A 139,765-nucleotide genomic window follows, 5' to 3' on the forward strand; every position below is an offset into this window, starting at 1 on the left:
TTAATTTTAAGTTCAATACCTACACGTCATCCGTTATTTTACACCTAGCAAAATGTAAGAGACAGAGAGAGGAAAATCAATGTAGGAATTCAAGTTGAAATGTAGAGGATGTGGTGTCTTGGGGAATAATTAGAACACAACTTTTATTACGAGTACTTGTATGGAAGCGTGAAAATATGGTCAAGTAGATGAGATCGGGTAGGAGGTTAGAAAGGAGAGGAATTACTTTATTGACTCTTTGACGGCTTCGATGGAGTTTGAATCTTGAGAATACTTGTCAAACCTGCACGCTGTTTGATGGTCAATGAAATCTCTCCTTGATTGTCCACGCCGCTACTCCTGCAACCTAGTATCCTATCCTCCCCTGGAAGTCTGTTCGAATAAATGCGACAAGTGTAATTCCTAACCACTGCTCCTTCTCCATTCCCACTTTCAACTCCGACACACCACCTGCTATGAGTACATCGAATATCAACATCCAACGCAGGTATGTATGCCTGTTTCTCCATCGCATGTAAGATTTCTTAACGTGAATGCGATGCGTAATGCACATCAGAGTCGAGCCCAATGTTCCATAACCAATGTGTAAACGAGCCTTGCTTTCGTTACCAGATTCATCCCTCTGCACACTCAATCGCGGGTCGAGGCTGATAATTGGCAAAAGTGTAAAATTCGTTCAGACTAGGGTTATCATCATGTATACGGTCTCACCGAGACAAAAGGATACCGAGTACTTTGCTGCAGATGGAACGGTGTAGATGTTCGGAAAGTGTTTGATGAGGGACTTTGGCCATGGATGTCAGGCGTAGAAAAAAGATGCGAGCAAGGGAAGGATTTTGAAAAGTTCCGGTGATGTGTGTGTGATAGATTGACGAAGTTGATATTCCGAGGAAGTGTTGTTGAGTAGAATACTGCAACGAAGATTTGATCAGGATAGCTAAACCTTGGCATATATCTGACTTGCTGAAAGTATTGCACGAGAGTTGCAAAATGAAAACCTGTGAGTAGTTAGCCAGATTCGCGGTTTTCATTAGCCCAGCGAACATACGATCAAGGGAACCTCTTAATAAAGACGCGAAAAGCTGGCATCAATGTCTTCCGACGGCTGGTACATTCTGATATGCTTTTATTGCAAACTGAAGCTATCTGAAAGATAGTAATTAGACAACCACCAAAGAATGCCAAATTAATTCACCCCGCAGCTACACAACCATGCATACGAGGATAAACCTTTTAACGTCGCTGCTCAGGACTGGCCTTGAATATGTATCTAAAGGATTCAAGTGAGTTTCACAAGAAACTCCATGACAATATTTGAGGCGAACCGTTTTAGATCATGTTCAGGATGAGAAAATAATTGGTTCCACGAACCGCGTCGACACAAGTAAATTTATGACGATAATGGGGAAGGCCCTCCGAGGCCTCCATCCGCCCCAGATGCAATGAAGCCAGTCGAGAGCAGGGGTTAGGACAGAGGTTTATCTCGAAAGGTGAGGCATCAAAAGTAATCATCCATCAACACCAAACGATAAGATCGAATGCGGTAGATGAGATGAACTTCTGAAGTCGGCATGGATTGTTTGTAGGTTTCAGTTGCTTGTCGCTTTGCTTTGCCAGAGTTGAATGCTCTGCAGCCGGTTGATCCCAAGAAGGATGTTGAACATTGGGGCCAAATGATACCGATATCACCGGCCCCGCGCAGCGATATAGTATTGTACCACTCTGTGAAAAGAATATGACAAGTTTCTGTGAATAATCATGTTAGATTCCATCCACAGATAAAGCTCCAAAGCACAAATAACACAATTCCTTTCGCTATCTCGAGATCACTCCGATCTTGAGATGGGAAATAGTATGAAGACTGTAGCTCAATAACTTCCATAAAGATACCGATCTACATGCTATGAAAAGCACTATAGATATAGATATCTTGATTCGATGTCACGGGCCAAAGAAACATGCAATATAGACTACCAAGTGGAAAAGGAGAATGGGAAGAGGTTTGGGAATGGAAAACTCACAATACCTGTTGTGTCGAAGAAAGAAAGGAATCACGACCACGCTGACCGTCGTGCATATGAGATGTAGAAAGAAAGATCGCCAGTATCGAGAGACTTGGTTTCATGCTTTTTTGATATATAGCTCAGCTCGTAGCTCAGCACAGGTGAGCTTCGATGTTAGTCACGTGATACAGAACTGAATTTACTTTTTTCACTTTTTGAACCTTTTTATAATTGAAAATACGATGCATAGACTATTGGAATAAGACCATGCATTCTTTATTGCTTCAGAGTCTTAAAATCGAGTATGAATGGAGATACCTACTTATTTCCAATTACAATTATCCAAATCACGAGTGTGATTTTGGTCTTCTTATGCTTTGAAACTTATTGTCCTCCCATGCACCAACAAGCGGCACGATTTCCTCTTGATGAAATTTGACAGGATCAATCAGTGGTTACAAGGTGAACCAGAATTTCAAGAAATGAGCAATTGGCCAGATCACTTGCAAACCAGCACTATCCCATCACACTCTCTCCAACTCATCGGAATGATCAATGTCAACAATGACAACACTGTCAATAATTTCCTGACGTCAATTGCTCTTCCATGTGTTTTTTATATATATCAGACGATCTTTAAGGACAAGGGAATCCAAAGACCCAGGTCCTAGAAATCTCGTGGTTTCTCCTCATAAATTCTCCTCGCTCCTTGCTTATAATTTTACCATCTTGGAAAAACAACGGGGAAATCAAATGAAAATTATACACGATTTTTGTCACTGGTAGGGATGGTGTTTGGTTAATTTCCGATTTATTGACGAATCATATTGTGGATTTTCGGATCTTATAATTCATGAAAATCGCTGGAATGGAAGGTCTCAAGGAAGACATGGAAGATATGGAAGAAGGTATGGATTGACGAATCAAGTTTCATTTCTAAATGAGATATTTTGAATTGGAATTGAATGTTGTGAAGTTGCAAAAAAACAAATGTTGTGTGCGAATGTTTTTTTGTGAGGGGTCATTCAAGGGGTTAGGGGGATTGTGATGAACCCGTTAAACCTGCAGTTTTGAAGATGCAAGTTTGGTGATACAGCACAGTAACGGCAATCATCAAATCCGGAGGAGTTTGACCGAATTTGGATTGTGCGAAGATGCATTAGGAAGGAGAGATCCAAGTCATGTTACAATCCGGAAAGGGCCTTGGAAAGTGGAAGAGAAGGATTGAGCGTCGATAGAAACGTCTTGATACATTCTCTGCCAAAGGATGAAGGCTCGTGAATCGTGAATTGCCATGAATTATTTTAGTTTAACGAACTGCACTGGTGGGGTGGGCGCAATACGATTGAGGCTTGAGGAAAAAACAATCATTTGACCGACGCCGTCACGATGCAGCCGTTTATTAATATGCTGAGATTTCTTACATACATAAAGACACAGCCACCAATGAAACGGTCATTTTCGTACTTTGTACATTCGTATTTTCGACGATGTCATCACTTCTGATTCGTGGGGATATCACGATTGACAATGCATGCTTTTAGAGAGACAACTAATTTTTGTACTTCTGAAAGCCTTTTTTTTGTCACCTAGGCGCAGTTGCAGGCGATATTATACAAGAATAGACCCTGAAGTTGGGGGAGATGATTTGGTAGACGGGAATTTTTGAATCCTAGCTTGGAGACTATCGATGTTAGTCTTTTAAGATACCGTCTGATCGACATCGTATCTCATTTCCATGAGAAATACCAAGAGACATGGCGAACAAGGCGAATAAGGCAATTGCAAGTTTGCAACATGATAATAAAAGATGCAAAATTGTTAAACTAGAAATATAGACTTTTAGGGAAATTTTAGACTTCAGGAGTATATTTAGAGTTATTATAGAAATAGTCACGAGTGATGATAGTATTAGGAAAACATCAACTCAAATGTCAAAAATGTTCCGAATCATGATGATAAGATGGTCATCGATGAAATCATAAAGTTGATATGAAGATATATAGTTCTGCAAAAGGGTATTTACATTAACGACCTAGGTGGGTAGTGACAATTTAGAGCAGGAACAAACTCATTCCTGCCGACCTAGGACCTACCCGTAAAACTTTTAATACTCACAGATACCGCACAAGCTTCCTCTCTCCCGATTCCAACCTTGTTCCGAGGTTTATCTCGACCAAACAAATTCATCCATTCATCACAGTGTATTTGTTTTGATTGATTCTCACAGTACGAATAACATCAATTCTTCTCTTCTCAGCGAATTCCTCTATGGAAACACAAAACACATTCCTCTCAAATCAAAAGACGACGACGACGACGACGACGACGACTACGGCAGCAGTAACAGCAACCAAGACAACCACAACCACTACTACCACTACTACCTAAACACTTTACTCTTATCGATATAATCAATCAATCAAATCAAATCAATCAAGCCACGAGCGAGTCCTCAATCTTCCCCCCCAAAGTTCCGATATCATGGTCATAGCCATCCCATCCCGCTGCCAGCTAAGAAAATCTAATTTCGTAGCACGTTGGCTCGGGCTGAGAAAGATACCTTGAACCCTGGCAAGGAAAAAGTAAAAACAACAGAGTTACAGAGTACATACTAGGAGTCTTAGAACCGCATCAGTGGTTCGTGAAGGCTGAGTGGACTGAGTGAGTGGAGTTTGAATTTTGAGAGAAGTTAGAAGAAGAAGAAAAGGGAAAGAGAAGGGAAAAATCTTTGTCTGAGGGTGTCACTTGTTGTCTCACATAACCAAACCGGCACAAAACATTGGAAATTATACGTCAATACAGTCAAGTCAGTACATAATACATAATCGAAAATACCTAAGGAGGTGCGAGCCGACCGAAAGCAATTTGATCGATCGAAAACGAAACGAAACGAAACGATTTACTCTCATTCATTTCTATTCTCTATTCTCTACTTTCTATTTTCCCTCTTCCCTCTTCCCACGACGGTCACTGCCACTGCCACTCTCACCCACCCACCACGGAACGCCTCCATTTTCCACTCTCAACCACACATTCATTTTCCATTACCTATCTGGGTATCTGGTATCTCGTATTTCATTCGTCTAAAACGATAAAACCACCAAAAAAAAACATAATAACCTACTACCGACCGATTGCAACCATTCCATTTCCAAATTACCCCTTCGTTCATTACCTAGGTATTCACAAACCAAACAAACCTCTTCTTGTCGGTCCAAAGTCTTAAATCTTAAACTTAAACGCCTTATTAATCGAAATTTGGAAGACGCATTCGATTGCTGTCTTCTCTTATTAACTCTTTCTTCTACTCTATACATACATACAACTTTTACCAATCATTTATTTCCCAACATCTGCGACGTGTCGAAACTCTCTCACCCCCGGAAGGAAAAAAATAATAATCAAAGCGTTCGTAATCATTGTACGAGAACCACTCAAGTACACTACACCAAAACCAATAGCCCGACTTAACCCCCAATTCGATCTTCGTCCGGTCATTTCGAAGCACCTCTCGTTTGTGCTTGAATACGCTGAATACCTTCTTCAACCAATTCGAAACTGCATCGCATTGCAATTCTCCACAGCTACAACAACACATACAGTTGGTGGTTATATTGTTCAGGAAAGGGAAAGATTGGCTGAGGGTAAGATACGTCCAAGATATTATATCAATTACACAATCTCTACATTTTGCCTAAATGTTCAATGTAGAGTGGCTGAATGCAATTGGAGATTGGTGACTAATATGGCTACATATAGGAAGCCCCGAAAATTTGTCGTCAGGCAATTCACGATGTCTTCTAACACTACAAGTATGGCAACCAGTGCGCCTGCAGTTACTTCTTCTGAGGTCCCTTCGGCGACTTCAGAGTCTTTAATATCCACATCATCCACCGTTGCTCCTTCGTCGAGTGCAATTGCTAACACAACTCCATCGACTACAGTCACAAGTGCTGATACTGCAACTACTCCCCCTACAGTATTACCCACTACACAATCTTCAGCAGAAACAACTCCGACGCCAACAACTCCGACGCCAACAACTCCGACGCCAACAACTCCAACGCCGACAACTCCAGTGACAGTCGCGACAACTCCTACAACTTCCGCTGTTGTTACTCAACCTACAACTCAACAAACCACAGAAGCTGCTACAACTCCCGCAACAACTGCTGACCCTGCACAATCTTCTTCAGTTGTCGTATCTGTCGTTACTGTAACTCCAACGGATGGAGTATCGTCAGGACAAGTCACGACCAAATACATCACATCTACTCAAGCCGTTACATCTAGAGCATCTTCTACGTCGTCGACTTCATCTTCTGCAACAGCTTCCGGAACAGCCGGCCTTAGCAATGCAGGATCGAGTAATTCGGGTAGTAAAGGAATTTCAAGTGGAGGAACAATTGCTATCGCAGTAGTTGTACCTATCGTTGCAGTTGCTGCTTTAATTGCTGCTGGATTATTCTTCTGGAGAAGACGCAAGCAACGTAAGGATGCGGAAGAAATGAGACGAAAGGAAGTTGAGGAATATGGATACAACCCCAACAACGATCCAACTATTCCAGCCGTAGGATCAGGTGGAAGTGATGGGCCATTCGAAATGCGCGAAGAGGAAGGATCAGGATATCGTGGATGGGGAACTACAGCCGTAGCATCATCAGGAAGAAAAGCCTCGACAACTTTATCTGGTGGTCAATCAGCAGGTGGAATTGGTATGGCTTATTCGGATGGATCGCCGACTCATGCACTTTCCGATACTCGATCTGACAATCCTTTAGTTGATCACCATGAAGAAGAAGGTATGGGCGTTATGGGACCAGCTACAGCGGGAAATCGTGATATAAATCGTGGACCATCGAATGCTTCTTCATCATACAGTGCAGCTGGCCGATCAGACGGATCAGGTGAAGCTGGATATAATGGAGGTGGACAATATTATGATCAATACGGAGGCGCTGGTGGAAACCCATACACCGATGCAACACCATATGGAAGTCCACAAAATCGAGCTGAAGCTGCGGGTCAACCAATTATACGTGATGTATCAGCGAGAAGAAACACACGAATCGAAAATCCATCACATTACCCAGGTCAACAAAGTGCGGGTATTTCGCAAAACTTTTAATTCGGATAGGATGCGGTTTAAATTGTTACGATCTTTTTCATCCATCTATGCTATGCACACACCCACGTTCTCATCAAAAGTTTCAATTCGGAAGCCGTGCTCCTTTTCTTAATATGTGGTGGGAATGAATGAAAAGGGAATTTTGAGGGGCACAGCTTTGTAGTCATATTATATCACAAATACCATTATGGGGGAGTGGAATGGCGTTTTTTCTTTCTTTTTTGAGTCTTGATGAATGGCTTCTTTTCTCTCCTTTCTTTCTTTCTTTCTTTGGAGGCCAGCTAGCCTACGATAAACTAGTCTGAAGTGTAGTGGCTTTCTTTTGTTTGATATTGTGGCGGATTGATGAATGAGTTGGAGGAGGCGAGAGAGCAGTGTTCTATGAGAGTACCCAGCGCGCTGGAGACGAGGGGGGAAAACTAGAGAGACTGCGGGGGTGGAGGATTATGGAGCGCGCGGAGGAGCTCTTGGCATTAGCGTCGGTGAGGATGATGATGACGGTGTCTGTTGTAGTAGGAGATACAAACAGCAAACGATGGGTGGAAGATATCTACCTAGCGCAAGAATACCTAGTGGAGAGTGGCATATACAAAATGAAATAATACATTTTGAACCAGTGTTGATTAATTTTTAGGTTTGTGATGTGATGTGATGTGATGTGATTTGATGTGATATGATTTGTGCACGTGTGGGTTGCGTGTATATGTACACGAGATTTGACTAGCGGTAGAACGGGTGATGGATGAGATTTTAGATAGGAGGATGTGAAATGTAGATGGATGGCCCATGGGTAGTAGGGGTTTATGAGAGCTTTAAGTTTGATGTTGTAAGGAAGAGAAGGGGTAGGTTTGAGGAGAGAGGGAAGTTGGCAAGATGTTGATGAGAAAGATACAGATTGAGATTGACATCTGCAATATATGTAGTTGGGTTTTTGGGAATAGGATACGAGGAGGGGGTGGGTACTAGTATTGGTATTGGTATTTGATGAAGATGAGTATTTGATGGGGGGTGGGTGTTTGATGGAGGATGGAGGATGGGTGATGAGTGATGCAATGATAGATGAGGTATTAGGGTGTGGGTGGGAATGAGGGAGGGGAGGGGAGGGGATGAGGAGAGGGTTAAAGAAGAAGTAAAATAGTGAATTAGTAAAATAGTGAAAGAGTCAAATAAAGAGGTAGAGGGAGGGAGGTAGATAGAGAGATAGAAAAGAGTAGATTCGAGGATGAGGAGGAGGATGAGGAGGGGGACTTGAAAGAAACTGATATGATAGATGTTGAGATGGAAATTGAGATTGATATTGAAATGGAATTGAGATTGATATTTGAATTTTGTGTAGTTGGTTTGTTGGTATTGTGAGATTAAAGATTAAAGATTAGATCTAGGAATAGGTAGAGAAATAAATAGAGATTCGTGCCTAGATGAATGAGTATTGGTAGAGAGGGGAGGAGGTGGGGTATTTGGTGGTTGGGTCTAGATTTTAGATACCGAGAATACCGGGACTGAATGTTTGGAAGTGATTGATTGCTGAGGCGAGGGTGTGTGATGGGAGGTTGAGGATTGGGGTATTGAAGTTTGAGAATGGAAATGGGAATGAGAATTTTGCCGTGTTGGTTTGGATATGGATTGGATTAAATTTATTGAATTGGTGGTGGGGATAGATACTAGGTATTGGATATGGCATGCAATAAGAGTATGAGGAGAGCCAAGAAGTATGATGCTAGATGGAAAGTTACATGCAGAGAGAATCATAGCTCAGTCTCCGAATTGCGAGGGCTTCGGTATCTGGAGATCTGCTAGGTGGTGGTTGGTTGGTAGATGGCCTTGGTTTCTTAGTAAGAGGAGGGCTCGGAAGGGAGAGGAGAGGAGGGGGATGGAAGAGGAGGGAAGGGAAAGGAAGAGAGGGGAAGGAGGTTATAGTGTAGAGAGTAGAAATGCATATTGGTATTGTGTACTGTGCGCTGTATGTGTATAAATAAGTTTCGAGGAAATTTCGAGAAGATGTACAATGTAGGATTCAGAGTCTGGATTCAGTTGTCCTTGATGAATCTTGGTTGGAGCACGAAAAAGTGTTACTCGATGTGGATAAAAGATCCCGGGGTGGGGAGGGGAGATAGATTGATGCCGATGAGCTCCGACCTCATTCTCAAGCTTCTGGATAGTTAATAGATATGTATCGCTAGATATGTAAAGTCTTGTCTACTCCTGGAGAGAGGATGATTATGCTATCTGATAACTCATCACATTGTCCAGCCAGCACAATCTCGCCGTATGAGTCAAAATACCCTCTCTTCCGTAGCTTCTGTATCGTAATACCTCATTAGGAAATCCAATGGAAGAGAATCGTTGATGAAATATTTACAACAGGTGGATATAGTTTTACCTGTTCTGTGACTTGCCCCTCATTTATTTTACCCTACCAAGTAGCTACCTATCCGAAAGAAGTCCGATATAGCATACCTGACAAACACCTTACAAACAGCTCCATTGAACCTTAGAGCTTACCCCTCATTTGTGACCCAACGGCTATTTACTTGATTTGTCTCCTTCTCGATCGAAACGAAACCCAAGAAATACACGACGCATTTTGTACACCTTGAGAGCTTTTGAATACCTTGAGAGCTTCAATCGACACACGAGAATCGACGAATTAGAAGGATAGAATCAGACAACATGCCTGCGGATACTGTTGGAAAGGTATGTTTTGTTTTCTGTTTTGCGTGTCTGCACGGTTTGGTGGGGGGCGGGAGATGGACAGAGAGGTTTATGTGTGGTTGATTGATTGCTTGATCGATTGATACATACGATTCCCGCGGACTCGTGGAAATGGAGATTCGTGGAGTTACAGTATAGTACACATGCTAATTCGAGAATTGTAATAGACTATTACCTGCAAGGTTAGCAGCCATTTTATATACCCATCTACATACATACATAAACCCCGGGAGAGATCTACCGTTCCTGCTGCAAACACACTCAGTATATCATCTGCTGCTTTGGCAGATCCGGCAGGTATACGGGAATCATTCTCCGGAGCTGTGGAATGACGCGGACGAAAGTCTGCGAGGTTCTTGACTGGATCTTGACATTGAGGGAGAGGATAGAAACAACGCTGGAGAAAGGAAGTGGGGAGAGAAGAGGAAAAAAGCTAATCGAAGAATTAATAGGCGGCAGTTGCTTGGGAAGCAGGTCAAGAACTCAGTATTGAGGATATTGAGGTTGCTCCTCCTAAGGCGAATGAAGTGAGAATTGAGATTTATTACACGGGGGTGTGTCATACTGGTAGGCTATTTTTTTAACTTTCTGTTCATTTTTTGTCGATTTAGGAAAGAGGGCTGGTGGGACGATAAGTGTGGAGGGGTGATGTAGGCAGTGCGGGGAACTGGATAGACGAGGAATGGGGGTGAAGATATTCTGTCGACAGGATGAGGAGGATGTTTGTGATGGAGATGAGATGGACGCTGGGTCATAAGGAGGTTGTACGAATCGTGATAGAAGAGATGCTAATGGGCGATAGATGCATACACACTTTCCGGCAAAGACCCCGAGGGAGCCTTCCCAATTGTTCTCGGACACGAGGGTGCTGGTATTGTTGAATCTGTTGGTGAGGGTGTAACATCTGTTAAACCAGGAGATTACGTTGTCGCTTTATAGTATGTATTCAAAAGTATCTCTGTTTCATACATCGCTGACATCTCTCCAGTACCCCAGAATGTAAAGAATGTAAATTCTGCAAATCTGGTAAAACCAACCTTTGCGGAAAAATCCGTGCAACTCAAGGAAAGGGTGTCATGCCAGATGGTACATCCCGTTTCAAGTGCAAGGGTAAAGATCTCCTCCACTTCATGGGAACATCTACTTTCTCTCAATATACCGTTGTTGCCGATATTTCTGTTGTCGCTATCACCCCAGATGCTCCTATGGATCGCACTTGTTTACTTGGTTGCGGTATTACTACCGGTTACGGAGCTGCTGTCGAGACCGCCAAAGTTGAAGAAGGATCTACTGTCGCTATCTTCGGTGCCGGTTGTGTTGGTCTCAGTGTAATTCAAGGAGCTGTTCAGAGAAAGGCCTCAAAGATCATCGTAGTTGATGTAAACTCATCCAAGAAGGAATGGGCTGAGAAATTCGGTGCCACCGATTTCGTTAACCCAACTGAATTGAAGGGTCAAAGTATTCAAGAGAAATTGATCGAAATGACCGATGGTGGTTGTGATTACACTTTTGATTGCACTGGAAATGTTGGTGTTATGAGAGCTGCTTTGGAAGCTTGTCATAAGGGTTGGGGTCAAAGTATTATTATTGGTGTTGCTGCTGCTGGACAGGAGATTAGTACCAGACGTGAGTTATCCTCTTTTCCTTGCTAGCAGGCGATGTTCGTATAAGATACAAATTACTGACATCTCCTATAGCATTCCAACTTGTCACTGGACGTGTCTGGAAAGGTTGTGCATTCGGTGGTATCAAAGGTCGTTCCCAATTACCTCAATTGGTCGATGATTACATGCAAGGTAAATTAAAGGTTGATGAGTTCATTACTCACAGACAACCTTTGAAGGGAATCAACCAAGCATTTGATGATATGAAGAAGGGTGATTGTATTAGATGTGTGGTTAATATGAGAGAATGACTCTCGGGTCCGGAGAAGGAAAATGAAAAGGCTAGGTTGTGAGATATGAGAAATGAAAATGTATATGAAAGGATTACTGAAGTTCAGGGTACGATCTTGTGATGTCGATTTGTTCATTTAATTGTGTGGATATGTGGATATGTGGATTTGCGAATGATTTTTTGTTGCGTTTGGATTTGAATTTGGTTTGGGTATACGCGATGTACTTACTTACTTGATGATGGAATTATATGGTGTAGGGTATGCGAAGTCCTGCAAATTTTTCAATTCGGTATGTGATTCTACGAACGTCCATCTACTATCTTGTGTCTCGAAATGAGATTCCCTTCATATTTGCTTCGTTTATCTGTCCGTGGTGTTTGAGATTATGTGAAGGGCACGGGAAGGGGGTGGTGGTGATGTGTTCATATGAGAAAATTGTCCTCGATATCCACAGCAAGCGCGTCGGCCAGTAGAAGGTGTGTATCGCCGGATGCCCAGGTATGTAGATTGGGGGTTTTTTTTCCAAACCGCCTAGATAGGCAGATAACTCTAGAACTACCGAACCACTGGAATGTTCAAATGATCTAGATATATGGCACGAAGAGACATACCATACCATATCGTAAGCGACCCATACTCGGGAATCAGATTGCAAAATCGGTTTGTTGGTGCGTTGGGGGTTATTCAGTTCACTGTTTATGGTGGAATTTTTTGCGGTTGAATTTCTTTGCTAGGAGATGGGGAGGGATTTGTGGGGTTGGGGGGTTGGGGGGAATGGAGAGATGGGGAGATGGGTTGTTGTTTGGTCTGTTATTTGGTTGTTGGATCGTGGGGATGGCATAGTAGAGTAGTTTGTGAGGCTCTATGTGGAAGAGTGTATGGGAGAGTGCGAGTGCTAGCGCTAGTGCATGATTTGTTTCGAGACTTGTCATAACTGAGGGCATTTCTTCACTTTTGGAATTTGTGCCCCAGGAATACGGATATAATTTCTTTAAGTGGAAGAAAATATGTTTTGTTATTTGATTACGAATACCTAGGTAAATAGTTTTACAGAAATTCCAAAAAGGAGAGTACTACTTAGTTAGTAAGTATCTTATCCACCGCCCGGAATAAAACAGCCTCGAAAATTTGGTATCGAGTGTCAGTATATCCTTTGATATATGTACGGAGTGGAAATCCCTGATGTTGCTTCGCTGGTTATATATCTGTAGGGTTCTGATGTGAGGGGATGTTAGTAGAGAGTTATGTTTGGGGGAGTTGTGGGATAGCATGGTTTGTTTACTCATGTTACTCACGTTCGTTGCGTTGACTTGGGTGATGAGGCTTCGAGAGGTTGTGAAGTGTATTGTTGGGGTGTTTTGGTTTTGGTTTTGGTTTTGGTTTTGCGATTTGGGGATCTAGATCTGGATCTGAATCTGGATCTGGATGCTTCGTGGAGGAAATAGATCGTGTGCTGGGTGGGTTGGCAAGGTGCTGGGTGGGTGGTGGATGCAGTGGTTCGTTGAGGTAGTGTGGTGCTGGTGGGGGGAGGGTTCGTCCAGCATGGGTCCTTCGAGGAATTTGGTTGTGAGGGGTTTGGGTTTGGGGTTGGGTTTTGAGGGGGTGAGAGATGGGGGGATGGGGATGACATGATGGTTGAGTTGTTGGGCTTTGAGTGCTTCTAGTGGTGTGGATCTTTGAGGTCTGGAAAAGTTGAGTATCGATGATGTTTTCAAACTTTTTCTTTTGCTACCTTATTTGATGGATTCTTTTGATCGCTCAGGAAAGAATGAGAAGATGAATAGGCATGCATGGGAGAGTGGAGGTGGATCATTTATGCTCGCGGATTGTAGGTGTTGAAGTGGTGATTATTCGTAAGTGGTTTGGGGTGTATAGTCATATTAGCAATGATATGATATCTTCACGTAGATCTTGTGACTTTTGCTCTTGGAGTGAATGGAGATTAGGTAGGTAGGTACCTAGGTAGGTATGACTGGGAAAATGAATGGTTAGAGGGGGGGGGGGGTTTATGGAGGTTTATGGGGTTTGATTTCTTTTCATCTGAAGGAGAGGGGATGGAATGGCATGGGATGGGATTGTATTGAATTTTTATACTTTATCAGGGTTTGCCTAATTATGTCATCGTCATGTACACTACATGTCAAATTGTCTATAGGAAATCCATCACGCAAAGATGTATTAGTTTTAGAATTGGATTATGTATGATATGGAATAGTTTATTTTATTTTATTTTATATTGTATTTTATTATGATTAGGGGGATTGAGTGATGTTAATATTGATATTGGTAGGTTTGATAGGAAGGACGGTTGATAGGTGGGTTTTGGAGTAGTTGGAAATTCTGGATATGATATTGGTGATTTGTGATGTGTTGAATGATATGTTTGGTGTTCTGTGGTCTTGTGGTCTTGTGGTCTTAATAGAGGTGGGGTTTGTTTTATGATGGAAAGTTAGGGTTAATGGGGAGTTATTTAGTATATCTATATTCAAGAGATTCTTATACAATAACACCCTATACAATAACTCCATTTCCAATAACTCCATCTCCAGTAACGTCCGATCCAATACTCCTCATCCCTCATAAAAATCCCTCATAAAAGTGCTCAAGTATCTACTAGGTACACTACATAAACCATACATCTAATCTACATAATTACACATCCACAACATGAACCATTTCCTACTTTTACTGGCGCTTTCTGTTGGAGGGAAGGAAGGAAGTTAGTGGATTGGATATCTATTTATATGTATGCATTTGTATGTATTTGAGCTGGGTGGGTATAAATAGAACCTACAGGTAGAGGAACAGGTTTACGCTTAATCTTATGCTGAACGGGTGGACGCGGGCCAAACACAAAAATTGGTGGTCGCTTGATGGGTCCATCGATGTTTTCGGTGTACTTGCTGACACGGTGTACCTTCTCCTGAGGCATGGTGTGATGTGGTGCCTGGGGTTGCGAGTTGTTCAAGTATTAGTGATAGATAGGTTTGTGATGATCCGGTTTGATGGGAGTTTGTGGATGATTTGGGGTGCTCGAGTGAGTTATCTGTGATTGAAAAGTGTGCGGTACTTTGATATCGATTAATGTTAACGAGCTTGAATGAGCTTGAATGTACTTTTTACTACTGGATGTGGTTTTCTGAGTTGGGGATAGTTCTCTAAGCTCTTGAGCTGTGGACTTATATGTTCGTTATTACTCATGGATGTGATATGAGTCTTGAGGCTTGATGGTTGCATAATCATAGTTGGGAGTGATAGCTATGAGTGTTGATGGATAATTGGAGGTGGTGACTGATAAGGGGGTGACTGGGTGAGTGACTGGGGAAGTGACTGGTCAGAGGGACTGGTGAAAACGACTGTCCAGGATATGGTTTCACGGGTTTGTATAGAAGAAGATGGAGTTCTAAGTGGAAGATATTGTTGTATTGGTGCTCTAGAAGTCTATGAAAAGACAACGAGTCCATCCATCTGTTGATTCCTAGACCTAGTGTTCCGGTCGATTAATATGAAGCATACTTAGGAGCTATGCTATCGATCTATACCATGGCATATTAGCGACATTCACTAGATTTCTGTCAAGAGTTGGAACTATTTTTGGCTTCATTGTACACTCAAAACAGGTAAATATAGTAGGGCCAAGGACCAAGTGGGAGAATTTGAAGCGAGTTGCTCGATTCTAGAAGATGTCATCAACAAACGTTGATGAATCCATGTGTAAACAATATCGTGTCTAGTGGCAGACTATTATGCTTTTGCTCTATGAGAGAGATCGAGGATCAAGGCGGATTATGAGATGAAGAGGACTTTAATATATTTATAATTTATGAGCGCTCTTGATCAATCATATATCTATAAAATGAGTTTCAATTTTACAGACTCTGGAGTAAAGGAAGAAAATGATTGAGAGACTGACTGTGCGAGACACATTTGAATTTCCTTTCAATCTGATTAAAATTATCACGAAGATATACATTGATTGTATGGAGATTTATTTAAACAACGATTGCTTATTGTACAGATCATTCATATCCAAAATACTGATGCTCAAGTCTAGTAACATTGGCGATTTAATATGCAAACACTCCTCAAAGTAGAGAAATCGCTAGTCTCAAAAAGATTCCAGTGGTACCTACCCTTACTTAACCCTACCCGCAAGATTACTAATAGGGACGCAATGTTAAGTAGAGTCGCATAATTAAAAGCAAATGGCTTCCATTATATTACCTATCTCTTCCACCAGCGACGTTTCTTCTCCCTGTCCTTTCCCCATCCGAAAAAGTCAGCACACTTCCAATCTCATAACGAGTTAAGGAAGATACTTTACTTACAGATGATCGTACAGGTGGATGCGGCTTGAATCTATCTGAATGTGGCTGCGGTGGTTCTAGAGGAGGCCTTCTTCGTTCCCGGAGGGTATTTGGGACTGGCTGCGAAGGTCTTTCTTCGAAGTGGACAGTTCTTTTGGGTTTCGGAATGAGTTGGGTTGGGGGTCTGTGAGGTCTTGATGATGGTTGATGTGGTATTATTAGTGCTTGATGTGGCATCGGACAACGTTCTAGGAACCCTGTTTCTAACCGGTTATTATTCTCTAACGGTCTGGCAGTATTTGGTGCTCGAGGCCTGTATGATCTGGCTGATGAATAAATAGGTGTTTCTGCCGGTCGATGCGATGAACTCGTTGTTCGGATTCGTGGTGAATATTCTGTTTCTAATTGCCTGATGTTTTCTATTGGTGTGGGAGTACTTGATATTTTAGGTCTCTGAGATCTTGCTGATGAATGTATAGGTACTTCTGAGGACCGATGCGGCTTCGGTGTTGGCGGTAAAGGTCTTGCTTCAATCTGTTGGATTTTCTTAGGCGACTGAGGAGTGGTTACCGCCCTTGACTTATGAGATCTTGCTCCTGATCGAAGAGATTTTGCTGATGACTGGTGGTGCTCTTTATTTTGGCGATCTTGCGCTTCTAGACTGTAATATTGATCCTCTAACATTTCGAGACTCAGGCCTTGTGCTTGGAATTGTTCAACTGGCGAATGTATCCTGCTGGATCCGGGTTTTGAATGAGGATCCGCAGATTGTATCGAGGATCTTCGTGATGGTTCATCATGAATTACGCCTGCGATCGACTTATATCTTTGAAATTCGCTTGATGTTACTGTTTGTGGTTGAGCATGCTTGGTTTCCTTCATAGTTTGTTGTAACTTCTGAAATTCCTTGCTTGGCCGGAGGTTCTCAAAATCGGAGAAATCTCTCTTTAGCTCTTCCATATTCATTTTTGAAGGGGTTCGGGATGGTCCTGATCGGGAACTGTTTTGCGAGGAAGATAATTTTGCTCGCGAATGCGCCTTGGGGGGATTTGCTGGGAGTGGAATGTTTGTTGTCTGTGGTCGGACAAAATTGGGGCTCTTACCAATTTTCACTTTTATATTCTCGTCGAGATTGTATTGATGTTCTGGCAATGGCTTTCTTGGTATTTTGAATCCAGGTGTCTTTGCAGGAAGCGGGTATCCGTAAGTCTTGCGCGTTTCTGGAGATAGATTATTATAGTAATTACTTGCTTGATCCTTTGAAAACATCGTTTTTCGCTTACGCCCAGGTAGTTGGAGGTGAACTTTGGATTCTAGCCATGATTGTGTGACAGTGTTATCATTTGGAGCTGGTTTATTCGCCAACTTGAACTTTCGGAACGGATTCTGCGGCATGGCGTGAAACGGACAGGTAGTGGGGAGAATGAGGTCAAAGATAGGTGTGTATGAAAATATCGATGCTCGTAGAAACTTTGAAATTATTTTTGAACTTGATTGTTGTATGAAATGTAAGAAACTTCCCCAACCGATGGAGATAGAAGCTATAAATATATCCATAGGTAAGGACCATGAATGGTTAGCTTTTGTGGTTGTGTAGTCATAAGATGCCCTGTGAGGCAAGAAATGATGTCGCTTATGAATCCTGAGGTTATGGCCATAAATAAAGTACCATATGAGTGAGCGGTCGAATAGATGAAGCCTTCTTGATATGATGTGCATATGAACCACGTATCACGTGGGACTAAAAAGTCATAAGTACTATCCTTATGAGTCCTAGAATAGTCGGAGGAAATGATTGAAAAGAATGACTCGGACTGCTGGAAAATGAGAAAGAATGAGTTATATAATGAAAGGATAGGATAGTCATGGCTTATAGTCATCAAGCTTTAAAAATAGTCACATCAATGCTTGAGAGCGGAACTCACATCCACAGTTTAGATTCAAGGAGATCAGTCTGGGTTTTTATAGAAGAGGCTCCTGAAGAGATGCAAAAAGCAACGATTGTGTATTTTACAGTCAGTCTATATCCTAAACCCATATGGCAAAATACCACAACAATAGGTAAACCTCACAATTCCCATGAAAAGCCATATCCTCTTAGAAAGACACAACATCGATACCATGCCCAAACAGCCATACGCAGAGCTCCGTCTTCAGCCTACATTATCGAGCAGCATCCACTTTCTTTCTACCAAAAAGTTAGTGTACTTATCCTGTATGGAGGAATAAAATATTTATTACCTTTTCAAGATCTTGTTCAAGAATGCGACCTTTGTAACCTTTCTTTTCCTCCATGTTTTTGAAGGTGGCTTGACTTGGATCGTATTTCTTCTTTTCGACTGACGGTCCATGTGCTGGAATACTGGGTCGTTTGGCTTTTTTGTGCTTGATATTAGGACCCTCATAATTGGAGAGATCGGTGATATGAGGATTCAACGTCATACTCGCTCTTGGAGTTGATGTGATTTCTGGATTTCGAGAACTTGGGGACTGGATCTTGGATTGTAAAATGAGAATTGGGCAATGACGATGCGAAATCTTGTGGTTGATTTGAAGTGCTTCAAACGAATAAAGTGTGTGAGCCAGATATGTGAGAGTACTAATACTGATCAACGTATGCAGGATTCGACTCAGAAGGGTGAATGGAATTTGAGTGGATGTTCTGCTTTGGTTTCTTGGACAAATCTGCAGCAGAAGTGGAATTATTTATATTGAGATCTATATTGCCATGAGTCGCATTAGGGCTTCCTGATATGAATCATAGATACAATTACTATCATTTTTATGAGTAACAAGAGGAAATGACTGGAAATAATGACTCTTCAGGATACTGCTTTTGCATGAGAGATGAAAGGGTAATAAGAGTCTTGAGAAGGCATGGAGGCTATCGATATCAATCAATAAGCAGTAAAACGATCCCTTTGAGCCTCTCGGGTTATTCTAAAGCAGCGATTACATATTATACAGTATGAAAGCATCCAAAACTCCAGTGATATCAACACCTCGCTACACTTCCGAGTAAGAAGCTGAATGAAATACAAAACTGAAATATGCTCATAACACCATTTCTAGAACCCTACATCACCACGCAGCAGCCTCCGTCTTCACTACTAGGTTTCTACCAAAACGATCAGTGTCAGTCCTATGTACGAAAACAATAAACAGATTTCACTTTACCTTCTGAGATACCGGTTTCGAAACAGAAGGCTTGCGTTGCGCCGATACTGGTGGTCCCAAACTTCTTCCCGCTGTTTGATGACCTCGACCCTGATGATGCGATTTACCCCGCACATTAGCTGTCTCATGCATGGGCTTTCGTCCGTGTGTCGAAATAAGACTGACTGCGGGAGACGGCGTTGCCGGCTTTGGTGCTTGTCGTTGCTGTTCTTGCAGTTTTTGTGCGCGGTAATATTCATCAGCACTAGGAGTTTCATCTTTGACATACTGATACCCAAGCCTGGTTGAGTCGATAGGAGGTGGTTTTGGCACGTAATTCGAGGCCACCTGGTGCGAAGGGAACCAATTTTCCTCGTAGCATTGAGGGAAAGAAAAGGCGGGGTCTCGTTCCACTCGCTTCAAGGCACCTTGAGCGTCCCAGCCACTCCTGAGTTTCGAAGATGTCATTTTCTTTAGATATGGGACTTCGTGGATTGGATATCAAGAGTCGGAATGAAGACTATGAGGTAAATGGTAACAATTGTGTGAGTTCAGCGCCTAGTTGAAGTGCTCTGATTAACGTAATGTGAAAGTTGGCGAATGTATGTGTGCTTGATGAGTTTGAATGTTTTGCTGCGGAAGTTGTGCTTCTTGATTCGTTCCCGAAAAGATGGAAATGCATTTATACACTCCTTCAATGCGGGCTATGAATCAAATCAGTTACGGTTATGATATCCACAGTCATACAAACAGGTCCTCAAGACAATGTAGTCATGGAAAGAGGACTGGGGGAAATGACCAGTTCATTTGTTTATCCCACTCACAGCTTGGCGCCGTAGCAAACCAGTCAAAATTTGTAATGAATGGTACAGGACTATGAGTCCATTCATACTATAAAGACCGTGGACTATGCTAAGCTCCCGAGGAGAAGAAGAAACGGTTATTGCCAAGAAATACAGTAGAACCAGCAACTTCACCGATATCAATACCGTCATCTCATGGAGATATATCCTTGGAAACTTGGTATATATCATCAACTTCATGCCCAAAATGCTACATTTACTAGTACATGTGTTGTGCCACTAGAGCCATGCCTTTCATTACCACAGAACAACCTTTCTTTCAAGAAAGAACTAGCTTCTTTTCACACTTATCAAATCAAAAATAGAAGGAAAATAAATAAATAAAATGTTCCCTATGCTTCAACTCAAGAAAACGGTGGCAATTCTCGTCCGTGGTGGCCCGTACTTCAGTAAAGACGGTCTTTCCTCAATTTAAGACTAGTCTTTTTTCTTCTTGAGAAATCAAAGATTTTTCGCAAGGGAATACCTCTTGAGGGTGGCATGATAAATTAGTCGTATCGATGTTCGTGGGAGATTTATAAGGAATGAGCGAAGCAATGAGTGAATTTTAAAAATGAGCTATCATTAGGAGTCACAATACAGGATGAAAGAATATATAGCCTTTAATAGCTATTTCCTGTTGAATTGATGATAATATAATAAATTCCCGAAATCTGCGACATGAGAAGAGCGTGCCTTGCCATTTTCTTGATGTTTTCCCCAAATTCCCGCCCTTGAAATACATGTTTTACACAGCGCCTCATAAATTCTCTTCCGTAGTCCGCGCCGGGTCACTATCGGTATATCTTTGCAGTTCACTTCTACCTGCTTTCCCATGCACCGACCTTGTCCATTAACCGTTTTGCCATTGGGATCATTGGCCTTTCTCGCAACAACGACCATGTTCCAATCTCGTCAAGCTCTTTGTTTCACGGCTCCGCCTAGAAATACCAATTTCCTTCCAAATCTGTATTCAACAAACTGTCAAAAAACATCGTGTTATCCACTTGTAAATTCGACCAATCATCAATTTGTTGTTCCGGCTCCAATGGTGGGAACTGACTACTCTTAAAGGAAACAATAGGTTGGGCAGCAGCCCATGGGCAATTGAGTGAACTGTCGAATTCATTCTGCACTTGTTGCGAGTCTCCAGGGGTCATATTTTGCATAAGAGACGGAGTCGTGTTCAAAGATTGGGCGTCGATGGAGGGAGTCGATTGGGTGAAATTTGTAGCGGGTGTTGAAGATACAGGTGTGCGTGCTATTGAAATTGTGCCGAAATAGGGGATTGTGAGACGAAGATTTCCACTTGTGCTCGTTGATGCCAGAAGGGTTTTAATAACCTCGACACTTTGGGTGGCCATTACATCATCTTCTGCAGCGCATTCGCCCATGACACCCAAGACGGTTTCAACAAGCTCCCTGTCAGATCTCTTTTGGGTTTGGACTGCAATTGTGTCGCCGCCTACTAGAGGAATTTCCAGTATACTCAAGAGAAGAGTTACGCTTGCCGTGAAAGCTCCAAAATCGACCACCTTGCAACAAAAAGATTTAGTACCTGAGCGTCTGATGGTGAGATACCGGGATATGATTTCTCGAGATGATTTGAGACAAGTAAATTTACTATATTCGTAACGACGTTCGGTAGCAGCTCGAACCATGAATGGTAAGTGTAAGAATGATTCCAGTTGAAAGTAGTAGATTTGTGACATGATTCGATCGAATTTTGAGGCGGAGCTCGGATCTTTACTGACAGTCTCGATATAACTTGGCACTTCCCACCAAGATGCAGGCATTTCCCTACCAATGTTTTCAAGTTTCTCGTCAAGGTCCTGAGTACTGGCGAATGCATGAATATAGTCAGATTGATTTCTCTCGATAATTCCTCCAGCCAGATTTGTAAGCTTTCTGATGAATAGAACGTCATGATCAATGTTAGGATTGCTAAAAGTTTCGTGAGGTAAGATCACGCTATCCTCCGCTCCAGCAGGCATGCCTAAGAGCAAACTCAAATATCTGTCTGCCTGCATCAAACTTCTCCAAAGGTTGACTCCGCCAGGCGGTAAAGGTGTAGTACTAATCTCTTCGCGTTTATGTAGACCCATAAGCTGACCGATATTCATAGCTCGACGGAATGTAAGCCATGCGCGACGTAAATTCCCCGCATTCATGTGAAACAATCCTTGGAGTACTAAACATTCCAGTCCTTGAACAGAAGCTACAAGTTCGTCATCCGAAGTCACGAGCCCTGAAACTGTCGATATGATCTTATCTACTCGGGCTTCGATGCTAGTGGTGATCCCTAATTGGCTTGCGTCGTATCCATGAGGTATTTGCTGTAAGCATACAGCCATGTAAAGAAGTATTTGTGCTATCATTGCAGGACTTTCTTTTGCGATGCTGGGAACATTGATTGAATGATTAGGGTTGAATGCTGACGGTTCTAGCATAATATGAGCCGAGTGGTTTGTCAAAGAATGCAACAACAGCCAGCAATCAGAGAAAGAGCAAAGTATATTCGTGGCTTCCTGGGATGGAAGAAGTTCCATTAGAACATCTTTGATCCTCTCAATCTTTGTTGGTATGCAACATTGTTTAGTTGGCTTTTCACCACTTGGTTGAGATTTTGGGGTTGTGATCTCGGATTGACTTTCTTTTTCTCGGCGACCTAGCTTTAAAGGACGTGAGCAAATATATCATATGGGATGTAAGGCCACTCACAACAGGATTATCAAAGAGGGACAGAATGGGTACAGTTGTAGCACTGTCATATCCATTTGAGGCGGTGTTTGCAAATGGTGCAAGAACATCACCAGTACCCATGCTTTCCGGAGTATGGATCTTAGTCGCATTATCTTGCTCTTCATACTGTTCCATTTTAGACATTAATCTATCGAGAACAGCCTCTATACGACCGAGGCGTTCACCAAGTTGAGGGCCGCCTGAAGAATCATGTTCTTCTGGATATTCTTGACTTATACAAGTCGTTCCACGTGATAAACAACCAGAACAAACACTGACGTGCTCAGAACTCAGTTGACACTTGACTTTTCTTCGTTTGCATTCCCAACAACTTTTGGTTCCTTTTCTAACGCGCTTCTTACGATGTTCATCTTCGGCTAGAGCTGTTGAAGCTGGCCGAACGGACATTTTGGATAGTGCGTAGTGGAAAGTTCCAAGAAGCTTGAATGTCCCTAAAAGTTTGAATCTTGCGACGAGCACAGGGGTCGATGTCTGGTAGTGGGGATATCGAGCTATCTCCGGGTTGCCGGGGTTGGTGGATCTGTACTTTTGCGCTATCAACAGCAACTTCAAATGTCTGTTTGATCGCCGCAATATAATAATGTGATCTGTCTTTTGATGTATAATACGAAGAGATGATGGGGGTTTTTTGATCAGTAGGAGTCTGTCGAAATTTTGCACGGTCTCACGTAAAGCAGAGTTCAAAGCAATTTTCCCATGTTTCTACCGCCGCATTCCGCCGAACGAAAGTTTCACGTGACCTAGCCTTCGACGCATCAAATTCTGGTGGCTCTGCAGCCAAGATCACTTCATCCAATTATCAACTACCATTCAACAGCCGAACTGCAACGTGCTGACTTGCTCGAGCTTGCTTACATATCACGACATATCTTATATACAATCCCCCATTAGGAATTTGTCGGCCGGTTGGAAGAGCCGACCATTCCGAAAGTCTGTATGTAGATTTGATGATTTGATAATCAAGCAACCCTCAGACTTGTCTTTTGGCGTACGAATCATCCCGTACAATACCAGTACGTGAACGCTTTATCCTGACTCCTCGTTTACCGATGTTTTCTGTCTCGGTCTCAGAGCCAATTGATATTGTTGATCTCAGGTTAGCCAGCAATCAATCATGGAGAACACAAAACGTTCCGCACGAGAAGAGCGTGGAGAACGAGTTAATGGTCAGATCAAACTCACGGGTACCAAACTCACCAGACGTCGTATACCCCTTTCATGTCAAGCTTGTAGGGTCAGAAAGTTAAAATGCAATAGAGAAAAACCATGTCAAAACTGTGCAGTAAGGGGAGATATAGCAATCACTACTTGCTCATATGCCGAGAAGAATGATGCTCGTTTACCGAGGCTCTCTACTTTGCAACCGGAGCAAGAAGATATGAGAGCACGAATCGATCGATTGGAAAACTCAATCATATCTATGATTTCCAAAGAGAAAAAGAACAACATCCCTCCTCTCTTTTCAAGTCTCGGAGAGAATAATGATGATCATGTCGGTCAAGCAGGTGGTCAAAAAGCTTCTGTCGATACAAGGAGTACACATTGGGATTCGATTCTCAGCGATGTGAGTACGACGACAATCTGCCATAGATGCCTGCTTGCTGAAACTTCAAAATAGCTCGGAGCAGTGAAAGATGCATGGATTGATGACCACGATCAATTCGAGACATCATTGCCACCAGCAACAACTTCTTATCGACCAAGTCTGTTAGGGAGTCTTACTGAACCACCTGATCGTGCAACGATACTTGCATCTTTACCTTCCAGGAAAGAGGGAGATAAGCTTATTGAACGATTCTTTGAAAGTTATAACCCTTCCATACCAGCATGTTGTAAGTGACCACTAACCAGAACTATATCTACACTAGATTGGTGTATCAAAGAAGCTCACGAATGATGAAGATTTGTTCCACAAAACAGCTTATATGAAGCAGGTAAATTTCCCAATACTATGTAAAGTGGTCGATAGTGTGGACAATAAGTCTAATGCAGAATATTCTCATCTTCGAATACGATTGCATGTTTCAAAGAGAGTTTCGTCAGGAATCTCTCGTTATTGGCCCAAATTTCGGCAATTGAGACCTCAATTTCGTGAATGTCATCGGCTGACGCATCCCATAGATCAAAAGTTTCTGGGAGGAGCCTCAAGCAGCTCGAATCATCTGGATTGGTCTATACTTCTCAACCATGTGTTTGGCCCTGCAATCCTATTCCCGTAACAATGACATACCTTCTGAATATCAAGACAAATTAGCGACACTCATAGACCTTTATCGTATCCGCACCGCCCAGTGTCTAGTAATAGCTGATATCACAAGACCTGCCTACTTGATGATAGAAACCATGCTATGTTACGCTTTCATTGAGTATGCAAATGAACGAGATGGTGATATGGGTACTTGGCTTTTATCTGGGAATATTATGCGTCTAGCCCTACAACAGGGATATCATCGTGATCCAGATCAGCATTCTCGTCTCAGCGTGTATGAGGGCGAAATGAGACGTCGTGTTTGGCTGATTGTTACACAACATGAGTAAGTAACTAACTTTTATTTGAGGATATTTCAATCAATTGATGTTTTACTGGCCTGGTGGGCGGGAAGTACAAATTTCTTTTCCATGTGTTCCTATTTTTGTCAAATGAATCATGGACAATCTTTGATTACAACTTTTTTGAGTAGAAAACTGAGGCTAGCTGAAGTTCTCGGGTGTATATGGTTCATACGATACTTGCCCACCCTCAACACCGCATCATGCTAAAGTTGAACTACAGGTTACTTTTCTCCATTCAAATCGGACTTCCAAAATCTATAAAGTTTGCTGAATGCGATACAAAAGAACCCCGCAACCTGCGCGTAGAAGAGCTTTCCGAACACATGACCATTCTCCCCCCATCCCGGCCTGATACTGAAAGCACACGCAATTGTTACCAACGCGTCCAATCTCGGATTATGCGTGCCTACGGCTATGCCATTGAATTCCTCCACATCGTCGAACCTCAACCATATACAGAAGTAATCAAACTGGATGAAATGCTCAAACAATACCACGATCAAATTCCCGCGCATCTCCAACTCGGTACTCTTTCTCAAATGACTCACGAGACCCCATCCACTATTGCCGAAAAATTCCTTCTTCAAAAGCTCTACTATAAAGCTACACTTCTTCTTCATCGCAAATATTGGAACGCTACAATACCTGGAAATCCAGATGAGTTCCGTTGGTATTCAAGACGTATGTGTGTACTATCCTCCATGGCTCTCCTGAATATCCAGGTCAGCATGCACGAAGCGAGTCAACCGGGTGGAATACTGAAGGACTTTAAATGGTGGCATTTTTCCATGACAAATCATGATTTTTTACTCGCAGCTATGATTATGTGTTTAGATTTGAATACGAATCAAAGAACAGACCCAAGGAGTGGTGGTATGAGTTATTGTTCTGTTGCTGAAAAGAAAAAATTGGAGGCGTTGATCAGGGCGAAAGATATTTGGAGGGAGGTTGAGGGGAAATGTAAGGATGCTAAAAGGGCAGTGGATATTTTAAGCAGTTTGATTAAGAGGTTGACGGCAAAGGTGCAGAATAATGTTGTGTTGAATGTGAATCCGGATTGTGTTAAACAGCCTCCTGTTGTTACGACTATGAACCAGGCGGATGCGGAAATACTTGGTAATTCGGTACCAACTTATACAAATATCGCGGTTCCGGCAATGTTTACGACCCAAGATGACAGCTTCAATGACATAAGTATGATTCCAGAAAACATGTTCGATACAGGAGGGATTTTTGGAACCTTTGGGGAACAAGTCGATATACCGGGAGACTTTGATTGGGTGAGTTATACACTTTTCCATACTACTGTTTCATACATGGCTGACCGAAAATTCAGGATGCATGGGATCAAATCACTATAGGTCCGCATGCTTTAGGACAAGAAAGGGATTTGGAAATGCGTGAAAATTATTGGCTGTAATGATGATATGCATATAGTTGCTAGCTCCGCGGAATCATGATAATCACAAACTTAGATGGATTTACTGGAAGTTTCTCTTTATTCATATTATCAATATAGAATTTGCAACAGTTCTCCGTTTCCGTGCCTTTCATATAAGAACCGCATGCTGAAATCAATCCGCTCTTTTCTTTCTCTAATAACACACAAGATTCTGGATTGTGGCTTACAGGTGAGCGTAGTGATGGTGCGGGTTCCGATTAATTGTCTGGAGAAAGCAGGCATATTTCTGCTTGATATTGATAAACGAGAGGGGGTAAAATGGGCAAATATGGATGTCGTGTGATCTAAGAAATTGGTAATGAAAGAGATCTATGACACTGAAGTTTATGAAAATGACAATGCGAAATCAGTTTGGAAAACGACAACAATGGAAGTCTTGGACGGTGAAATCAAGCACGATACCAGTGTTTGAGTTGGCATTGATGTATCTAAAATCTTTCCATGTCTATCCAGTACTCCTACTGAGTTTGATGCAAAGGTGGTTTTCTCTCCTTTTTCATCTGCGTGGTCCAGTTTCACTCGATAACGAAACAGTGAAAGTAAGGAGGAATCTTATATACTCGTACCATTTCCTTGTTGTTTTTGATCTTCTTGGACTCGGCCATACGTACACGACATTTGCGGAGCAACCTGTAAAGTGTGTTAGCTAAACTGCAACCAAATTCAATAAATCAAGTAAAGAGATTACAGTTCTACTTCATAATTCTTGAAATCTCAATCAGACGAGATCTGCGGAATCTGTATAAAAGACCCTAACTATCTGAGAACCTCCATAACAGATTACCATGAGAAACAGATCTGAGGGAAAAGCTATGGCCGGTGGAAAACATATTCAGTTCTGGGGACATGTGGGAAAGAAACTCTGCTTGCGTGAGACCCAGAGCGTAGAGCATAGATGTAATTGCAAGTGTACGTTTACAGTATGACTGAAACCGATGAGAAGCGACATTGACGGCGAGCGAAACGAAACGACAAAAACTGATATGAGCGACTCAGAGGTTTTATCCCAACTATCGCACTTGATTTCCAAAGGATTTCTCATCTTTTGACTTTCGGAAACTCGGTTCATAAACCTTGGCGGTAGCAGCAGCGATAATTATCCGCGTGCTCTGGATTAGATTCTGGCAGATGAGGTGTTTATGTAGTATGTGCAAATCTTTCAACTTGGACAGCTTGCAGATGCAGTACTGATGGTATGGAACCCAATCAAACGTTTGGGGGGACTCGAACACGAAGCATTCCATCTCATTTTTCAGCTCCCCAACTCTCACTCCTAACTTCGCTCGAAGTTTGAAAAGATAGAGTTCTCAAACCCCACGTCTTTTTCCTCCTATAATATGACTATCAGGAGACGATGTCACATCATGTAAAATTAAGAGCAACCATTGATCAGGTTTCCATGAGAAGCTTTTCCCTCTTTTACAATCGATATGGCTCGATCTGTTGGCTCTCCTGCCACTTCTGGGTTTACGTTGCTATTGGAAAGTTAACGGCAGTGAAAATTCAATAATGACAAAACTAATTCGAAGGTTTCGAAAAACAATACGATTCCACCGCTACTCATGTCTGCCAAATCCTTCCGATCTTTGACCTCCCATAAGTTTTCTTGAAATGTTATTACAGCAAAACCTCTCTATAAGGATACTAGTTTTTGTAGACTTTTTCAAGGATATATAGAGGTATCCAACTAATCCCGACATAATAATGATCTGTTTCTGATTAGTTCCGAACGGGTTATATTCTGTAACAATCTTGTAAATTTTTCTATTTTTATAAAAAATTATTAAAATTTCAATATATAGATTATATAGTGATTAATCCTAATAATTCTATTAGCTTAATAAGGATATATGTGATCCTAGAACCAAAAAATATAAGAATATCCTAATAGAGAGGTTTTAAGGATATAGGCCTTTTTTAGCCCTAAAAATTTTGGGGATTGAAAAATATATCCTTATAAAGGGATTGTCCTTATAGGGGGGATCCTTATAGAGAGGTTTTGCTGTATCCATCACATGACATGATCAACACTAGTCGACACATCTAACTGTCTACTGGATAGAGAAATTCTCAAGCAACAATACTTTATTTCACAAAGCTTAACATCCTACCATCGTGAAATTGAATGGCCTGCCAACGCCGTTGTAGACACTCTGCCACCAAAAGCCAAACAACCAGGTAATCGGATAAACGGCACGGGAATTACCCCACGACTAACCGATATCCCTACTACATGCACGACCCTACTATATGCACACTTTTTTTATATCAAAACAAAAATCAATTTAAAATTTAAAAATCATTATATTAATATAAAATATAATTCAGTAATTAATTAATACTATCAATTTCGATTTATAAGGATTTCAAATTATTAAATTAAGAATTGATTGAATAATTAAATAAAGAGAATATAGAATCTTGATATATAATTTCTTAATAAATAATATATTAAAATCTATTTATAGAATTATAATAAATTTTTATAGATTTTTTGATATTAATAATATTATAAAAAAATCAAAAAAGTAAAAAGAATTAGTTTTAATATAGATTATTAGATTTTTCTAATGATTTATAATATTTTTAGAAAAGTTAAAAATATTTTTTAAAATGAATTTAAATTTTATATTTAATATTAAAGATTTAAAAAATAAGTTTTTAAAAAAGGGATTATATTAAATATTAAAATATATAAAGTTTTGATTAATAAAAGAAAATTATTTAAAAAATATCTTTTATTTTGAAATTTTATTTTTAAAATTATCTAAATCTTAATTCTATTATATATAATAAGATTCAAATTATATAAAAATTATTTTAAAATAAAATCTTTAAAAATATTTTTTTTTTCAATTCAAAATATCATTAATTCATTTTCAAAAAAATTATTTTAAATAAAAATTGATTTAATATCAATTAATAATTTAATTTTCAAAATTTAAATTTTTTATTAAATCAAAATCTGATCAATATAGTTTCATTCTTTAATAATTGATTAAAAACTATATAACAAAAAAGTTTAAAATTGAAATTTCTTAAAAAATTAATAAATACTTATATTATATTTATTATTAGATTAAATCAAATTCTTAATAAGTTTTTATAAATCTTTATTTAAATATAATATTAATAAATTATAGATTTTAATATATTTATATTTTTTTAAAAGATTACTGTTATTATATAACTTAAAAATAGAATAAAATATTATAAATTCATTATTCTATTAATAATTAATTATTAAAATATTTTTTATAAAATATATTAGAATTTAATATTAATATAATTTCAAATTTTCGATAAAAAACTTTAGTTTTTTTTCAAATATCTTATATTATAATATATGGAATCTCATAATTTCATTAAAAAAAACTTATATTTTTAATTATATTATAAAATATATTAATAAATAAATTTTTTTTTTTATAAAAGTTGATATCTTATTTATTATTATTATTATTATTATAATTTTTGAGATTTTTAATTTTTTTATTTCAAAATATTATATAAGTTTATTTCAATTATCTCAATTTTGAATTTCAAATTATAATATCGCTTTTTCAATTTTTAATTCAATTTTCTATATAAATAATAAAAGCGTGCACATAGTAGGGTCGTGCACGTAGCAGGGATATCGGTTACCGAAGAACGCCCTTTAGCTCGCCAAGCGCCGGAAGGATGATTACGCGCTTGCAAAGCGCATGGCAGTTATGACGATTGTGGACCCCCTCTGATCCATTTTAATGGACTTCCTGCCTGCTTGGCTTACCTGGGGTGTATCACATCGCTTTTCAAATCCGCATCGGAATTGACTTTAGCAGATGGGAAAAGTGAACAAAGTCTTGACCAAATTTCGGATTGTATTTACTTTGATAGATGCAAGTGCTATAGCTCGTCTACCTTCGATGGACATTGCAAGAAGAGCAAGCCAATATTGAGGATAGAAGTCTCAATTGACTCAGAAGCTTTGTCGAAATCTGTATCCAGATTCGAAGGGTTGAAGAATCGAACAATCGAAAGCTTAAAAAGCGGGCTCTTGTGACAGCACATCGAAAGTCCTAAAAGCAGGTCTGGATCACTGATCATGTAGCTTCCAACCTAGAAGTCTAGTACCTCGGTATGCACAATCAGTTTTCGGCTTCGATATAGATGTTTAATTTAGATTGAATCGATCGAGTTTCAAGTTTTATGTTGTCCTATATCCGAGCAAGCCTGCTCTGATATGTACCTTCGGAGTCCGCAAAAGTTTCCGGACGGTGACACGATCACAAGTGAGTCGTGAGTAACGGTGGGATTGATGTGTATATAAGAACAAGTTGTGGTCCATCAAACACATCAATCACATCATCAGATTCTCTACAGACAAAAGAATTTCCACCACTTCAAACTACTTTTCTAAAAAATCCATCGCAACCATGACCGGTATGAGAGTTGCTCAATTGGTAGAGCAAGGAAAGCCTTTGAAAGTAGCGATAATTGAGAAGCCAACTCCGGGACCAAAAGAAGTTCTCGTCAAAGTCGAGGCCGCTTGTCTTGTTCCAAACGCTGCCAATATAATAACAAAAGGCCCAGGCCATTATTACACCTTACCGAAATTACCTTCTGTTTTCGGTCTGGATGCTGCCGGTGTCATTGAAGCTGTAGGAGAAAATGTTATCGGGCTAAAGGCCGGGGATCGAGTTTATGTTGACCCGCATGTATCTTGTGGCAACTGCAAACAATGTCGAAAGGGTAAGTCAGGCGGGATACCGGGTCTCTATTTATTGTTGCCAACGAAATGCAGGGAGGAGGGATTTATGCAACCGGGGATGCCTACGTGCGTACTTCGGTATCGACACCCCAGAAGGAAAGGCAGTTCTTGAGCAATATCCCATTGGTTCACTTTCACAATATTTGTTATCGCCTGATGCAAATATCGCCGTGATTCCTCCCTCGATCGACATTAACACCGCAGCTCGACTCGGTTACATCGGTACTTCATATGCAGGTCTGAAGAAATGTGGAATGGGACCTGGAAAGACGCTTTTGATCAATGGTGTGACGGGTACTTTAGGATATGCCGCCGTAGCGATTGCTCTTGGTTTTGGCTGCACAAAGATTCTGGGCATCGGACGTAACAAAGAACGTCTCGCTGAGATCGAAGGAATGGCTACGAAAGGACGTATTGCCGTTCGTTCCTCTGAAGATGAGGGAGATCTTGTCCAATGGGTTAAGGAACAAATGAATGGATTAGGTCCCGATGGTCTTTACGATTGTCTTGGTAATGGAGGTGAGTCAGACGGTACCGCCAAACTGATCAGCTCTTTGGCACGTGGTGGAAGAGTAGCATTGGCTGCCGGTGGAGTGCCTGGTGAAATCACTAATACTTATGGCAAAATCATGGCACAGGATGTCAGTGTTAACGGGACACTGTGGTTCAACAGCGAGGAGATAGATGAGTGCATCGAGCTGATTGGAGCGGGAGTGATTGACTTCTCATTCCTTAGACACAAACTTTTCTCATTGGAAGAGGTCAATGACGCGTTTAAGACTGTGGGAGACCGTCCTGGTGGAGCTATCAATGTTATTGTACAACCACAGGTATAGAGCCAACTTTAGAGAGGAACCATCTAGATAAAAAACACACAATGCTTTGATAGCTCATTTGATATTCATCCTGATTTCACAAAACTGTGTTTGTCAGAACTAAACCTCTTAGGGGCGCTTAGTCAGAACACAAAATCAACCCCGTCCCAACACTCATCTCCCACTTTGATGGACGAAAGACGCCTCACAAAAGAGCGTCTTCTTGCCTCTCATTATGAGATAAGCTCTTAGCACATAGGTATAGGAGGAGATCACTCCGATTCACTGACGTAAAAGAGTTTATAATTTCCAATAGACACCTTACCAATCCATCCGTTACCATCATGAATTATAACCTCCATTCATAGAAACGCAAAGCTTTTAAGTAGGAAAAAACCTGCAAACATTATCATCACTCACGTAACTCGCTTAATCCGGGATTCAATTGCCTTCTGTTCGTAAATCCAGAACATTCGCTAAGAACATACGCACGTTAAGGTCAGTTTTATATCTAAGCATTATAGTAATGTGTTAGACTTTTCGGTTCGTAACTTCAATATGTTGTTACTTATTTTTGCCCATGCTTACAGGGAAGAAGTGCCAAAGTAGTGGCTTGTCGCGTCCCTTTTGTACATATCTGGAGAGATGAAAGGATGTGTTTCAACCTCTCCATGCTTCCCAAAGAAGTGGAGTGAAATTCTTAAATATATTGGCAAGAGAAGTTCACTGATAAACGGTGATCATAAGAACATCAATGAGCTTTCAGTAATACTTGTGCTAGAATAACCAGCATTCAATACGGCATAGATGAACAAAATGTATGTGGGCCGGATGGACGTAGCCATTGAGATATTCTCTTGACTGAATGTCCAGCCCAAATGTAGCTCGTTGTAATTCGATGCTACGAGAGACTCGTTGGTGAACAAAGTTCGCAGCATAAGTCTATAGTACTGCAGTTCTCCATCGCCTGTGAACATTCTTGATTGGCCGTGATGTTCTCATAGAGCCGAGAATCATTCACTATCTCACTAGCGTCAAATTTCACGGCAGCCGCATTCATAAATTTTATTATATTAAACTCTGCAAGGTCTCATCTACAGATGAAACAATATCATCAGCACGATGGATCCTCCTGATATCAATGCTGCGATGGATGCCCCAAGCGTTCCGGTGCTTTCGAGTCTTGTCAACTTTTATAAAGATATCTACAAATTAAACACTATCTCCAACACGATGACTCCCTCCGACGTCAACAATATGATCAATACTTGCAGCGTTCAAGTAGCTTCAAGCTTCCCAAAATTCTCCCTCTTGCCTAAGGAGATTCAACTTAAGATATGGTTCCAAGCCCTTCCAGAAGGAAAAATGGTTTATGCAACTAAACATGGAATATTTCCGTCTTCGCTGCCTCATGCACTACAAGATGCCAGCTTCGATTCTCGAGAAATGTTTCTCAAACATTACAAAAGGATCGGTGCTCATACCGAGGGTTGTATTTACGCCCGGTGTAATAAAGTTCCCGTCTTTTACAGTCCATCAGAGGATACCATCATTTGTCATGCCGATTCGACGCGTAACATCGGGTTTTATATTCCTGGAAACGGACTTCTCTGCCCAGAGCTACTTTGTTGCAAAGAGAGAAGAAGGGGTTTCGCCGAGCTTCGTCACATAAGCATTCTAGGGGGTCGCTTTCTCTACGGACCTTCTGATTATGTTGCTTACCGTAACGATGCTTTTGATAAAATTATGATGTTGAAGGATGAGAATCTTTCTCTCTATGGAGAACTCTTCGCGACCTTTCCAATGCTTGAGTCTTTCAGGTTTGTGATTGGATCCTGCGCCGTCCAAAGTAGAACCAGAGAAGTTCCCGGAAAGCGATTCGTACATGACTCGAAAGAGACAATATCGGAGGAAATCTATCGAGAAAAGACCGAAGAAATACGCATTGCTTTTGAAGAGGGGAGAAAATTGCATCCTGAAGTCAACATTCCACACATTGAGATAGTTTGCGCTTCCGCAGACATACTGTCAAATTTCAAACAACCACCGAATACAAACCCTTATCTTACCCATTCCTCATTTTCAGGATACGTAGGACAGGTTAGAAGAAGAAATTTACAGGATATAGAGCTTCCATCTTGAGCCTAGGATAGGATGAGAGAGATTGGGGATGGGAATTTCAATACGCTATTAACTAGACATATAACAATGAGATAATAGGGATATGGTTAATTTTCAAGGAGGATTACTACCAGAGGTTCTATTCAATTGTCTTGACGAGGTTGAGACAAATTTGGGAACTGGGAGTGAAGACAATCATAGTGAAAGTGTTTTCACATACTAGTGATAGGTCTCTTGGGAAATTGCGGATATCAATATTATTTGTCTTGAAATGCGTGGTTAACTTTATGAAAGTCTTTTAATTGTCCCAAAATTTGGATGATCCGGTGACGAGTGAGTGATTCAGCAATCGATAGGTATCTACAGTCAAGCGTATTACTTTAAGACCTCCAGCTTCTACCTCCCATATATTTCGTCTAGTTACCTAAACCTTAGCTAATCTAACAATGCAAATAACCTGTCAGCTAACAAATCCGACTATCCAAACCTTCACCATTTCCGAGTCAGACGAAATACTCTCTTACACTTATCATTAATCTACATCTCAAAAGTCCAAGCTAATCAACATACCAACCTCACATTAAATCTACCACAGCATTCAAGCATAGTAAGATACGAGTCAAACCCACGACTATCAATTACAACACTCACGAACAGAAAAGAAGCCGGATAGTCAACCCGCGATTCTGCTCTCCTGATATTATTGAGACTGGGACGGGTGTTTACTCTTGACCTCTAGCATGTGTAATATTTAGAGGGATATTTCATTAATGAGGGAAGTTCCGCAAGTGGTTTATTGCGAAAAATGATATTTTCTTTTTGCTGATATCACTTATACACGGCACTTAACTTGCTTGTCGGCTATTCACAATATGGCCAACCACCCTAATATAGTTGTCAGGATTTATCGAAATAGCCGACAAGTACCTATACGTTTATATTTTCTCTTGTAATTTGACTTTGTCTCTTTTTCCGGGTAAATCGTGGTCTTCTCATCCTCGAAGCAAAGTGTTCTGGGTGCAAAAAGGTCATACATGGTATGGTATAAAAGATGAAATATAGCATTCCTCAATTCGACGACAGTTTAACATACCGTATTCACTGTCATCATATATCAAATATCAATATTTTTCACCTCAACACAAATTATCAGATGACAATTTCGGGATAATAATGACCCTTATATTCCGACAAAAGTTTATGAAAATGCCAGTAGTCATAACATCCTCAACCATATAAAAACAGGTCTTCCCTCTAATCAAAATTCAGCATATAGGAGATTTTAATCTTCATCTCTTTCTCTCGACTCCTCCCGAAGTCCGAAATCATGGATCCAATTGGATTACCCATGTAATTATCCCCATGATTCGCCGTGCAGTCCATGGCGAAATTTAAATCAGGAAAGTTATGGAGTTTATATACTTATCTCTTTCCTCGTTGCCAAGTCTGGTGCACTATAAACCTCTAGGTGTGAATCACTGTAGCAATTACAAATTACTTACTTATTAGTGAATCAAGTTTTTATAATCACAGATATTACTATTCTTTTGAAAGTCTGAAAATTCTATTATATAAAATCTATTAATTTCCCCAATTTCTATTCTCAAAGTTAAATACTGAACAGAGTAGAAGGTTCAAGGGACTGTTGCCACATAATTCTCAGCCAGTCTAGGGATAAATCACAATATCAATTACAAATTATTTATTTGGTAAGTCAAACTTTTATAATCACAGATTTTGCTTTTCCCTCAAAATATCCAGAATCCTACGATATAAAACCTACCCATCTCCCCAAATCTCATCCTCAGAGTTAAATCCTAAACAAAGTCGATGACATCCAAGGAACTATCACTACACTCCTCAGCCAGACCGCGAGAATACAAAACTTATAATACAAATCTCTGCGAGGAAATGGGCAGAGTTGATAAATCTGGAAATACAAGATAGAATAAGAATGAACAACAAACAGTAAGATAGAATGCGAGCGATGTGACAACAACAACAACATCCGACGACGGAACGTCCATTCCATCCCATCCCAACAAATATCAAACAGTGAATACAATACAACATAACAACAAATCTCTCTTATCTCATCTCCATTCCCACTCCCATTTATCTATTCTTTATTCATCACTCTACAGCCTAGCTAACGCTCCTCCAAACCCCTCCCATCCCCATCCCCAATCCCCTCCAAACCACAATTTTCACCACCGAACAATTCTACCATACATATATCCGCCATCGAGAATAATTCCATACAACACCATAAACCATCCAGAGAGAAGCAATCCATAAGAAGAAGAAGAAAAATTCATATACCCAACCCATTCTCCTCTTCTCTCTCCTCTTCCCTCTCCTCTTCCCTCTCCTCTTCCCTCTCCTCTTCCCTCTCCTCTTCCCTCTCCTCTTCCCTCTCCTCTTCCCTCTCCTCTTCCCTCTCCTCTTCCCTCTCCTCTTCCCTCTCCTCTTCCCTCTCCTCTTCCCTCTCCTCTCCTCTTCTCTTCTCTTCTCTCTCCTCTCCCCCCCCTTCTCCCATCCTAAAAATTCTTAAATCCCATTTTCCATCTTCTTTCCCCCTTCTATCCACTTATCTTCTCACCACTCCATCTTCCCACCATCAAACACCGCAACCACAAATCCTCATTTCCCACCCAACCTAATATAGTCTGGACGAACCGAAACTAATCAATATGCGCAGACACGATAAACATCCTCCTCTCCTCTCCTCTCCTCCCCTCGCCTCTCCGCTGTCTCCACATCCCTACCTATATAATCTTACATGTAGAAGATGATTCTCCCCGGAATTTATACTCAAACTTCTAGACATTCGTCAATTTCTCATCTGCTCAACTCAGTAAGTATAAACATATAAATACATACCAATACAACACAAACATAATCAAAATCCATTTACCCTCCCATCTATCCTCCCAGAACCCCAACCCCCCAACCTCTCAACTCTTTCAAACCCTTATAAACCCACTTTTATTCTTCTTATACTATTTCTTCCTATTCTTTCCCTTCTATTTATTATATTATTATTCTATACACAACCCACCCACCCAAGAACCTCAATGTCATCCACCACAAACTCTCCATCACATCACCATCCCATGCCACATCCCCATACACCATCCCCATCCCACCCCACTATACACCATCTACCTATCTACACATACCAACAAAACAATACAATCCCATTAGATAGCCAAACCTTTTCAAATATCCATCCAATATCCAATATCCCCCCCCGCCCTCCCCCTTACCAACATTCAATTCAATTCAATTTAATCAATGGCCCACCCCATCAACCCAAAATAATTATCATCTCTTATTTCCCCTCTCATCTCCTCTCCTCTCTTTTCTTCCAGCTGAAGAGAAGAAAAAAAGCAAGTACTCCATTCCATTCATTGTAGGAAGTAAAATGGGGCAGGGCAGTACGCGAAAAAAGGAGGAAGAAGCGGATGAAAATTTACCTAAGATGGATGCTGTAGCGAGTTACCCCTTCTTTACTCAGGTATTATTCGTCACATCATTCATTCATTGACCCTGCACTCACTCATATTACACTCTCCTCACCTGCATCACATCTACAACCAACAACAAATTCATCACAAAACATACAAAGCAATGACCGGAAGAATAATGTCAAAAAGAATGGTATTTCATATTGCTACAAATATATCCTCCCTTAATCCCATCTCCCCTATCCTGTCTCATCCCCCACCTACTCGCACATTCAAGAATTTCCCTATTCTCTCCTTCACAACCCACAATCCGTATCCCCATATTCCAGCCTGGTATTTCCTCCAAATCTGATCAACAGGTTCATATTCTTATATCCCCCAAACTCGAAAGAGAGAAAAAAAAAAAAAGGAGAGTAAACCCAGGCATATAATCATATCACAATTTCCATTTAACCATTCCATCCCCAGTATCAGAATAAAGAGCAAAAAAGTCCAAACATATATCCCCAATCCATTGCATTCCCCTCAGACCCATCGAAAATCCCTCCCTTTCATTCGGAACAGCATTCAGATTTCACTCTTATTCGACAGCTTGGGACTTGTGACTTATGACAATAAACCGATAAAATCAAAGTCAAACAATTCCATAGTATTGAAAATACGAGAGAATTTCCAGGATGCGATTCACAAAAGAAGTCAGAACCCCCCAGAACGAAAGAAAAAAATGAAATTGTTATATCGAACGAAGGACAACCTTGAGGCTGAGAGCACAAAAAGTTCCTCCAAAATTAATTAAGAAGTTTGTTTCTCGAAAAGTATTCATCATCTTCGTCAAAAAACTAGCAATTGCAAGCAAGGAAACCCCGATTCCTGCATCGAAATATGCACAATGTCGAATGCAATATCAAATTGTTCTTTTTGTTCGACAAGTTAAAGTAGAGATCGGATAATCAAAAAATGGGATCTACCCATAAAGTGATTTACTCAAACATCTTAAAAGATGGAGCTTTTGCGTTTCTCAGCGCTAGTGAGAACAAGCATTGGTGCTTTCTTTTGAATAGCAGCTACTTCAGGCTTCTTTCCAGCATTCTTGAAGACAGCAGCGAAGCTACCACCAATTTGTTCATCACCAGAAACACTCTCAGCAGTGAATGATTCAACAGACATGACTGACTTGATTTCAAGAGAGTTTTGTCTTGAAGTAGGGCGGTTAGAACCAATGGCACCATGTTGAGATGTACGAGAACTTGGTGGACTTGGACGACCTGAAAGACTTCCACTTCCACTACGGCCAGAATCCGAATCATTGTCATCAGCTGAGAATGACATCTCACCATCTTCAGATACAGGTGACATGCTACCTGAAGCACTACCCGGTGCTCTTCGGCGTTCCAACCCAGCACGAACAAGGTTGTGAACAGCACTTCGACGAGTTCGAGTAGCAAAGTTCTTGGAACCCTCAAACTTGGCAGTTGGCTTAGATTTCAATTCTTCAATAGGTGGTGGTCCACGTGGTTGTCTGACTGGATGTTCACCAGCACGTCCTGCACCTGGACCAAATCCAGTTTGGGTTGGAGTACCTGGGAAAGTAGATTTTGGTAATCCAGCAGTTTTTGGACCATCCAAAGAAATCTCACCAGACATAGACATAGCCATAGACTTTGAGCTACGATGTCCTCTACGGAAAGCACCAGCAGATGGTGGAGGCAAAGGAGCATGGTCTTGTGGTGGCGATGCAGATTTCTTTGGTGGACTGATAGATCTTGTGAAAGATGGTGCATCCGATTGTGGTGGTGGGGAGACTTGGAATCTTGGTGTACCAGGTTGTTGTGGTGGAGAATAGCTAACTCTTTGTTCAATGGGTGACTCGACGTATTGTTGACTGTTGTCCATGAAATAGGTTTGTTGTCCAGTCATGGGGTTGTAATACGAGTAAACACCAGGTTGAGCACCGGGAACAGGTGTGATGATTGGTTGCATGTTTTGCTTCATTTGTTGTTGTTGTTGATACATTCCCATGTTTTGTGGGGTGATTGGTGGAGTTGCGTATTGTCCATTCAAACTCATTTGTTGAGCGGCAGCTTGAACGTTCATCAATTGTTGCTGAAGACGTTGTTGTTGTTCTGCGAGATACAGATTGGTGGCGACAAGCTGAGCATACAAGTTTGGATCCATTCCATCATGTCCATCATCAAGTCGAATCTCAGGAGTCGAAAGAACTTGTTCGGGAACAGAGTACATCTGTTGGTTCATTTGATGGTTTTGTTGATTGAATGGAGCATATCCTGAAGTCTTTGGTCCATTATCAGCGTATCTGCTCGAGTTCATTCCACTGTTGCCGGTGTTGTGTTGAACTTGGGTGGGTGGGGCAGTTGATGGGAAGTTTGCAGAAGTGGCAGACTTTGGTGCAGTTCTTAAACCTGCAAGTAAGTGAGAACGAGATGTTCTTGGGGTTGGTGCACCATTATCTTGGGAATCGAGGGTCTTGGCAGTGGGTTCAAATGAAAGACGTTTGATGTTGGAACCATTAGCAGCTCTTCTAGCAGCGAAACCAGTAACTGGCATACCCAAGCCATTACTGGAAGGGAAGTTGTTGTAAGACATCTGAGCAAGACCGCCTGCGTCCATTTTGATGTTTTTTTTTTTTACAATTGAAGGGGATATTGTAAGTTTGGGTGTCAAGGTAGGAATCGATCGATTCGTAGATTCGTGAAGGATCAATTATCGAAGAGAATGTATTCGTGTCGATGAATTGATCGTGTAAGGATTGTCAGGTCGACCTGAGGAAGGGACGGGAATTGTATTAGATAAATTAAGATGATTCGAAAAAAGATATTATCGAATGCGTATTGTACGTAAAGTCGAAAGAGTTTCGATGTAATTATATTGTTTTGCTTTGTAAAATGTAATTCTGTAAAAAGAAGCTCGAAGGTTGTGTGGTGAGATGAGGTGGTGGTGTGAAGAAAAGAGGCAAGCCTTTTCTTTTCAACACAAGCAACAAACAAATCGTCGTAATGAGAGATGAAATGTGTGCGAGAGAATGAAGATTAATCGAAAAGATTGTTGTCGAAGATGAAAAGGAATTTTGATGATTGAAGAGAGAAGAAGATAACCTTTTTGATGGGTGAATTCCAAGAAAAGAGTTGATGATTCTTCAATATAAACCACAAAAACCCTGAAAAATCCGAACAATGGATGTGAATCAGTTTGTATTTTCTCGGTCGCGGACTGATAAAAATGGCCTGGCCTTGTCAAACTTAAGTGTTTAATTCTCTTCTTCTTCTTCTGCGTTGCGAGTATCGATGATGATGATGATGATGATGATGATGATGATGATGGGTTGACTTCGCTTTTGATGGGAATATTACAGAGTCTGAGGATTGAATGTCTTGTATGTAGTATCTCTATTTGATGGAAAGAAGATGTGAAGAAGGAAGTGATGGTATCTCAAAGTAAAGTCAACGACGACAACGATCACGACAACGGTAACAAAAAGCTTTGATTTAGAAGGAAGTCTCGAAGGAGAAGAAAAATAAAAAGTAAGTAAAAGTTTTTTTTTTCTCAACTTGAAAGGATTGTCGAAGGACTTTAAATTCTTTTTTCGGAGGAAAGAAAGAAAAATAGGAAGAATAAAATTGAAATTGATGCGTTTTTGTGTGTGTGTGTGTGTGTGTGTGTGGTGGGTGTATGTGAGTGAATAATAATAAGTGTGGAAGAGTGTGGAGAAATAAGAGAAGGTCTGGGTGGATGATGAGTGGAAATGGTACAAGTTGGGTGGATGAGGAATCAGTTGAGTTTAAGTGTGAATGGTCGAGTGAAGGTAGGTGCGTAGGTGCGTACAGTAGCGGGATTCTGGTGCGTGTGGTTGCTGCTTGATGTATGTATGTAAGTGAAGTATACCTAGCTCGTTTTTGACTAGGAAGGTAGTAGGTACTTGGAGTCAAGGGTAGTCAAGGGTAGTCGAGGGCGAGAGGAGAGAAGAGAGAGTAAGAAATCAGACGAGTGAAGTGAAAAATAAGAAGAGTCAAGTCAGAAAAGTATAAATGCCAAGTGTATGTAATGTATGTAATGTATCTGTGTATCTGTGTATCTGTGTATAATAAAGTGCTGTGCGTATTTTGGACTGGACATACCCAGGTAGAATATACTTTTATGGAGAAAGAGGGAAAAGATGAACCAATCGAATCCAATTCTCTCTTCACAATAATGCCTTGATAAAGAAAAGAAGGGCTCTATCAATCAATAATAAAGAACGACCCAGAATGATACTTTTTTAGTCTAGATTTGGTATATGTATGGTAGATATACTCGTATGGTATATTTATCAATCAACACCCGTAAAGAACGCAGGCATTTGAAATACACGTAGACGAAAGAGGTGAGTGGAATGGAACGAACGAAGGGGGGGGGGGGAAAAGAAAAGAGTATTTCAATATCAATAGCAATAACTACCTACCTAGCTGAGTAACTAATCAAGAAAGGAAGAAAGAACCCCGGGTTAACTTTTGATATTTGATTGTTCTTCTTTATCTATCTATGTAATATCTATCTATCTACCTATAATCTATCGATCGAGAGTTCGTCAGAAAGGAGAGGACGAGACGGTACATCATTGATGCTAGGTAACAAGAGAACGACCTATGAAAAGTATCTGATGATTCCCAATCCCAGAGTCAAAAGATCCCCAATACCCAAAGCCAGGAAAGGAATGAGATTGTCCTCTCTCTCCCTGAGCCATGAATTAGATCGTCTCTGGTGTCTCCATTGAGCGAATGAGATTAACGAATTAGTGCTCTCATGTAGAAGGCAAAAAGAGGCGTTCCAATGAGCGAGACGAGCGATGGACTAGGTTTACCTATTTTCTTAAACGTGCATCGCCATCTACACATCCCAATGAACGCGCGACAGGTCCCCCCCCTTCACCAAAGTTAATGATGGTGTAACAGGGTAGACTCTGGTTACATCTTGAATCTTTTTTATTTCTCTCTCTCACATCCACTCTTCCTCATTGGGTCACGCAAGCTATCCAGAATATCCGAAAGTAGCGAAAAAGTCTTTGCTCGAGAGTGCGCATGGATGATCTCTTAGTAGGTTTGATCAACAAAGATACCTTGTCATACTTAGGGATTATTCAAAGGGACCACTTTGATTTTTAATTTAAAAAAAGAGCTGATGTGGGGGAATCTTCCGTGGACTCTTTGTCGCAGATTTTGTTAGTGGCAGTGATGAAAGGCTTATCAATCTCTTGTTCGTCTCTCTTTAATGGACGTGGTGTGGAATAGATAGGATAGGATAGGATATGGAGGGTGGGAAGAAACGTGGAATGAGATTCGATGTGGTGAAGAACGATGAAAAGGGCGGTGTGGTGGGAAGTAAGGGAAAGGAAAAGTTACTCGACATTCATTTGAACAATGGAAATCGAAATCGAAAATCACAAATCGAGTCTCGAAGGTTTGATTGGCATAAATATTGATGTTCGATGAGCGAGGGAGGGAAAAGCCTCGTTAAGCTAACTTTAGCTAAGAAAATTAGCTGTAATGGTAGTTTTGCTAGACATCCAATTTAAATGGGCTAGAGACCAAAGGGGAATCATTAAGATCCTTTTTTGTTGACATGATCATCTAAGATACCTGGTGCCACGAAAATCATATTGACAGGTTCCACTTCTATTAATTGGTTACAATAGTTTCTTGCAAGTGAGTTGATTTTTTAAAGTTCTGGAGCCAACTTTTCAAGACGAAGACAAGAGGAGAAACGAGAGCAGCAGCCGAAGATACCGTGAAGTGGTTCAATAGTGCAGAGAACCGCGTACAGGAAGGGACTAATGATATGATGACTCGAAAGAGTACCGCACGTACGGGTACAACGGGTACGAAGTAGATGATTTAAAAGAGGGTAGTAAAGTTTCAAGGTTGGAAGGGAAAATCCTTCGAGCCCTTCGACCGTTTGACGGGACCGATGAAGTGGAATCCAGGGGACGAAGCCTATTGCATAAATTTCAAATGGTGCTTGAACTTGTGATGAACCTAAATCTCAACTATTTTGAGCCACTAAACGCTCTCAAACACAAGCTTCCCCTAACTAAATCTTCACTTCGAGCAGGACTTGACCTGGCACGCTCAATATATCTCATCTCACCTAATCATTCATCTATGTACGAGATATATATATATATATATATATATATATAAAATATACAAAAATCAACACCAGAGCTTCACGTCTCCACTCCCGTACAACCACAACGCGTACATATCGCGTGGCTAAGTCTCGCAATCCATACATCTAATCAATTTTCGCACTGGTACATCCACCTCGATTCCCAACTAGGGAGTTTTTACTATCCTGTTCGGAGTACTGTGCCACAATCTTGCTTGATGGTGGGATACACACACACATCTTCGGAGTCATACTTTGGCACCTTTTCCTGGTTGTGAATGGGAACACGAAAAGGCCTGGATTGATACCTGGAACAGAAGAGGATCCTCTCCTTCGTACACGGCATTACCTTCTTTGCCCAAGGTCTCACCACCGGTACATGTCACTGATTCGTATCTCTCAGCTCCATCAATCAATCAATCTAACCACTCCATCACATTAATATCTCTCCATCATTACGATTCGCATGATGATGACAATATCGTGCAAAGCCTCTCCGGATCATCCATCACGGAGCCTAGAATTGAGCAGTGCTTGAGAAGATATATTGCAAACAGCGTGCCCATCGTGAAAATCCCATCTATCTGAGGAAAAACAAGGACACTGAATGGAGTAGCCAAAGATTAAAGCCTGTCATAAAGCCTAAATAGTATGTCGAGCCTGAAAAGCTGGTCCCCCTTCTCCACATTCATAATGTACACGAAGCATCACGACGACGCATGTGATCAACGATTTGAGAGTGCGGTTTCAAAACATCTAATCTAATCCATGTGTTTTTAGCCAACTTACCTACATACAGTGTACCTAGCGAGGGGTTTGTTTAGAGAAGTTCTCATCAATGCTTTCTCTGACATTGCATATCTTGGTAACTCTCTTGGTAATAATAAACTTTTTCCCGTGTAAATTCAACGATTATGTCGGTAGGAAATTATTCGAATTAAGGTTATCAGTCTTCCTTGAGAATTTAGTCCTCCCTCCCGGTGTCCCCTTTTTTCACCACACCCTCAATTCCATAGTGTATCTAGGATGTTCTGGACATTCTTCGCATGACATATCCTCATTCGCAAACAGCGCCAAGTTCAAGCAGCCACCAGTGATCAGTGACCACAATATCTACTTCCCAGACACCAATTACAGGATCTAATCCTCGGGCTGTTTCCTTCATCTTTTATCCATGCAGAACAATGAAGAAAGCGATCAGTTCATTGGATGCCGGAATCCTCTCAGGGCTGAAGCGTTCTTACCCATTCCAATCGTTCAGATTTTATGCACATGCATCGAGCCATCTTTCCATTGCATTTGACAAACCCAAATTACCTAAGCTCAAGCTATTTATGCCCACGAACAAACTTCCTCACTAAATCCCTCTGCCGTGAACCCTTCCGAAATATGCAAGTAAGTCAGTAAGTCAGTAAGTTCATCGCCTCCCGCCAAACGATCGATACACAGTATCCGCATCGAAACCAAAAAATCAAGCCAGAAACCACTCCCGACCTCGTATTTGTCGATCCATGCCTTCCATTCATCATCACCCATCGCCTCTCGCTCCCTCCTACTCCCCTCTTCCTTCCCGCGTCTACAACCAAAGTGTCCCATCAAATCATCCACTCACTGCTTCCTCAGCAAGTGCATCAAAAAGCGCGAGGCCAATGCATCTCATCAGGGGTAGCACCGCAGCACTTCCTCTTCCCGCACCCAATCTTCCGCGAACGTCAATGCTTCGCAGCCAATCAATCCCGCTGACATGTTTTTCTTCGTCCATTCCACATGCATTTACCCATCCACCAGCGCTTAGAGCCTCCAATCCGCGATGGGAAATGCTCCTTGGGTATCACGCTTGGTGGACTTGTTCGGTATTGACATGTACGATTATTGAGCTCGCGTTGTGATGAACTACTGTGTACTTTATTGATTATTGGATGGTCGCATATCGGTCGTTTGGAATTCTTTCGGTAGGTACCAGGTAGGTAGGTAGGTAGGTAGGTAGGTACTTTGTATATCAAATCGCATGATGATTCCCCAAAAGCAATTCTTCATCTGTATGTAGGAAAAACACCCTTCACAAATATATCTATGTACGCACGATACAAATGAACATCCCCAAACCAATCGTTTCATTTCCCCTTCGAGCTCCCCAGCACAAGCACGCACTTTTCATAATTTCACATCTGCCCCGAGTACCTGCCACCAACTCCAACTCCAACTCCAACTCCGACTCCGACTCCGACTCCTGAATACTGACTAATCCTCAGATCAAGTGCTGGGACTCATAAATGCGAGACCCTGATCTCCTCCCCGTCTTAGACATAATGACAGCGATCTACATCCCTCTCACCCGTCCTCCTGGTTTCCTGCCAAGAAGGCTGGCTGGATAGATAAATGAATAAATGCATGAATGTTCCTGAGAGTTTATTTATATCTTCTATAATTGCTATGATATGATTTGTATTCATCTCGTCGGGAATGTCATGGGATTTTCTGTATGTATTTTTTACTAGGTCGTCTCGTACTCCGTACCCGAATAGAGATTGAAGAGAAACAGAAAGAGAAACAGAAATCTATCATGCACATTTTAATCAAATATTACACGAAACTCGTGATGGGAGTACGTCTGTATGTAGGTAGTTATGACGACGAGAATCTTCGGGTCTGTCTTGTCTTGTCTTGTCTTGTCTTGTCTTGTCTTGTCTTTGCACTTGTGGGTGTGTAAATGGACATTTCTATTATTAGATGGTTAGATTCGTAGGTTATATCATATTATATTGTGTTGTATGGTATCGAACTGTTGACTAGTCTTTTTCTTTCCTGTAATATGTAAGTTTCTATATTATCATCCATCTATCTTTCGAAACGAGCCTTAGGAAATGAAAGCAAATAAACTAAATAAAACACTAAACCTCAATCACAATCGAAATCGAAATCGAAATCGCAATCCAAATCCGCAGATTAAAAAAATCCAAGATCCCATCCCCATCCCCGTCCCCATCACATCACACACCATCAAACCCCCTCCCTCAACCCCAAACCGCAGTGAAAAATCCCAAACACGCGCATCAAATCTTCAGATTAATCCGCGACGACTTTCTTTCCCAAGATACCTAGATAATCCCTCTCCCCTGTTTTGCGTCTGTGCATCGCTGATTTGAGCAAGTAAATTTCGAGGTATGGGTACCGTATGTACCTATTTACGAGTACCTAGATAGACAGAATAGATAAGTAACCTTATTATATAAATACCAGGTATGTATGCAAATGCGAAACCATGCCGTTTGATTATTTATCTTCGCTTCGCATGAATCATTTGATGGGTTGGGTGGGTGAGAGATGTTTGAGGTGTGGATGTTACGCTTTTGGGTTGGTAGTGTGTGCTATGGTATGCTATGGTATGCTATGGGAGGAGACAGCCTTATCCGCATTTTGGTTTGGTTTGGTTTGGTTTGGTCTAGGCTGGCTGGCTGGGTGGGAGGGAGGTGATGGATTGGATTGGAATGGGAAGGGAAGGGGAAGCGTTATGTGTCTGTCTGTCTGTCCTTGTAAAGCGGTGGGTTGTTTGGCAGCTTGCGAATCTAGGGAGTTTCATGTGTTAAAGAGAGGGGGGGGGGTTCTAACTTGCTTGCTTTGACTTTCGTTACTTGATTGATTTGACTTGACTGCTGGACTTGACAAGTGGAGTGAGAAAGTTTAGATGAAATGTTCCAGAATACTCTACACATTCTACACATTCTACACATTCTCCGACCGAGATACCACAAACGAATATTGTGAAAAATAACAAGGATTACCTGCGTCTTGTCTGTACGAAGTATATCTATCTTTCGTGAAGAAATGGAATATGTTAATGTGGTATACGAACGATAACGTCGATCTGGCATGATCGATATGAGGATCTGCGCTTCTGGGGACGAGGGAAGGAAGGGATTTAGAGGGATGAGAGAGAGAAGAGAGAGGGTACTTTTTGGAAGCGAGCATTTGCCTTGGGAATTGAAATTGGGATGTGCGGGTTGGGGAATTGGGAATTGGGAGGGTTGGTTGGGGGGAGGGAGTTTGTTATATTGAGGGTTTGTTATATATATTTAGGTATTTAAGTTTTTGGGTATTTAAGTTTTTGGGTATCTAGATACGGGAATATAAAAGCTGCTGACATCATAAATACAATATCTCTCGTGAGCAAGGGATTTTTAACACCAAAGTTTAAAAAAATTACTTGAATTGCGAAAATAACTGGAATCTAAGTTGGTCCTCTTTTTTCTTTAGGGGTTCATAATCATTATTATCGTGAAATGAGAATTCTTGGTCGATGATTTTATTTCATGGATGGCTTGGAACTGATCTTCATTTGATGTGGTTATTTATAGACGGATGGGTTTTGATAATCACGATCATGATCATGATGATGTATGTATGTAGTGGCGACGGTGGGTCGATCTAGAAGGGAAAAAGGGTTCTAGAGGATTTTCTCGAAGTTGGGAAAATCGTGAGATCGAGGGATGATGTTGAGATTTTATCTTACTGTTAATGTGGTTCGATGTTATTGATTAGTTCGTGGTGGATTCAGTGGGCTGCGAGATGTGATGATGGATTTTGAGTCGTCGGTGTCAGATATACACATGTATTGTCCATTCATGTTAATGAGAGATTATACATTTCGGAGGAGATATCTAGACTGCTGAATCATATCTACGGATTCTAGATCGTCAGATTCAGGTTTTTGGATGGTCGGGTCTGGAGATGTCTCACTATATCATGGACGGAGACTATGGACGGGCATTCCTTCGACATGCCATACTACCATCTCCATGGGGATTCTGAGCACAGTATTCCAAATACCTCGCGCTGGAGACGTAATTCAGTAAATATCGTGGTAAATCCAGGTTCGAAAGTGGAAAAAAGCAAGTGCTGCCTTACCAAAGTCGATGGAATGTCTTTGATGGGTCTGGTCTATGAATTATTCTATTACATGAAGGAAGTCTCATCTTGCCACTCGAAGTTCTCGGATGGTGCCACTATTCTTTACTGTCATCTTTTCGTGCATAGAATTGCTAATTCGATGTCGAGTGAATATCAGTAATGACGAATATATTAACCATCTACTATCCCTCCAGTGGAATTGGTAGTGATGTTATGATGTTGGCTTCCCAGCATGTGGTGCATGGTTGGTTCTTATCTGGGCACGATGTCAGAAAGTGAAAAGATGGGTGCGGATTCTATACCTGAGACTTGACTCAGAGGAGCAAATCGAAGAATGATAAGGTAGGAAGAGTGTATTTCGTTCTCTGGAATAGGCAAGGCGGAGTACTGTTTTTTCTCTGCTTGGATTTCCGCATGTATTGTGTCCTTGGGGGTATATAAATCGCTCCCATTTCGTTCTCGAAAATTAGAAAAATACAAAGAAATTTCCATCGCAGGAAGCCGGCGACATCAAGCACCAGCTGTACACATTGTCAGCAGCGATAAAGACGACAAGTCGATCGGATTCTACATCTCAGTTCTCGTGACATTATTTCACATTATTAATTGCCCTTCTGCTGGGCATTTCGTAATGTTGTCGTTCCCAGACCGTAATTCCTCTCCACATATATGTTCCCTCTGCTAAATGAATAGAAACTGTTATTTCCATTGCCATTGTCATTTTTGTCATTAAGTGATTCGCAATTAGATACATCCCTCTTCCATTGCTAATATCTGATAGTCGAGCCCCGCCCACATCATTACTTCCACCATGCTTTGATCAAGAATTTGTTTGATCCTTTGATCCCTTCCTAGGATAGGGAAGTGGTATGCACATCTGTATGTTTGGATAAAATAATTTCTAGCCTATAGATCTTTTTATAGAGGGCTTGCAGACAATTCGGAGCTAAATAACCTCTTTATTTCTCCCTCTGCACTTCAGAGCCCGCAAATTTGTGGCATCTCCACAGGAATGATCCGAAGCCTCGATGTGGGGGTATAAATCCACTGATGCATCCATCAGAAGAGAGTAGATACAGAGTATAGACATGAATCCATACACACAAGACTTAGGTTGCGGAAATCGGTGGGCGTTTCCTTGCCACCTCACGATCAGGTCCAAAAGGACCAGGCGTTTTACTTTTTGTCCTATTGAGCAGTTGGGTTTGATTAAAAACTGAGGTCGTTGAGTCCGATATTTCTAGAACTGTGAGTCTTGTCGATATTGTTGTTGGTGTTCTCAATACTGCTACTGATGGGATTATTGTCATTTTTAATCATTGTGAACTTGTGATTCTGTCATCGCATAATTCAAGCATCCCTACTCTTTAACCTGAAAATAGCTCCTCTAGGAAAGGACGTGCAAGTAAACTGTTCGCAGTACTGTCATATCTATCGGGGAAAGATAGTTACTTATCTGCTCCCATACTTCATAATTTCCTTTGATTGCCAGCTCTTGGGGAGCTACGATATACAGTTTACGACTCTTAAATACTTGATCCTGACGTAGTAAATGGATTAGGCACGAGGCATAGAAAATGCTATTTCCGTTCCACTTCTATATATTCTATGAGTTACGGGATGGGGGTATTGACCGTGGATTCCACGCAGTTCTTTCTTCAACCAGGAGAAAAGAAGCAGGGCATGATGTACATAAATAGCAAAACACGCATCTACTATGAGAAGTGCACACGAAGAAAGTACGCCTTGAAGAACTGCAAGGACAGCAAATTTGCAGCGTACCTTCTCCTCAAACATGAAACTAGAATAAACATTAAATTCTTCCCCTCGCACCGACCGCTCAAACACAGTTGTATCATTTCATAGCCACATCTATCCTCCTTACTGCCATTTCCACAAAAAGATCAGTACCATCGATCTGATTTTTGTTGTCGCTTACAATATAATATGTGAATTGAGGAGAAGAAATCATGCATGGTCTCGGACGGACACTCATATGTAATTCTTCAGTTTAGTGGTATAAGTACGAGGTGATACGATACTCATGCCCATGGATCATGTACTTTTTTTTGTTTGGGATATATTTACTTGTAAGAAACTAGATTGAGGACTACGGTTCCTATATATGTAGGAGAGGTTGAAGATGCTTGAAAGAGGAGCTGCTGAGTGGACGAACAAAAAAGGAAATATGATATATGATTGGTCTTATTGTGTGTATTCGCAAAGTAAGAGCTGATTCGATCGTTTTCAAGAGGGGACTGCTACCGCATCAGTTTTCCCTAGCCTAGTGATTGGTATGTTCTCTCTCCTCAGCTTGGACATATTGGGAGTTTGGTGGGTATATAAATCCGCCCAAATTCAATCCACAACTCTATAACACCCTTACGCAACAAGAAGACATCGACGATGTTCGAGTTGATCTCTGGGATTGAATGATAGATAGATTTCTTTCCGTGGGAATTGAGTTTGATTTCTGGTGTGCGGATTCATGTGTGTGAGATATTAATCGTTGGGTGGTGGTGCATTTATCGTTATTTTTGATTGTTTATTGTCATCACTTCTTAAGCATTATCATTTCCCCATTTATTTCTTCGGATTCCGAGAGAGAAGAGAGAATAAACAAGTCAAACTTGCTGGACCCGGTGGAAAAATCTAAATACGGTGATCTTTGAGCGGATTATGTTGTATGGTAGGATGGAATGGAATGGAGTGGATCAAAATCCTTCCTGTGTGACGAACTTATGGGATGTATACGCTATGCGTACTTTGAAGCTTTGGAGTATTGGGTGCATATATATAGTTGGATTTGATGCTGTGTGGAAGGGATACTGTTGCCTTGATAGATATAAGTACTCTTGACGTTAAGAGGAGAAATAGAATGAGGTATATTAAGCCAAGAACAGATTTTCTTATATCAAATTACAGGAAACACACAATTCACAAGACCAATTCAGGATTGGTTTGCATGGTCTTAGTTTTGGTTAGAGTCTCAACTGCCCAGACAGTTGCGGATACTTGTGAATTTTTTAAACTCGGAACTAGGGGAATAAGAGAAGATTTATTGGGTGAGGATTCTCGTTGTCATTGGCATTCTTCCTGTTATCATACTCGTCCAGTGCTCTAATCTTTTGTTTGTTGTGTTATCGTTCCCTGAACTTACTTCTACTGTCGTCTCAATAAGATGTTGATTTCGGCAAGTTAGCTGATTCTTCCATACAAAATGCTGCCAGTATGGAGTGTTATAGAATAGATCTACGGGTACGGATACGGATACTAGGATTTCAGACAGACTCTGTAATAGCTTGATAGGTATTGCATTGGTTTTTGATTCAGAAAGATTGGAATATTGAGAGTTTATATACTCTTCCCGGAACGGCAATTGAAATACCAATCGCTGGAGCTCTTGGGTAGTGAATCCACGACCACATCAAAATATGCTATACAGATCTACCTCAAATACCTATTTACAAGTATCCCTTTTTGCTCGTATGCCCCATGAAATCCCCATAGATGATTATACAAGCGACATTCTTATGCACTATATATGTGAGATGTGGTGTTCAAGACTACAAAGTCTTTGTGGAGAAACAGAACAGTATCCATACCATACTCGAGACATGTGGTAGGTGCGGCAGTGATCAATATTTACACAAAGTTTCCCGTCATGACTTCAAAGTTCAAAATGGAATTTGAAACCAGAGAAGATGGGCTACGTAGTCAGTATTGTTATCGACAGAAACTTCTCGTCACTGCAAATAATACTTGTTATCATTTGTAGATAGGTAGATTCTCATCATCATCCGGTAAAAACGGGAAAATGATAAGCTATGACAAATCACGGACTGAGAATTCTATCCTGTGAATCATCAACTTCATTCCTATAAAGCTGTAAGGTTATATATCACTTAGCATGTACTGCCAAAAACTCCCTACTAACTTTTCCAGATGCCCAAAAAAGCAGAAAATTCAGATCTTTATATACCCCCTAAGTTCCGAAATTACCTCCGCTTGAGAAATTTCACAAGCTGAGGGAACACCTCTAAGTTCGAGGAATCTATAAAATGATCAGTGATACCAGAGACGGTGCATGAGTAGCTATTATAACGTATGTTTGCCCTGCATGCTAGGAACTTGGAGTATATAAATCATCCCACTCGCGTAATCAAACCAAGAGAACTAAATACACCTTTAAGCATTGCTAGTGGAAATCGATGTTTGTAGAATCTACCTGTAGATCAAAACATTTCTCACATCAGATACCGAGTATACACAAGTTTTACACTCCAAGACTAGTATCCCGTGTACCACAGATATTTGATTACCAATTCTTCCGCTACCATCATATCAAAATACTTGCTGTCAGGAAATCTTCGGTGCCGCTCGCAAAGGTTAATCTTCATCACTCACTTCTCTCACTCCAACCTCGAAATATTACCCCCAAATTCTTCAAACTCTTCACAAGATACCTCATGATCCCTCCAAAAAAACACCCTCTCCCTCAAAAGTAGCACCCACTATCCACTACAGAATACGCACAAGGGACAAAACCCTTGGACATCATTATGTGGAGACTTTCATATTTGATTTCTATGATCAGAAAAGGCTGTAATTATATAGCGTTCCGAGATAAAAAATATAAAAAAGTGACAGATCTCGCAGTGTCGAGATTCATTGCAGTTCCTCTGTCCTACCTCATTCTCTTCCTCGCTCCTCTGATCTCATCTCATCTCTCAGACAATAAAAACTCAAAAGAGTACTATTTAACCCTCTACAAATCCTTTTCAAGAGATATCAACCTCTGACTAGCAAGGATCAATGACCATAGAAAGACACAGTAAGAAGTCTTGATGAAAGATTCTAAAAACGCTTCATGGGGATAAAAGGGTATAATATCTCGGAATGTGCTAGAGCTTGGGGAAGAAAACGCTTGTTATTGTCCTCAAATGCCAGTGCTGTGATTTTTTCTTTATGAGAGTGACAGTGGTGAGACTAATATTCCTGTCATTTCTCTCTCTCGTCGATCCAAAACTCTGAAGATGGGTATAATACCAATTTCCCCACTATCATTGTCATACACTAATCACCATTCACCTCAGTGTATTTCCTCAACCACCAACTCAAATACCAGCTCTCAACCTCCCAAACAAAACAAATCCACTTGAGTCCCCTCCACCCCTTATCCAGAAGCTTTGAACTCTTCAAAATCCAAAATCGAAGGTTATTTATATATCGGAAATTGAAATTTTGCATTACACAATCAATCACTTATTCATTTCACGCTCGCTATTATCCAAATGAGCGATAAATCTACTTAGCCTTTCCTTTTCCATTTCCCACTTTTATTTTCTTCCCCCAGAAATCGCTCCATCAGTTCTTCAAAATCATACCAAAGAAAAAGTTAAGAGGCGATGGGAGCATGTAAACCCCCTCCCCCTCCTCTCCCTCTTCTTCCTATATATTCCTGCACAAACAAGCTCAAAGAGATCGCAGGACTAGTGAGAGAAAAGAAAACAGAAATTCTCGTCGAAGACGAGATCCGCCAAATCTTTCTAACAAACTTTCACAGCTCAGGATCGGGAGAATCACGGTGAGTATATCTGATTCCTGATTTAGGACGTTGACGGTGAATTTTTGCTGTGATGATATGTATACATGGGTATTTGGTATTGGTGATAATTTTTTATATAGTCTCGTCGCTTTCCCATTTGGTTGTCAATTGTCATCATTGTCGATAGATCTATTTATATATTCCTAGGGTGTTGCGCGGTTCTGGAAGCCACGACGTCTAGCTAGCGCTGGGAAGAAAATCTTATAAATTGTGAGTTATGAATTGAGAGGGGGAATGTGCAGTTGTTCAGGCATTATACTGAGATTTCGAGTTTGTAGTTGGCGATGTGGTGGAAGAATTCAGGTTGGATGTGTATAAATATACAGATCTTCATAAAAATATTTCTATGGCGAGATTACACGCGAAGCTTGTGGAGTAACGTTCACGTCACATATGATTATCCCACATTGGGTTACTAATATGTGTAACGCAAATACGATATATTGTAAACTAATGGTATCTTAAATAAACTCAACGATTGTCTTTCTTTCTCGAAGATTTAAAATCAAAGAAAATTAACTTTCTGTCTGTCTGTTGATTGCCATTATCTGCACCCACCATCTTCCGTCACGAATAGTCTGCCGTCTTATTGTCATCTTCCATCTCTCCTTTACCAACCCCCATCATCACTCATCTTCCCAACCATAAAATCATCTCCTCCAAGCGAACTAAAGCAAAGAAACCTTTCAGAAACTCTCCCACCGATTCCCGATTCTCTCACCGAGTAGACACTACCACCACCAACCACCACTGACCTCCTCCACAGCTCATTTAAACAAGTTCTTTCTTATGCCCACCAATATCAAGCCCACTACTAACACCTCTAGTATCCAATTCCTGCTCGACCCACACCTCATCCTCAAACTTATAAAGCTGAGGCTCTACCTCACCCTTTCTCCTCAAAATCCACTTCCTAGCCCACCAAGGAAATTGCTGTTCAATCTGAAACTTCGCATGAGTTCTCGTCGGTACCGCAAACACATAATCCAATTCCTCCAGCGTTCTCTGTTTAGTTTCCGGGAGGAAAAAGAAAATCAATGCGAATGCGACGAGATTGAGTCCGGCATAGAAGCCGAATACACCCTGTGGTTTCATAGCGGCCAACATGCGAGGAAGAGTAAGTGAGAGGATGGCAGCCCAGAAATTGTTGGTTGCAACGGCCCAGGACATACCGATTTCACGATGGGATAAGGGGAAAACTTCGGCGGAATAGGTAAATGGGACGGGTCCTTCACCAGGGGAATAGGCAATATCGAAGAGGTAGATGAAGAAGGCTACCATGCCGATATGTGCTTTTGACGATTGAGGAATGAAGTAACAAAGACCTGCTGCGAGAAGAGTCCAAAACATTTGCGGGAATGTAAAGAGGAGAAGTGTGCGCCTACCGAAAGTATCGATTGTCCAGACGGCGGGCCACGCAAAAATGAAATTGATAAGCCCGAAACCGAAAGAGGCAAGAAGTGCACCGATTAATGTTGCGCCTGCGTTTTTGAAGATGGTGGAAGAGTAGAATGCAATGATGTTGACTAATTGATTAACTACGGGTTAGCGAATCGTCGCATAAATTTTCCAGTTGAGGTAAAAGGGATGAAGGACAAAGACATACTTCCACACATCTGCTGCGCAATCATAACAATACCACTCGCCTGTGTTGCTCTCCTCAATCTTGGCACCGTAAATAACTCAATGAACCTCGTGAACATATTTCCATTCTTCGCCAATCCACTCTGTTCCAACAAACGATCCTCATAATCCAATTGTGCCTGAATAGAATACAAATCCCTTGCAGCTTGCAACGGCGAATTTCTCAAACGCAATAGCGATCGATATGCTTTCGGTACATTGCCCTTCTTCAACAACCATCTCGGCGATTCGGGACAGAAATATATTCCAATAACAAGAGGAATTGCAGGAACGAGCGCAGAACCAAATTGTAATCTCCATGCCAATGCGCCCGAATGCACAAACACGAGATTAGCACAGGTACCGAGGAAAATACCAGCAGCAGTCCAGACTTGCCAGGACATGACGAGACCACCACGGATACTGGTGGGAGAATTCTCGGCGGAAAACACGGGGACAGTCACTTCTTTGAGACCCATTCCGATACCGAGCAGGACACGGCAGGCCATTAGTTGGCCGTAGGTTTGGGAACAGCCCATGCCGAGTGGAGCGATGAGGGAAAAGATTGCTGCAACGAAGATGGTACCACGACGGCCAATGTAGTGATTTACGGGGTCGGAAATCCATGCTGTACTGTGGAGTAAACTATCAGTTTTATCTGGGAGGAATGGAAAGTGGGAAGGCAAATAGAAAGAGTCTTGGCGATTTTCTTGCAGAAATTATGCCATACTGCTAGTTGCAGATACCGAACTTTAATTGCATCTGAGATGAAAGAGAAGTCTTAACGAAAACCACTCACAAGAGACAGATAGCAATATAAGGCATTGCATTAATAGCACCAATAATCCACGCATTCTTTTCACAAGTACCTTGAGCTTCACATGTGGGGCCTGTGTCTGGGATACCTAGAGCCTCTCCAAAGGTAAGATTTGCGCCATTGGCACCTAATCTATCGGTCAATATTTCTCGGCAATATGTATATTCTCGAGTAATCTACCTGTTTGATCCCACTATGTGACGGGGTCAGTATTACTATAGCAGGAGGACAACCCAAAGAGCGCAAGAACGAAGAAACTTAGGAAAAATGACTTACACCCTGAATAGCAGCAGCAACAGAATTCAAAATAATGGTCATATAAAGTTGTTTAGGATGTTTCCAACGATGCGTAACTTCCTCCTCCAAAACTCTTCGATCCTCATCATCAAGTTCAGTAATCTTATCCGCATGATGAGGACTTTGCGCAACAAGTGCTCCTTTAATTAAATTTGGGAGAATATCAGTGAGATTGTATTTATTTGCAAATGTTCCGACGTCGGCGATGAGTTGATGCTTGGGGATACCGATGAGAGGATTCCGAATTCTGGGATATGTTAGAGGTAAAGAGGAAAAACTAAGATGGAAATGGAAAGTCCATACTCGCCGGTAGTGTTGGCGGATAGTTGAGTGAGGTCGATTCCTCCTTTGTGAGGGACTTCTTTCTCTTGTGCTCCAACTTCATCTTTCTCGTAGGCGGGAGCTACCTCGCCAGTATTACCGGAGAGGTTTGTCGTCGCACTGTCAACAGCCTTGTCAGCAAGCTTTGGAAAATCAATAGTTCATGGATAAAAGTTACCTTTGATCGTGCTTATGGTGAGGACCCAAATCGTCAGCCATTTTGAATATTAATCTCGAGTTTGGTCACTTCAAACAACTTCTTTCTCACAGAAGATCGATATGTTTATATGAACTTTGTGATCTCAATACCAAGACCGAGGACCGTTAGAATCCAAGCAAGAATATTGTCCAGCCAAGCCGGCGAGTGATCAACTTATCAAATTTTCAAAAAACGAAAGTGTGAGTGAATCAGACGGGAACACCAGATTTAAAGGATGCCTGGACGACAGACAGTATGTCCTGCACGAGCATGCACAAGGCCCTACAGATGATTCACCATTGCCAATGAACCGTCGGTGATGCCCGCACCTACATGAAGTATCATACGCCTCAAATCTCCATAGTCGTATATGAACCCTTCACAATGCATTTACAATTCACTCCAGAGCTCAAGCTACCCCGCATTCGAATCCCTGAAGCTGACGCTCCAATCCAGTCAAACCCTAGACCTCATTGTGTAACCCCAGAAACAGAGTATCCCTTGGCTTCACTCAAAATCTTCGTGCATGCATGATTATCATATCTGTGGCGCGAATAACTTCATCTGATTTGATAGCATTTTTTTGAAAATTGATAACGTGATCGTGTATCACCGGACTTTGTCGGTCGTATCAGCATTTTGTGGTTACATGACCAAGTTACATTGATTAAGTGGCTTGCAAACTTTTGTAACGGATGTCAAAAAAGCTCAGAAAATGGCGTAAGAATGGTTGCAACGAGAGCATCAACACGTACAAGATGGAGATCCTTGCTGAAAGGATATGCATATTGCAGTCATGAATAGAGAGATGGTTTTTTCGTCGGTGAAGGAACTACAGCTTATGGTTATACCAAGAAGAGATTCCTAATCATCTGCAAATAATTAGTGAGCAATACCAAAGACATGACAAGATAGCCAATCACAAATATACTATAATTTCCGTATGACAATAAATCGAACGATATGTAAGGAATCAGAAACCTTATAGATCTTTTGAGACAATGATTCAAATTTCCATCTGCAACATCTGCAAGGCACCGGTTGAACTTTCCGAACAATTTGGCATCGCGCAATAAATGTCTCCATTCAGGTGGAATACTCGTTCAGACCGATTAATAACGGGGGCAAGCCCCCAAACACCCCTAGCTCACTAAGCTCGAGATGTTAATAGAATTGCTGGAGGTTGAAGGTATACATGCTTTTTTCGAGTAGTCTGCCTCCACGGCAGTGGCTGCCGGAGGGTCAGTGGAGCGTCATTCATTTAAGACCATGGTTATGAATGTTGGTGGATTTTTGAATCATTCATCTATCTAGGTAATTTATCCCAGAATATTAACGTACATCAATGGAAATGTATCTGGAAAAGGGTTCTCGCGCTTTATCCACCGTCCTACTTGAAGGTTGTAACCGAAGTCAGAATAAGACGCATTTTAATTCTTAATCCCAAATCAATCCCGAAGGATCTGTTCAATCTACCAACGCTCCGTTAAGAACAACTCTCTATGTGAGAACATATTCCTGCAGTTCCTAGCAAACTGCATCGTTGGAAAAGGCCAAAAGTCTGTATATTACTGCTTCCGAGTTCACACACCCAATCTTGACGTGATATCTCGTTCGTCTAACCCCCCTTATCGAAATGCCATAAGTATCTGTTCAGATATCTGCAAAAACAGCCCACCCGAAATGGTCAAGTGAGCAAAGGATCTGCTCAGTGTAGTTAGCTCCTTTTCCATAATCACAGAAAGATGTGTACTTATCTCCTGCCCGGAGGGGTTGCCTCAATACTTTGGGCAGAAGTATGAGACAACCCAGGACTACCAACCATTAGGCCTGTCCTTAAACTCAAGTCCCAAATGCCCTGACCGTCGCCCACTAGAAAGTCCAAATCATGTACAATCAAAAAGCTATCGAGTCAGGCCCATTCAAGAATCCGACAGAGCAATCAATGCTACCCATGATAGACAAGCACTAAGCTTTGACACCAACACGAGATGGGTCCCATCATGGACACCGAAGTACTTTTCATCATCAAAATGAGTGATCTGAAACTATTCCAATTTGGTGCAATGACTTTAGGACAGTCTATCATCACATTCCATCATTCGCGCTTTACAAACAAATCATTCCAGAACCAACACCTTCATCAACCCATGTATAATTGAAACCCTTTATGAAGGGACCATCTCGATTCGAAATCGTTTTAGCGGCGAGCGACATAAACGATCAAGTATCTCAGCGTAATTCGAAAGCCCTCTCTCTGTTTGAGAAGTATAGTCCACGAAGATAAGTTTTTGATTCCTCTGCAAAAGAGCAGGGCACAAACGGACAAAAGACATCAACAAAAGCCGTGATCATCTCTAACAGTTACGAAAGAGGAAAAGTGGTAACAAACATCCGAAAATGTTGTCCCAAAATACCGGCGTCCTCCATCACTCTAATGTATGTTGTAGAGGAGAAAGTTAATGCGGTGATCGTAGTTACATTCAAATGAATGACAAAGCCTATGGTTGATACCGTGGCAATGGTCTTGAGAAATGACTGCGTACATAAATGTACGAAGCATTGAAATGAGAAAGGTTGGAGACAAGATTCCCTCCCCGGAGGAGGTAGAATACAATGGAAACGGAGTAGCTTCACCATTATCGAACCATGTTGACTTATCTCTCTAGATGTTCACAACAAAAATATCGAGAGGCATTGACTTCCGGAGCATGGTAATACGATTTCTCCAAATGATAAAGCATTTGAAGGACAATTCTTCTTGTAATCTCCATTCCCAAGACCACCCACGAGAGTGAGTTTTTGATCAAGGGAATATATGGAGACATACAATCCGAACAGCCTGTTTGTAATCTTCAATAAATATTCTGCTCAGTCTTTGCCCCTTGGATATCCTCATCATGTAATCTTCGAGAGTGTATAGAGAAAACGAGACGATTCGTAGTAGCTTATATGAAGACCCTCACGATACCTTCTCGCAGAAGAACCAGTTCCATCTCAATTTGTATCTCCTTTCTCAAATCAACTTGCATTATCATCGAAGACAACCATATTGATCAAAGACGTCCAGCCGATTTCCCTGACGGAGCGTCCCTACGCGGGCTCTTACTGGAATAGCTCATAGCAGAAATCAGTTTTATCGTCTTTCGACATCTGGACTATCCATTCAACTTTTCGACCTTTTGTACATTCCTCAATCGCGTAACCTTTCGGCTTCACAATATTGGCCCGAGACAAAATTTCTATTCAGAAGAACAAATCAAAGCCGCAAAGCTTTTGAACCGGCAGTATTCTTAGGGTTAAGTTCTGAGTCGTATAATTCCTTTCGGAATATCGAGTCAGAGTCTGTAGGGCAGACGATATACTTGGTTTGTAAGGTGAGAGAGGGGTTTCGAATTCGTCGCATTCAATCGAGGTTTTTGGTGTCGTAAAGGTAAGCGCGTTGCGATATGATATTCAAATCGAGGTTGAAGCTCTTCGAGTGACAATTCAATGGGAGGAGGTAGGTGATGAGTACTGGAGGATTTTTGTGAGCAAAGAATTGCAAATGACAATATAAGAGGTGATGATGTTTTTCTTTGGGTCATGACGATTGGAAGGGGAAGATGTATGTGCACGCGGTCGCGTAAGGCTGGATTTCGACGCGACACGCTAATTGATAGCCTAACTCAAGACTTTAACTGTTAAGCTTCAAGCTTCATCCACTTAGCCTTAGCTCTTAGGCCTGAACATTACCAGCTAATAGGTACCTAGGTAAGCATTTGAGAGGTTATGGTTATTGAGTACGTGATTTATAAATTCCTTTCCTTGCATTGAAACCTTACATTCCATTCATACTAGAATAACAATCATTTCATACCTTCTTTTCGCACTTGTTTTTTGTTATCATCTTATACTCACACAAAAGCTTGGAGTGAGCGAGGAAAACACGAGATGTAGGTTGAAAGTTTTCAGCTCAATCTTATAGGCTCCGCAGTCAATTCGAACGAGGAAAGATATCTACAGTAATGTATGTAAATATGGTAGCCCGGTGGTCAAATCTTACTTAGTCTTATTAGAGTGCGAAGCTCAGGCTCTTTTGAAGGAATTTGGGTGACGACGCAGCTTATTGAAAATGGCGTTCAGGAATAGCTCCATAACCTTATATCTTTATGTGGAAATTTCCATTCTCAAAGGGGCTATATAGGACGTACTAGGTAGACTCTTAAGGGTATACTCTTAGGGGTATACTCTTTGTGCATATACAGGAACTTTTGAGATTTCCCGTTCTCGTTCGAAGGGTACAAGAAAGTCATGGTCTTCTGTACCGGTGTTATATGAGATACTCGTACTCGATTAAAAGAAACATGATCTAGAATACGAAGATATTAGGGCAAGCCCCCGTGCCCCCATAGCCATCTGGGTCTTTCTGGTGTTCCCACACAGTCAAGTCAGCACATACCACACAATATATAGTGGATAGCCCCCAAACTTTATCACGACTACGCCACACGAGTGATTACCGATGTCCCTGGATACGCATACAGTTCTATTGTACGTCACCCACTCGCAACATTTGCTTCACATTACTTCAGAAACCCCAACGTTCTCTCCAGCTTGAACATCACAACTTTGAACGATTTTCAGATTATACTTCGTAGTTCAAACGGCATGATTCGTAAGATTGAAGAATCAGCCCCAATCGGGGCTGTTTGGAGATCTAGGCCGTGTATCACGACTTCCCGAGAAAGGAGGAACATCTTGAAACCGCCACGTTTTCAGGGTTTGTCCAATCCTATGAAGCATCCCATTGTGACATCCCAAAGTAAACCTAATCCGAACGATCCAATCCAGGACCTCACTATTAGTTTTCCATCTGAAGTGGAGCCTTGAAAATGTTAAAATGTCCCTAGAATAGCTTGCTGCTGGCCGTGCGTCTGTTACAACTTCGTCGAATATCCTTGTTCGAGCGTTGATAGAGCGTTCCAAGACAGGCTCGTCTGAAAATCTTCATCAATGGCATACACGCGTTCTTCTTAATTTGCTGACTTTTTAGATCAAGTTAGGTTATGATGACATGACGTGAAGATAAGGAGGAAGCTGATTGTAGGTTATCTCGAGGTGTCTTGTTCTTTTTTATTGCTGAATGTGATTTTCTACACAATTCTCCTCCACACTCCTTTGAATAATTGCTTCATTTGTTATCTCTTACCATTCTTTTTTCTCATTCCTTTGACTTGATATTCTTAGAAACCTCCTATCCTTACCTCTTTACCATTTGATATGCAAGTCTTTTCTTTCTTTACAATATCTTCATAATACCACTTTTTTCATATCATCATCATCTGCCTCTCATACCATATACCCGTTAGCCACCGCCATGTTATTTAATCCACCCCGAAACTCACCTCGTATTCTCTCTCTGGCTCTACTCTCCACCTTATGCCTCTGTTTCCTATTCCAATGGCGTCGCGAACTCTCCTCTCCCAAAACATCCTGGAAACTTCTCCCGACGCCCCTATCCCCCGAAATCTCAGTCAAAGATCCAAAACCCCGCTTTGAATCTTTCCTCTACAGACTTCTAGAACAAAAACCCTCAAATTCATCTCTTGAACTCCCAGACGGATACGTGCTAGTCCGCATCGAGGAGATCAATGAAGAATCAGAACGGATAGACCATCTCACCCTAAGCCAAGAAGATCTTGATATCTCCACAAAAGCCCACTCCAACGTCGTAGAACTCCTCCCAGAATACTCCGATCTAATCACCTACGCCCCCAAAACCAACGGACTCATAACCGTCGGCGGCGGTTCCTACACCCCCGCCCTCCTGGTCTCCATCCGCATGCTGCGAAAAACAAACTGCACCCTCCCAATCGAAGTATTCATCCCGACTCATGAAGACTATGACCCCTATTCCTGCAGCGTTCTTGCCTCCCTAAACGCAAAATGTATTTTCCTCCCCTCCTTCCAGAACGCCACCATCGAACGCTACCAATACAAATCCCTCGCCTTCCTCTTCTCCACCTTCGAATCCGTCCTCTTCCTCGACGCCGACAATTTTCCCCTCGTTGATCCCACTCCTTGGTTTTCTGCTCCCGTCTTCCAGGAAAAAGGAATGATCACCTGGCCGGATTTCTGGGCCAACACCGCTTCTCCCCTTTTCTATACCCTGGCAAATCAATCTATCCCGGCTATTCAATCCCAGCACGCATCTTCCGAAGCGGGCTCAATCCTCATTTCCCGCAATCTCCACAGCCAAACATTACTCCTAGCCTTCTATTACAATCTCTTTGGACCAGGTTTCTACTACGAAATGTTAGCCCAAAAAGGAATAGGCGGAGAAGGAGACAAAGAAACCTGGGTAGCAGCCGCGAACGTATTGAAAAAAGACTACTGGCAAGTCCGAGAAAGAAACCATGCTCTCGTGAGCGTAGAACAAGTAGAAAAAGAAGAGGAAGACGAAGAAGGGAATTGGCAAAAAACAGGAGAATGGGTGCGAGTTGGAGAAGAGAATTTGGACGAGGTGGTTGCGATGGTGCAATTTGATTTCATCGCGGATCATGAAGCTCTGTTTCCTCCACCTCCATCCTCCTCTTCTTCATCTGGTTGGAAACTCGATCTGAAAAGTAAAAAAGATTCGAAGGTTCCTGAGACGGAGATCAAAGATGTGGAAATCCCCACGTTGAGAAATAATCCAGATGCAAAAATTGTTTTCCTCCATGCAAATCGTATAAAGTTGCATCCGGCAGAAGTTCTCGAGCGATTGGATGATTTTCATGGGAGAGGAAGAATGTGGGGGGCGAAGGAAAAAACGGTTCAGCGTTTTGGGAGAGATTTGGAAGCGGAGATTTGGGAAGAGGTGATTGAGGTGGCGTGTAGGTTTGGAGATACTTTGTTGTTGGACGGGGGAGAGGGAGAGGGAGAGGAGGAAAAGCAGGTTTCAAAGGAGAAGGTGTGTGAGGATTTGAGACGGTTTTGGTGGGGGATTGTTGCGGCGGAAGAGGTGGAGGAGAGAGTGAGGAGTGCGGGAGAAAAGGATAGAAGGGAGATGGTGAGGGGAAAGGGGGGAGAAGGAGAGGAGTGGGAACCGAGGGTGGGTCATGAGGATGGGGTTAAGAGGGCTGGGTAAATTACGTATATGAAGGGGTCAACAAAATAGGGTTCCTTTCACAGCATTTGGAGTTAAAGGGACAAGGCGTTAAGGAAAGCACAAAGTACAGCATAGAACCAGTGATACCTTTGTTTTTTACAATAAATTTTTTTACTATGAGGGTTGCATTTCTGCATTTTGATACAAAAAAGACCAAAGAAAATAAGTAATTATCAACCATCAACTAATCTGACCACCCAACTGTAACTATTGTACAAAAGCTGTTATTGTCCTGACATCAACTTATAGGAATGATGTGCTCTTCGGGCATCTGACCAGACGAGAACCTAAAAACAACTATAAAAAAATGTCTTCCCAGATGACAAATCTTGGTGCTCCAGGACGGAAATATGATGTGTCCCAGGAAGAATGCATGCAGCATCTAGAATAAAAAGACTCCTCGGAAATGAAGAGATGAACAAATGGCGTTGAAGAAAGGATTTCCCAGCAGAAGAGAAAGTTCTGCAAAGGAAAAAGACTCCCCCCGCAAAAAGAGCAACTCCCCCGTAAGAAGTAGAAACGCCTCCCAAAGAAGGTATCTCTAGAACAAAAAGAGGGATTCCCGAGAAAACTCGAAGCACCCCCAGGAAAAGGATACCAGTGTACAAAGATCTGTTGTCTGAGAATACAATGAGACATCGTGGAATGAGGAAGTCGAGAAAGCGTGAACGGTGAAATCGAAGAATAGAAGAATCGTGAAACTGTATGTTTACTACACCATCGCCGGTTTTCGAAATACAATTTTGTGTGCTGTGTGAGAGAACCTATGCGTATGGTGCATACGAATCGCCCAAGATGTACAGACCGTCGAATCCGAGGAGGATTAAGCAAGTGCAGAAGAGCCGGAGCTGAGACCCACACCTAGCTTAGCTCGTTTTGCAGGGGGCTGGTCCTCAATCTCTTCTTCGCCATCATCATCATCATCGTCAACAGCAGCAGCAGCATTGCCATCATTATCGCCGACAGGATTCTTGTTATCCTATTAATAAGATTAGTCTCAAACAAAATAGATAGTCACGAAGAATGAATCCGCAGACTTTAAGCAAAAGGAATGGAGAAGGAAGAAATTTTTTGACATACACTCGACAACGACATCAGCATAGTGATGAACGCATCAACATTCATAGTGTTAGGACGGAGTTCCTTGAGCTCTTTCTCTTGCTTAGCGAGAGGATTCTCGCCCAAAACAACATCTGTGGTCGCCTTGGTAATGGCTCTTGATGTTTTGGCACCATACAGCCTTGACAGCTTTTCGATGTTTATGCGGCCGATAGTAGGGAGAGTTCCAGAAACGACAAATGTTTTGCCCGCCAAAAATGTGCCTGTGTTGTTAAGAAGAGTCTTAACGTGTTCGGGAAGTTCGGTTTCGACTTTCTTCTGACTCTTCGTGGCGACTTTTCTGGCTACTGGCTTGTTCTTACTGGGTTTTACTTGGCCTTCCTGATCGTCATCGTCATCACTGTCAGCGATTACGACTGCCTTTGAAGCTGCTCTTGATCTGATGGGGCGTGACTTTGTAATCTTGGGAACATCATCATCCTCATCTTCGTCATCTTGAGCCTGGGTTTTATTGGCTACTGCTCTCTGCTTTGCAGCTGGCTTCTTAACCGCGGCGACTGGAGACTTTCCTTCATTTGATGGATTCTTAGGAACTTTAAATTCATCATTATCTTCATCGTCGTTATCGGCGTCAGAGTCAATTTCAACAAACTTAACCGCCTTGGTTTTCTTAGCTCTAGGCTTGAGCATCTTTCTAGGAGCCTCAACGGGCCCCTGGATAGCTTCATCATTGTTAGCAAGCTCTAGACCAACCTCAGGAGTGTCAGCAGCCTTTGCCTTTTTCGCTCTTGACTTTGTTACCTTAACAGGAGCTTGAGCTGGAGCCTGGACGGTCTCATCATCACCAATGGCTTCGGAATCAACCTCAACAGCCTTGGCCGTCGCCTTTCCCTTCTTTGCTCTAGGTTTTACTGCCTTTTTGGGAACTTCAACGGCCCCCGCAACGACAACAACATCATTTTCAATGGCTTCAGAATCAACTTCACCAGCCTTGGCCGCGCTTCCATCCTTTTTTTTTGGCTTTACTCCTTTGGCAGAAGCCTCAGCTGGGGCATTTGCATCTTCAACCTCCTCGATGTCTGAGACAATTTCTTCTATTTTTGGCAATGCCTTTCTTCTCGGCTTTCTCTTCTTCTTGATATGGTTCAGATTAAGAAATGTCTCGTCTTCCCTATCAGCCCAGTCCGCGGGAGCAGCCTCAACCGCCTTTGGTCCAGGCTCAGGTAAATCATTCAAGGGGTTCTTTTCGAGAATTCGCCTAGCTTTTTGCAAACTCGAGGCTCTCGTGTCTTCAAGTGTGGAGATGTTTCCACCGCGGACAGCGAGACACTTAATTTGGAGATAACCGTGATGACACAACTTAAGCTCTGCCAATCGCAACTGTGCTAAGTCTAGAGTGGCATAAGCAAGTGGATCGACACAATCCGGTAAATCATTGAGAATAATCCAACACAGAGAAGTCTCTTTTGCGGACCCAGCCCAAGGTTTACCAAGCTTCTTTATGTCATCGAGCGATAGCTTGATGACATCATCCGTTTGCAATTTCTGATGCTTCATGGATACGTTGAATTGTTGGAACTCATCTTGTAGAGTGAAGTCATCGTTTACGCGATTTGGGCTCCGTTGTTGCCATGCATCGAAAAATTGATCATCCACCGATCCGTCCGATTCTTGACCTGTGCCTTGCATCACAAATCCTGTTGGGGTTGTTGGTCTCTCGCTTTGTTGCATTGATGATTCGCCGTGCTGATCAACCGGATTTTGTTCTGCGGATTCACCGGTGTGTCCAGCCATGTGGTCCTGCTTCGACGCCTCGGCAAGAGCTGCTTGTTCCTCACTCAACTGTTCCGACATTCCAAAATGAACAGCTTGATGAGCTAGCCAGTAATCACTATGTTCTCTTCGATCCGCGTTATTGAAGATTCGGCCGACGTCACTGCCTTCCTCTTCATCCTGCTTTGCTTTCGCGTCTCGATCAATTTGAACGCTCTCCTCCACTTCTTGTTTTCGCTGTCTTTCTTGTCTTGCTTCTTCCTGTAGTAATTCTTCTTTGTCTGCCTTTTTCTTCTGCGCTGCTGTCATCTTTGTCTTTGGTGCTGGCATCCCTACTGGACCCTTTGCTGGATTCGTCATCTTGTCGGGAACGTGATGCGACAATGGTGAGATTTTTGGAATGAATGTGGCAAGCGGTGTATCAAACAAAAGAAACCAAAATCTGTGATCTCGTAGAAATCAAATAGAGGATTTGTGTATGTAATCAAATAAATGAGCGAAATTTCAGACCTCTTGTTATCAAAATAGAGAAGCAAATATCAAGAAACCAATAACCGCAGCTGGGAAGGAATTTAATAAAGAGCGTAAAAGATTAAATGGCAAGAACCCAAGAATCTTCGTATCCTAGAATTGTAATACAGAAAATGATGAAAGAACGTCTAGAAAGTTTTTTGACTCGTTGTCTTGATTGTTTGTTGATGGTGGAGGTTGGAGGTCGGGGATTGAGAGTCGTTGTAGTGGGAATATCTTGATTTGAAATTGCAAGCGGCACAATGTCCATATCTTGGTGAGCGTTTGCCCTAACCGCTTAATTGAGCGATCTAATGGCATTATTGCGAACTCGGGAGAAAGATGCTCCAATATTTACTACTCATTTTCAAAATGTATTCACTGTTGAAGCTTTGTGTGTGAATGGATATTGTAGTCTGTGTCGTCTGAAGTATCGTGGCCGGGAATGGGGAGATGATTTACCGAGGTTCTCATACCGAGTCTAAGATGACCTCAACTTATTGACTGCTCAGATTGACAATAAGTACTTCAGGTATTTCTTACGATCACCTGAGAGGTTTCAATGATCTCACATGATAGTGTTGATTAATTAGAGTTTGCTTATTTCGAACACCTATACTAACCAGATGTGAAACAGGCTCGGGCTAGAGATTGAATGCTACAGATGAATGGGAAAGGCGTGGTGATTCGACTACTAGATTGCTTGAACTCAGAGAACCAGTGACCCCATGTTTCTTCCCCGTCAAAAGAACAATTGCTTCATCGACCTAGGAGCCTCGTTATAAGAGCTGACTATTAGGAGCTGGCAGTGGCCTACTTCACACGCTACACGAGCATCATCTAGACTTAAGTTTCAGATTTGTAGTGTGGATATGAACCATCCTCTTAGCTTTATCTAGCTTCCAAAGCTATCCTTCCAATTCAATCCTCATATCCATAGTTGAAGCGAGTGTCATTATTTTGACCTCCGACGCATCAATCTTCACCGTGGATGAACTTTTGAGAGCAAAGAAAAAGGGCAAAGAAACAAGGGAAAGCATTACCGATAGACTTGGCAGAGCTATTATAGGAACAGCTGTCAGGAACCAATAATCTCCTGTATTTATTTCCGTTGTGCGGTCACATCTCCTACCTCGTCAGCTATGGATTCCCAATATTTACCTCTTTAGGTTCAGACCCGGAAGTAAAGCTACAGAACAAAATTGAGGTGAAAACTCTCACATCTAAGACAGGTAAAGAATTCGAGAAAGTCCACTTAGATTACAGGCAATGTGAAGTTACTCACATGCGTAATAAAGATGCTGAGACTGAGAGTCTTAGACGTGGAAAGGATTGCAAGAGAGATGAGTCGGTTCCCACGCCTGTTCAACCTTCAAAGATTTGGCAGCGAGAAGACATATCTCATGAAAACTATGAGAGCCTGAGATAGAAATTCTAGTGAAGCAAAAGCAGAAGAAGGAGGAATCTGAAGATGCGGAAACTTTTGTAAAGGCGAAACATAGATCTAACCTTCCTGCTTAGCTCTGGGAAACTAGTCTTGAGCCTTTTACTAATATATCACAATGATTAAACTCAGAAGTGACATGGTGTATTTTTAAATGAAGATTCGCATGGCCTATATGTACGTTTGCAAGTGTTTTCGACATTTATTGAACTAAATGGTTAATTTAGCACATAGCAACGTACGACACAAATACCATGACTCATTCATTCATGGGTTATGCATCGGACAGTACTGTCCATTGCCAACAGAGTCTGTACCGGATGACGATGACTACCTGAGCTGGTATTCGGAGGACTATCTTCTAGCTTTTGTACGGAGGGTCACACAGAGAAATCTATAGCGTACGAAATACTGGCTATTTACCAAAGGCAGTAGACCGCATGGCAATGAGGGCACGGGAGAAGGCAAGTCGGAATTGGCATTTCAGATACATGGAATGCATCCAAATGGGCAATCAGGGTTGGCTTGAGTGATCATGAGAGATGCTAGATTACGATGTACCAAGATGATCTATCTTCAATGCCCCTATTACAGTTCAAGTCAAAACTATGTTTTTGACGCATAAAACTCTGTGTACTATTTAGAAAGACTTTTTCTCCAGGAATAGCATATAAATGAGTGATTTCACAGCGCAAGAAGAAATAATCTCTCTATATTTCTTCCAAGACTCAATCTGGCATTCATTATATTGAAGATTTCTGATAAGAGCGAAGATCGAACAACAATCTTCAAATCTCCATCGTTGAACTAATGAAGAATTTGAGGCTATTGATTCATCTGATTGGTACTTTCTATTTGGATGCTGGAGAGTGAATTTACAATTTTTGGGACGGACTTGATTCTGGAAATTTATTTGTGTGAATCTGATATTGTTTATCCAGTCCGTCACTTTAATTTCCAGATTTTTTCTATTCACTAACAACATCACAAGCTGATACAGCGGCATCTCGAATTCCATATATTAGATAGTGATTACAACTACAATAATAATTCTTCATGCGGAGTCATCTAGGATTTCATCATAATCTGCTCATCTCCCTCTCAGCGAGATGTTCACGAAGAATGCAGCTCTCGCAGAATCTCTCGGAAATCACATACGCAATGAATTTTCAACACTGCTTAGAGTTACCCTTTACACATTCGCAAGAGACGGGCAAATGTCCTACATACATTGGAGAGTACGATCTCGTTCATAGATGCCATTATATACAGAGCACTGCCATTGAGTCCAACTCATGGAGGCACAATGATCTCTACAATGAATAGATTGCAAAAGACGAGACAAAATTCATCTCGCGCTAGACTTCGACGTTGTCAGAGGGGTATCCACAAAATCGTAGTCTGGGCAGACATGGCACCCATGAGATTCAAATCCACACCAACTTTGATACTCTGACAGAGGCAGTGTTTCCTCTCGGAGTAATCTCATGTCCAATAGCGTTGTAAGATTCCTAGATAGGCAGCTGAGATGTGAGGGATTTTAAAACAGCTCTTTGAAAATGAATTGAGGTACAGCAACGCTGAAATAGCCTTTATTTGCTTGTTGTTCGGCCTTGAATGACGATTGGGACACTTTTTCCCAGTGACATGCCAAAGTCCCCAATCTATGCCTCGCAGGACCCAAGACGAAAAGGTCTTGCAGTCGCTTGAATCACTCTTTGGCCTCACTGTTTGGTCGTGAAACTCCTTTCACGCATAAGTTCAAAGATTCTCTTCATTGTCCACAATAAACTCGCACGGTGAAAGGTTTCTGAGAGAATTTTGATAGATATTATTCTAGCAGGCAATATCAATACCCATGATGATTCATATGGTGGCCAATTTACACCTACTCCATACCTCCATTCCGTACATGAAGTCTATTTTCCCTTGAAATTGCTTCGCACCAGAGCAATAGTACGCTGTATCTCTCAACGCCAGAAACCCCCCAGTTTTTCCCTTACACATCTCTAGTATTAGAACCACTTGCACCCTTTGATTCCACCTCCTCAGCCTTAGCATCTAAACTGTTAAGCTCATCCTCCTGCTCATCAAGCTTATGATAACAAATCCAAAACACAATACCCGCTCCAAAACTTCCACAAGCCAGTCCCACAAACATCCACAAAATCGTTGGGTTACCGACCAATGGAATGAAAGCCTGACAAATCGCGAACCCAAAAGCATTAGTCAACAAGAACATAGCTTGAACAAAAGATTTCATCGAAGCAGGTGCTTTAGTGTATGCGTATTCCAGACCTGTAACCGAAGCAAAGATTTCAGATATACCAATTAATACGTAAGCCGGGATTTGAATTGCGAAATGCACTTCGTTAGGTTGGATTGTTCCGTCTGGGAGAACAGCAGCGGGACATTCGAGAGGTTTGCCGTAACATGGACCAGCTTTGTAGATGAGGTGCTGCACGATGGCCGCATACATCATACTGAAACTAGCGACGATGAAACCGAATGTGATACGAGACATGGGCCGAAATTTAATGTGCCACTTGCGCAAGAGTGGGTAAACTAGACGATCCATCACTGGTACGAGGAGAATGATGGCAATGGGATCGAAGTTCTGGGAGAGATCGTTGGGCACGCCGTGGGTATTCATTTCTCCGGCTTGAGAAACAAAGTTGCTGGAGAATTGAGCGTAGACAACCCAGTAAATAGGGTAGAAGACGAAGACGCGGCAGGCTATTAATGCGCGCTTGACTTCATCGACGAATTGTTCATTCCACGGAGTAGTTTGCGGGAGATTGTTTGCTGCTCGGTAAGAAGGCTTTGCAGCGTTTAGATTTCGGTATTTGATCATTTGCCCGATGATCTTGAACGCATCGGTGATGACTGTTCCCTTGGGTGGGCGGACAATATATCGCTTTCTTCCCACAAGCAATGTGACGAAACCAACCATGAAGACACATAAACACATCAGGTACGCAGACCAAAACCCGACATCTCGTTCCATGTAAGGTGTTGCGAGAAGTGAAAGAGATCCAATATTGATACACCAATAAAAGATCAAATAGATTCGCTGAATGGTAACGGTAGGATCAATAATGACACGCTCACCAGTTTCAAGAACTTTTATTGCCATACGTTTTCGGGTGTATTGATCGGCAATTAGAGGACTGACGTTAGATTTGATACCTCCGGTTCCAATACCAATGATAAGAATGGCTGCGATGTATCCTCCCAATCCAGCTCCGTTTTCAAGAGAAACTGGTAGAGATGTCAAGACAAGAACTAGCAGGCCAACCATATAGACGACTGCAAAATAGCAAATGGCTTTGAATCGACCGAGGTACTGATCGGCAACGATGGCACCAAAGATTGGAGTGACTAGTAAGAATATGAGCAATTATACAGTAACAGTGAAGATTAGCATAACTTACAGTAACACCACATGGAAAAGAAGACAGTAAGAGCTGTCGCAGTTTGATGTCCGAGACCTATAAAGTTAACAAATGGTCACAGGTCTAAGATATTGAATTCCTACCGAGAGCGCCACGACCCAAGGAACCATCCAGTGGACGTTGAACATAATTTTGAAATAGTCCCACACAACCATAGTATGAGAACCTCTCACACAGTTCTACGATAGCGACAAGCCAAGCGGACATGGGCAAACTGTCACCAACTAAAACATTGTCAGCTATTCAGTGTCCTAAGATGTGATGCGGTTATTATCCCACTTCGTCGCAGCGTCTGTTTCTCCTCATCAGTGGGCTCTTCTTCATCGGCATCGTTCCCTTTTTCGAAACTATTTACTCTCGAATCTGCGGTTGGAGATATTCCCTCTTTGGCACTCTCCGGACGAGCTGGATTCGCAGCAATCGTATCGTCGCTCATTTTTGAACCAGTCACACCCTGACTCTGCTTCTCCATTCTAGGAGGTAATTTAGCATTCAATCGCTAATACTTTAGTAAATGTGTTCTTACTGATTAGCCGACATTTGGGATCGTTTTTCGTGAATTGAGATCAAAGCATGAGTGCTGGGAACCAACGAGTTAAGTAGATTACTGACTAGTTTGTTGTTGATGTCATTGAGTCAGAACACATGCATTAGCCGTAAATGTTGAAGGAAAAAATAACCTTATAATTAGCATGCACGTTAGAGCTAAGCTTATGACATATGCAATCAGTATAAAAGTGAGGCCTGAAAGCTAGGACCGCTGTCAACACTTGTTTGAGATATAATATACGAAGCCATCAATTGCACTACCGGAACTAGTAACATATGACGGTTAATGAGAATGCAAACTATACAACAATAGCCCAGTCTCAAGTTGTCTCCTAATTTATTGGTAGCTTCGAAGACAGGAAACTCCAATGAGACAATTTTCAGCTCATTCACTAAGAATGGGAGGTAAACTCTGAGTATACCAAATAGCGAAGAAAGGATCTCGTTCCAGAAATTCGATGTGGGAATAAACGTCGGAGCAAAATAAAATACAAAAAGAGAGAGTAATAGCCTCTGGACTAGCCAAGCTTCGCTGAAACTCAATTACGTTTTACCGGATACGAAGATTATACCGATACGTCCGCCCTTATTCCCCATCGTTTCATTCCTGAATATCCCTAAGCATATCATCGTGTAAGTTCTAATCACACGTCGCTTTCATCCTAGCATGCTTAGCATGAAGACCAATCTGTACCCCGCCAGCACTAGCTATAACTTAATTATTTTTTTCGCTGAGTGACTTTACCAAGGCAATAGTCATTATTGATTGAAGGATACGGGCCATTAGAAAGGCAAGATCTTTATCTATACACTGTAGGTCCGGTGGGTTAATAGGCTCGACGGGTTGTAAAGATGTGCGCCATGATGAACACCGTTGTTTAGTCTTCGGGCTAGTTCGGGGATATAGTTGATACGAAGAGTGCAAATAATGAATAGGATGTGCGATCTGCAATTCCAAGCCCAAAAACTTCATAAGTGAGGGACTGAGTGTTGAGTAGTGCAGATAAGGTTTTGATGCCAAGAGTGACGATCATGGCAGAATTTGATTTGGGCAGCGGTGTAATCTGATGAAACTTTTCATTACAACCAATAATTCCAGGAGATTTTCATAGAAGTAAAACATCGTTCATAACCTGATGAACCATACATAGAATGAACAGACAACCCATCTCGTCGATGAATATGAACAATAAATTATTGAGCATTCTTGAAATGCTCAGATTCCCATTTCAAAATGTTCTAGTAATAATAACAGGTATCTGCGAAAACCATCCGAGACCAATCCGAAACATTTTGGCAGCTTTTACAGATGAAGGGAACCAAGGAAACCGACAGTCGGCGAAGGGACAGCAGCCCTTCTATGATGCTGAAACCAGAATAATATCGAAGCTCTGGAATCGGATCCCTGTACTCATGGTGGTGTAGGCGTATGTTGCTGGCATCTAATGTTAAGAGTTTGGGTTGATAGAAACAGCAGAAGCAAGTGTTGAGTGCTTGCCTTCATAGTTGTGTGTACAAGCGTACGCAACAGCATAAACTTAATCTCGCCTCGTACAATCAGTTTAACACTGGCAGCCAGAGTGTCCCCAAAAGACCGCGGTTATAAGAATTGGCGCAGGCCGCTTTCCACTGGGCATAAAATCGAATAACTGCTTTGGGTCTTCCAGAGTCAACAAAGTCAACCTTCAACGATCGTTGTTTTTGCTCAGGATCAAATACCACTCATAGAACTGTTGGCGAGATAGGCCAAGTCTATGTCTGATAGTTGACGAAGCCCACAAGAAGATATGATTTTCTGCATGGGTACGACAGGATGGATATCCTCGCAAGTTTTCACAAAGAGTTTTTAGCGACCTGATGTGATCGCGAAGGGGAGAAGTAAGATCTAGTCGAGATGCTCATTTTGCTTCTTCCGATTCTTCGTCCTCTTGGAGAACATTTGAGAAATCTTTTCAGGAAATGCGGGACGCGGGCACTTGGTCAGAATAATCTAAAAGCTTTCCAATATCACCTCCACCACAGTGAGCTTTTCTGTTCCTTTCTTTTGACGAGTACTTTTTATGGTGCAGATGAAAGAGAAAACAACAATAGCCGGTCATCAAGTTAAGTATAAAAAGAAACAAGGGAACTTTGAGATCAATTCAAAGTCGTACTTAAATAATGAAAGTGGGTGATGAAACGAGAGAAGAATTGAAGGCGAGACTGACCGATCGTACCTACCACATCAAGTGAACGAAATTAACAATGTTGCAACAAAAATCGTTTTGCAATAGACACAATCCCAACTCAGCAAACATCATTCTTAGGATCATATCACCTCCCAAAAATGGTATACCGTTCACGGATTCCCGAGATTATTAATCTCCTGCACCAGAATGGCCGGGAAGATCTGGAGATGCGGATTCAAGGAGATCTCCTAATATACGGACCAGAATTGCGTGCCGGGTTTCGTAATTTATTGAATCTTGATCAGCAAAACGAATTGTTAGAGCGCTTTGTTTTCTCCCGAACCTGTAAGTCAATTATCCTTTTTTGCGACAACTACATGATTGGATCTTACTTTTCTCTTAGTCCCTCATGGTTCTTGTTTCCCTGGGGACATGGCAATAGACGACTTGCCTATGCTTCAAGACCCTGCCGATGAGGGTCATCTACCGCGCTCACTCGATGACGACTTTATTTTATTTGGAATCCCTCATCTTCCGCTGTTTGCGACCGCTTTTCGTGAGATGCAAACCAGAGAAAGGCGGTTACATCAAAGTGCCATGCAAGTTGTGCAAACAACTTCTCAGCCACATCTTTCCGACAATCGTCTTAGAGCAGATGATCGGAGTCTTGAAGCTGCTAGTTTGAGACCTGCGGTCTTACCTCCAAAAACCGACGATAGTCGAGATAATGATAGTCCCCCCGCCAAAATACTGAAAGAAAAATCTGAACCGGAAGATGATGACATTTGTCCCATTTGTCAGGAAGGATATTCTGATGCCCAGCCTTCAGCCTCACTCATTCCAAACTGTGGACATTTGTTCCATATGGGTTGTATGGTGCGGTGGATTAACTCCGAGTCTATTAATGGCCAATCGAGAGACAGGTGCATCTGCTGTCGTAGAGAGTACGATGGCCTTTTTTCTCAATTTCATGGCGAGGTATTTCCACCTCGATTTGGTGAAGATTTCTGGCGCAATCATAATGGACCGTTGATAAATGAAGTCTTTGGGGGACTAGAAATTCTGTCGCCTGATTACTCATCTGACGAAGATGGATTATTAGAACCACTAATCGACGAGGATGATTGGTAAGACACCACGGATGCTGTATTAGGTAGCTAGAGTATTCCACATGGGCGAATACACACCTATTGAGACTAATGGTGGGACAGCTGGCTATTTCGAGGTTCCTCCGGACAAGGGGCTCGTAAAGATGAAGCTGAGTTGCAGGACTAGCAGGAGAAGAAGTCAATTTCCAACTATCTACAGCTATTGATACCTGTAAAGTTGTAACGAGCAAATATGAAGTTCAGACTTGGTGTGCGTGATCCTATCCAGATGAGGGGAATCGGTACGAAATCAGCGACTATCAAACATTGTATCTTGATAACATTGGATCACCAGTGCATAGCGAAATTAAGTCATTTTTTATAACTTTCAAATCTTGTCTTCTCCTTGATATTATCGCGAAGATTTTCCCAATACTTGCCAGTTGCCGAACGTCACAATTATATGTACAGAGAAGTGTTCTTACACCCAAGGTTTTGTATTTCGATTGCGACTAGTATACACTCTCCGTGTACGACCAGTGCTGGCAACAACCGGAAGCCAACCAGTCTGCCCAGCAGAAATTTATGAGCTTCACTATTAAAGCAAGGAATTTTGTCGTAGCATTCCCAACAGTAGTCTTGAAGATCGAGGTACCGTCATCTAGGACAAAGGGGGCATATCTTTCAGGCATATTTGTCATATTGTCATCTTCAATGGGGCCATCGTTGTGTCGATTGCTATGGCTTTTTATGTAGTTTGAGCATGCCCAATTGATTTTTGGGCTTATTTCGGTAAGCAGGACACTTATTTATGTTTACCAGGCGCAATTTATCTTGAAATCGCTACCAAGCACCAACTAGTTGTGAATCTTACTATGGCATGACGGAAAATTGATTGCCATATCGTTATTTGTCTCATGTGTGTCATATTTGCGGCTTTGGTAGTTCATCATACAGCGGTGACTAATCTAAGAATCAATTATAAACAGTTTCTCAAGAAGGATGCAACTTTTATATTTTCGGTCTTCGACTCTAACTGAAATTCCTTCATGAAAGAGTGTTCATTAAGACTTTACTCTCGTGTTTATCGTTTTGCTCCACGTTTGGAAGTTGATGCCGGAATCGTTCTCCTAGCTTGCAATGGGTGAGTCAATTTTACCAACTTTATTCTGGTGGGATTGATTAATTTCTGAAGATTACTCTGCGTTATTTGTGACCGATTACTTCTTCATACAGAAGTTAGAGATGGGCTAGGTTGTTTGACAAAAGTTTCCGATACTTTAGCACTGTACTCTCATTTAAAAGATTGCAACATCACTGCGAAGTTTCTTGCTTTTTGTCGGAATTCTGAACTTTCTAGTAACTCGCAACTTTTTGGGGTGTTCTATGACCTAGCGATTTGCTGGATGTCTATCTAGATATAAGAATGATCTTCTCAGTCTGTTCTGGGAGGTGACCTCTATTCATACCACTAACAAGCTTTGCCTCTCTGTCGAGGTCATCTGGGATATCAGAAGCTCTCTGTCAATGATTGAATTCAATGTACAAGTTTATTGCATGAATCTCATATACTGAAGTTTGAATATTGTTGGTGGCTGAACTACCAAGGTTCACTACAATGATTCTCGGAATGAATGGGCATTTAATTCACAGAAATTCACCAAATCCTTCGTGCCCGAGGCTCATTCTTTATAATTTAGATAGCAATTAGTATATAAACTCGGAGTTATTGTAATTCTCTCATTTTAATTGGACAAAAGGAGTTCAACTGAGTATATGCTGTCATGATACACCCGAGCATGTTCGGCCCACAGCTGCTGTATTGGAGATTCAATTGTTTCAACAATCCTGTTTCTTGCTGCAACGAACACAACTTTCAACAAGTTTTCTTTGAATCTCCTTTACTTTCATCACACATTGACGCAAAAAATCAGCTTCAGTCTACAATTAGCCATGAGTAACCAACTCGAGCTCCGAAAAGATATTTACAAGAGAAGATGTGAGAACGGCACGTGGATTTATAGCCTGGTCGACTATCCAAGAAAGCTTACCGTCAATGAACGGTTAAGAATTACCCACCAAGTTCCTGCTATACTTTCAGAATCTAGATATCACACGGCGGAAGAGCTAGATAAAGCTGGCTACCACTTCATGAAGGGTGGCGAGAAGCACCAGTTTGAAGCATTTCATAAAGATAAACCTCCCACCCGCTTTACAAGCCATCTCAGACTTAGCGAGATAGAGCTAGCACGATGTGGCCTTCTGGAGGAACTTGGCAAGCTTCGTGAGATTGCTCTTCATCCAGACTTTCAGACTGGCTTGGCAGCGACAATGCAACGAAAATATAGCTACTACCAAAGGTGGAAGGGTATGCAATATGAAGTTGGAGTTACTAAGCAACCAGGACACGGAGTCAAGAGACTTCAGCTGGCAGAGATTTTGCGTCGAGACTCAGACGATTCGAAGAAGTATTTCTTTCATAGAGCTCGCGATCTAGGCCAGAAGTTGCTTGATATCTGGATCCCTGGGTACGAGAATACCAATTCTTTTCAAGATATTGAATGGCATCGAAATACAGCGATGACCTTCAGCGAAGATCCGAATACAACGCTCAACTCTATTCAGCTCAACTATACAAAGCAAGGAACGGTCATCTCAGATGCTTTGAAGGGGAAGGCGCATCTACATTGCGATAAAGACGATCAACCAACCTCCTATTCCGTCGTGTTCTTCATTTCAAACTTCGACGATTGGTATTGCCCTGGTCATTTTATCAATACTACTTGGAGGACTATATTCCCTGCATCACCTTTCCAGGTGTATATCTTTTCTGGAAGAACATGGCACTGTGGTACTGGCTCAGGATTCTATCCAGAGTGGGTAGGCCCAGGTCACCCACTACGATTACCAACTCCATCGGTCCCGCTGCCTGAATTAAGTCCTCTCGCAGCCGGAAACAAGATGAGATGTAACATGGTAGTATATCCAACTCGCAGACTTCTAGTTCCTAAGTTCAAGGAATTAAACATCGAGATATGGCAACCACAGGGTCTTCACGTCTTCAAAAATATTCGAACGCACCAGGAATGGAAGTTAAGGCTGTTTATTAAGCAAGAGGTATTATTCAAGCTGATCGCATCGCTTGAAACTAAAGTACTTCTACAGAAACACTTCCCTGAATGGATCCGAAACTGGTGGTGGATGATGACTTTTGCTCCAGACATGTTCTGGCACGGTGTCGACGATCTTTCTCATAACGCAGAGGAGAAATCTGTAGCATATTTCAAGCAGTTGGAGGATGAAATCGACAAGAATAATACTGAAGAACCTCTTCCAACAAAAATCGACAAAACAAAGAGAGTCTTGCGCACCGACGAAGAGAGGGCTGCCACAAAAAATTTCAACGCGTACTACGAAGATCGTGCAGGCTGGGAAGATTTGAGAACCACCAATCCTGATTGGTTTATTGGGCTATTCTGGTGGATCGACCCTGACACTGGAGAAAAGACATATCCCTCTCGTGATATGGCCATTAAGACAATCGCATTGGTTACTACTGAGCCGTGCAAACAGCTTACTGACTTGGAGGAAGATATAGCACAGGCATATGATGGGTTTGGCGACTACAAAGGCGACACAGTTTTCACGGAACTAGATTCTCCTCGTGCGTTTGATCCAGCTGTAGATACCGTTCCTGCAAATCCCGGCTGGGTGCCCACCGATGATTGGTGACCTGATTCTTTTGCAGAGAAGACCGGAGAGTGGGCTGTTGAAGTGAATTCGTTCAGTGTAATGATATTGAGGAGGAAATACCAACGGATAAAACTGGTTGTGTGTTCTGGGTTGCTGTCGGGATATCGATCATGTGATCACAACGAGGGCGCTGTATTAGCTAGCGAGGCGCTAGCGCTTTCTTTTACAATTTCCAGCTTCCCATACCTACCTAGACAATAATGATTAAGAAACAATTACAATTATAATAGAATTACAATGCTTGATACTTCTCAATCAAGTTGACACTGACAGTTACAGATTCTACAGATTATTTGGAGTTCTGTTTGAGAAATTGCTTGTAAAATACCCACTATTAATAATTATTTGACTCACTGAACCTTCGGTCTTAGATTTCATGTTTTGCCATTATAGCAGAAGCAATCACCTATCAACTGACATAAGATACTTTTTCAAACGAGCATCTGAATTCCAGAAAAGGTCCTCGATCAGCTAACACAGTAGTCATAAATTACTCATATTTAGTTTCAACTATGCTTAGGTAATTTCAAGAAACTATTACTACTTCTCGACCCAGTATCAAATAGCATGGAGGGATAATGGAAGTCAGATATAATGGGGTGAATCTATGGAAACTTGGATACACATGGTTTAAACATCCTTCTCGCACACTAGTTCGTGAGTAGTTCGAAGCACGCTATCCCGTCTGTGATTCAATTATCTCATATAACAAAGAGGCTACCGTATTCAGATCTTCAAACTCACAATATTCACTTCCATTTTAGTTCGCCAGAAGTTTTTCGGCACATAGATGGTTGGTATATAAGAGCTTCTATTGACCTCGAAGAACCTGAAACTTTTTCATACAGGATATAGCACCATGGACCAATCACGCCCCTTCACTACTAGTTTCCACGACGACGTCAAATATAATGGCTCTGGATACTGGCTCCACACAATTGACGCGAAGTTGAGGTGCACTAAACTAGCAAAATTGTCTTCCACAATCCCTCCAGAACTGGACGTAGGTAGACAACATACCGACGAGGAGCTTAGCGATATTGGCTACATTCGACTAGAGCCAGGTGTTTGCCATTTTGTAGCAGTTCCCAATGCTCCTGATGGCAAGCAATTCGACCCCACATACCTATCTGCAGCCGAGATTGAGAAGGCTGGTCTTCTCGACCGCCTAGTTGAAGTCAGAGAAAAGATGCTGCATCGCGACTTTCAGCCGAAGCTACATGCTACGATGACTAAGGTACGAAGCCATAGATTCATGGAAGATCGTGCAAAGATCTACGAGCTCGGAATCACTGTACAAAAGCGTACAGGACGACACAGCATCCAAAACGGAGTCATAATTCGAAAAGATGTCGACAGAAATAATCGGGATTTGACAGTAGGGCTCACAAGCATCGCCAATGCCTTACTCGAGACCTACGCGCCTGGTATGAAAGATGAATTTCGAGCGAAGCATCGACTACAACGCCCTCCTCTCACGATCGGCGCTGACAAGAATAACACCATCACAAGCATACAGGCAAATTATCTCGAGATAGATGAAGGGATGGATGGACTTCGAAAGTTTGGACACGGCCACGTTGACGAGCGAGATTATGCGAACATGTTTACTGTGCTCTTCTTCCTCGGAAATCCACCTCCTGATTACCACGTGGGAAATTTTTCACTACTAGGAGAGAGAACTGTATGTCCAACTGCACCTTTGTCGGCTCTGGTATTCTCTAGGAAAAGATGGCATGCTGGTATTGCTCCCAGACGCTACGATGCCGATACACCTGTATCACTACGCTATGTATCGCCAGTGCCAATTCCGGAGTTGCCAACAGGAACTCCTCTTGTGCGTTTGTCTGTTGTTGCTTATCCCAGTAGGAAGATGATTGATGTACACCCGCAAGAACTTGGATACGAACTCTTCACGTCTGCTGGCAGCGCCTGTTTTCAAAGCCAGAAAAAGTATCAAGAGTGGAGGATGTCCTATTACATTGCGCATGAGCGGGCCATGGTAGCACTAGAAGCTTTGGAAGATCGTGAAGAATTGAGCGAGAAATCGCGGAAGAGAAAGGGCGATGGAAGGGATCGGTATGTTCAGCTAGATACTACCGGTATCGTCCGACATACACTACCATCGTACTTTGTCGACAAGTTTCAATGGCGCGACGGACTAACCGGTCGAGTGATGTTTCCATCTACGCAACTGGCAATCGACACAATCGCAGAAATCGGACAGCCTAATGAAGAATGGGACAATCTTTCCAAGGATATGGTACGCGTCAGTCTTGGTGGAAAGGCACTTGGAAAGAGGAAGGCCCCAGAAAGGAAGACGCTGGAGGTTGAAACGTTTGAAAGATCCAAGAGACTAAAGTCAAACGAAAGCGCAGATGAAATGAAGAGTGCTGAGCACCAGCTAGAAGAAAGAGTTGGTACATTCGAGGATGAATTCTATCGATGGGAAGATTTCTTGATTGAGCAGGATTATGGTAATGACATGGATCACCGAGAGCCAGCTCAGGAGAGGCTTGGAAGTAGAGACTGGGAATCATTTGGGGCCCCGTGATTGATGGGTTTTTTATATTTTTAAAAAAGCTGCTTCACTAAAAATTGTTTGAATAGAGAATAAAATGTAGAGATTATGCTTAACATAAGCCACGCAGACAACACGATTTGTAGTAATGGAAATTCATCATGTATATAGTGACAAAGCAAGCTACAATAATTGTAAGAGAGCACTCCTCCATACATTTCTTGGAATCACTATTCCTCGACAAAAGCACTCAACTTCTTATCATTATAACAGTCTTCCTCAATCAACTTCTCCCATTTCTACACCACATGAGCTAAGGAATAGCAAGTAAGGATTAGAAGCAACTCACCTCCCCAGTGATCTTCACCACAGTAGGCAATCTATCGATACCCCATGGCTCTTCTCTCCAAAGACTTTTCTTTCCCGGCGACAAATCTCTCCATCTAACAAGGTAGTTCCATTAGCTTCCCATTCTCGCTACTTCATATACACCAATGACCCCAGACTCTCTTCGGGCCAAGCTTCCGGGTAACGGTAACATACTCAGCCTGAGATCCTCCATAGATGAGCTTAACCCTGTTCTCCTTTGCAGCTACATGAAGCTTCTCAGTCAAGGGACCTTCGGCGCTTCGGCAATCTCCACACCAAGATTCGTTTGTCTCAGGCTTGAGGGAGGCGAAAAAGATCACATATTGTGGTTTGTTTGATCCACTGAGATCCTTTTGAAGGACTTCTGGGGAATCAGTGAAGATGGGGAATGAAAGAGGCATTTTGGTGGAGCTGAATCGAGTTCTGTAGATTTGGTGGTATCGTTGGAGATGAGACGGAAAAATAAAAAACAGTGGTGGAGGAAGGTGGGGTAATTAGCCGAGGTAAACCCGATGCTTCGCGGAGGGACTACAGTCAAACCTGGCTATACGGGCACGTGCTATACGGGCATCCCCTTTATACGGGCATTTTTTCCAACTTCCTAAAAATTTATATGGTGAAATTGACTTCAACGGGCATTCCTTTATATCAGAGCATATGATCCTAAATTTCCCAATGCCCTTATAATTGGTGGTATTGGCCCGAGCTTTGTCCTATCACATGATGAATTCATAAATTCACATGACAAATTTAATAAAATTAGAAAGGCTGAAGGCATAAAACGAGGCTAAGTGTATAAAACGAGGCTAAACGATGAGGCTGAAATTTTTTATACGGGCATTTAGGCCTCGAAATTTTTAGGCCCGTATAGCCAGGTCTGACTGTACCATGCATGCAAATGCGGCTGTTCGCACAGTGTGAAATGCAGAGCAGAAGCAGTTCCCGTTGAAACGCGGCAACGCTTAACATTCCGACTCTCGTTTGAAAGGATTCGTGGAGAACAGATATCTTTTGCCTGCAGTTCTTCTCGTCTTCGCCAACCACAATCGATCGTCTCGTCAGTTGGCGCTTACGTCCAGGGCTTGGCTTCTCCTGCTTTACTTGGCCTCCCGCAGGTTTAAGTTGCCTATTTTTGAAAGGGAAGATAGATGTGGGCAACCGCAAAGATCAAAGATGTGTTTTCTCGGCAAAGGAAGGAGTTTCAAGATGATATTTCTTCTTGGGCTCTAGGCTTTGCAATGTTCGATAAAGCTTTTTGGAAATATGGCGTTTCAACCGAATTTGTTCCCCCCAGAACTTTTCAACGTGATGGAGGAGTTTATTCTCTATCTCCAAAATGTGTTGAAAGTAACCCTTACTGTCCCAAATCACTGACAAGTCTAAGATTATTAAAATCAACATAAATTCAATAATATCCTTCTCTTTAATACGATATACATGCTGTCTCTTTCAGACGATTTCAACGTTACCCTGATCTTTTTTCTTCATAAAATCTGCTGTTAAGAAATTATTTGCATAATATATAATTTCGTATTTCTATGGCTTATTCCTTTTGATCATTCCCTATTTGTTCAAGAGATCCAGAACCTCGACTATCAAGTTTTAAGCCAAGTCCATGAAACCAGGAATATCTCTATATACGCTAACTAAATTTATAAGAATTATTCTGTAGAATAGATCGTTTTTTCCAGATTCTTATTTAATGATCGATAGTGCTTTCTTTAGAGCAGTGCAAGCTTCATAAAGCTTTCTTTGTTCTCCTGGAACAGATCTTGCCATTTGTTAATAGACTAATGTAAGAGATCGCAAAAGTCTATCTTCACACCATGTACCTATTGGAGGACCCAGTAAGGAATCTAAAGCTTCAGTCAGTAGTTCGATAGCCTCTTGGAATCGAAAGGATTCTGTCAACACCACTGAGAGGCTGCATAGACTGTATATCCAGACGATTGGAGCGTTTTTCATGGAGCAAAGTACAATTCTCTTTAAAATTAGTTCTGCTTTGACCAAGTGGCCGTATGAATAGAAACATGCAGCCAGACTATAACCAATCATTCTAGTTCTAGGAGTTCCAATAGCTTGTGACTCAGAAACAAATTCTTCGCAACTAAGAAAACAAGATTCAATTCAATGTGTGGCAGACTGTGTTGCATTGTGACGGTCGACGGGTAAACTAAGTTTTTATCAGCAGGCATATCAAAGTTTGAATTAACAAGTATAGCCATAGCCTCCAATGCAACATCTTGCCTTTCGGTTCGAGACTGACGATATAACGCCCACTTTCGAGTCATTGGGTGGAACGAATAGACGGCTCTTTGCGATAATACTGAATTCGATCGGAATAAACTGAGATCTCGAAGCTCTGTGACCACTGCTAAAAAAGCAGAGCTGTTCCACTCACATGTCTCCTGGTCCTGGAATATATTGATCCATGATGGTCTCTCAAAACTCGTCTCAAAAAACTGGCGGAAGACACACTCGTCTATGCAATTGCCACCGAAATAGGCGCTGACGAGAAGAAAGTGTCTCTTGGCCTCAATAATCTCTTTGGATCCAGATATACGATTGTAGGGTAACTCCCATGTAGTGGATACAGTGAGCGTTATTTCCTGATCGGGGCCGCTGGGTCCAATCTTTTGTAATTCTTCAGGGGCAGAGACCAGGCCATGATGTTTTCTTGCTGCTTGTCGAAATGCTCAATAAATAGACTGAGGCTTATTCCTGTAGACTTGATGTATGCCCCGGCTTGATCCACTGCTAATGCCAAGCATGAAAGATGGCAACAAATCTTGCGGGCATCTTCTACATTGCCATGCGTTCTCTCTTTCTTGGTCCGGTGGAAAAGTAGATTCATAGCTTCTTCCTCGAGCAGATCGCCAACAGGTATTGGGTAACCAAGATCATTGGCTGATGGATGACGACCCGTTACGATGATAAGACCAAAATCGCTTTGTGGAAGATATTTGGTGATTTCATAATCTGCGGGATCATCGAAGTTGTCAAAGACGAGAAGCCACGGCTCTTTCCACATTTCAATTTGTTTACGCACTAGGGCTGGAAAAGATGTCAAATCGACTGATCCTAAGGATTTTCCAATGATTGAGTCTGCGATTCTAATGAAGCTTTGATCGATTGATGTCTTCGCGGTGCCATCAATCCACAGCACAGCATTTAAACCGCCTTGCGATACTGCTATTCGACAGTAATGTAATGCAAGTTGGGTTTTCCCAGACCCCCCATACCTTGAAGAACTATAGTTTTCGATGATCGTTTTAGCAACACATCATGAAACATACAGTCAATTGCATGCATGCAAGATCTGGGCACGAAGCCATGTCGATCAGCTTGGGAGCGTGGAAAGCAGATGTGTTGAGTGATTGAGGGTAGTGTTACATGATTGTCTAAGTTCATTAGCCTTGAAAATGAAATGCCAAATCATAACTAATCACCAAGCTGATATAATTGAATTCCCGGCTGAGTCCTGTGTACCAACGCCGCCACAATGCCATCAATTTGATGACTGATGCCGTCCTTTCGAAGGTATGCTCTCGTATGATTTTTGACTTGTCCAAGCTCTTCCAACTCTTCAAGGCCAATATCTCCTATATCTCTGCCAACATCAATTCTGTCATAAACGCCAGGAACATTGGCAAACTTCTTTTCCATCTCGGCAGCCTCTTTCTCTGTTGATGTTGCCATGCCGTTCAAGATGTTCACAAGGCTCATAGGAGCCACTTTCTCCGTCAATGACTTTGGTCTCGTGAAGCTAAAGGCTTTGAGGATGCCAGCACCAATACTTAAAGTGCATGCAACAGCCCTGGTTTGTGCAAATTCGGACTTCGCTTCTGATATCAGCTGTTTTATAGGGTTATTGCAGCCAAGACCAGCGTCAACAAACACTTCATCAATCCCGTTCTCTTCAATGAGAATGCTTTGAAAGAAACGAGGGGCTGCACATGGTGCTCGAGCTGCTTCCCAAATCTTGCAGTTGGGACTTCGATCTTTAGCCAATGGCCATGTACGAAACTTGGTGGGGTCCCCTTCCACATGGCTTGAGCTGACAGCACACACGAAGCTATAGATGACGAGAAAGTTAGCATTACAGGAGAATTCTCGAGGGTGAAACATACGCTTTGCACGAGTGGCGAGTTTCTTCTTCGTCCGCAAGCATCCTGTCGTTGCCATGGCCATGCCCATATTTGACTTCTAGCAAAATTTTGACCGCTCTCTCCATATTTGATGACCCAAATGCATAACCGTGAACACTTTTCGATCTTTTGTTTTTGAAAATTTCTTTCCCCAAAGAAGCATAGCATCTGATAGCTTCTGCTGTTGAAAATCGAAGTCGACCAAGGAGCAATGCGATCAAACTAGAGTTGGTAAGAATCTATCCCAAGCTAGGAAGTCATGGAGAGTGAGCCTTACCCTCCAGTACTTGTTCCACATATCGTATCAAAATAATCTGCTGGTAGTAAATCAACCGGAGATTTGAGTGCCTATTTGAGACGGTTCATAATCTCGTCAAGAATGATCAGCTCGGATAGTCCTCGAATACCCCCACCATCTGTAATCATTCATTAGTGATTGTCGGGAGCCGAACGAAGTGATTTGCTTCTTACCAAGCGATAAAAGTCTCAAAGGTGGTGCATTTATTGCATCCTGCCCGGGAACATAAGTCGATGATTCGAAGGAAGACATAATCAATGATGTATATGGTCGTTATTCAAATGGAGACAGAGAAAAAGTGGAAAGAAGATGCTGAAATATGATGAACGTAGAGACTTCAAGTACAGTAGAAAAGATAAAGGTAAAACTCTCAATTGCAACCTCAGGTCTAGCATTTTTGTTTGTATCTGCGCTATAGACAGCTTACCATTCAAAAAAGAAAAAGAAAGAAGAAAAGACCTGAGACACGTTTCCCATTATCCCGACGGCAGATTGATGGTATCAAATCAAACTTCTCGGAAAAGGGCATTGCTTCCCAGAAATTCTGATATCATCACAGGTGGCTTCATCTCATCGAAAATGAAGGGGTATGCTCCATGCTCAACCGTTACAGTTGCACTCAATAACAAATTTTGATCGAAAAAGTAAGCTTAGTGTCAGTAGCTTCCCGTCGGTGAGAAATTTTCACTGGTTTTTAAGAACTGCTTTCGGAAGAAAATCGCGTCTATGGATGCAATTAGCCATACACAATTTCAGAGTCCACTATAATATCGGAAGACTCCCTAGCCCTTCCGCTCTCAAAAGAACAAAGTGAAAGTCAAGTCTCAATCTTCACCGACTATCCTCTGCCCTCTACTCCCAGCTTTTGTTTGCTTCTTTTCCCTCTCTTTTTCGATCCCCGAAAAACATACTGAATACCAGATCTCACTCTTCACTCTTCACCCATCACCCATTCACGACCTCTCCGCTGACTACGCTCAGCCTCCTACTCTTCATCTATCTCTCATCCCTTTACGTCTTCTACCACTTTCATTGTCCATTATCCATCCTCCATCTACTCATATCTGTTTAACCTCTTCTTCTCCCAGATCAACAGAATCAACAGAAAGCTAATCCATCATTACACTCATTATCCACTATTTTATCTTCAGCGGATGACCAGCGCCATCCATGACCGCCACTGAGCAAACAATCATCACAGAATCTGTCTAGTACCATGTTGAAAAAAAGCAACTTCCCATGTCTACAGATTCTTACTATCACAAACTCCTCGTCCTCTTTCATCCTCCATTCTTTTCCTTGCCACCGCACTAGCACTAGCATCAGTACTGCTGTTTCCCTTTCATCACCTGCATCACCTGCATCGCGCTCACTAGCCACTCTCTCTTCTATCCCATTTACCACTCTCCGCCTTTACATATATCAATCGGACTATCACCATCATTATCTCTCCCACCATTCCATCATCACCAATACCATCAAACCCCCCCTTATCACTCGTTTCACCCCAGAATTTCATCCAATACAAAGTAAGACACGAACTTCCGCATTAACGAATCCCTACCACCACCAGACTCTCCTCCTATCCCGAACAAAAAAACAGTCCTTAAGTCAATACCCAAACAAGCAAGCACTTCAATATTTCCTCAAGTATCTGAACTTCGACCTCCACTCCACTCCTGAATTTTCACACCTCACACCTCATACCCCCTTCAAACTTCAAACTTCAAACTTCAAACTCCAATCTCCTTCGATCCACCTCATCATACAACATGATTTGATTCGAATTGCCGAGATTGATTCCAAATTTTAATTCGCTTGAACTAATATCGTATCATATCATACCATATCACATGTCCTGACTTGACATTCATGATTCAAATTGATCTAATATGGTCCAATTTGCTTCATTGGATTCCAAATCCAAATCCAAATCCAAATCCTTATTTCAGTTCGAATGCAAACTTAAATTCATACTCACAATTCACAACTCATCACATCACCATATCATACCCACTACCATAGCCCCCCCCTCCCCCCGCTATACCAATAATCCCCAATGCAATAATAACAACTAACACCAGGGTATCCATCCACTCAGAGCTCCCAGTGATCAAGAAGAGATCAAGAAGTGATTATATACGCAATCATCTAGACATTGACACTCACCATTCTGCACTCTGCATTCAGCACATATACAAACATAAAAAGAAGAACCGCAGTAGAGATGAAAAGATTCCTAAACCTGATTGATATCATAAGTCAACCCACAAAAATAGCTGAGCTAAAAACTATGCTCGAAAATGATATTGCAATGCCCATATTCGCCGGCCAGCATGTTACCAATGCGTTCATGTATCAAAATACCTCCACCAAATTGTGATTCGGTTCTCCTCATTCTCTGACATCTCTTTTTCCTTCCACCTCAAAAACATTAGATAGCCATTTTATCCAAGATTTTCATCACTCCCTTGCCCTTATTTCCACCATCATCCAACTCCTCAATCAACTTTTTAACTCTCTCGCTCAAGGTAACCAAAACCTTTCGACAATATTCGAAACTTCCCGTTTGTTCCATATAAGCCACTGCATATTTCTTAACCTGTTCATCATCTGGCTTCTGTTTCAGAATATTGAGCAGAACGAGATTATCGGGGGCGGCGCGAATGGAATGGATGATGGGAAATGAGAATTTGCCTTCCGTTAAATCCTCACAGAGCCCCTTATTTTGCGAGTATTCGGGCGACGAAAGATTTTGATAATCGTCGCGAATTTGGAAAATGATGCCGATGAGGTTGACTAATGGAACACAATCCCTAGGCAGGGGTTAGCATGTTTCTGTTGATCGGTGGGGGCGGGGTACCCTATCTACCTTGAGGTTTTGCTCTCAGCTTGCATGAGCTTGACAGCGAGTCTGAAGAGCCCACCAGTCTTATTACCAACCATTTCCAAATAATCGTCTTCGGTGGGACAAGTGAGACTATCTCTCCAGAATAAATCCATACCCTGACCCCGATGAAGATTTAATAACTCTTCCGTGTAAATCGTAATAGCTTGTGGATTGTTGAGTTTTTGAAGTTCTTGCAATGCGCAAAAGTATACATAATTTGCAGAATTGATCGTTTGCGCCGTACCAAAAATACTATGTGCGACAGGTAATCCGCGTCGCAATAATGATGAATCTTCAACATCATCGACGAGTAAGGATGCCGTGTGCAACATTCCCACGACTTTGGTGATGACCTCTAAACTCTCCGGTGGTACCTCCAACCATTCATTGAATGCGGCGATCAATTGTTTTCTTATATCCTTTCCTGGATGTGCCTCCAAATAATCGTATGGACCGAACAATATCTTTTCCTTCTCTGGAGCCCAAGAACTCCTTCCATGAAATGCCATATCGTTTTTTGTATATTTATTTGGATCTGGAGCAGAACCTCCGTGGATTGAAGGATTCATGGCTCCCGAAGATTGAGAAGATTGTGCGGTATGCATACTATTTCTCTGACTGATCCAATCGCCTTCCGGGACTGGACGCAGGACAGATTTCGAAGCTGAGTGATTGATATTATTTTGACCGTTGGAGGAAGTTCGTGGAGGAATCGCGTTTGGAGAAGGAAAGTTTTCGGAAACCATAATGGAAGGACCTCTAGTTGGAAGAAGTCGCTGAAACATTTGGGACTTGCTTTATTTCACTCTTTGAATTGATAGGCGGGGTGAACAAGAATGTGATAAATTGATGCGTAACCCTTGCATGGATTTACGGCGATGAAGAAGGGGAATTTGTAATGAAGCTTCCTATTTCTGATTATTTGGATGCAATTACCAATGCCAATACCGATGGAGATGTAGATAGATAGATAGATGGATAGATAGATAGATAGCATGCGCGCGCCGTAACTGTAGGCAAGAATGGCTAGTAGCTACCTAGGTAAGTAAGATAGAGATATATGTTGGCAGTCAGCAGAATGTAACGGTACGGTTACTTTATAGTTTGCTATTTGTTTATCATTTACCCCAACTCATGCTTAAGATGATTAGTTTTGGTCGTGCAAAAGGCCGGGAGCTTGAGTATTTCTTCACGTGTTGAACAATAGACTTTCTGCAGATGTCTGTGAGAGTGAGGGTGGTGGTGATGGTGGTAGCAATAGTAGTAGTGGCTGTGTGGTATGTTTGTCTGGTCGTGTGAGAATACAGATATCATACCTAGGTAGCTGGAGGTTCTAGATACAATAAGTATCTTGATGAACATGCCATATTGGAAGACATGAGGCTGACGATAGCTATTTTCTTCTTCCTTTCTTTATAAAAAGAAAAAGCTGTATGGACCTTGATGCGTAGGTATATATGTGCATCTTGATAATTGGCATTGGGTAGCTACAAAGTAGGTAGGCTCGAGGTAGGGTACTAGGTAGATATCCATATCCAAAGATAAAATAGTTTCATATGAATATATTGCTATTGCGTCATGTATATTTCAAAATCGTGATAATAATAACAATAGAAATAAAAATAATAATAATAATAATAATAAAATAAACAAAACAAAACAAAACACAATCAACAAACTTCATTAAGAAAGAAAGGGCAATCAATACCCACAGACAAACTCACTCGAACCACTGGCTGTCAATGCACTCTTCACTCCATATCCATCAGCGAATACCGCAAGCTATCCTCGATTTTGCTACCTACTACCCAGTATCTTCCCTGAAAGCCTTCCCGTCGCTGGGATTCGTTGCCCTGAGAACGATTATACCCCGAAACCATTATACCAAACACCCAAAATTGTCTGTGATTCAAACTGTGCTTCTTACAAAATTCAAAATTTCTCAAAGAAGATAGATACCTACCTTCTTTCTTTCCCATACATTCTCTTCATCTTCCTGTATTAACATCTTCAAATAAAGCCATATTTATTCCTTTTTTCCAATTGTACGCAATCAATCTTTCGAGAATCAGATAACAAAAAATTCAATTCATTCACTCACTCATTCATTCATACAAGCCAACCAATTCACGCATTCAAGAACACGAACCCGAACACCAAACATTCAACAATGGAAGCATTACTTTCTCTCTCTTTCGATAATCTTTCTTCATATGATGCTTCCAAAATTCGCAAAGGCCTCCGACAGGTCGAAGGACTATTAGCCCAAATTTGTCTATCCAATTCTCCAAGATCCAATGTCGATAAACGCCGTTCAGGGATTGATCCGGGAAAAGAACCACCTCCACGAAAAGCTCTGAGTGAACTACCTAATGATGCCGCATTTCGAGAGTTCTTTCGATTACAGGAGGGTTTCGAATGGAATGTTGCTATGCGATTGGTTACCTGCTTGGATAGATTGATGGGAAAGACTAATGATGGACAAAGTGATTTGTTAATAATTCAAACATTGGAATTGATCCAGGGGGTTCTCTTGTTACATCCTCCTTCTAGGAGTCTATTCTCTAGAGAATTATACATGAATGTATGTATCCATTCTATCAATCGTATTTTCACGCTCTTCCCGGAATGATGTACATATGATATGATACTAACATTCCACAGCATCTTCTCGATCTCCTCGAACCAGTCAATTGTCCCGCAATCCAATCTGCAACCCTTCTCACCCTCGTCTGTTCACTCATTGACACCCCCAAAAACACTCGCACATTCGAAACTCTCGATGGTCTCTTAACCATAACCTCCATTTTCAAATCCCGCGAAACAAGTCGCGATGTGAAGCTCAAACTCGTCGAATTCCTATACTTCTACCTCATGCCCGAGACCCCATCACTACAATCATCAGGCTCATCAAGCTCCCTGGCATTAATGCAACGCAGTCCTAGCAAACTCCCCGTTGCAATCAATAATCGAGAAGAGTCAGGCAGAAGAAGAGCACAGAGCGAAAGCGAACACACAAAAACATTAGAGGAAAAACAAGAACTGCTTGGGAGATATCTCCATAACGTCGATGATTTGGTAGCAGATCTTCGAGAAAGTCATCCTTTTGGAGGAAGTATCGGGAGTTAATTTACGCGGTCAATGGAAGTTTTAAACGAGATATTGTGAAGGGGAAGGGGAATTGTTACGCATGAGATTTCCTTTGTACATTTGGACACGCATGTCACGCATTAATGGGAGTTATTGTTTGGTTAATTAAGATCGGGGCGTTGGAGGAATTCTATTTTATTCTATTTATCTTGGATTCCGAGTTTCTTTTAGGAAATTCATTCGGTTTAGTCTCGAGTAGTTACATACCAGTACCTACCTAGTGCACAGAGGAGAGAGTATAGATGAGCCATAAGGAGTTTTACCTTCTTCTTTAAATCTTCATGTTTACATCGTATCACGTTCTATCGAATATCATATCATTCTCCATCCAATATCACATCATATCAAATGAATATTTTCAATACTTTCACAGAAATGTAAAAATGTAAACGGTATTTCTCCCTCCGAAATGTATGCACAATGGAGTTTGCTTCTCCGAAGGTTGGTGTCTTAGCCGCTGGCTTGGGATGATATGATGTGCATATTGTCTAGACTAGGAGACTATGTAGTTTGGTAGATGGGTGGATGGGTGGATGGGTGAGTTGATAGGTAGGTAGATTGGTAGGTACATACCTAGTATGCATACATATATGTATCTCTGCATCTGAATTGGATTGTGAGTATTAGGTTGGTAGGTTGGTAGGTTGGTAGGTTTTTACTCACTTACTTACCTCGAGCTTATTTACTTACTTGCCTGTTTTGGTCCTGATGGTCGGATATAGTGGGTGGGTTGATGGGTTGATGGGTTGATATGGATGGATGGATATGGATGGATGTGGATGGATATGGATGGATGGATATGGATGGATGTGGATGGATATGGATGGATAATAGGTACCTAGGTAGGTATTTTTATGCATGAATATATATACATGTAGGTAGGTGTGGTATAGTGTGGTATGGTGTGGTATGGTGTAGTATGGAGTAATATGGAGAGGAATGATATTGGGGAAATTCGCCGCCGGGTGGTATACTGCATTTCCCGTTTGGTGATTGGGTTTTGAGTCTTGGGTTAATAACGATCGTTTGGGGATATGAATTATAAAGATGATTTGAGAGAGGTGAGTTGAAGGAGGGATAGAATGAAGTATATAATGTAGTGGATTGAGTGTTTATAGGTGTTGTTGACTGCTGATTTATTAAGGATAGTTAATAGTATCGTGAGAGATGATTTCAATAGGATTCTACGATACAGGTAGGTGGATAGGAATTGAGAGCGAGAAGTTTGTTTTCTTGGTTTTTGCTTGAGAGATGTGAGCTCGAGTGATGAATAGATACTGCCGGACTCTACTCGGGCTTTTACATTTGACTATCCGATTTTTGTTTTTCTCGCTCAATCCTTTTTATAGATATCTGTCTATGTATGATTATCATCTATTCTATGGTTGTTCTATTTTGTATATAAAGTACAACATGATCTCCCTCACCACACCATCCCAATAAACACCCACCCAGCATGCAAGTACATACATATCCTCAGCTGCACATCCAGGGTTCCAGAATCATCAACGCGAATAATATCAAGCGATATCTACATATGGCTTACGGCTGACCTCAGCTTCTGGCTGCTGTAAATGTTAGGAGATGACTGAACCGGGACCGGGTAGAATGGATATATCGAGATGTAAGATATGATAAGACTGGATTTTTAATCGGAGAGTTTGTTTGTCTGTTGGTTTGCGGATTGGATTTTGATGGAGGGTGCATTGGGTGTCGCTCTTTTGCGGCTGGGGAATCTCTTTTCCTGCTACTTTCTTTCCTCGTTCTTTGCTTTTCTATATTCTTTTAATTCTCCATCAGCGGTTCTTGCCCGAGGGGTTAAATTTCATTATTTAATAAATACTCATTGCCCTCAGTGTGCCACCAGTGGACGGAGACTTTCTACTTTTCCCCGCAAGCGATTGAGGGGATGTTACATACCTATATTTTTCTTGTATAGATATATCTCGGCATGGATCATTGTGTTTGAATCTCGCGATATAAACTATTTTGCATTATTCAAGATGCCGCTGTCGGTATCGATATTTCCACGGTCACAATGGCTGTTAGTATTCCTCGGATTGGGCTTCACGAATGTGGGACAAGTGCGAGGACAATTTGGAGCTGTGAGAATGGAAAATGAGGGGAATGTATTGAGTCCGAGATATTATATGGGATTGAATGAGGGGAAGTTGTTTGAGAGAGATACTGGTGTTTGTCCAAGTGGATCTCATTCTTGTAATTATTTCCAATTTTTAATTCATCTTCCCATCCTGCATCCTCTGTATCTTTCATGGCGGAGCCAATCTCAACTGTACCATGCGAAAAGCAATCACTAATCACAATCTCGTCTCAAAGGTTTTGATATCGATGTTGCAATATGTTGTTCAAACACCGAATATTGCATTATATCCCCCTCCATAGGTCCCTCCTGCTGCGCTATAGGCAGTAATTGCGATTCACCCTGTTCCTCTGCTTCCTTTCTCAGTAACAAAACCATCACCGTTTCGTCCACCACCACCGTAACAACAACCTGTGTTCCCCGCGCATGTCCCTCCATCTCTAACTACCAATGCGCTAGTTCTCTTGGCGGAGGATGTTGCAACTATAACGCGCAATGCGTCTCTTCAGACGGCTCCAGTGGATGCGCCGTCACAATATCTCCTTCCTCAACCCCTGCTCTCGTCTCCGTAATCCCATCCGGTTGCACAACCAACCAATTCGCCTGCGCTAGTTACATGGGTGGTGGATGTTGCGATAATGGATTTGGCTGTGCGGTTCTCAGCGGTACGAATTACTGCGCTGCTACCACCGGCACAGGATCCGCTATTCGCACAGGAAGTAATGGAATTCTAGCCACCGGAGTCTCAGACTCCAATGCCACATCTAGCAAACACGGCCTCTCCACAGGCGCCAAAGCCGGCATCGGCGTTGGAGTTGCGCTTCTCGTATTAGTATGTATAGGAGCTTGTATCTATTTCTTCACCATCCATCGTCGACGAGCTCTCCAATCCAAATCCTCCTCTCATCCCAATGCGGATATTCCACCCGCTGCCATGTCTCAGATTTCCGGCTCCCGACTCTCGCAAAAATCAGAGTCGAAAGCGGGATCGAAAATTTCGAGAAGACCAGGTGCATCTCCGCATGTGAGACAGGCATCGGATTATTTTGGGACAACGGCGCCAAGCGGACCGTTTACGGAGAGCGTGGGCACGAGTCCCGGGTTTGGGAGTCAGAGAGGCGTGCCGGCGACTCCGCAGAGTCCAAATGATATTGCGGCGCCGGTGGAGATTGGGGAGATGGAGAAGGATAGGGATAAGGAGGGGAATGGGAGGAGGAGTGGAAACGCGAGTGTGGCGACGACGCCGGGTGAGGGGTGGGAGTATGTCAAGGGTGGGAATTTTCGGGAGGGGATTGCGGAGTTGGAGTAAAGAGTGGGAAAGTTGCCTCATTGGGAATTTGGATGAGGAAGTGGGAGATGGTTTCTCGATATCACTTCCTTGCTTGTGTTTGGAAAATTATTTTGAGGATTCGTTAGGTAATGCACATGTAAGGAGTATTATACGGTTACTAAAGATGTTTTTTTATTGAAATGCTAAGAAGAATATTTTTCGATATTTTCAGTCATATATCCGATTACAATTTCAGTCCTACTCACTCACTTCTCACACTCATCTCATTTCGTGATTATTCTTCGCTGACTACCTAGATACTTAAATACCTATATTCTGCGATTTTTCTTCTCACCCGAGAAATTCTGCATCTCCCTCCCAACCAATCCCAGAATTACCAGCTCAGAATTCTAAGATTGTCACGAAATATTCTGGGGAACGTTAAGTGCAAGAGTTCAGGAGTGTTTTAGTCATAAACTGGTTGAAGAGGAATATTTTGTATATGATTGATGAGGGAATCGGGGAAAGAGATGGATATGGACATGGATAATTTCTGAAGATTGAGAGAGCGTTTGTGGGGCTTGAAGTGTGGATATGGGAGATGGGAGACGGGAGAAAAAAGCATGCAACCAATTTATCTGTCTAGTTATTTGCGGGACAGTACGATGAGCGAAACATCATACCTTCCGAATCCCTTGGAAAGAATTTCTTGAAATTCGTGGGTCCTGATTTGCGTACATCTGCATGTCGATTTCAATACCACTCTACTTTGTGTGAGTATATGGGGAAGTGACTCGGTGTTGTGATGAAATTACAACGTGATATGTCGTTGGAATATATAGAGAAGATGGCATACTAACAAAGCACGAATTATCTCATTCGACAGTCCGACTTCTTCCACGCTGATCCTACAATACAGGACAGAAAAGATCCAATCCAGAAACCAAAGATTTTGCGCATTCCGCTACTCACAATTACTTGCAATCATGACGATTATCGTTGAATACTGATCCTATCGGAGCCACTTGACATCTCACATCTCGTTCAAGCGTTTGATCTCTTACTCAATTTACTGAGCCTATATCATATCACTTTTCCATACCTACCCATTTGCCATGACCATCACAACTACCGCCTCAAAAGACACAAAATACCATCATCACTGCTTACCACTCCTATCAACACTAATATTACACTCAAATTTTGATGGAGTCAAACACTAAACAAGATAACTTGAAATGACACTCAAAAAATAAAATTTCAGAAACCAATTCAACAGTCTCGCTCATAGGGTGTTTTGTCGCTATTTAATTATATGGCGAGGGATTAAACTGTACCGCTTGACGTCAGTGGTGGTGATGACGATAATATCAATCGGAATGCACTTGAGACATCATAAGGTTGCAAGCGAAGCACAATAGATGGGTGGGAAGTAATTATATTAAAGTTCTACTATCCCAACAATTCTCTCAGTACTATCTACACCAAACATCCGACACTGCAAAAACATCCTACACCGCACACCAGAACAGAAACAAAAACTTCGCTAATATCCATCAATGATCACTAGGTAAACAAAGACTTCCGTTGAAAAAGCCATGGCGCTTTTCCATCTCGGTCAATTTCTCTAGTAGACGGCGGTCAAACTGAAGGAGGTAGGACCCTTGTAGCTCTGGGTGCTACCGATGGTGTTGGCAACCATGACCAAGTCGCTGTTGGGGAGCAAGTGGGTAGCAGTTTCGTTGCTAGCTACGGAAATCGGTTGGGAAACGAAGAAGTTGAGACCGGAACTATCGCGGGTAACCCAGAATGAACGGGAGGAATCGATGCAGGATCCGCCCCATTGTGGGATGTCGGGGAGGGTTCCGTCGGTGTTCTCGGAGACGAGAGCGCTGCATTTGACACCGGTGGTCTCCATGGTGCCGGGTTGGATCACGGAGAAGGAGTAGCTGGTTGCGGGTTAGTGTGTGGTTTGAGATTAGAATGGGAGAATTCTTACAGGCAATGGGTGCTGTGTGGGATGCAGCTGGCGCTGAACTCGGAGATGTTGTAGACGGCGTCGCGCTTCTCGACGGCGGCAGCCGATGCAAGAGCAACGGTGATGGCAGAGATGATAGCAGATGAGAATTGCATGTTTGCGGTTTGAAGATTGATTTCTTGACGAAAAGTTGAGAGGATTGGTTTAGATGTTGGTTATTGTGAGTGAAGATGATGAGATTGTGTGTTTGAATGAGGAATGATACAACAGGATAGATACCTCATTCTTATATATTCCTGCCATCGCTATACATTTCCTTTTTTAATGGAGTCTCCAGAGTGTGTATGTTTAGATACGAGATGCACGATGTACAGAGTACACACAATGCCGATCTGTGGAGCCGGCAATTCTCGCTCTCGTATTCAGTGGATGCTGTGACTTGGCTGTAAGTGGGACGAGGCGAACGTTATTGTTTGAAGGTTGAAGGTTGTTTTTGTTTGCTTGTATGCATGACATTGTGTCCCTACATCACATCGTACGTTGGATAAAAACTTAAGCACATTTGGCATTAATATTAAAATTACTGGGAAAGAGAATTGGTAGACCCAAGTCATTGGTATCCTAAACGACAACTACCTGGATATCACACAGTTACAATTAGATGTTTATTTTTGTAATCTCTTACAAACGTCACATATTTCTAATTTTGTCAGTGATGCATACCAGAATAAAAACACAACACCCAAAAGTTTCCATAGAATCACTAGAATCTTCTATACAGATTCTCTAGTAAATCATGCTGTAAGGTTATTCTTACGCTTAATTATCCCCGCAAATAGTATGCAGTACTTTCGGTACCATCAGGACCGGATATATACCCGCTGTGAAACTCCCGAGATCTGCTCCGACTATTTAATACGAACCCCTAAGAGGTAGTTAGCTAGGTCAACGGAACGACATATCCGAGTGTACAGTGGTATCGGTCTCCTCGATCGAATAACTAATTCTACGCGCACAAATAGCGATGGATACTTTACGAGAAGATGGAGATGTACTAATTATTAGGAGAATAAGTGACACAATTTACCTAAACAAAATCGCACCAGCCGCACCGCATAGCCCCTTTTTGCCTCACTCACTCCACTTCCATATTTTTGGTGGGGTAAAACCCAGTTTGTGGAAAGTCTAATTGAACGATGCGTTATTCAACGTGCTTGGCAATTAGGGGTCAACTTGTCAAAACGTGCTGCTGCTCCGTATTCTTAGAAACATGATGTATGTATGTACCTATTGTTGGCATATTTTGTATCGCTTCGCTTGCCATCTTTCGACACTCGCCTGACCTTTCTTTGTACTGAGTAGTGTAACTGGATTTTTGTCTATGGCCTGACGCTTGGATCGTTACCTGCTTTACTCAGGTCAATACGAGTGTTTGATCCATAGACCGAGTTGTATTCTTACACGTGTGGAATACGTTGACTTTGATATATCGACAGCACACCGCATTAAGCAATGCGCTCCTTGAATTGTTTTGGCAGTGGGTAAAGAAAGGGGTGAATCTTGTTGTTAGAAAAAATGCTCCTCGGTTGATAAAATCCTTGTGTTGATTTACGAGAAACCTGTCTCCACGTTCATCTCCATTTCATTTCATTTTCTTCTTTGGCCCGAGATACACACCCAACGGACATGACTGAGATCAAAGTTTTGAATGACAGATCACACCGGTTTTCAGAACATGAATGCTACGAAAATTGGAGATTTCGTATTCATCATTTCTGATTGTTTGGAATGAAGAACATCAAGAGTAAAGAGTAATTTGCTACGAACTTAATCGCACATCGAGATTTCATTGTTCTGGCAATATCATCGAAAAGTGTTGCGAGTATCCGTTGGCCATGCAATTTTCCACAAAATCTAAGAACCATTGTAACAAACGACTAATTTCGGGCGTCCTTCAACTACCTAGGTCTTTTGGGTATCAATTAAATATTGGAGCTATGAAAGTCCACCTTGTTGAGAATTCGACGACTCTGTTTTCCCACAACCAAAGCCGTCTATCATATTTTTGTCGAACCAGCTCTTGAGGAGTAACCATCATCTGGTACTTTAAGTAAGACTCATCAAGTTATTTACAATCAGCAGTATAGAAAAATAAGAGTATCAGAGGCTCAATACCATAATTATTCTCTTCTGATTTCGAACACAGTCTAATGTATATTTTCTGTCCTTCTTTTTCTAGTCTATCGCACATGTCTCTAGAATTACAAGCCGAGATGGGAGCCTGTTGGTGTTACCCCATTGGCTGGAGGAATTCGCGGGAAACTAGGGATACCATTTTGGCACGCCATCGCAGCATAGTGCGTAGTTCCTCCAAACCTATCAGGATTTCTCATCGGCGGGCAATTTGTTGACAATTCCTTTTCTTCTTCCGCCATTCTCTCATAATCCTCCCCGTTATGTTCGGGAAGGTGCGGCATGAAAAATTCGAATTGATACCTTTCGTTACCCGGAATCGGGAGAAATGGGGTATTATGAACATACTTTTCTTTCCGCACCTGGAATGAACTGCCGGGATACGACCCCTGATTCCTGTAATGGGGGGTCACCATTCTTCCCCCATATAGCCAATCACCAGAGACGCCCCATTGACCCCATGGAACTACCACGACCCAAGGCCCACAAGCTCCGGTATCTGTATCTGGTTTGAGTTTCTCCCAGGGGTTTCCCATCGAGATATTTGCCGATATTCGAACATGAGAAAAGCAATTAACACTACGTATTTCGTCACTAAAAGGCATTCCACCTTGATCAGCGGGTAGAGCACGCTGGCAAATCTCAAGAGCAGCTTTATAGTCACTCTGAGTTCTGCCTTGAGGTCTTGGCAAAATTTCCTCTAGATCTTGCCTCAAAACTTTGGAAGCCATACAAAGAAACTTTTCGAGAGTTGGCGCGAAGGCCGTCAATGCGTTCCAATTCTCGTTATCCTCTGTAAAAGTAGCATTTTGAGCTAGAACAGGAATGGTTATCCGCCCGTAGATTTTGGCCGCGTCATTTTCATGTGATTGCAAGTCGTTTGAGGGCCCGGATGGAATAGTAAAGTCAACCGCGGAGATAAATGGACGGATCGCTTGAAGATTGGTCTGATTTTGTAACCAAATTTCACGACTCCATAGTCCATCGTAATCCGGAGGAACCACAAGGTCACTCATATCTTGTAACTCAGGCTATTCAGCAGCCAGACGGTTAGCATTGAAACAACCAAAGAAATATCTGTGCATTCTAGAATTCAATTTGACAACGGGAGTGAATGGGTGGAAATACATACTTGAATAAAGTTCTCTTCAAAATCTATGTCGTATCGTTATTTTAACATAACCAAAAATCGATGATCTCTGAGTTGGAGTCGAGCAAAATTGTTGTTGTTGTTTATGTTCAGGTCTAGGAGTTCCTGGGAAGCAGAATTCAATTTATTACTTCTGTTTAACCCATCGTCGCACTTTCCAGACGATTGTTCAGTATTAGGGAGGAGAAACAATATGTCGTTCTTTCCGCTTTAAGATTGTTTGTTTATCATTCTATGCATATGTCACAAGTGGAAGGAACGAAATGGTAAGAATCCTCGCGCGTGAAGATATCAATGTATATGCGGTTTTAGAAAGGAAAAATAAGCCATACATTGATTTTCAAATTTTCTACTTCCCTCTCTGAATGTACGCTTGATTTTTGTGTATTGCAATTCCTTCGGGTTTCTTGCTAAAACAAATGATCTTTGAAAAATGACTATATTCCTCAAACGCAACCGAGTAATCATCACATCAAGCCGCTTAATTATAGCCCACGAATTCGAGTTTCATCCAAAAAGGCCTTTGAACCTTTTATTCAAAGAGTTACCTACAATCAAGTACTATGAGGCTATTCGGCCCCCTTCAATGTACCTACTGGCAGTCTGATTAGATACTTTTCGATAGGGAGGCCTTTGCAAAAGAGAGGTGATTCATCACTAACGCAAAAAACTACCTATTTCCAGCCTCTTCCCTCTCTTGACATCTCCTGTGGCAAGAGCTCTCAACTTCACTTTTATTGAAGCTCAATAGGGCCACTGCGATTTTCCTTATCTACTCAATACGAACTTTTGACTGGAAAACCCCCAATGACGAAAGCTCATTCAGGGCTTGCAACCCACAAAACAACTGTTTATTCAGGATGACTAGACTGCCTTTCCTGCAATTGAGTCCTTCTGTGCTTGACTACTTTACAACTGCCCGGAGGGAACGTTTGGTATGGGTTATTAGATTTTCAGTTCAAATAATAAGTAGCCTTGTTCTCTCCTTATGACATTCAAAACCCAATTCACTGCAATCCTCAATTGGAAACTCTAGACAGGCGGATTTGACCACATAATTTTCTTCATTGAGACTCGTATTTTCTCCATCAATTATCCTATTGGCCTGTTTATTTGCCTTTGCGAAATGAGGGATATGTATAATTGATCTGGAGAGCAGTATCAAAGGATAAATAAAAGGGAAACCTTAAGACTATCTCATTTCCCTTGGGAAAGAAGTTGTTCGGTAAGGAATTCGCCATCATCCCAGGAACAAACAATCTCTTATCCCCTAAGGTGCCAGAAATGGGCTCCAAAAGTGGTCTGTGCGATATACCTTGAATGATAAAGCCTTATTGGATCAAACAGCTATTTTAATAATTTTTCAATCACGTTATTTATAATATAGAATCCTTATTTCAGATTTCGATTTTTTATAATTTAAGTAAAGAGTAAAGATTGAAAATTAGTATGTATTATTATATTCGAAGTTTTGATATATAAGTGATGTTGATTGAATTTTATATTAAAGAATAAATGCGAATGGTAGATTATATTCAAGGAATCCTGATGATTTGATTGGCCAATAAGTCCCTGTTAAGCGACAGAGCCCATTTCTGGCACATCAGGGAAGATGCTGCTAGTGTTTTCATTGTCTCTGTCTCTTCTACCAGCAGAGACAAATATATCGCGACATCATTGGAAAGTTCTTGCTTTGTTGGGTATTCTAGGCCAAGCGCTACAATCTTAAATGCTCTGGCTCCTGTTCTGGTCTAAGCTTTGTAACCAGGGATTCCATGGACATGATATCATTATTTTTGAATTTACGATCTTGTCTATGCTGCGTCTTTGCGTGCATTCTTCAGAATATCTACAATACTTACGTGCCCAAATGCTTCTGCTCTCGACATTGGTGTTTGGTTATCCCCATCCCGTGCATATATATCAATCCCCTCAACATCAACGATCACACGCACAATATCCTCGAGACCTAACGCTGCCGCCCAAGAGAGTGGAGTGCGTCCATTTTTGTCTTTTCGGTTTGCGTCTACTTTTCCTGATGATAAGAGCACTTGAACGGTTCTCGGATCGGATTTTTCTAGCGCCCATGCTAGTGGTGTCCACCCGTCAACATCTTCTGCATCAGCTCCTACGCCGTTGCATTTGATGAGGTAGTCGACAATCTCATAGTGCCCACCACCTGCAGCCCATGATATCGCGTTCCTCTGATCTTTATCCTTACCAGAAATCTTTAGTTTTCTACTCTCGAGTAACAGTTTAATTACCTCTAGATGCCCAGCCGCAGCAGCCCACGATAAGGCATCTCGTCCAGAGAGATCTTGGTTCTGACAGTGCAGTCGATCTATCGTCAACAAATGTTTAACAATTTGGGTTTCACCACTTTCAGCCGCCCAAGAGAGCACGTTCCGCCCTCTTTTATCAACATGATTAACATCTGTGCCAGGATTTCGTGAGAATAACCGCACGATATCTAGGTGCTTACCGCCAACGGCCCAAAAGAATGGCGTCCATTTGTTCACATCTTGAACGTCCAATTGTACGCGAGAATCTTCAAGCAATGCTTTGACGATATCAACATGGCCATTACTAGCTGCCAGTGACAATGAGTCTCGGCCTCCAATGCCTTGAACATTTGGATCTATCTTATCAAGATTGAGAAACAGTTTTACAACTTCCAGACATCCATATTGAGCTGCGACGATCAGAGGATGTAGTGCTATTGAGACAGTCATGCCCTGCCAAACCCGAGTTTTTAGAACATCAATAATCTCTAAGTTGCCCTTCCTAGATGCCCAATACACAGCCGTTTCTGTGATATTCTGATCGTGCTTATAATCTCTTGCTAATACCGCATCCAGTATTTCAACGTGACCAAAGTAGGATGTGGCAATCAATGTATCGAATTTAGAAGGATATAAACACTCTGGCTCTGCAAAAAACCAGAAGTAACGAAACCAATTCTTGGCCCAATTCTGACTCGTGTTCAGTAGACTGAAGGCAGAGTTGAAAGCAATTTTCTTCGCTGACCCTGACCTCGAATAGTGCTCTGACCAATATCGAGCAGAGTAATCGAAGAGGGCATGAGCAGCGGCTATGTTTTGGTATGTACGGTAGCCTGTATATTCAATTTCTTGGAGAGTGATGTCTCCCTCAAGTTTAAATGCGTCCCAGACAGTATCCTCGTCCTCATGTTGTGCACTACTAGGTGAGTCAACATCAGTCGCATGCGCGAACTTATCGACCGCAAAATCGTCTAATAGAAGATATGACATCGTTGCCTCAGCCAGTAAGTAGTTGGCTTCCTCGACTTTGACGCCGAACATTTGAGATAAAGGATTATCCTTCCAAGTCCAAAGGTTTTGCAGGAATTCTTTAGCAGACTGGTGCACGAGGGACACTTTGTTATCGGATATTCGTACCAACGGACCTAGTATGCCCTGGATAGTTTCGCTGATATTAGGTTGGCACTCCCCCTCGACTTGCTCCATATTTCGATGGTGGGGTTGGATAGCCAGTAGAATTCGAAGTTCGTCTAGTGAAAGTGAGCGCATGCTACCAACAATAAAATGCAGTAGCTTGTTTGCTATGATCTGATAATCCGAATGAATGCTCAATAAAAAGCGCTCGTAAGTAGCTGTTAAGCCACTTGGGAGTTTGTTAATGATCCGCTGAAAATCATTCTGGGAAGCAAGGTATGTCCTCTCTAGGATATGGAGAATTACAGTCACCCAGAGGAAGGTTTGGTCGGCTCGTGAATATAAAGCATGTTCCAAAAACTCTCTTGTTTCAGGGCGGCACTGCGTCCTTCTTACTATTGCATCAATTCTTGTCCGTATGACTAAATTAAGATCGCTTTCGTTGTTCGAGTTGAGGTTCTCAATTGATAGAGTATACTCGGTGCGTTCGCGCGCCAACGCATATTGACGCCACAACAGAGGTCGACTGGTGATTAGAAATTTTATAGCATATGTACCAGAAGAGTTTTTTTGGTTCACAAGTGATGCAATTGCTCTCAACAAGCGATCTCTCGTATTCTCTTCGCATTCATCGATAGCATCAACAATGACATTTATATGACCAGCTTTTCGATCGTTTGTTATAGCCGTAAATATTCTCCAGAGTTCATTGAAGTTATCTGTCAAATGAGCTCCTTGCATATCATATGCCGCCTTGACATGTTTCACCAAGATGCGTCTTCGTACAATAATCTGATAGATGAGACTACGAATAATGGCTTTCGCATCTCTCTGCGCTTCAATCTTCTCGTCACAAAAGAAGCAGCAAACAATCAGTTTGGTACCTGCTGAAGAAATGCTAGATCCAAGATTTTCGAGTAGAAATGCTGACAAGATAGTCTTACCACTGCCAGAATTTCCACTAACCCACAAAAGACAGGCCTCTTTTTCTGATGACCAACGGACATATTGTGGATTTGTGAGCACCCATTCACAAGTGCCCTCGACGCGGCTAGGCAAAATAGACTGATACTCCAACATATCTGGCTTATTGAATAAAGATATACAAAGACGTTCAGTCTCGTTCAGTGCTTGCTTCTCTTAGCTCAAGTTTTTTCTCTGTAAATCTAGAATTGCAGCACGTACAATAGACCGAGGATGCAGAAGTCTTTTGACTGGGTGATGCCTTCGGTGGTAACCCAGTGTTTTTGTTATCCGTACTCCTTGCAAGTGATTTTGTCTTTATGAGTGATAAGCATCGTTGCAGTTCACCCACCACTTTCTGGTAACCATCCTCGGTCCTGTCAGCAAATCTGCACATAGACATATGATTCGCGTTGATAGTCTGAATTCGCTCACTTCCCGTAAGAGTAGATGAGATGTTTTCAACAACCTATGGAACGGAGATGATCAGCAAAGATGCAAGGAACGGCAGTTTAGAACCGACTTTATGATCAAATTTTCCATAATTCACTCCTGTCATTCCTTGTGCTTCTTGAAATGTGCAAACCTCAAAATGTCGATTTGGCCGCTCATATAAAGAAATGAACCCTTCATGGATGATTTCGAGGTCCGAACTGTTGAATTGAAGATTCCGGATGCTTTGATCGTTCGTACTAAAGCCCACAGCGGACACGATTCTACGCACAACCTCACCTAATTCACCCATTTGACTACCGCGGTGAGGGGTACCAAGAAAAAAAATTGCTATTGTAGAAAGATAGATGTCACTCAGATTCTTATCGGGTTCAATCGCAGCGCGCCGTATCACCTAAACGGATGGTCAATAGCCTTGACTGTGATAGCTTGTATGAGTGGCGATGTAAGAAGAATTGGCTTACATCTTTCACGATAATTCCTAGTCATCGTCAGCAGATTTATCGTGATGTAATCGGGAAATCCACTCACCACCCATAGAATGTGCAATAAAGACAAGGGGACGTTCTTTCTAAACCAGTTTTGTTTAGTAACACGATGATCAGAGAAATAGGAAACGTACACAATCTAGACGCTTGTTGCTTAGCAAGTAAAGAAGATCCTTTGCATATGCGAAAATGTTGTTCTGGTTTGTCGGGCCTCTAAAGAACTTGGCAACGACAGAATCATAACCCCAAGTAAATATTCTCGTGTTATTGCAATCATTTGGCAAAAGATCCAAAGGCCAGTATACCTCTTGTTCAGTTAGTTTTGTCTGAGAAACTCTGGCTTTGGGTTTGCCTCTGGAAAATATATTTTTGAGACTTCGGCGAGGTTCGTCTTTAGTCGTGGCTTGTGAGGAAAAGTCAGTATTCGGTATGTCTTTGCTCTGATGAGTTGCGCACGTATTTCTTTTGCTGTCCAAGTTCTTCGAGGATGGCCTTGCAAGCCATGAACAAAGACAATACTATGGTAAGCTAATATTAGCTGATGTTATGCTGGCTTTTGGAGAGACTTATTACTCTGCGATACAGTCACTAGGCTCGTGAAGCACAGACAGCCCTATGTCGTGTATATCCATCGATGCGCCCTGTTATCTCGATCAATGTTCCGAAAGCACCGAAGCATATAAGATATTCCACAAACCATTATTCCTTAGTGCTGTGAGTACGACAACGTTGCACAATCTCGAGTGGAGTGCGGCACGATGATAGTATGTTTCTAATTGAATAGATGGCGATTGTTGGTTTTTGCAACCACAACAGTGATTATGTCAGCCAATCGATAGGCGTATCTATCGTCATGCAAGGGTGCTTGCACATTTTAGCACTAAATCCAATCAAAATACAGAGCAACCAGGAGACAGAGATTTCGCTGTAAGCAAGCTTGTGCTACTTCTGTATTGATACCAGGATTGATGCAATCTACTCTTTTCAGTGTAGCATTAATGGTTTCTTGTAGCTATAATAGATGATATATCTATAGTTAGGAGAGGTTTATTTCAGACAATTAATAGAGCGTAGTGTCTGTATATCGATAGCTATGTTATTGTTGTTTTGTTTTGTTGCTATCGAGGTCTGTAAGAACAACCTCGAGAGAAAACTGAAACAAACGAGTAGTCTAATGATTTGTTCACTTTCTAAGGATATATAACCCTACCGAACGAAATTGCCATTGTACTCGATAGGAAAACGGAAACTATTACGACGAAAAATGTTACTGGAGTCTGTTGTCGGCGACATGGTATCAGCAAGGATTCACCAACGGAGGTAAGTTCTTATTACCGATATCAATACCACCGTCGCGCCAACGTGCATACAACTTGAGAATCAGTATGTTTACTCTCATATGTCATTTTGACTTCATAATGCTGTTTGTGACATCTCTACTCTTCCGGCGAACTTTTTTTTCACGATGAAGCAGGTAAAACCCGAGCCATTGGCTGGTAATGAGATGAAAGAGGAAGAATCCCTATCCGAGCACATCATCAATGAAGAAGATAGTTCGAAAGAAGAACTCAAGAATGTTTCAACTAGGCTTGCAGCTGAGAACAATTCTCGACCAGAGAAATTTGAGGGAAGCGATACCGTTCAGAAGAACGATATTCCTGACGAAAAGACAGTACTCGAAGAGCAAGAAGTTCTATATACATCATTTTCTAAGTGGGAGAAGAGACTTCTCGTCTTGATAGCTACATTCGCCACTTTCTTCTCCCCTTTCACAACTCAAATTTATTTCCCGGCTATCAATACCATTGCTGAAGACTTGCATGTCACCAGCAGTCAAGTAAATTTGACAGTCACAACTTATATGGTAAGTCTCGTCTTATTCCTTGCTACATCGTCTCACACAAAGCCATAGATTCTCCAAGCTATAGCTCCGGCTTTCGTCGGTGGATTCTCGGATACAGCAGGTCGTCGCCCGGCTTACATTATCTGTTTCACGATTTACATCATATCAAACATAGCTCTCGCTCTCCAAAACAACTATGTCGCTCTCCTCATTCTCCGCATGGTGCAATCAGCTGGTGGATCCGGTACTGTTGCTTTAGCAAATGCTGTAGTAGCCGACATTGCCACTTCCGCTGAAAGAGGAATTTACGTTGGTTATGCATCCATGATGGCTGGATTTGCACCCGCAGTCGGTCCTATTCTTGGCGGTATCATATCCCAATACACCAGCTGGAAATGGATTTTCGGATTCCTAGCAATTTTCTCAATGATCTTCTTCATTCCACTACTTCTTTTCATGCCTGAGACCTGCAGAAAAATCGTAGGCGACGGATCAATACCGCCACCGAAATGGAGTCGTTCACTCACCAATTTCCGTAAAGAACATAAACTTTTAAAGCAGGGTATTACTCCCGATTACTCAAAACGCGATGAATTGGCCGCAGCCCGGAAATTACGCTTTCCAAATCCATTGGCAACTTTACGAATAGTATCGGAGAAAGAAGCGACACTTTTACTATTTTATGCCGGAATTGTCTATGCAGGTTTCTATGCCATCATTTCCGGAATGCCTTTTCAATTCCACGATATATACGGCTTTGACGATTTAAAAGTCGGTCTTATGTATCTTCCCATCAGTGGTGGATGTTTCCTCGCCGCTTTCACACAGGGTAAAATCATCGACTGGTCTTATTTCCGGGAAGCTCGTCGCTTAGGAATCACAGTTGTGAAATCTAGACAACAAGATCTATCTCATTTTCCCATCGAAAAAGCACGATTGCAAGTGGGATTTCCCATGATTTTGCTTGCAAGTTTAAGTACCATCACCTATGGATGGATAATGCATTTCCGGGTAAATATTGCAGGACCTTGTGTGATTTTGGTCGTGCTAGGGTATACGTTGATTGCTAGTACGCAGGCTGTTAGTATTCTAATTGTAGATGTTAATCCTGAGGCTGCAGGGTCGGCGACGGCAGCGTTTAATTTGGTGAGGTGTTTGTTGGGGGCAGGAAGCACGGCTTTGATTGTACCGATGGTGGATAAAATGGGGTTGGGGTGGTCATATACCTTTATTGCCTTGTTGTATGTCGTCTTGAGTCCAATGTTGTTTGCGGTTATGAAATTGGGGCCGGGCTGGAGGAGAGAGAGAGCGGAAAAACAAAGGATTGGGGAAGAGAGGAAAAAAGACGACGAAGCCGTGAGGGATGGACAGGCTTAGAGGGACCTCGGCGATGGGTAAAAGGAGGCGAAATGTTGTATTGATGAAGTTTAAATGATGCTAATAACCTGAAGTAGCTGAGGAGTGCCCGCAAATAGACCTTCCTTTTCCAACCAGAATAGTACAAGTTAATGGTTCCTGCATGTAGATTTTGGTTGACTATATATATAAAAATGTATTTGATGTATAGATGAGAACAACAATTCATCGGGACTTCCGCTGACTGCAAGATGGGTCAAAGAATCGAAGAAAGCAACAATAATTGCCCATGAACCTAAACCTTTTCTTCTTTCCTCGCCAACGATCAATTCCAATTCCAATCACTCTGACTTCTGGAGCTTCTCTAACCCCTCTCTTCTTCCAGTACTTTCAGGATCAAGGTATGGTCTTTCACCTAGACTCACGGCCCTTTGACCAGCCCTCTCGCCCAGTCCCAGATTTATGTAATCAGAAGTGGCGACATGATACTTTTTTCAAAAATTCGTCAGCTTAGGGGCCGCTGTAAGTATGGGGTTGGAGAGCTCATACATTCGACCTATTATCCCAAATCGCCAAATCGTTGACATTCTCCCACCGATGTCTCACTTGGAGATCATGGTTATTAACCACAAGTCTCAAGAACCATGCCAGCAACGCATCGCTTTCGATAGCTGTGAGGTTGTTGATATGGGAAACATGATGGCCAAGTGCAAAGATCGATTTCCACTTTAATTTCCTGTGTTAGCCTTCAGATCAACCTTCAGACGAATGGGATACGTACGCCTGTGACAGGATTTGTTCTAACAACCGGATGAACAGCTTCCAATTTTTCGCCAACATTCTCCAGTGCACCCCTTTCTGCCGAATAAAGTTTAAATCCGTTCTTCTCTGCCGCTTTGTTGAATTCCGGTTGCGCATAGGTAGCTGCTAACGTCTCAAGAAACTTCTGTATAGGTTTCGAGATTCGATCATAGACCTCGTATCCAGAAGCCCAAAGTGTATCACCTCCAGTTTTTGGAAGTTCGGTCAGTCGAAGTAAGGCATAATCAGATGGAATAGGTTCAAATGAGATATCGGAATGCCAGTCTTCTTTAGCACTTTGACGATTTTTGGCTTCAAAATTTCGATCATATATCTTTTTGGCTTGGGCAGATGATATCACACTTATTTCATCATCTTTCCCGCCGTGCTCACGACCTGAGTTGGACACAGGATGAATGTGCTAGGATAGTGTTAGAAATTTGGATATCTCGAGCGAACGATACGAGGTTTACTTACTAGCTTAGAGGTTGAAGGCTTGCCGGAAAGCTCACCGAGACGTTGGACAAGTTCTTTTTGAAGGTCATTCGTTATATCGTCTTGCTTACGGAAGAACACAACGCACCGTTGAGAGACTAAATGATAGGTAAGGAGTTGATATTAATAATCACAACGTATGAAGTTGACTTACTTGTAATAGCCAAGTCTCGAAGCAAGTCATCTGAGTTGGGGGCATGAATCCATTCTGCGAGATTTACTCCAACATATTCACGACCGATGATTGGAGTGACGTCGAAACTTTCAAATTGATCCAGAGCGCCACTTAGTTTCAATGGCACTCGGTGTTGTTCTTGAGGCGCGACACTGGGGGCCACTACAGAAGGTAAAAGCTTCTCAATGTCTGGTAGTTCCTGAGATTTTGCGCCATCGTTATTAATTTTATCTGATGATTGAGGTGCGATCTTTTCGCGAATATTCTGAGTGGTTTCAGAGATAGCTTCGATCACTGAAGGGGCCATTTTAGTTTGAGAATTTGGAGACGTGATAGGTGCACTAGCTTGAATGAATCGAACGATCGATAAATTGTGCAAAATTAATGGATTTATAGGAGCAAACTCTTACTGATATATGCAAATCTCTCGACTACCAATCTGATTCCTGGGCTACATATGCGATGGCGACAAAGCTTTGGATATTGACATCATATCCTGAGACTATAGGTTTAATATCATACCAGTGCATTCTTTAGATTACCATGATCCCAAATTCCTGATTTAGACTCAGCATAGAACCCGATACGCTCGTGACACTAATCACAACGGAAAGCCTATCGTAGAACGAGCATATGAATATTGGATCAATGTTTCATCATATACTGGTCGCTTGATTGGAAGATAAGATGATGGCAAGAAAATTGCCAAACAAAAAAGGCACCTACCTAGCAAATCATACCATGATTTCGCGATGCATGGGGAATGATGACAATACCCTAGACTGTTGCGTGCGAGCGGGGTGCAAGAACTCATGTGAGCCACTCGAGCATTTCTCAAGAATTTATACCAGCACTTCAAATATCCTGTATATAGTACTAGTCCCTTACCATCAGAGACCCGAATATCGTTGAAAGACAAAAAAGACGCTCAACGCGATACAACTGTCGAGAACGGGCAAACGCGTGAACTATATTTTTGGTTTGGATCACGTGTGCACGTGCGCTTCCCATCCCCTCTTTCTTCGATATCGACACAGATTCTGCAGTTGTACTTTCCAAAGTTATCTTCGTCAATTTCCTATGCGTATTCTGTGTCTTAATCATCATTAGGGAGCTTGCTCCTGCTATCGTTATTATGCTATTGCAGGGTTCCAAGTTGATGATAAGAGATATCGATCAATTACAAATGTGACCATTGCAGCCGTGGCCAAGTCGCGATTTTTTGGAATATTGTACGTCTTCTTTCACATTTCATGTTTGGGGAGGTAATATCTAGTGATTGGAGTTATCTTTTGTCTCATAGAGCTTCCTCCATGTATCAAATTTATCTGTTTCATATTCCACGAAAGTTTTGTCTCTCTATCGCATGGTTTTAGAAATAACTGTCTTTTGAACAGTAATGAAAGGTAGTTCAGATCATTCCGATGATCTTATCTTGCCCATCAATTACCTGGCCAAAGCTTTGCATTTGAATCGAAATGGGCGCAATAGTGCATATAGTCGCTCTCCGCTGCAATACAATGTTGCGGAAAAAGCGACCAGACTTCCGATAACTTTAGTTCTCCATTTTTGAAGTGTTCTAACCACAAAATCTCGCTAACGAGTGGTTGCGGTATTGGTGGACTTCGTCAGGAGTGATATTGGACGGCATATGTAACAGCCATATTCGTGCTATCAGTTCCAACAAAGCAACCGTGTTTAATTGAGTTTTGATTTGTTCATTGCCATCAACAACGCAAATATTGGTATTCGCAAGCGCTTCCATAAACTCTTTGCCCCTTCATTCGAAGTCCTGGAAAATTCGAACCTCAATTCTAGCTGAGAGAACGCACTACCTCGGTCGTCACTATGTCTTCTTCTCAATTACCAACCAGAGCACAAAACATAAGAGGCCACGGTTATGTTCGTGACCCAAAACATTATGACACTGTTCAATGTACTCTCAGTCAGTTCATGTACTACACAACTTTTGCAAAACTATCCTTCCGAGCTGCAATCTCAAAATTGGCGAAGCGCAACAGGAATGTGCCAATTCTTGGCATTGAACATTACGAAAAACATTCGTCGTAGCGCCAAAGTGGATATGCTGACATTCTCGCCAACGATCAAATGCTGACCGCGTTTGTCAACAGTTGGATTTGTAATGCTCACTGAATTGCGCCTCATAGCAGCAGCATCATACAAAAGCCTAGGTACCAATTTACGTCAAAATCACATATTTGTGTCAAGACTTAGTCTCCTTTCTCAGTATAAAAAGTGTCTATTGCTGATCCCCAAAAAGGATTATCCATCCATAGCAATCAAGATGATCACAACAGAAATCGAAATCAATGCCTCACCAGAGACTGTCCGAAGAGTGGTAAGTGGTGTGACCCCTGCTACAGATAAATATGATCTTTAATTCTCAGGAATCCAGCTCCTCGATTTTTCTAATATCAGTAAATGGCATACCGGATTTGTGAAGAGTATTACACCTTTAGACACCAGTAATCCTCTTGCCGTCGGCAAAAAACTTCACTGCGTTATGAAAGATTTCGAATTCGAGTCAATTATTACTGTAAGTACATCCGAATATCCATATTTTCTCTTCAACGAACCATTTAGAACAACAAGAACCTAGCCAAAAAAAAAACTGTATTGATATCTCGTTCTGGAATAGAAAAACTCTCCAAACAAGTTTGCATGGCAAGGACCACCTGTTATGACTGTCTCCGGTCTCCATTCTTTCCTTATTGAACCGAGTAAGAGTAACCCTGGAGGCACGATATTCACACAGACGGAAGAGTACTCTGGAGGTGTTTCGTTCTTGATGCAGCCTTGGCTCCTGGGAAAACCTATCAAAGGCCAATTTGAGGAATTTAATACGGATCTGAAGAAGAAGTGTGAGAGTCCTTGACTAGGTACTTTCTAGGGAGAGCATGGGCCTACGAAGGATGTTTAACAGGAATACTTTTTTGTTTTCCTGGCAGGCGTTGTGGATCTGGGAAGTCTGGATGCTGTAATCTATTATATTGTTGATAAACTTATACATGACTTCATGCTTTATAGAGGTAACTAGTCAGGCTTGTCAATATCTCGAGATCCTTATAAAGGTACCGAGTGACAAGTATGGATGCCAAGTATTTGCATCAAGAATCATCAATGGAAGATACCGTACAGTAAATGAAAAAGGCTTCTGATGTTTCAGTCATTTGAATTATTAATTTCATTGTTGTATTTGGAATCAAGCTATGAAATCCAGGCAATTCCCTACTAAGGAAAGCAAAATAAAGATCCTCCCAATAAATCTCCATGAACCCTAGACGTGGCCATAAGATTTGCAACTTCCTCATATCTCTATGCAATCTCGCCCGCTAGTGAATAGAAATTCAAAGCTCAACGTCCAGGCTCGCATATGCAATCTAATATGCAATGCATCTCGAATCGAATCTATCCTAGCCACACAGCCAGCCATCTAAACCATCATTCTCAAAGAATGAACTAATCTAAGCAGAAGATGCAGCAGTGTTAACCCCCCTCTCCTTACAATACTTCTCAACTTCCTTCTCCAACTGCTCCTTCTGTCTCATGACTGCCTCCATAACATCCTTGACATGCTCTTTCTCCTCGCCCATTCCCTCACCCTCGTTACCAATCTCCTTCCAGATTCTCGTCATTTCACTCAACACCGCACCGAGTTGATTGGGCAACCAAGTAACAATTGGAGAGCCACCTGTTGCAACTGGATGCGTGGTTTTCTTGAGAATGTATTCACGAGTGAAACACCAATGACGCCATCTAAAATCACGGACTTGGTCCATGCAGAGGAGATAGAGAGCAGTGGAGGTAGGAGAGGACAGGGCGAACGATTTGAGATCAACAGCCAAGGAAGCGTTCTGAATGTGTTCGAGGAATTGACGGTGGTTTCCTGGACGATAGGAACGGAAGTCCTTGAGGATTGATGTCAAAGGAGTAGTTGGCATGGGAATATTTAGGAGGTTATCCATGAGTGGGATCTGGACTTAGTTAGACAAGTGATTTTGTTGAAGATTCTTAGCAGAGGAAGAAAGGGATGGAGAATATACCATAGAATCATTAGCACCAGATTCACCACGGAAACTCAAAGGTTCCTCAGAAACACCTTCATAAATGACACCATGTGGAAACATGGATTGGCTGGTAATACCGAAAATGAATGTTCTAAAAGAGGTGTAATCACCAGGCTTCGATTTCTGCCACATGCCTCATGACGTGTCAATTTCAGTCGTCTAAGATTTAAAAATGCAAAAGGGGAGGAATAGAAGTAAGAAACATACCATCCATAACAGCGTTGACTTTAGTCATAGCGCCCAAAACCTTTCTCATACCTCCCTCAAATGAATCTCGATCATGTTTCTCAACAGCTTCCAAAGAACTGACAACACCATCAACCAATGGTCCAGAGTTAGATACCATGTCTACATGGACGAGGACAAAGCCAGCTTCACTGGAAGTATGATCGAGACCATGTTCGAAGGCACGGATGAGGCGGAAGTTATCGTATGTGTAGCCTTTAGCTGGATCCTCAAGACGATAGTTGTAAAGAGCATAAGAGCCAGCATACTCCATGAATGGTTTGAAACCAGCACTATGGATGGATGAGATTAGTATTTGATGAGACAAGGTTGGAAGATGGATAGTTGTAAGTGAAGTCAAGGTGATGGTGATGGGTGATTATGAAGAGTGAAACAAGAGTGAGAAATATACATACAGTTCAGCACACCTACTAATAGGCAAACTAATAACCCTAGGTAAAGTCTGTCTTCCCAATCCATACTCTTCACCTTTAAGAAATCTCTCATGACAAGGTTCCAAAAGATACGCACTAGCTAAGAAGCTATAGTCGCGATAAAGAGCATTCATAAGAGGTAAGTTATCTTGATACTTATTGATAGCATCAGTAAGATCTGGGAGCTCGTTGAGAACTGTCTCTCCAAGGGTGAAAGTAGCTAGAAGACCTGGCTTGCCATCGAGAGTCTTGATAGGCATGCGTTGAAGGATAGATTCTAGAGCATCGAATTCGGAGGGAAGAGCAATGATAGGTTCAGTACGTGGAAGGAAACCTCTGGTTGTTGATACCATGAAAGCTGGCAATGAGTTGTCTTCTGGCTTGGTATCCCTGAGGACCTCGAAGTGTGGGAGAGGGGTGGGAGTAATTGAACCCATGATGAAAATGAGGTTGAAAAATGAGTAAAAGGCTTGTGTTGAAGTGGGAATGGGTGTAAATTGGTAGAAAAAGGCGGTTTGGAAGTTCTTGAAGTTTTGTAGAAGTTGTGTTGTTAAACGACAAAGAGAAGTTTCAGCAAAAAGTGCGAAATTTCTGTCCTTTTTATCTTGTTCTTCGTGGCCGGAAGGCATTCCGGCCACAGCAAGGACATGACCTCTCGCTCCTGCTAAATGGGTATTCGCAGTGGATTCAAGATAAGAGATCAATGATGAGTAGTAGAAAGTATTCAATTGAATATCGCCATTGTCAAAAGGATGTTAAAGAGTAATATATAAGATTTTGAATCATTGACAGAAATCAAAGGGGGAAATGAGGATATACCCGACCACGTGTTTGTGCATCTTTAGATTCACCCCAAAATTGTCTGATTTATGCTTTCATGGAACTGTCCATGAAAGCATTAATATGTTCAGTATGAACTTCCATATGAACTTTCATACAACATCCATGCTTTGATCATAATAGTTTGTTCTGACATCAAGAAGTATTAACATTGGTGATGGTCTTTCATTTCTTTGTACCACCACCAAATACCTTCGTTGATAACCCCTTTATTATGATTGGTGAATTGGCCGGAAAATCGACCGCGGTGGAGAGTCAGCTAACGATGATTTTATGAGATAACATTAACTAAATGATTGGTCAAATATTCTCATGATAAAGCTAGATGTCTCACGAAATTAAGCCGGAACTTTGATAGCAAGAAGGGTCATGTGACTATCACATGCAATCATAAGTGGGGTGATTTGGAGTTTGGTTATCGTTTTCTAGTTCAACTCTCTTTGATCTGGAGGCTCAAGTTTATTAGTATGTGAGTATTGAAAGCTTTGGAGCAAGAACAAATAGAGCAAATAAAGACACAGTAGATGGCTTCGTAGGGAATTTCACAAATCACATTCAAGAAGGGTTTCTTCGAAGTCATGCTGCACTGACGACGACGTGTGGTTGCTTCAAATCGGCTACTATCGGCGAGGAGTACCTATTTTGATGGGCATTTCCCGTGACTTTTGGGTATTTTCCTCCAACACTGCTGCAACAAGATATCAAGGAAGTCCTTGGCATTTACAAAGCCAAGTGCTCATGAATCATAGTTCGCACCGCTTATGCTATCCGAAAATACGCTAATGGTTTCCTCACAATTATCGTCTCGAGTCCAAATAGAATGCTTTCCTTTTGAAGTTATGAAGTAAAAAAAGTTCCTCGTGGAAAGCTACCAAATTCTCGAGTTGCTAGTGCTCCATGCGCTTGCCATTATTTGCTATTGAATATGTGTGGAAGCTTGAAGTTGACATCCATATTCGAAAAATAAATAAATGAAAGATAGTGCTCCTGTACATTTTTGTATGTTCGTGATGGGAAGTCGCCATCGAGCTATCGATTCTGCAATCATGTCAAGTAATGGTTGAGGACAAGGTGATGATGATACATGAATCCAAAGTCTTGGGTGTGTCTGGTCGTTCTTTCCCATAGAGCTGTGAAGCACATCTCCTCCCCAGCTGCATTGTGTTATTTATTTTCCTACTCTCACTTGATTTCTTTTCACTCCACGTTTACGAAAATTCGAAAGCGACGCCATGTTCTCTCTTGTGGTAGCCTATAGTCTCTTCAGCTACGCAGTGGCTACAAATGCCTACACAAAATTTGATACGACTTGTGCAATTCCAGCAAAATCAACTAATTATGTTTCACCACCCAACAGTCGAGGAACTCTCAATATTCTTTGGACATGTCTATTCACAATCATCATCTGTACATGGGCAATTCAGAATCTCAACGTACCCCAGCAGCGAGCCAGACGAGATTCTGGTCTGAAAGATGGTATAAGATGGAGAATAGAACATTTCTTGACTATTCTTAAATGGATGATAGCCACTATCCTTGCTCCAGAGATCCTACTTGCCAAAGCTTGGAGTGATCTTGATGTCGCACGGAAACAGCTCGAAAAGTTTAAAGCTTGGGCTGCTGATGATGATGTCGAGTGGACATTAACCCATACTTTGTTCGCAAACATGGGTGGTTTTGTAATTCAAAGTTGTCCACCATCAAGTGAAAATAACAATATCGAAGCTAAGCCCAGCGTTGCCCTTGACATTCTCGCCGGTCAGACACCACACCCATCTTCGATTGAGGTTTCTACTCCATTAATGGAATCATCTACTGGATGCGTATCTCCGGATGCCAATGACGCCTCAATCTTAGTTAACGTTTCGGATCCAGGTGCTACAACTGATACCCTTATAAACTATCCCAATCCGTACCATCTGACCGCTCAGCAAATCCTCTCACTTCGACGATGCGAGCATATTCGACTTCCCAACATCACACTCGACGAAATCGACGACAAAAGCAAAAACGACACTCTTGTTCAAATGATCGCAACCACCCAATTCCTCTGGATCATCGCCCAGATCATCGTGCGAGCAATCAACGGCTTAGCAGTCGCACAACTCGAGCTCGCCGTCATCGCCTTCTCTACCTGCGCATTTCTGATCTACATCCTCAACTGGAGCAAACCCAAAGGCGTTTCAATCCCCTTCACAATTCTATCCTACGAAGGACCCATCCCCACTTCCCTCCTCGATTTCATGAACAAAGATCTCGATCGTTCATCCATGCTTAACATAATCCTCAACAACCCCTCTGCATTCCTCACATCCGGCGTCCCAATCCCAAATGATACCATCTATCCGTCTTCAGACGAAGAAGAAGCCTGGCTCATCGGCTTCGAATTCGGCAGCATAGTTTTTGGATGCATCCACGTCGCCGCATGGAACTTCACATTCCCAACCCATCTCGAGCAGATTCTCTGGTGGTCCACCAGTATCTGGTGTACGGTATTCGTACTCATCTACACCCTGGTTCCCTACTGCGGCATGATATGCTGTGGCGATTTTCGAAGAATTGCCTCGCCTAGAAAATTAGCTTGGGGTGCGGCTCCCTTGTTCCTTTTATACGCGCTGGCGAGGTGTTTTTTGATGGTGGAAATCTTTAGGAGTTTGTGTTTTTTACCCCCCGATGCGTTTATTGCGACGGTGATGGAGAATTTCCCTTATTTTGGCTGATATGGATGGTCTGAGCTGTGTGCTTGGTTGGTACGTACTGGGATTGAAGAGAATGTATACAGTATTATGGTATAATTGGTGTTAATATGAGCTTATGGCGTCAACATGAAAGCAATGCTTTGTTGTTTCTTGATACAATATTACTTTTCTATCGAGTTTCCGCGCAGTGAAGTCGAAAATCGGCAAGGTGAACCCCGTCCTGTACGAAAGCCCGCGGCAGAAGGGCTGTAGAAGGTGGACTCAGCTGTATTAGCGATGCCAACTCTTCATCGCGTCACCTGAATTTGTCTCTTGTACAAAAAACGAATGTGGGGGAATGAGTGACCTGGGATGAGTGCGCTACTTCTTATGATGGGCTACACTTTACAGAACTGAAGAAGATAAATTGCGTGTGAAGAGTTCATGAAATTGAGTTTCTGAAGCTAGTTGATCTAATTTCTCGATTGTTGTCATCTGTGTCGTAATCATTAAGAATGTTACTAATTATTCATGTCCCAATGTTGCCCGGTTCCTCCCCTAGTCCATACTGCCGTTATTCGCCGATAGTCTATGCCCTGAGAATTATATCTTAACCTCAGCAGGAATATTAACGCTTTCAAGCTTAAGTCCCTTTTTTAATTCACTCTTGCTTGGCATTTTTCCTCTTCTCATCAACTCTGACGCCTGTGTCATGATTGGATCAAATTGCATAGTACCAACAGCAACGACAGTCTCCCCTTTACAATAATAAGCCACAAACTTTGCTTTCTCTGGCTCGCCCTGCAATACAAGATCATCCCAACCATTGATAGTATTACCACAATATCTGAGTTGTGAGCCAAGTGCTGACCAGAAGATTGGAATGAACGCTTTAGGCTTTGCGGAGGGGTTGTTGATATGTGTGGCAACACTTCTTCCTGAGTTTTGTGCCACGTTCCAGTGCTCAATTCGGGCTAAACTTCCTTCGCCACCAGGACCATTATATGGATAAGCTGCGATATCACCAATAGCATAAACGTCCTGTAGACCCGAAACGACGAAATTTTCATCAACTGCCAATGAGCCATCTTCACGGAGCTCAACTGATTTGTTGTCTTTCAGGTATTCCGTTGCAGGACTGATACCTGTTCCAAGGATCACCAAATCTGCTTCAAGGGTCGTACCGTCCTTCAATTGTACACCTCCAACCTTAGATGAATCCGACTTCGAAGGTACTGCCTTTTCAACACCAGCTTCCATATGAAACTTAACTCCATTTCCTTCCAAAGCCTTCTGGAAAATTCTGCCGACTTCAACACCCATAACTCTCTCAAGTGGTGCAGATTCCATGCCAACAACTGTAACATCATTATCCTTAGCTGTTGCATTCGCAACTTCCATCCCGATAAATGAGCTTCCAATAATGACAATCTTCTTATTCTTCTCCCCAATAGCCGCCACGATATCCTTCACATGATGAATATTACGGAGGAGAAAGATATTGCTCAACTCTTTGAAACCAGGCAAAGGTAAACGCTTTGGAGATCCACCAGAAGCCAAAACCAACTTCGTATAAGGGAAACTAGAATTAGGCATGTCAGTATCGTAAACAATTGAGTGCGTGTAGACCTCGTTCCATTATCTCGGATGAGCGTTGTAACATTTGTGACTCCAGATGCTAGGTCGTAAAAATCATGAGAATAGGTACACTTACGAGCTACCATTCTTCGTTGCTACCTTCTTTCCCGAAAAGTCAACACTAGTCACAGTATCATTGACAGTTGTGATCGATCCGTCTTTGAACCAAGCTTCATCCCTCAAAGCAATCTTTGATGCATCGTCAATAAGAGCCTTAGACAATTTCGTTCTATCGATTGGTAAGTATCCTTCGTTGCCGATCATGGTAATTGATCCTTTAAAGCCGGCTTCGCGAAGTGCTTCAAGTGTACTGAGGGCACCACTTCCACCGCCAACAATTACTACCTTTTCTGACCCGATTCCTCCGGTAATTCTGATATTTGGTTTTCTGCGGCTACCCTTGATTGTCTCTTCTTCTCCTGTAACATATACCGAACCATTCTTTTCGGACAACTCGAACGAAGGGAGGGCATCGAGAGCAGGGGCATTTTCAATATCTCCATTGTTGGCATTGAAACAAGCTATCAATGGTAAGTTAGCATGTCTCCCTTTGCATCTCCAAGATCATGAATATATACCTCCGTGCCATGGGCATGTAATACGTCCGTCTCCAGTCAAAACACCGTTGACCAATGGAGCACCATAATGTGTACACTTATTGCCTATAGCCGTGACTTTTCCACCAACATTGCACAACAGCACCTTTCCTCCTTCTACACCCTCTACTTCGATTTCCTTTTTCTCTCCAGGCTTCAAATCTAAGGAGCTGAGATCCTTGAGCTTATATTCTTGTGCCATTGTTATTTGCGTGGTTGTGAATTGCTTTGCGAAGTTGCTATGCGGAACGTGGGGAACCAACGAGCGGGAAATCAAAGCTTGTCGACTAAGATGTCTTAAGTTTCTGGGTACAAAGGATTTGAGAGAGTACATGAAAAGAGAAGAAATGGCAGATGATGAAGATGAATGAGGAAGTACAAGAGAGGGGGATTACAGAGGTGGGGGTTATCAATTTGTTTTGCAGTTTTGGCGTATGATGATGTCGTCGATTCTTCATTCTCGATCGATTGTATTGGAAGAGTAGACTGCATGGTAATTCAGAGCCTTTCATTGGACGAGAGACAAGCTTGAGCTCTTTCCCGGAATGTCGTCACCACTTTTTGGTGGGGTTGTTCGAGAAGCTTTCGGATCGTGCCGTTTCATTGGTGGAGTTATCGATAAGACTAGCCTTAGTACGATTCAAGGTTTAGTCGTTTCTCGTCTCAATGCTCGAGTAGCTGGAGGCATTTGCTTTTGGTCCATCTGGATTCTAGATGTACATTGTTCGGAGGGGAACCCAAAACTTTATTACTACCTTTAGGATAATGAACATAGGATCTACTACTTCTTTGGTAAATTCTACTATCTATCCAGCTCGATTTTGATCTCTTCGTTGTCTTTAGCCTGCCTGCTTAGTTTTCAGAGAAAGGTGGACTATGCCGACTTTCTAGGTGATACCGGGACATTTACCATCCATTGAAGGATTTCATAAATGATCTCTCCAACAGCAATACCAGTAGTCTCAGCTGAATTGTCATAAATTGGAGTAAATTCCACGACATCTGATCCCACAATCTTCAAACCTGCTTCTGATAGCCCACCAATAATTTGCAACAGCTGTGTTGCGGATGTTAGCCTATATAAAGTTGTCTGACATGTTTGGAAAAATACCTCTCTTGTTGTCCATCCACCAGGTTCAATTGTTCCAGTTGCAGGTGCATAGGCTGGATCCAATACATCAATGTCTACACTCAAATACATATACTCATCGCCGACGCGTTCAACAATCTTTCGCACTACCTCTTTGATGCCAAGCTTATCAATTTCTCTTGCTCGAATATATGTAAACCCACATCTTAGATCGTTGTTTAAATCAAAATGCTGATCTTGAAGCGGACATCGTGTTCCTAGATGCATATTGCTATGATTTGACAAAAGTCCTTCCTCATGAGCAATGTGTAACATGGTCCCATGGTTGACATCAGTGTACTTGGATAGTCCACCGCCGAGCTGTACCGGGTCCCATGTATCAAGATGGGAGTCAAAATGTAAAACAGCAACACGTCCCCATGTTGAGTGGAGAGCTCGGAGAATAGGCAACGCTGAACACAGTTCAATATTCAAGAGCATTCAAGCCATCCGGCTAAGGAGACTTACTAATGGTATGATCACCGCCTATGCTAATGGCCCGTATAGCTTTGCCATCGGTATCATTTTTTGGACTTCGCGAGTTGATTGATTTCATGCCATTCTCGAGTTGTTTCAAAGCCAAATGCTTATCAAATGGCGTATTCGAAATGTCTCCACAGTCGACCACAGTGGCCCAGTCGCGGAAAGGATTCACATTATTTTCAATACTAATGATAGTCAGAATTTTCTTCCTGATAGCCTATTTGAATGACCGAACTTGCCTCCACCCAAAACCCGGAGACATCCTTCTGGCCCCTTGCCGTGCAGCATTCGGACCAAATCTTGCACCGGGTCTATATGTGACTCCTAGATCAAATGGATGGCCTACAATTGCCACATCGAACGTTCCATCATTCTCGGCATCAAAACAGTCCACAGCAGGAAGATGGGCAAATGTTCCACCTGAGTTAGATATTATATCCTCTTCCTCAAAAGTCCGCCATTCAAATGTTGGTTTTAAAGCAACCGGTTCCTCTAATTTTAAGATCCCATTTTCATGAGGGGCAAAAATAGATGAGGCGATGAAATTTTGATGTTGGTTGTTGGTAAGCTTTAGTGGTCGCTGATATGGCCCTGAAGGAGCGATTGTCGCGATTGCAGCGGGTAGAAATGTAAAAAATAGGATGAGAGAATGAGACATTATGATAACTTGACTTGGATCTAAAAGTTAGGAAAATCCTTCGTTATGTATTCTTGTACCAATACTTGTTATCGACATTGATATACATGTGTGATAAATGTTATGTAGTAATCTTTGAGAATCTCGATGTCTTCGGACAACTCATGGTTGATCTGGATTTAGGAAGTCCATGCGAACCCCACTATTTTACCAAGAAACGGCTAGACCTTATCGTCAACCGTTCATCTGATGTACCTACACCATCAAAAGTATATCCTCTTATTGTATTTTGCCATAAGAGTCATACATTGTGGCAGTACTAGGCCACAACTTCCATTTGTCCAGATATTGGAATTCGTTTTGGACCTCCGAATATTCGGTGAGGCAATGAGGCTTTGTGCTTACAATGATTAGTCATGTGTCCAAGTAATCCTGGCCTTTTGCTCAACCTCGGACGAGTGCCGACATCAGCCACTCTTCACAGATTAGACGTACTATCACAATGATTGTATGGCCGTCGATACACCATGCAATTTGCTCAGAGATGATTGGTATTATTGGGCTACGTAAAATTCAATCAGTCATTGTCGCGCTGTGAGACCCAGAGAATCCTCAGCCGCTGAACATGGGAGGCAAGCGCCAACAGCCGTTAGGCAGTCTGGAGTACAGGTGGGGTTGATGGGATTCTATAATATGATATAAGGAAGTTCTGCGTTGAACTCTGTTGTTTCTCGATTTCTTTTTCATCATCACATCTTGTTGTTAATATTTTGCAAATCGTTTTATCTTCATTATTCACTGTATATTCAATCGAACGAGCCCCTGAATATCGAACGAGCCCATTGGTTGTACAGAAGTATCGTACAATCGGTAAGCAGCTGTCATTGGGAGCTTAAATATGTCGGTACCACCATCTCCAGGGCTGGGCAAGCTCAACAAGAGATTCAACAAGATGACTTCACCTTTACCCCCTCCACCCCCTTCTTATGGCTCTAGCGACGATGATTCTTCCGACGACGAGTCTCAAATGGTTCTCAAACAGGGACCAGGAGGAAACATCGTTTTCGTTCCAGCGCCAGATGTGAAGAAGACCAAACACATATCCCCTCAAGATGCCATAGATGAATTCTGGGCGAAGTTTAAGAGCAAGACACCAGGAAAAGGTACGTTGTGAAGAATCCACTCTCAAATCCCTAACGCACATACTGATTTGCATTGATAGCCTCTACTGTCTTGCCTAAGAACCTTTACACAACAAAAGCCGGTCAGAGGGCATCCAAACCAGTCACAAGAGGCAAAAACGCCGTTGCATCATATGAAGAAGCGGCAGCACTTTGCAAAGCAAAAGTTGCAAAGATTGTCAAAGAATGTCGTCGAGTAAACCAAAAATATCGCGATCCACATTTCGATATCGAGTTTGATCTGAAATGGGGCAAAGGCGATTGCCTGCAAATGCTCGAGAACACAAGTGAAAGGTTAACACCAACATTCCGTCCTGGATCTGTCAAAAGAGTCGGGGACATATTTGACAATCCTCAATTCTACGTCAACCAAGCAAGCGCAAATGATATTAGACAAGGCCGTGATGGTGATTGTTGGTTCATGGCAGCTCTCTGCACATTGGGAAATAAGCCTGGCTTGATTGAAAAGGTCTGTGTTGCCAGAGATGAGGAGATTGGTGTCTATGGCTTCGTCTTCCATCGTGATGGAGAGTGGAGATCAGAAATTATTGATGACAAACTTTATTTGACGAAACCTGATTACGATGAGAGTTGGATTGAACGTAATCTCATCGAAGATCGCCAGCGTATCAACTCTGAAGAGGATTACCGCAAGATTTATCAGAGCAACTCTGGTGCCTTGTATTTCGCGCAGTGTGAAGACCCAAACGAAACTTGGTTGCCGTTACTTGAGAAGGCATATGCAAAAGCTCACGGAGTAAGTCTATCCGTCAAGAATCCATAAATAATAAACTGACATGACATAGGATTACGCAGCGATTGAAGGAGGTCATACTGGTGAAGGACTCGAGGATCTTACTGGTGGCGTCACAACCGAAGTTTTCAGCACAGACATTCTCGATAAAGAATATTTTTGGAAAGAAGAATTGCTCAAGGTCAATAAAGATTTCCTCTTTGGTTGTGCTGCCGGTATCTTCTGGGGCCGTGGTAATAGAAAAGGTATCTATGAGGGACATGCATATTCGATCCTACGAGCTGTGGAAATTGATGGCCAACGACTTGTTTTGTTGAGGAATCCCTGGGGTGAGGGCGAATGGAAGGGTGCATGGAGTAAGTTGAAAAATCTCAGTCATGTAAATTGTGTTTTTATTAACTTGTGATAGGCGATGGAAGCAAAGAATGGACACCAGAATGGATGAAAAAACTCGAGCATCGTTTCGGAGATGACGGTTCATTCTGGATGTCTTATGATGATCTTCTCAAAAAGTTTCAAACATTTGATCGTACAAGATTATTCACCGACGAATGGAAAGTCACTCAGTCATGGGCGTCTATGGAAGTTCCATGGACTGTCAATTATCACGACACAAAATTCACTTTCACTCTCGATAACGCAGCGCCTGTCATGATTGTTCTCTCTCAACTTGATGGCCGTTACTTCTGTGGACTCGAAGGACAATACCGATTTGAATTGTCTTTCCGTATCCACAAAGCTGGCGAAGAAGATTACATTGTTCGAAGTCATGGTAACTACTGGATGCGTCGATCCGTTACTGCCGAGTTGGAACTTCCAGCCGGCGAATACGACGTATTAATGAAAGTCAAAGCTTTTAAAGATGGTAGTTCTTTACCAGTAGAAGATGTCGTTCGTAACAATGCGAAAAGACGTCGTGACAAGCTTTCTCGAATTGGTCTATCTTACGATCTAGCTCATGCTAAGGGAGTTGTCAGAGAGACTCCCGAGGAAAAGAAAGCTAGAAAAGAAGCCGAGGAGAAGAGAAAGGACAAGGCGAGAAAAGAAATCAAGGAGCGATTGATGAAGGAAAAGAAGAAAAGGGTTCATAATGATAATAAAAAAAAGCGAAAGCTTCAAGAACAGAAGATTAAGCGTATGGCGAAAGCAAAGACTAAGAAAGCCAAGAAGGAAGCTCAAGAAGCAGCTTTAAAAGCTGTTGAGGAAGAGGCTAAAAAAGCAGCTGAAGATATTGCCAAGGTCATTGCAGAGCGAACTGCAAAGGACACTAGTGATAAAGATTCAAAGGCCGACGAGAAAGTTGTGGAGGTCAAATCCATCGAAATTGAATCTAGAGATGGCGAGAATATCTCGGCTAGTGATGCCTCATCCGACAAAGCATCAGAGACTGAGAAACCGGCAACAATAGCTAGACCCATGTCAGAGGCACCTGAAAACTCAACATCCACGAGTGGATCAGCCAATACGGTGATGGGGACTAATTCAAGCGACGACAAAGTTATCCAAGTCAAGGCCATAAACGTCGATGTCAAATCAACCAGAGTCACTCCACAAGCAGCGCCTACTCTCACAAGCCTATCAATTCCGATTCCACCCAAAGCCACCATCGACGACGATGATGACTCTGATCTTGAATCCATTTGTTCCGACATCTCTGACATAACCGTTGGCGTTCTAGACGATGTACTTGAAACCGAAGCTAAAGCAGCTCCGCCCCCTTCACCAACCAAAGGCGATGAAGAAGACGAAGATGAGTTCGAGAAAGATCCTTGGAATGCTGTTTTGGTAGTGGGTCTCAGAGTTTATAGTAAGGAGAGTGCTGTGACAGTACAAGTCAAGAGGGAGAGAAAATGGGAGGAACCACAGAAGAAAAAGAAGAAGAGAGATATCATGGGAGAAGAGATCAGTAGTGATGAGGAAGAGGATGAGGATCCAATGGAGATTGGAGAGAAGAAATTGGATGTAGATGATTCGGCGGCTGATGCGGCCGATCAGGCGGTGGAAGCGTTGGTGGATAGTCCGATTGTGGAGAAGGGGGACCCGATCGTTGAAGAGGGAAAGGGGAAGGGCAAGGAAGAGGAGAAGAAAGAAGAAAGTGAAAAAGTCGAAGAAACTCCGACCACTGAGATAGAGACGGACGAAACGAAATCCGGAACTGCAACCCAGGAAGTAGAAACCGAGACCAAGAAAATTGACGAAGCCAATGTCGAAGACTCTACTACTGGCTCTACTCTCAAAGTAGAAGTGGAAGTTGAAGTCGAAGTCGAAGTCGAGGTCGAAGTTGGCGCCAAGGAAGAAAGTAAGAAAGAAGGAGAGGAACAGGAAGAAGAACAGGAAATTGCTAGTCAGAAGGATAGCGAGGAGAGTTCCTCAGTCGTTATCGTTTAGGTATTTTGGGTTTCGGACGGGACGGAATAGGCTTAATGGTAAGCTTTTTGGTGAGGGTTACTGGACAGGATTGGTTTATTTTCTTTTAATGATTCCCCTCTTTCTTATTGGTTTTCTGGTGTGTTTTTTTGGTCTCTGGACAAGTTAATGGATAGTTTTACGAATCGGTATCAGGAACTGGCGGGTCCATGACTCCTCTCTTTCGTATTGGTATTTTTGGGGTGGAGGAATGAAATGGATGATACATTCACTAGATTGCTTGGTAGCTCGATAGTAGATACTTGGTAGATAGATATTCCGAATTCTAGGCGTTGATCTTATGAATTGGCTCAATACTAATCTGGTTTGATGTGGTGTGATTTGATTTTCGGACTGTGAGTTCTCAATTGTAGTGACCCGGATATTCACAATCCTGGTATTCTGTCAGAATTGCATTGCATCTGGGGGTAAGAAGCGAGTTGATCGTTACGATATATCATTATCGGATATCCTCGAAGTTACCTCTGACTCAAAGAAGTCCAAACGCCCAATTTCGTGTTAGCATGTAAGTGTCTATGCCCATACCTCGCAATGAGAAACCAACATGATCCCAGCATCTCTATTAAATACCAGCACCTATCTTCACTAGCAATTTCCGGCCAAGTCTCAATTGTGATTAACAAGTGGACATAAGATCATCGAACTATTTGGATCTATCCATCACCGCATGCTATCAGAAAGTATAGAACTCCGCCGCTAAGAGAACCAGGTTGCTCTTGTAATTTACCATCTTGTGGTGTGTGCATTTCACTTCAAATTCGCATACTTTCTGACAGCATGCGTACCCAGGTTAAAACACCCATCACAGCCTGCCTCTAAACCTTATTTCAACCTCTCTCGTATATATTCTTCATGGTTCATCCCACAATTCTATGCCAAGAGAAACTATCATGTAAAGAAATCCACTTCCTGTTTAGAAAAATTGGGGATGGGGAATTATTGCGGAGTTGGTTGTCGTTGAAGGGCGTGCCGCCTACCGGGACCCACTAAATGCTGGGAATGACTAAGATGAGCTTATTGGAAGAAGTTGCTTCTTGCTTTTGAGTTTGAGACATCTCTTTGTTTGTTTTTGTTTGTGTTGATGGTCTTTCTGTTCTGAGTATATGATTCTTCTGGGACTTCATGATTGATGATGCTTCAATTGAATTGATGATCTGAGTTTGGAGTCGTGGATGTCGAAATGTAAGTGTTTGGAGAGCCATCAACACTTGATGGCTCGCTCAGCACGCATGATTATGCGTAATTGAAGAATTGGACTGGGTTTTCTACAGATTATAAGTAAGCCTTCTTGTTAAATGGAAGAGGATGATTCTGACTTACCCTTCTAAAGGTTGATAATACAATGTTGCTCCATGTAGAGTTGCTGTTGGGGAATTCTTCACGCGACTTGACGCGAGTTCTTTCTCACACACTTCCTTCACACCAAAGAACTCGATAACATCATTCATTTCTTCTATGACTCATAACAAAAATTCTTCAACATTTTGACTGAGACGAATGATGATGGTAACAAGGATGAAAGAGTATGGGCCCTCAAAATACAATGCCGGATCAGAATTGTTTCTATTATCAAACCTCATCAATCATACGCCGCCACGAAATCGACATCTCACGCATCAAAATCAATAGGGATCTGAATCTCAAAGTTTTCCTTAATTACCAGGATATCTTTAGGGTATGTAGCTAGACCTTAACGAATGAGATCCCAGCCCAAATGGGTATATGATCCATCAAACAAAGTACACGAAGTGTAAAGCAAACCACGTACGAATCCTCCTCTACGCAATCCAGAACCAGATCTTCTCGAACACATTTCTGGGTTCCAAATCTGGCCATTGGTCATCCTCTGCATCCAAGGCTGCCTTACCAGTGTAGATGTCGGCATCAGCTGATGGGATCCACTTGGTGCGCTTGAAAATCTTCCAGAATCCGTATAGCAAGAAGAAGATTGGAATTCCGATGTATGCGGTGAGGAAATCTACAGAGGTTAGGATGAGTCTCACAAAGTTCAGTGCAATTACTTACTGGTAACATTCCAGTGAGAGTGGTTCTCGCCAACAAAGACATCAAATCCATTGAAGAGAATGATCATAACGAAGAAACCCAAAGCGATCCAGGCCGTGTATGGCTGGAACTTACTCTTGAAGACAAGAGTGTTTCTATCGACACCTTGGGCTTTCAAAGCACTATGGAATTTAATGTACGCGACGCAAATGGAGCACCAGGTGAAAAGGGAAGCAATGGTGGTCAAATTTTGGAACCACGTGAAAGCGGTTGAAGCGCCACCGGAACCGACTGACAAAAATGTGATGAGCGAAATTGAAGCTGTGCATAAAACAGCCCAGTATGGGACACCTGCCTTGCTGCATCGGAGAAGGAATTTTGGGGCTTGCTTGTTCTGAGCAAGTGCGAACAAGTAACGAGAACCGGTATACAAAAAGGCATTTGCGGATGAAGTGGCGGAGGTTAAGATGACTGCATTGATAATCGATGGCAATACTGGAATACCGGCGTTTTGGATACCAATAACCCATGGAGATCGAGCAGCACCTGCGGCACCTTCATCTTGAGCCTTGAGCAAATGTTGATCGCTGGAGGAAACAAGGACACCAATAGCCAAAGAACCAAGGACATAAAAGAACAAAATTCTCCAGAAAACTCTGCGGACAGCCTTTGGAATATTCTTGCGTGGATTTTCGGCTTCACCAGCGGCTACAGCGACCATCTCAACACCACCGTACGAGAAGGCGGCGTTAACAAGAGTTGAGAAGAGACCGAGGAATCGACCTGTGTCTCCGGTGGAGTCGTATTGCAACATGAACTGTCCGTGTTTCCAGTAACGGAAACCAAGACGATCATGCCTAGGATTTCCTCCAAGGTCCACAATGAACGCCATGATCAAAAGCCCCACGATTGTAATGATTTTGATACTGGCGAAGACGAACTCGGCCTCTCCGTAGATAGACACAGCGAAGATGTTAAGGCAGATGACAAGAACGATAATTAAACTGATCCATGCGGCGACACTGATATGTACTGCTCCCGGCCAGTATTGAATGACGACTGCAGCAGCTGAGATTTCCGCACACAGGGTAATCGCGGCAGAATACCAGTTCTATTTGATCACAAAAGTCAGCACGAGCTTATGAAATAGACTGATGTATTTCAATACTCCACAGCAGAGTTGCATAACGACTTTACGAGAGTCAACTTACATTCCATCCGACAGCAAATCCGAGCGCATCATCAACATAACGAGCAGCGAATTGTGGGATGGCTCCAGGTAGAGGTAACCATGTAGCCATCTCACCCAAGCACTGCATCATGGCAAAGATAGCAATACCAGTGATACTATAACCCAAGAGCAACGAGAGAGGACCGGCTTGTGTAAGAGCACTTCCAATACCCAAGAAAAGACCAGTACCAATGGTACCACCAAGCGCAATAAATTGAATATGTCTCGATTTCAGTCTACATGTAAAGTCACAGTTAGATTTCGTTGGTCATGAATTATTGGATTATACATGAGCCTTACCCTCGAGAAACGTAACCATATTCTTCAGCAGTCTCAATGTTTCCATAAAGCTCACCAGCTTCATGCAAACCAGCGGTTTTTGTTGCATGACCGGTAGACGGATCTACATATTGGGAACGAGCATGGTTTCCATTGTAGTCAGGCGACGAGGACTCGTCAACGTTGTAGTGTTCCTTCTCCATTATTGTGATTGAGAAAATGGATCGATATTGACGAGGAGGGAATGGGGAAGGAAAGAGGTAATTGAAAGAGGAGGAGGTCGAGCAACTTTATACAAGCACAACGATTGAAGGTGAATGATACCCAAGAGATGTGACTAGTGAATTAATATCTGGGCGGTTCAACCTACCTTGCTGTACGAAAACGCCATTGCAAGCCCTCTGCAGCTGCAAGTTGTTTCAATTTCCAGCTCCTCGGCCCATCAGATGTGATGGGAAAATTCAAACTGGATAACCAAACACGCAGATTGGTCAGGCTCAAAAGCGATTACCAGGATTTGGAAAAGGGTGGCGCCGTCAACTATAATTCATTCTTCGATCCGAACATGAATTAGTCGCTATTCCTATTTGAAAGTATTTGGATTGAAATCTTCCTTCGTTATCAGAGAGCATGGATTCGAGGATTCTTGCAGAAGTTCGCTAGGGTCAATGTGATTTACTGGCGCAGAATTTAATTCGTGTTCAACGACAAGGATCGTTTGAATACACCATTCAACACAATATCAGTAGGCTTGCTAGGGCAGGTCGTACAAGCTGTATAGGTTGCAGAGCATTGCTGATGCCTTGAATGCCACCTGCAACATTTGACTTAGCATACTGCTGCATACGGCTAGATAGGCATCCGTTAAGCCCAAGTTTTACAAATAAAGTTTTATATATATCTGTGAGAGCGCCCAGATACAACAAGACTGTAACGACAGCTAACTTGGCTCACAATGCGAAGGAAGGACGTGATGACTCTCACTTTCTACGATGATAGGTTTCGTTCTAGGTCTAGCTGGTATTTTCGGAGAGCCCGCCGATTGACCTGCCATTTTAGAGGAGCAGCCGAGATAATACTTCTCATATTCGACACAACCTGGGACGAAAAACGCAAATGAGAGATTCAATATTCCCATTCATTAACCTTATTAGTTTTTGAGATACGAGATTACATCTAACCAATTATACAATCCAAACACAAATGGCATCGTTAGGGGTAGTTGATAAGCTGACTAGGGAGGATCTAACAACAACCAATAATCGAGGCCTGGAGGAGACTATTTTGAGCTTAGTGTACTTTCATTAGCTCAAGGGTCCGATGCTTAGGTGGGGAATCTCAAGAAAATCTAACGAGACGGGAGCTTGCAGGCTTACTTATGGTGGGCTGACAACTTTTAATCAAGCTTCAGCAAAGGTCTAGCTTTCGACGAGTTTAAGTATACAGATCCTTCAGATCAATGGTTGATCACGTCAAAGATTAGCAGCTAGCGACACAAGACTTCTTATCGCAGAAACAACCCGATCAAATAAGAAGTCTAAAAGCACAAAATCTCCGTGTGACCACAAGGAAGACATACCGTATGAGGAATTATTCCTAAATCGAGAAAGCCACAACCTTGGATTGAACGCAGGCCGGAGGCGATGCTTGTTTCACTACAGTGAGCAGATAGAGAGAGCACGAGAGCTCTCTCTAAAGGAGGAAGAAGGCCCGTACCAAGAGTCATTGTCATACATAACACCAAAAGGTGGTAACTATTGCAGATATTCCACTGTTGTCTTTCTCGAATGAAGTAAGCTTCTGGAATTATGCATCGAAGGTACAGTTTCCGTGGCGACATGTTCGAGCCTTGTCCAATGACTCCAATCTGTGTGGATGCTAACAACTTTACAGGGGACCCATGTCTTCCTCTCCGCATACCCCAACCTTGCCAAGATGTGAATGATAAGGAGCAGGCGAAAGGCAAGATCACATCACTCTCCATTTCAATATGATCCCACCACTTTCTTGCATAAAAGTTTCTGTCAACAAGCATTCAACAAGCATTTTGCCACGATATTCCATAGAAGCTAACGTGCTTCCACGGGAGAAGCATTAGAACTTCTAGAAGAAGTCTCGAAACGGATCGTATCGTGAATTAATACTGATAGTTGATTTTCGATATTTAGCACACACGCACGCGTGCAAGATAGACCTGTAAAATAATCGCGAGATAAGTTCTAGACTAACCAACCGTTAGATGTTCGGATTCATCGACCGACCGGACATTTTCCTTATCTTCGAACACCTGGTCAAATTGAAGCTCACGTCGGAGAGTGGACAGACATTGACAACTCTTACCGGGACATAATCTTTACTACATCTCAAGGGTCAATTTTAGGGTGGGCCCCGATAAGGAAGGTCGAAATAATTGTGTTAACTACTTATGGATTTGCTACCATTCAATCATCCCTTCTTTTGATATCCTCATATTAGGTACATATGTTACGATTACTAGTGACAGAGTTTCTGTCGTACGAAAGATCCTTAACTACAGCCCGAAGCTTGAGGTATTTATGTACGTACGCTACTTTCCCATCTCGTACCACAAATCATCATCTTCCACAAGTACATACTTCCTGCGCATTTTATGTAAGTGCATTCGATGCAATGTTGTCAATTGAGGCACGCAAGGAGAATCTTGATCATGTGAGGCGGGGAAGTTAAGCTGATAATAGGCTATACTCTTCTTCTTGAACGAGGGTCTTGGCCGAAGTAGAAACAAGCTTGCGCTGAGTGTATCCGCTTTTTTCCTCGGTTGACACCCGTTCTCTACAAACTAGTTCGTTCATGTGGTCAAATCTAAAAAGCTATTATCATGTATCGTTCTTGGAAGTCAAAGCGTAATTGAATAGCTTCATTTTCCTCGAGTCGCGTGTTTTTTGAATGGGAACATTTCGGTAACACTCATGAGCATAAGCCACTATCGGGCGCTGGACCTGTCTCAGATTTAGGCGTGAGATGTCATCAGTACCAAGTGGGGGAGGTGTTCATTGCTTAACGTGTTTTCGCCGCACGTACGTAGGCCTCTTGAGCGATAAGATGATAAGGGACAAACTTGATGATAAGTGACGAATTTTATCCTCATCTTGATTCCTGTGTTGAAGCTTATAAAGATACCTTAAATAAGACGGTATGCGAGGTGATGAACTGTAAGATCTTACTATCGATCAAGGAACTCGGCGTGTTGTTTCATTTCAACCAATCTTGGCTTGTCCCTTTCCGTTGGTACGGCCTTCCTCATCTGATTTCGGATAACTTTCAGGCTATGCGAGTAATGGTACATTGAAATTGATTCTGCCTTGGCAAATCCATTATGAAGTTCGTTCTACACGGTCGTGGGTCTTTACCGGGAAATCAATGGACAAGGTGCTAATCTCTGAGTGTTGGTGTCTTGTCTCGAGTCTCTGGTCAAAACATGATCTGAAGACGCAAGGCTAGACATTAGCTGTGTATTTGGATCACACTTGCAAGACACTAGGCAGATGGGCAGATAAGTAGGCGGACCACAGGGTTGAATCCTTTCGTTTATGATAAGGTCAGAATGAGGTGAGCAGTGAAGGACGATAATCTACCAGCTCTGATATTGATTTGTTTCTGTGCCGCGGTGAAGCGCCTATTGTTCGATGAAAGTAGAGGCATGGCGGTGAGATTTTCCCGTCGTTGTCTCTCTTCTGTTTTTTGCTTTGGTTAGTTCCGTTTCATTTCCGTTGTGGCAAATTTATATCTCGGACTTGGTTGGGGTTGTATCGCATTGTCTGGCGGCATTCACCTGTGAGGATTTCAGAACCAATGAATCCGTCTGTAAAAATAGTTTTGTCAAGGGAGGCAATAAGATGCTAGCATGCGGCAACTTTCCTCTCCTATCTTTGACTTTCTGAGACCTTCATATGCTCGCCTTGTGCACCAAGATTCAATTGCACCTGCGTGCATAGCATCAACTTCGATTTCATCGCCCATCATAGTTTACTAAATGGCTCAGTGAGCGGTATGATACTCTATCAGCCCAGATAATTATCAAAGCTGCTAATCTTCTCAGGCATTCGTGGTTCTTGATGGACAAGTAACAACCCAGGAGTCAGTTCAGACTCAACCAGTTGGATGAAATAAGCTGTTTGGAATTCAATTTTCAGGGCACTCAATCATCAAGTTCTGATTTGGTGCTATACCAACTCTAAAGTCTTGATGTCACCAATCAAGCCAGGTTATTCAATTTGATACAAGATCCTTGTGACCGCGGTTGATATAACTAATCGTCTGATAATGCTATCTCGGGGAGTAAGCATATTCGAATAGAGTATTTGGATTGTTTACACAATTATTCCAAAGTCAAACAGACGATTATCATGAAATTTGCGATATCGTTCGTGGGATCCAAGCAAATTTTTCGACTGACTTGATTCAGATCACAAGATGAGTGAGAAGGCCCGGCTTTCAAGATATCATCGTGTGAGCTTCATGAGTAAACAAAGATATTTCGAGACAACACCTTAAATATCGCAATTCAAGCTTCTCCTTTTGAGTCTCGCTTACCACGATGCAGAATTCAAAAGAGCCCTCACAACTTCGGTAACTGGGGAACTAAGTTGAACTGCTTTCAAAATGAGTTATAGATAGACAGCTTTCTTTTCCTCATACAGGAAAATCCATTGATGTTTGAATTAGCCATTCTTTTTTTTATTGGTCAATCCTCATGGCAATTACAAGAATATTAACCACATATTATACGTTAAAATACATTTTGGGAGGAGCACCGATGTACACTGCTAGCCCACCTGATTTCTATCGCTGTAGCACCTCAGAAATTGACATTTGACGCAATCCTTGAAGAAAATGAGAAGGTCTGTTTCTCGAAGCTTCAGGTGTGGCATTTCGATTTCGGTGGCTATTTCCTGCTGGGAATATGTCTCATTTCAGGGTATTTTCACTGTAGCGTCCCTCGAGCGCTTGAGGTATCTAAGGGAGTAAATGATATTCCCGAGTTCGATTTGGCTAGGTTTAAAGAAGAAAAACGAACTGAATAACGAGAATCTACAACGTTCAAGGGATTTTGAGACTAATGAAAAGGGTTTGGAAAAGCTTTTGGGCTATTGTCTATGAGAGGATATTTATGTTGTTGAGATGATTATGCTGGAATCGGGGATGGGAGAATAGGGTTGAATTATGGGATATGGCAAGAAATAACTATGAAATGGATGTTGAAATGGGAGAAGATTGATCATGGAGAGGGGAATGATTATAGAAATCAGATAAGTGAATAGCATTTGCAGACTATTGCCGCGATGAACTCTCGTCGTCAGGTTAAAGAGTATAGATATTATAATCTTTCTGAATAACTAAGAGATGCATGATGAAATTGATAAAATGGGACAGATATCATGGATCGCTTGACAAAATGAGCCATGCTATATGAGAAATGTTTATCAAAGACCCTTCGCTGATATATTTACATATGAATAGTGCAGCGACAATCCTCCTTCCCGGCAGCGCTTGTGCTGCAGTATTGTATATAAACCAAACAGAAAAACGATCTTGAATCCTTAGAATGAAAGCTAGAGGTTAGTTCGAACGCTCGATAAATGAGTTAGTTCTGCTGCTGTAAGCTTTCTTTGATCAGATAGAAACAAAAATCGAGAAAGATGAGAAATATTTGCCCAAGACGACGCCCCCCCCACCAGTAGCAAGGACGGGTTCACCGGGAAACATTCCAGGAGAACGGGACGGGATTACGAGTACCTAGTAGATCGCGGGCTTTATAGACATCACCTTACGTGGAGTCTAAGAGACCTTATTCTAGACTCTGCACTATAGTACTAGGCAGAGGTCAGGGTGCCGATGTTAACATTTGTCTATTGACGATAGGTACCATGATGCTAACGATCTTTAGGGTGTTTTGGTGATTGTTTTCTCCCTGGTCATCATTATACAATATCTACTCTTCACGTACCTGATATCAAATGTGTAAAGAATGTTTAGAACAAGAAAAGATCATTCATGTTTGTGCTAGAATGGTGAGTCGAAATGCCAAAGCGACATACACAGGTTTGCTCAGGTACATATTTGACGTTGATAAATATTGGATAAAGAATTTAATGGTTCTCAATTGGAAAAAGGACTTGCTGAAATAGATATTGGGATTTTTTTGGTTTCATGGTGAACGAGTAGCCTTCTAGCTTTACAAGTTAGGAATTTCATA

General features: G+C 42.1%; 35 protein-coding genes across 35 annotated transcripts; 16 read left to right on the forward strand and 19 right to left on the reverse strand.

Annotated features, from left to right (window-relative positions):
- Positions 1–5,799: 5,799 nt before the first annotated feature.
- EAE97_004152 (uncharacterized protein) lies at positions 5,800–7,134 on the forward strand (the record flags this gene model as incomplete). Its single annotated transcript, XM_038874664.1, has 1 exon — positions 5,800–7,134. One exon carries the CDS (start codon positions 5,800–5,802, stop codon positions 7,132–7,134), a length of 1,335 nt encoding a protein of 444 aa, XP_038734108.1.
- Positions 7,135–9,804: 2,670 nt separating this feature from the next.
- Positions 9,805–11,761, forward strand: EAE97_004153 (uncharacterized protein; the record flags this gene model as incomplete). The annotated part of the gene is made up of 6 exons (XM_038874665.1): positions 9,805–9,828; positions 10,014–10,028; positions 10,299–10,413; positions 10,649–10,784; positions 10,835–11,472; positions 11,544–11,761. The coding sequence occupies 6 exons, from the start codon at positions 9,805–9,807 to the stop codon at positions 11,759–11,761; spliced, it is 1,146 nt and encodes a 381-aa protein (XP_038734109.1).
- Positions 11,762–15,900: 4,139 nt separating this feature from the next.
- Positions 15,901–17,445, reverse strand: EAE97_004154 (uncharacterized protein; the record flags this gene model as incomplete). Its single annotated transcript, XM_038874666.1, has 2 exons — positions 15,901–15,903; positions 16,072–17,445. 2 exons carry the CDS (start codon positions 17,443–17,445, stop codon positions 15,901–15,903), a joined length of 1,377 nt encoding a protein of 458 aa, XP_038734110.1.
- Positions 17,446–19,126: 1,681 nt separating this feature from the next.
- Positions 19,127–19,674, reverse strand: EAE97_004155 (uncharacterized protein; the record flags this gene model as incomplete). Its single annotated transcript, XM_038874667.1, has 2 exons — positions 19,127–19,168; positions 19,228–19,674. The coding sequence occupies 2 exons, from the start codon at positions 19,672–19,674 to the stop codon at positions 19,127–19,129; spliced, it is 489 nt and encodes a 162-aa protein (XP_038734111.1).
- A 1,315-nt stretch (positions 19,675–20,989) lies between these two features.
- On the reverse strand, positions 20,990–23,198 carry EAE97_004156 (uncharacterized protein; the record flags this gene model as incomplete). Its single annotated transcript, XM_038874668.1, has 2 exons — positions 20,990–22,720; positions 22,770–23,198. The coding sequence occupies 2 exons, from the start codon at positions 23,196–23,198 to the stop codon at positions 20,990–20,992; spliced, it is 2,160 nt and encodes a 719-aa protein (XP_038734112.1).
- Positions 23,199–23,520: 322 nt separating this feature from the next.
- Positions 23,521–24,708, forward strand: EAE97_004157 (uncharacterized protein; the record flags this gene model as incomplete). Its single annotated transcript, XM_038874669.1, has 3 exons — positions 23,521–24,375; positions 24,430–24,643; positions 24,680–24,708. The coding sequence occupies exons 1-3, from the start codon at positions 23,926–23,928 to the stop codon at positions 24,706–24,708; spliced, it is 693 nt and encodes a 230-aa protein (XP_038734113.1). The 5' UTR covers positions 23,521–23,925.
- A 290-nt stretch (positions 24,709–24,998) lies between these two features.
- EAE97_004158 (uncharacterized protein) lies at positions 24,999–26,983 on the forward strand (the record flags this gene model as incomplete). Its single annotated transcript, XM_038874670.1, has 3 exons — positions 24,999–25,345; positions 25,585–26,644; positions 26,701–26,983. 3 exons carry the CDS (start codon positions 24,999–25,001, stop codon positions 26,782–26,784), a joined length of 1,491 nt encoding a protein of 496 aa, XP_038734114.1. The 3' UTR covers positions 26,785–26,983.
- A 4,261-nt stretch (positions 26,984–31,244) lies between these two features.
- EAE97_004159 (uncharacterized protein) lies at positions 31,245–32,415 on the forward strand (the record flags this gene model as incomplete). Its single annotated transcript, XM_038874671.1, has 2 exons — positions 31,245–31,560; positions 31,613–32,415. The coding sequence occupies 2 exons, from the start codon at positions 31,245–31,247 to the stop codon at positions 32,413–32,415; spliced, it is 1,119 nt and encodes a 372-aa protein (XP_038734115.1).
- A 1,101-nt stretch (positions 32,416–33,516) lies between these two features.
- On the forward strand, positions 33,517–34,536 carry EAE97_004160 (uncharacterized protein; the record flags this gene model as incomplete). Its single annotated transcript, XM_038874672.1, has 1 exon — positions 33,517–34,536. One exon carries the CDS (start codon positions 33,517–33,519, stop codon positions 34,534–34,536), a length of 1,020 nt encoding a protein of 339 aa, XP_038734116.1.
- Positions 34,537–36,829: 2,293 nt separating this feature from the next.
- EAE97_004161 (uncharacterized protein) lies at positions 36,830–37,054 on the reverse strand (the record flags this gene model as incomplete). Its single annotated transcript, XM_038874673.1, has 1 exon — positions 36,830–37,054. One exon carries the CDS (start codon positions 37,052–37,054, stop codon positions 36,830–36,832), a length of 225 nt encoding a protein of 74 aa, XP_038734117.1.
- Positions 37,055–38,978: 1,924 nt separating this feature from the next.
- Positions 38,979–40,613, reverse strand: EAE97_004162 (uncharacterized protein; the record flags this gene model as incomplete). Its single annotated transcript, XM_038874674.1, has 1 exon — positions 38,979–40,613. The coding sequence occupies one exon, from the start codon at positions 40,611–40,613 to the stop codon at positions 38,979–38,981; it is 1,635 nt and encodes a 544-aa protein (XP_038734118.1).
- A 14,818-nt stretch (positions 40,614–55,431) lies between these two features.
- Positions 55,432–57,937, reverse strand: EAE97_004163 (uncharacterized protein; the record flags this gene model as incomplete). The annotated part of the gene is made up of 7 exons (XM_038874675.1): positions 55,432–56,186; positions 56,267–56,916; positions 57,083–57,227; positions 57,281–57,293; positions 57,377–57,644; positions 57,701–57,838; positions 57,897–57,937. The coding sequence occupies 7 exons, from the start codon at positions 57,935–57,937 to the stop codon at positions 55,432–55,434; spliced, it is 2,010 nt and encodes a 669-aa protein (XP_038734119.1).
- Positions 57,938–63,276: 5,339 nt separating this feature from the next.
- EAE97_004164 (uncharacterized protein) lies at positions 63,277–65,028 on the forward strand (the record flags this gene model as incomplete). Its single annotated transcript, XM_038874676.1, has 1 exon — positions 63,277–65,028. One exon carries the CDS (start codon positions 63,277–63,279, stop codon positions 65,026–65,028), a length of 1,752 nt encoding a protein of 583 aa, XP_038734120.1.
- Positions 65,029–65,872: 844 nt separating this feature from the next.
- Positions 65,873–68,241, reverse strand: EAE97_004165 (uncharacterized protein; the record flags this gene model as incomplete). The annotated part of the gene is made up of 2 exons (XM_038874677.1): positions 65,873–66,028; positions 66,130–68,241. 2 exons carry the CDS (start codon positions 68,239–68,241, stop codon positions 65,873–65,875), a joined length of 2,268 nt encoding a protein of 755 aa, XP_038734121.1.
- Positions 68,242–71,834: 3,593 nt separating this feature from the next.
- Positions 71,835–73,830, reverse strand: EAE97_004166 (uncharacterized protein; the record flags this gene model as incomplete). Its single annotated transcript, XM_038874678.1, has 5 exons — positions 71,835–73,216; positions 73,270–73,326; positions 73,374–73,514; positions 73,570–73,763; positions 73,817–73,830. 5 exons carry the CDS (start codon positions 73,828–73,830, stop codon positions 71,835–71,837), a joined length of 1,788 nt encoding a protein of 595 aa, XP_038734122.1.
- A 2,335-nt stretch (positions 73,831–76,165) lies between these two features.
- EAE97_004167 (uncharacterized protein) lies at positions 76,166–77,282 on the forward strand (the record flags this gene model as incomplete). Its single annotated transcript, XM_038874679.1, has 3 exons — positions 76,166–76,352; positions 76,411–77,134; positions 77,219–77,282. The coding sequence occupies 3 exons, from the start codon at positions 76,166–76,168 to the stop codon at positions 77,280–77,282; spliced, it is 975 nt and encodes a 324-aa protein (XP_038734123.1).
- Positions 77,283–79,048: 1,766 nt separating this feature from the next.
- EAE97_004168 (uncharacterized protein) lies at positions 79,049–80,827 on the forward strand (the record flags this gene model as incomplete). Its single annotated transcript, XM_038874680.1, has 1 exon — positions 79,049–80,827. One exon carries the CDS (start codon positions 79,049–79,051, stop codon positions 80,825–80,827), a length of 1,779 nt encoding a protein of 592 aa, XP_038734124.1.
- Positions 80,828–81,707: 880 nt separating this feature from the next.
- EAE97_004169 (uncharacterized protein) lies at positions 81,708–83,402 on the forward strand (the record flags this gene model as incomplete). Its single annotated transcript, XM_038874681.1, has 1 exon — positions 81,708–83,402. The coding sequence occupies one exon, from the start codon at positions 81,708–81,710 to the stop codon at positions 83,400–83,402; it is 1,695 nt and encodes a 564-aa protein (XP_038734125.1).
- A 197-nt stretch (positions 83,403–83,599) lies between these two features.
- EAE97_004170 (uncharacterized protein) lies at positions 83,600–84,139 on the reverse strand (the record flags this gene model as incomplete). The annotated part of the gene is made up of 3 exons (XM_038874682.1): positions 83,600–83,668; positions 83,719–83,812; positions 83,913–84,139. 3 exons carry the CDS (start codon positions 84,137–84,139, stop codon positions 83,600–83,602), a joined length of 390 nt encoding a protein of 129 aa, XP_038734126.1.
- A 2,201-nt stretch (positions 84,140–86,340) lies between these two features.
- Positions 86,341–88,436, reverse strand: EAE97_004171 (uncharacterized protein; the record flags this gene model as incomplete). The annotated part of the gene is made up of 6 exons (XM_038874683.1): positions 86,341–86,927; positions 86,981–87,139; positions 87,188–87,795; positions 87,842–88,108; positions 88,164–88,200; positions 88,358–88,436. The coding sequence occupies 6 exons, from the start codon at positions 88,434–88,436 to the stop codon at positions 86,341–86,343; spliced, it is 1,737 nt and encodes a 578-aa protein (XP_038734127.1).
- Positions 88,437–90,618: 2,182 nt separating this feature from the next.
- On the reverse strand, positions 90,619–91,820 carry EAE97_004172 (uncharacterized protein; the record flags this gene model as incomplete). The annotated part of the gene is made up of 2 exons (XM_038874684.1): positions 90,619–91,000; positions 91,057–91,820. 2 exons carry the CDS (start codon positions 91,818–91,820, stop codon positions 90,619–90,621), a joined length of 1,146 nt encoding a protein of 381 aa, XP_038734128.1.
- Positions 91,821–93,244: 1,424 nt separating this feature from the next.
- On the forward strand, positions 93,245–94,203 carry EAE97_004173 (uncharacterized protein; the record flags this gene model as incomplete). The annotated part of the gene is made up of 2 exons (XM_038874685.1): positions 93,245–93,658; positions 93,739–94,203. The coding sequence occupies 2 exons, from the start codon at positions 93,245–93,247 to the stop codon at positions 94,201–94,203; spliced, it is 879 nt and encodes a 292-aa protein (XP_038734129.1).
- A 2,024-nt stretch (positions 94,204–96,227) lies between these two features.
- Positions 96,228–97,634, forward strand: EAE97_004174 (uncharacterized protein; the record flags this gene model as incomplete). The annotated part of the gene is made up of 2 exons (XM_038874686.1): positions 96,228–96,441; positions 96,562–97,634. The coding sequence occupies 2 exons, from the start codon at positions 96,228–96,230 to the stop codon at positions 97,632–97,634; spliced, it is 1,287 nt and encodes a 428-aa protein (XP_038734130.1).
- A 1,383-nt stretch (positions 97,635–99,017) lies between these two features.
- Positions 99,018–99,882, reverse strand: EAE97_004175 (uncharacterized protein). Its single transcript, XM_038874687.1, has 2 exons — positions 99,595–99,882; positions 99,018–99,544 (listed from the first exon to the last, which is right to left on the reverse strand). The coding sequence occupies exons 1-2, from the start codon at positions 99,726–99,728 to the stop codon at positions 99,223–99,225; spliced, it is 456 nt and encodes a 151-aa protein (XP_038734131.1). The 5' UTR covers positions 99,729–99,882; the 3' UTR covers positions 99,018–99,222.
- A 1,952-nt stretch (positions 99,883–101,834) lies between these two features.
- On the reverse strand, positions 101,835–102,782 carry EAE97_004176 (uncharacterized protein; the record flags this gene model as incomplete). The annotated part of the gene is made up of 1 exon (XM_038874688.1): positions 101,835–102,782. The coding sequence occupies one exon, from the start codon at positions 102,780–102,782 to the stop codon at positions 101,835–101,837; it is 948 nt and encodes a 315-aa protein (XP_038734132.1).
- Positions 102,783–104,730: 1,948 nt separating this feature from the next.
- On the reverse strand, positions 104,731–108,868 carry EAE97_004177 (uncharacterized protein; the record flags this gene model as incomplete). Its single annotated transcript, XM_038874689.1, has 8 exons — positions 104,731–107,462; positions 107,518–107,764; positions 107,846–108,142; positions 108,213–108,229; positions 108,280–108,319; positions 108,371–108,639; positions 108,693–108,754; positions 108,810–108,868. The coding sequence occupies 8 exons, from the start codon at positions 108,866–108,868 to the stop codon at positions 104,731–104,733; spliced, it is 3,723 nt and encodes a 1,240-aa protein (XP_038734133.1).
- Positions 108,869–109,701: 833 nt separating this feature from the next.
- On the forward strand, positions 109,702–111,456 carry EAE97_004178 (uncharacterized protein; the record flags this gene model as incomplete). Its single annotated transcript, XM_038874690.1, has 2 exons — positions 109,702–110,100; positions 110,149–111,456. 2 exons carry the CDS (start codon positions 109,702–109,704, stop codon positions 111,454–111,456), a joined length of 1,707 nt encoding a protein of 568 aa, XP_038734134.1.
- Positions 111,457–111,776: 320 nt separating this feature from the next.
- Positions 111,777–113,213, reverse strand: EAE97_004179 (uncharacterized protein; the record flags this gene model as incomplete). Its single annotated transcript, XM_038874691.1, has 5 exons — positions 111,777–111,923; positions 111,985–112,161; positions 112,217–112,657; positions 112,714–112,829; positions 112,886–113,213. 5 exons carry the CDS (start codon positions 113,211–113,213, stop codon positions 111,777–111,779), a joined length of 1,209 nt encoding a protein of 402 aa, XP_038734135.1.
- A 1,998-nt stretch (positions 113,214–115,211) lies between these two features.
- EAE97_004180 (uncharacterized protein) lies at positions 115,212–115,802 on the forward strand (the record flags this gene model as incomplete). The annotated part of the gene is made up of 3 exons (XM_038874692.1): positions 115,212–115,265; positions 115,323–115,463; positions 115,566–115,802. The coding sequence occupies 3 exons, from the start codon at positions 115,212–115,214 to the stop codon at positions 115,800–115,802; spliced, it is 432 nt and encodes a 143-aa protein (XP_038734136.1).
- A 589-nt stretch (positions 115,803–116,391) lies between these two features.
- EAE97_004181 (uncharacterized protein) lies at positions 116,392–118,090 on the reverse strand (the record flags this gene model as incomplete). The annotated part of the gene is made up of 4 exons (XM_038874693.1): positions 116,392–116,901; positions 116,971–117,128; positions 117,202–117,512; positions 117,636–118,090. 4 exons carry the CDS (start codon positions 118,088–118,090, stop codon positions 116,392–116,394), a joined length of 1,434 nt encoding a protein of 477 aa, XP_038734137.1.
- Positions 118,091–119,725: 1,635 nt separating this feature from the next.
- On the forward strand, positions 119,726–121,213 carry EAE97_004182 (uncharacterized protein; the record flags this gene model as incomplete). The annotated part of the gene is made up of 1 exon (XM_038874694.1): positions 119,726–121,213. One exon carries the CDS (start codon positions 119,726–119,728, stop codon positions 121,211–121,213), a length of 1,488 nt encoding a protein of 495 aa, XP_038734138.1.
- Positions 121,214–121,598: 385 nt separating this feature from the next.
- Positions 121,599–123,934, reverse strand: EAE97_004183 (uncharacterized protein). The gene is made up of 3 exons (XM_038874695.1): positions 123,388–123,934; positions 122,886–123,330; positions 121,599–122,753 (listed from the first exon to the last, which is right to left on the reverse strand). The coding sequence occupies exons 1-3, from the start codon at positions 123,737–123,739 to the stop codon at positions 121,775–121,777; spliced, it is 1,776 nt and encodes a 591-aa protein (XP_038734139.1). The 5' UTR covers positions 123,740–123,934; the 3' UTR covers positions 121,599–121,774.
- Positions 123,935–124,279: 345 nt separating this feature from the next.
- Positions 124,280–125,675, reverse strand: EAE97_004184 (uncharacterized protein; the record flags this gene model as incomplete). The annotated part of the gene is made up of 4 exons (XM_038874696.1): positions 124,280–124,462; positions 124,517–124,947; positions 125,003–125,202; positions 125,257–125,675. The coding sequence occupies 4 exons, from the start codon at positions 125,673–125,675 to the stop codon at positions 124,280–124,282; spliced, it is 1,233 nt and encodes a 410-aa protein (XP_038734140.1).
- An 877-nt stretch (positions 125,676–126,552) lies between these two features.
- Positions 126,553–129,977, forward strand: EAE97_004185 (uncharacterized protein; the record flags this gene model as incomplete). The annotated part of the gene is made up of 4 exons (XM_038874697.1): positions 126,553–126,817; positions 126,877–127,592; positions 127,642–127,945; positions 127,999–129,977. 4 exons carry the CDS (start codon positions 126,553–126,555, stop codon positions 129,975–129,977), a joined length of 3,264 nt encoding a protein of 1,087 aa, XP_038734141.1.
- Positions 129,978–131,794: 1,817 nt separating this feature from the next.
- Positions 131,795–133,733, reverse strand: EAE97_004186 (uncharacterized protein; the record flags this gene model as incomplete). The annotated part of the gene is made up of 4 exons (XM_038874698.1): positions 131,795–131,994; positions 132,042–133,131; positions 133,232–133,487; positions 133,552–133,733. The coding sequence occupies 4 exons, from the start codon at positions 133,731–133,733 to the stop codon at positions 131,795–131,797; spliced, it is 1,728 nt and encodes a 575-aa protein (XP_038734142.1).
- Between the last annotated feature and the right edge of the window lie 6,032 nt (positions 133,734–139,765).

This window comes from Botrytis byssoidea (genome assembly GCF_014898295.1).
Source record: "Botrytis byssoidea strain MUCL 94 chromosome Unknown BBYS_007, whole genome shotgun sequence".
NCBI classification, from domain to species: Eukaryota; Fungi; Ascomycota; class Leotiomycetes; order Helotiales; family Sclerotiniaceae; genus Botrytis; species Botrytis byssoidea.

Bases quoted from the DNA above. Each gene is read 5' to 3' on its own strand.
- EAE97_004175 (XM_038874687.1), bottom strand. From the start codon at position 99,728: ATGCAATTCTCATCTGCTATCATCTCTGCCATCACCGTTGCTCTTGCA. The intron at 99,545-99,594 runs GTAAGAATTCTC...ACCCGCAACCAG, and splicing joins CCACACAGCACCCATTGCCT to CTACTCCTTCTCCGTGATCC.
- EAE97_004183 (XM_038874695.1), bottom strand. From the start codon at position 123,739: ATGTACTCTCTCAAATCCTTTGTACCCAGAAACTTAAGACATCTTAGT. The intron at 123,331-123,387 runs GTATATATTCAT...TACCATTGATAG, and splicing joins TACATGCCCATGGCACGGAG to CTTGTTTCAATGCCAACAAT. The intron at 122,754-122,885 runs GTAAGTGTACCT...GCCTAATTCTAG, and splicing joins GCAACGAAGAATGGTAGCTC to TTTCCCTTATACGAAGTTGG.